General features: G+C 27.0%; 5 protein-coding genes and 1 long non-coding RNA gene across 19 annotated transcripts in view; 3 read left to right on the top strand and 3 right to left on the bottom strand.

Moving 5' to 3' along the window:
* The window catches only part of LOC122715671 (collagen alpha chain CG42342-like), a 235,564-nt gene extending 208,803 nt beyond the window's left edge, over positions 1–26,761 (bottom strand). For 12 of the 13 annotated variants that reach the window (XR_006346875.1, XR_006346877.1, XR_006346880.1 and 9 more), the window contains exon 1: positions 25,405–26,761. Coding sequence is in view for 5 of the 13 variants with exons in the window: in XM_043938042.1 (XP_043793977.1) it covers positions 25,405–25,762 (358 nt within the window). In the remaining 8 variants the exon portion in view is untranslated. The remainder of the gene's footprint in view (positions 1–25,404) is intronic. The other variant, XR_006346876.1, reaches the window with a different exon arrangement.
* LOC122715678 lies at positions 4,522–5,902 on the bottom strand. The gene is made up of 3 exons (XR_006346885.1): positions 5,722–5,902; positions 4,876–5,099; positions 4,522–4,690 (listed from the first exon to the last, which is right to left on the bottom strand). It is a non-coding gene; the product is annotated as an uncharacterized LOC122715678 (long non-coding RNA).
* A 37,878-nt stretch (positions 26,762–64,639) lies between the features above and the next one.
* On the bottom strand, positions 64,640–67,841 carry LOC122715664. The gene is made up of 3 exons (XM_043938024.1): positions 67,803–67,841; positions 66,839–67,149; positions 64,640–65,114 (listed from the first exon to the last, which is right to left on the bottom strand). Exons 1-3 carry the CDS (start codon positions 67,839–67,841, stop codon positions 64,640–64,642), a joined length of 825 nt encoding a protein of 274 aa, XP_043793959.1.
* Positions 67,842–69,347: 1,506 nt separating this feature from the next.
* On the top strand, positions 69,348–72,884 carry LOC122715626 (DNA replication licensing factor Mcm6). The gene is made up of 11 exons (XM_043937947.1): positions 69,348–69,492; positions 69,593–69,736; positions 69,830–70,094; positions 70,179–70,381; positions 70,453–70,654; positions 70,735–71,265; positions 71,338–71,643; positions 71,719–72,049; positions 72,138–72,257; positions 72,321–72,460; positions 72,558–72,884. The coding sequence occupies exons 1-11, from the start codon at positions 69,401–69,403 to the stop codon at positions 72,663–72,665; spliced, it is 2,442 nt and encodes an 813-aa protein (XP_043793882.1). The 5' UTR covers positions 69,348–69,400; the 3' UTR covers positions 72,666–72,884.
* A 527-nt stretch (positions 72,885–73,411) lies between these two features.
* Positions 73,412–87,170, top strand: LOC122715649 (urea transporter 1-like). 2 transcript variants are annotated; one of them, XM_043937992.1, is made up of 10 exons: positions 73,412–73,472; positions 73,681–73,803; positions 74,070–74,189; positions 74,536–74,687; positions 75,313–75,457; positions 83,428–83,511; positions 84,223–84,370; positions 84,948–85,132; positions 85,279–85,446; positions 87,035–87,170. In XM_043937992.1, the coding sequence occupies exons 1-10, from the start codon at positions 73,434–73,436 to the stop codon at positions 87,095–87,097; spliced, it is 1,227 nt and encodes a 408-aa protein (XP_043793927.1). In that variant the 5' UTR covers positions 73,412–73,433; the 3' UTR covers positions 87,098–87,170. The 2 variants fall into 2 exon arrangements, with proteins under 2 accessions (XP_043793927.1, XP_043793926.1); XM_043937991.1 differs by having other exon boundaries at positions 83,428–83,520.
* Positions 87,171–97,873: 10,703 nt separating this feature from the next.
* LOC122715658 (lateral signaling target protein 2 homolog) lies at positions 97,874–136,006 on the top strand. The gene is made up of 4 exons (XM_043938006.1): positions 97,874–98,770; positions 104,312–104,573; positions 111,021–111,328; positions 135,348–136,006. The coding sequence occupies exons 1-4, from the start codon at positions 98,398–98,400 to the stop codon at positions 135,422–135,424; spliced, it is 1,020 nt and encodes a 339-aa protein (XP_043793941.1). The 5' UTR covers positions 97,874–98,397; the 3' UTR covers positions 135,425–136,006.
* Positions 136,007–144,179: the final 8,173 nt, after the last annotated feature.

Here is a 144,179-nt window from a genome sequence, read left to right as displayed (position 1 = left end):
ATCCCGTGATTGACAGATCGAATGAAATCGCGTAATGATTCATTATATACGCTAAAATAAATTCTCATAGATTCGAAAACGAATCGCAAATTTTACATATATAAAAAATTTAACGATCGTTTGTATCGAAATATTTGACCAAGTATTCGATATATTTCGAAAATTATCGACATTCGAATTAAAAAAAAAAAAATCCATCACTCGAGAGACACAGACATTACTCGTCACTAGCCCTAAAACCAAGCTTCTCACACTTTTCCCCACGATCATCACCGTGTTCATGTTACACCTATCATCGCTCCAACTTTCGTATTTTCACAGCCTCTCGTTCGAAAACACTGCCAAGTGAAATTATTACCTCGTTCCATCCATCAACCTTCCACGTTGGATACACGGTTTGTTCGTTTATCTATATACGACGTTCTCCTGCTGCTCCTCCTCCTCCTGCTCATCCTCGTGGAGGAAGGGAGGAGAGAGACTCGTGGCACATATTTATACCCGTGGACAGAAATACCGTGTTGGAATGCCGAACTGGAAGGCACACCGCACCGTGACACGTACAACATTGGGCACAGTTCCTCGGGTTCAATAACAGGAGGGGGCATGGACGGGCGAGTAACAGTCAAGTCGAATGGCAATTGATCGGCGTGTAACCATAGAAACGATCTCTCGTTATTGAAGATCGACGACGTGGACGGATTTGAACGGTCCATTACGCGTCACAGCTCGTCACTGTATGTGTGTGGAGGGGGAGGGGGGCAGGTATGTATGCATCCTCGTGCGCTATCTGTCTGAGGAGAAACTGTTATGCCTCGAGGATCGGTTTCGCCAGACATACGAACGGATGTCTCACCTAGAACGCTAAAGGAAAACGGAAACGCGGTCAAGAGGAAGTGCAGGATGTCTTTCGAAGTCGACGGGAAAGAATCGTTTTATTCTGGTTTAAATATCGGTATCGATTCGATGCAATCGGGGAAAAAGTAAGGGAAAGTTGTAAATGGGAGTATTCAGAATGGAATGGAATTGTATAATTTTGAATGATGACGTTGAATTTTGATTCATCTTGTTGGAATAGGTCTTTGTGATTTGAACAGAAATTGCAAGAGCTATTCGAAGAGAATTTTGATGGAGAAATGTGAAGAGTGATTAAAGTTTTTGAAAATATCCAAACTTTTATTCTGATACAATAATCTAATTTTTAAAAGATTCTTCTATTTATCCTTCATACTGGAGCTATCTAAGATTGTGATTAAAGTGATGTAGAAATAAACAAAGATACATGTGATTAAAATATCTAAACTCTGACACAATAACTCAATTACTTGATTCTCTGATTTTTAAAAGATTCTTTCACTTACTCTTCACACTGGAACTATTCAAATATCATATTTTATATACAAACAATTGTGATTAAAGTAATGTAAAAATAAATAAAGACACATGTAATTATCCAAACTTTTACTCTGACACAGTAATCCAATTACTTGATTCTCTGATTTTTAAAGGATTCTTCCACTTATCTTTTACACTGGAACTATCTAAGTGTTATATTTTATATACAAAATCAATTGTGATTAAAGTAATGTAGAAATAAACAAAGACACATGTGATTAAAGTATTCAAATTTTTATTCTGATACAGTAACTTGATTCTCTGATTTTTAAAGGATTCTTCCACTGGAACTACTTAAGTAATCATACATACAAACGATTGTGATTAAAATGATGTAAAAAAAATAAATAAAGATACATGTGATTAAAATATCCAAACTTTCACTCTGTAATATAACTCAATTACTTGATTCGCTGATTTTTAAAAGATTCTTCCACTTATCCTTTACACTGGAATTATCTAAGTGTTATATTTTATATACAAACGATTAAAGTGATGTAAAAATAAATAAAGATACATGTGATTAAAATATCCAAACTTTTATTCTGACACAATAATTCAATTATTTGATTCTCTGATTTTTAAAAATATTCTTCCACTTATGCTTCACACTGAAACTATCTAAGTGTATATTATATTTTATATACAAACGATTGTAATTAAAGTAATGTAGATATAAATAAAAACACACGTGATTAAAATATCCAAATTTTTTCTGATATAGTAACTTGATTCTCTGATTTTTAAAAGATTCTTCCATTTATCCTTCACACTGGAACTATCTAAATATTTAAATATCTATTTTACATATAGGTAACTGAAAATAAAAATGATGTAGAAATAAACAAAATAAATGTAATTACATTTTAACCTCGATAAAATACTAATTTTATCAAAAAACAAAAAAAAAATGAGATCTGTCATTTTTGTCAATCGAAACGATCGATCCAATTCTACTCGTCTTTCGAAAGTTAATAAACTTCAACATATCGTTCGAATTTTATTAATTAGAAGTAAAATGACTGCGATAAAATGTGTATTCTTGCATAGATATTCGAATAATAAAAGTTGACAAAGGGAACGAAGGACAAACGAAAACGAGGAATGATTTATGTAATTCGAGCGAATTGAAATTCGATAGGAATTTTTTAAAAAGATGTATAACGCGTTCCAGTTGGCCCCTTTGAGAACAACTTTTCTTCGAAAATTTGCGAAAATGTAAAGCCTCGTGGTAGGTAGTTGATGATTTTATTTTAGATCGTTGGTCGAGAGAGCTTTGGAATCGATAATGAGCTTCGTGAAATTTTTAATTGAGTTAGTTAGCTAACTTAGTGAAAAATGATTCGAAAAATGGTTCGAAAATTCATTGAAAATGAGATGTACGAATAATTATTATATTTTGATGAACGTTAATTTGAAATTAATAAGAAGATTAGAAGAAGTGTTCAACGTGAAAAGGAAAAAGGAATAATTCTAAAAAGTGGAATTTTTTATGAAGTTCTAAAATTCTGAAAAAATCTTTCGAAATTGGCTCTAGAATTATTATTCTATTTATTTTATCAAGGACAATATTAACAACAAATGTAAAATACAAAAAAAGTTAATTCGAAATTAACAAGAAGATTAGGAGATTCAACGTGAAAAGGAAAAAAGGAACGATTCTAAATTTATAGTGTAGTAAAAAATTGATTAAAAGAATGTAGAATAAGATATTTTTAAAGCTGGAAATTTTTATTTTTAATTTCAGAAAAGTGGAATTTTTTATGAAGTTCTAAAATTCTGAAAATTTTTCAAAAATTGACTCTAGAATGCCTATCTGTTTTTTGAGATATAGATCTATTTTATCAAGGATAATATTTTAACAACAAATATGAAACAAAACAAAAAAATTAAAAATTAAAGATTAAAAATTAGAAACTTTTTCAAATTTTCCATGTTATTTTCGAATAAATCAAATTTAAAAATTTGTCAAATACATGTCAGTTTAATTAATTCTCGACCAAAACGAATAGATAATTATTTAAAAATAAGCAAAAAAATAGAATTTCTTTATTATTAATTCTCAAAAAAAGAAAAAAATCGAAAATTTGACAATTCCATAACCACTTCATTTTCTCGAGAAATAATTGTACGAAACGAAAGAAATTTTATTTTCGTTATTTTCTGAATATTATCTATTTAAATAAACAAGCGAAACAATTTTTCTATGAAGAAATATTTCACAGAATTAAAATATGGCAATCTATATACATGTCTTGTATAATTGAGACAAACGATAGAGTATAAAAAAAAATATATATATATATATATATATATTATAAAGCAAAATGAAATTACGAGATGGATTCCAGGATACGAAGAGGAAGCGTGTTTTGACATTTATTTTATGATATATTTTATACTTTCTTAACGTATTCCAAAAAAAACTTAGAAACTAAATTTTGCAATTATAAAGATAAAATTGCAATTATTTTTAATGGATCCTTATGAAATCCTTTTCATCCTCGTGCAAAGAGTATTTTGTTACGTTTTAAAATTATTAACTGCACGGTTATTAAAATTAATTTATATTGATGCACGAGATGTCACTAGATAGATGATAAACTATACGTACGATTCGTAAAGAACACATCCATCGCGTTTTAAATATCTTTCCACGTTATTTCTTTTCCCCGCGTTGTTCTCTTTAAACAAATTTATCATCATGCTTCTACGCGAAACATTTTATCGAATGTTACACGAAAGTTAACAATATGGCGTACGAGGTTATCAAGACATTTATTATCCTCGTTTAATAATAATAATAATAATAATAATAATAATAGATGAATCTCTCGAAGATATTGAACGATAGCAGAGATATATTATTTTCATCCGAAAATAAAAGCTAAGATTAATCCAATCCAATTATTGGAGGGATAAAAAAGGGTTGAAATCAAAGATTTTGTCAAATCTTTATTTATTTTAGCTTAGATTTTGCAATCAATCTGTTTTCGAAATGTTACTTAAAATGTTACTAAACTGAATAATTCATTCGTTTCAATCCAATCTAATCAACCTAATTTCAAAATATTAATTCGCGAAACCGGTGTAATTTATTCATTTTTGTTCGTTGTTTGGAAACAATGATTAATTAATTAAAGGCCAAAGGTGTAAATCCGTTTGAGAGAGCGAAACACTTGAGAGGGTATTTCTCATCACTGGAGTGGGCATTGTGTTGTGAAATAACTTTTGTTCCAGAGTAACTTTTTTCCCTCAAATTTTTCTCAACGATCAGTTTTGCTCTGAAAAAATTATTCTTCGCACAAGAATTTGAAAATTAATTTTTCCACTTGTGAAAAATATATATTTTGCTCAAAAGAATATTTCGAGAATTATAAATTAAATAATTAATTATTTAATAAGAAGAAGAAGAAGAAGAAGAAAAGTTTCGTTATAAATGTTTGTCTTAAAAAATGGGCTATTTTACCGTAATACACTTACCTTAGTGTTAAGGAATATTGTGTAACGAAGTGAGTACTTTTGAGAATTATTAGAGGAATAACTCTCTCTTAACACACCTTGGCATTTCAAACGTCTTTGGAAAGCTCTGCCGAAGTATATACATCATGAGCCGTAATTTGTGGTATACATATATTGTACCGCAGAAAGTCAGAGAAATTCCGTGGCGCAAGTGAGACGAAAATATTTGTATCAAATACAAATATCTAAAATATTAAATTATAATATGTGAAATTTTCAATCAACGATATAATAAACAAAACGAATGAAAAAACAAGATGGAATAATTTTAGAATTTTAATTCTAACGAATACGTAATATATTTTCTATTTGATTTAAAGAAATTGATATTAAACCAAGTTCTTTTCCCCTTTCTTGTTACAAAATTTCCCTATTTTATTAAAATAACAAATTAATAAATATAATAAATAATATATATAATAATATATATAATAATTAATATAATAAATATAATTAATAAATATCTTATTAAAATAACAAATAATAAGATATAAATATAATACATTGATTATAGCAATTTCTCTTAACTGAATTCCATATAAAAAAAGAAAAGAAGAGGAAAAGAGTGCAAAGAGAATAAAAAATGACAATGTTTCGAAAATCGATATTTCCCTTATCATTAACTAAAAAAAAAAAAAAAAAATTATAAAATTTACAAAAATACTTCACCGTTTATTAAATTACTTCCATTAATAATTAAAATTATTATAATTCGAAATCCACTCGTATTATCTTTTTACGCGAATTTCACAAGCAATAATTTATCTTTCACTTGGAACATTCGTGGCAAATGTCAAGTTCACTCACATCTTTCATTCGCTCAATATACAACAGAAATCGAGTCGTATTCCCGTATTTTCCGATTGCTCAAAAAAAAAATCCTGTTTCCACAAAATTTTCGACCGCCTCTTAATAAGTAAGAAAGTGTTTATTAGGCGGCACAAGTTGATCTCGGCGCAAGTAATTGGAGAAGTATCGTAAATGTCCACGATAGGAGAATTTATGCGCGATAATACCGCATGACGGGATTTACGACGAGCGAGTGAAACGTGTTTGGCCGCTGGAGCGACAGATGCATGAATGAGAGACATGCGCGGCGCGTATAACCTTATCTAGGACATTATCATCCCATTGTTTGTACATTACGATATTGGCCGAACTTGACATTTGCCACCGATATAAAGATATATATCTGTTAAATTATTACGGTGGAATGTTATCGAACGTAAATAATGTGTAATAATAATAATAATAATAATAATAATAATAATAATAATAATAATAATAATAATAACAACATATATATATAATAATAATTTTTATTTCGAACGAAATTTAACGAAAAATTTTACGATATCTTATTATGTTTAATTCGATTTTTTGTCTCGAATCTGTTTTACTATTTTTGAAAGAAGAAGAAATAAAAAAATAAAAAAATAAAAAAATAAATTAAATCCTGGAAAGAGAGTTAAAAATTAAAAGACGATTATTAGAGTTAAAAGTTGTGTACAAAGTTAAACTGGTGGTATATTATTTATCAAAAGCTTTCTACAATTAACGATATTCGTAGAAAAAGAACGTTTCTTCGTCGTGATTCAAAACGTGGATTAACTTTCAAGAGAGCTGTTTAAATATTCCGTTCGTTTTTCTCTCCTGAAAGAAAAATAATATATTTCAAAAATAAAAATAAAGAAACAAATGCTGCAAATGCTTCGATGCCTCTTCATTTTCACATTAACGGATTTATTATCCTCGTAAAACAGCATTTGAAATTTACGCCAATATTAAACCATTCACGCCCGATCAAAAATAAATAAATAAATAAATAAATCGTAATATTTCCATCTGCCCGTTCAACAATCAATCGCCATCCATCGCCGCAATAATAATAAATCTTGTTCTATCAATTCTTCTTGAATTCTTTTTTAAAATCAACAACTCTGTTCTAACGAAAATAACGCGATAAAACAAAATAATAACATAAATAAACAAAAAAGTAAAATAAAAATCGATAAAATTTTCCAATATCATCTTTTTATAAATATTTCAGGAATATTGCTGATTCACAATGGTTCGAACGATGTATATTAAGTGAAGAAAATTTATTTTCAAATTTATAAAAAATAATTGTTTCAATGTATAATAACCATACGCTATAAATTTTAAATTCTCTTTTTAAACGTTTAAACAAATTGAACTAATAACTGATCGGTCACATCTCAATAGTTGAGAAATATTCTGAAAATTTATTAAGAAGCATTAAAATTTTATAACGGATATGACATTTGAAAACGTCTACTTTAATTTAAACCGTTATAAATTATCAATAATTATTTTCTTTTCTTGTAAATTGAGCTTAAAATTAAATAATTACTTCATGTTAGAAATTCACGAATGCAATGATTTATCAATAATTTTTTATATCGTTGTTCCACGCGATAAGAGTTGGATATATGAAAAGTAGAAACTTTCTACTTTTTTTTTTACTACCACATTTGATTCGCAAAACTTTGTAAAACTATACTAAAATTAATCTTGTTTACATGACATGTACAGGCACAACCGTCGCCAGCGGATTCTTTAATCCAACCACTGATATTTATGAATTTTAACTTTAAACTATCTTACGTTATAATATATCCATCTCTATCGCTATTTATTTATTATATTTTGAAGAAATTTTTCTATTCCTTTCAATCTTTCAATATTTGTACGTTTGTATTTTTATATATTTTTTTTATATATTGATCATTATGTATTTTCTTTTTTATTCTATACTTACATTTTTACATAAGAAATAACAAAAATAGCAGAAATAAAAAAATAGTACTGTTTTCAAAAAATTAAATTTCCGTATAAAATAAAAATCCATAAAAAAAAATAATTTTGTCCAGTTTAACTCCTATTAACTCGCGCGATGCCGAATCCGTTACTCTTTCGATCGAGCGCAGCGTGGAAGAGTCGGCAGTAAACCATCTAGAACCGGTCCGGGACCGTTGATCTTGGGATCCGGATTAGTTTGCACTGGTCTCAAATTCGTTATCGGGGGAATCGGCGAGTACTTGTCCGCTGGAACGTGATTCATTCGACAATTTCGGTACACGCGGGTACACGTGGTCGGTACATTACGATCCGCGATGTAGGTACACCAAAGCCCACACCGATATACCCAAATGTATTCGAATCCAATCAGAATCAGGGGAATAGGCTTGTTCTCTCTCTCTCTCTCTCTCTCTCTCGCTTTCTCTTCTCTTCCCTCTATTCTCTTCGGTTTGGTACAGTTCGAATTTTGCCAACGATTCATCTCTAATTATGCACCGTGCTCATTCTCTGCGCGCGTGTAAATTTGTAATTTTGTCATTTCTCTGTCTCTCGTTTCTTTTGTTTTTTCTTTCTCTCTCCTTTTCTTTCTCTTTCTCTTTTTCTACTTTCTTTCCTTTGTTCTTTCTCCCTTTATACCTTGGTATCGTCTCTCTTTCTCTTTCTTCTCCTCTTTTATTATTCCTCCCTCTGTGTTTCTCTCCTTCGGTCTCTTCCTCTGCATCTCCTTTTGTGTCTCTCTCCTTTGAGATTTCTCTCTCTCTCTGTACATGTTCCTCTCTTTCCTCATTTCTCTTCTCTCTTTTATTATCTTTTTCTTTTCTTTCTCTCTCTCTCTGTATATGTTTCCTCTTTCCTCATCTCTCTTCTCTTTTTTATTATTTTTTTCTTTTCTTTCTCTCTCTCTCTGTATATGTTTCTCTCTTTCCTCATCTCTCATCTCTCTTTTATTATTTTTTTCCTTCTCTTTCTTTCTTTCCCTCTCTGTATATGTTTCTCTTTTTCCTTATCTCTTTTCTCTTTTTTATTATCTTTTCCTCTCTTTCTCTCTCTCTCTCTCTTTCTCCTCTCTTCTCTCTCTGTACATATTATTTTCTTTCCTCATCTCTCTTCTCTCTTTTATTATCTTTTTCTTCTCTTTCTCTCTCTTTCTCTGTGTTTCTTTTTGTTCTCCGTATTTCTCTATCTCTCTCATTCGTATTCCCTTCGTGATTCTCTTTCTCCTGTTCCACGAAAATAGACATCGATACACGAGATTCGAACTGGAAGGTATCGTTTTGCAAAAAAAAAAAGTTACCAGGCCACTCGATCGCACCTTCGTTAACATACGCGATGATTCTGCCGATTGATTAAAACGAAGAAGAGAAAGAGAGAGAAAGAGAGAAAGAAAGAGATAGGGAAAAAGAAAATGGCTGCTCGGTTGTCGGCACGGTTGTACCTTTTAATTCGTTTTGATATACTGTCCCTCGAATGTAATTAATCCCGAGCGTTATGTATGTAGGAAGAAATTGCTAGTATTAAGGGTAATTTAAAACGGAGTAATGCTGTATTGCAAACGATGAAATACGCTTGTTCAAGCGGCCACTTCACAACGATGAGAAACGTTTTCATGCGATACACGACGTTCATTAACGCTCGCGAAAAAATTTATGCCATGCGAATATTTCGTGTGAATATCGTGTACGCGTTTATTTTTGCTTGACCTTTTTTCTTTTTTTGAATATTTTATATAATGTAAATAAAATATAAGAAGAGAGATTTTCCAATTTAAACTGTTAAATTTTTTGAAAAGGATGAAAAAGAAGGAAACATTGTTCTCTTTCCAGAAGATATCTTTTATGATAGTCGCAAATCTTATTTATAAGATGATTATACTTTTTAGATTTCAAAAATGATCTATACACTAAAAGTTTCAAAATATGGTAGATAAAGGGAAGGATTTTGGAAAATATTTATACATTTAATATATTTACACATTTAAGATTGATGAGATGTTATTACTATATCGTGTTTATATATTAATACATTATATAATACTCTTATTACTTAAATAATTTATTATAATCTTAATTTTAAAATAAAGGTTATTACGAGAAATAACAATAGTTTTCATTTGTAAGACGTTTAATTATAAAGGAAAAATTAAAATTCATAAATTGTATTATTTATTATGAAATCTAAGAAATAATTGCTATAAATGGAATATAATTAAAATTGCCATCCAATTATACTATAATTGTACCATTTTTGCATACCAGATGAGGAGAAAATCGAGATTACCTTTTTTTTAATTTTTATTTTGCGAAAATTTATTTCGATCCATCCATCCATGCATATTTTCACGACAAAAAGGAACCATATCTATAATTCGTGAATCCAATGAGCGAAGAAAATACCGCGGATTGGTCGTCGAAAGTGCACACGAATAAGCCGTTTCAATTAATTAAACGACATTTAAGCGAGCGGAAGGCAACTGGGTAAGCATTGAAACGTAACGACCGGCTGCGATTCATGCAAATTCAACCACTTCCGAGCCAAACATTTCCGCCGCTACCGCATCGACAGCTTCATCTTTCCTTCTATCCTCTCTTTCTCATATACTATAAATATATATATATATATATATATATATATATATATAAGTGAAAAAAATTTTTCCTTTCGAAAATCCTTTTACTCTTCGCCTTTTATAACTTTTTTCTGCTTTTTTTTGTTTACATTCTATTTTTTCCCTCTTCGTTTGTAAGACGTCTAATTATAAAGGAAAAATTAAAATTCGTTTACTTTTCCTCTATTTCCTCATTACTTCCGGTTTCTACCCTCGACTATCAGTGATTCTACTTCGTTGTCTTTTTTTTTTTTTTCAATTTTTATCCTCGCTTTGTTTCTTTATCTTCGCGATTCGTGGTTTTCCTCTTTTTTATTTTTATTTCTATTCTAACTTGTGATTTTTCTTTCCCTCCATTTTATATAACGTAGTTTTAAATTTGTTTTTATTATATATTATTATTACTCTGTTTCCAACTTTTCTTATATGATTTTTTTTCTGAAATCAACAATTCTCATTATATCTAATTGGTAATTGAATAATTTTATTATCAATATTTATGGATTATTTTTTGTTCTATTTCGTTTATAATTTCGTTTAATTTTGTTTTATCTTTGTTTTTATCTTTCCCTTTCCGATTTATATATCCTTCTGCTTTTTTTCTTGGATTACTTTGTTAACGTCAATAATACTAGATGCATTATCTAGGAATACCTAGATTGGGAATTTTATTTAATCATCAGCTAGTTTCTTTTCTCTTTCCTCGTTTTGTTTCTCCAATTTTCAATTTATACACTTTTCTTTGCTTTTTTTTTATATAATTTCTTTTCTAGTTTCAATAAAACGGTGTGTATTACTAGGGATACCTAGACATTGGATATCCCTAGTTTTATCCGATCATCGACCACTTTCTTTTTCATTATCTTCTAGTCATAAGTACTACTTCTACTTCGTTCATTCTATTTTCTTTTCATTTTCATTGCCATTTTTATTTCTCCAGTTTGAACTTATATTCCTATATCCTCTCCTTTTACACAATTTCTCCTTTTGTACTTGCATACTAGCTTCGACTCTATAATCTTCTTTCGTTTACTTTCCTTTTATTACTTCCAGTTTTTACCCTCAATCGTACTTCGTTCGTTATTTTCTTTTCACGGTTTCTTTTATCCTTCGGCAAGAAGAACGAATTATTAAAATCCAACTACTATTTACTTTCTCAAATCTTATCGGTGATAATAATTACTTCTTAAACGATTATATCGCATGTTTTGATCGTGCGAAAATTTATTTATATACACAATTATAACAACAATATTAGAAATATATATTACATATACAAATAATTTCGAAAATTAGATGAAAGAACATTTCCAACAATAAACTTAAAACACACGAAAAATTAATTGAATTTTAAAATTTTATCAGAAAGTTAAATTTTAAACATATTCTCGCACCTCTAACTCTCCATTGGACGAGATTTATGGATAATTATCTCCACTTTCTAAACTACTTCCATCATTTTCTTTCAACATTTACCTCCCCGCTTTCTATCTCTTTCACGAGCAGAGGCAGGTATATAAAACACATTCGTGGAAATTCCTTCAAACGAACGCTAAATGTATATATACGTTGCAGCGGTCAACCTCAAACTAACCGAGCGGCTACAAAGCTTCTCGTCTACTTAGCTCTTAACCCTGCGAACACTTGGCCAGAGTGGAAGTCGTCTCGAATAACACCCGAGTTAACCAAAACCTTCCTTCCATTGATCAACCGAAGTTGTCGATATTGGACGGTAATAGAATCTATTGTTCTATTATCGAATGTATTCAGGGAACAAAGAGGAATTCCCCGCTATACACAATAAGATTTACAACGTAATCTAATTTTCCACGATACTGCGTGACAATCGACATTGCACATCCAACTTGCGATTCGATTCGCAATTTCGTTCAACGAGGTGTGATGAGTTAATTGGGATTTAAAAATGTGGATGCAATAAGAAAAATGTGTTTCAAATAAAATGAAGAATGTAAATATTAAACTTCTATTCGTGAAAACTATATATTACATCACATTACCTTTTTTTTACGATTATTTATTAGAGTCGAAAACTCGTAGAATTTATAATTATCCATCGTTGCAAGGTATGTACTACTAGGGATACCTAGATATTAACCTAGGGATTACTAGTTTTTTTTAAGTCATATAACGTATCATTATATCTAATAATTAATCCAGAATCGTAATCAATATTAGTATCTTAATTCTGAGAGCAAAGAAGGAGAAAAAAAAGAAATCTTAATCCGTCCATAATTTTTGTTCTCGTACAGTGGATAGAACTATTCCAACTATGGAGGGGTTAATCTCTCATCTAAACAAGGGAGACGTCAGGAATCGGGTAAATTCGTGGAGCGTGAATAACATCGATGAGAAAGGAATTTGAGAAGTCGTAAGAAACAAGGGCGGCCATTCTTTTGTACATGGCTGGCTGCAGTTTGCAGTATAAGAAAGAGAGAGGTCCTTCAGCATAAACTTCTAGCCAGCTGCAGAGTTTGACGCACGTGCGCCAATCGTAAATCGCACCTTCTTTCGAGAAACTTTTGAAGGCAACATCGTCAGTGTAAAAATGCAACATTCAATTTGTCCCAGCTTCTCCACTATTTTCTATTTTTCACGTACTTTTTTTTTTCTTTTTTTTTTTTTCATACCGTTACTATTCACAAGAGTGAACTCCAAGCTTAAAAGTTTGGAAAAGTGTGTTTTCCAAACTATGTTAGAATGCAGATTAGATGCATTCGGCACAAGTGCACGTGGACATATCGAGAGGGAGAATTATTTTTTGATCGTTCGTTTTTTCTTGCTTTAATTTTGCCTCATTTTGTAAGTGATTTTTTTTTTTAAACGTGATAAGCGAAAATTCAATGAGATGAAAGAATTGAAGTATTATGTTTCAAAGCTATTTATTATAATGTGTTTGTACATGTGTTGTACATTAGGAAAGTGTTTCATCAATATTCTTTTAATATTAAAATTATCTATAATATAATAGTTACATAAAAATAGGTAGTTAGAATTTTAATGTAAAGAGAATATAAATATTTTCTTGTGTTTGAAATAACAGCAGATCAATTTTTAAAATTCAGAAGAAATGTATTTAAGAGAAATTAAGAAATCTTAATTTTCCGTCCATAATTTTTGTTCTCGTTCAGTGAATAGAACTATTCCAACTATGGTGTGGTTAATCTCTCATCTAAACAAGGGAGACGTCAGGAATTGGGTAAATTCGTGGAGCGTGATATAAAATATAAAGTCTACTTTTGCATCTATTTCTAGGGATATCTAGATAGAAATACTAATAGTATCTAATTTATTTGCAAATCAAGTAATTTCAAATATAATTTGTTGAATTTTCTCAACAAATTATACAAATATCTTTAACATTGTTTATAATTTGCAATCTCTAAATTTTGAATATTCGTATCTTATACCACGTTCATGATAATTTATTTCATTTTATTCTTTTAATCATCGCTTTTATTCTTTGAACAAAATAATAATAAAAACAATAAATAACGAAAAAAATTTTATAGCGATATTTTGTAACATGCAATCCAATAAAAACTAATTTACCTAAAATATTGCTAAAATATTTCATATAAAATTCTCCTATAAAATATAACGACAAATTTTCTTTCTGACGTTTTAAAATACACCACAGCCATTCGTATTACTGGCAAGCTATTCTCAGTTCTTTAAATAGCTATAATTTATTACATTTCTAACTCTTCAATTATGATTATGATTGAAATTATAATTTTAGAGATTAATTTTAAACATGTTTATAATTTAGACATTTCGAAAAATTAATTTATCGAAAAAATTAAAATAATACTAACGAATAAACTAAAATACATATGTATATATTTATGACATTAATTTTAAACATTTGAAAGAATAATTTACGATTATAGAGAAATTAATTTTTGCTTGTTTCATCGCTGTTGGAAGTTTTGTTAAAATGAAAATATTTTACGTAAACCTTTTTTTTTTTTTTTTTAAAAAAGAAACATTCGAAATACGTGTTATTCATTTTTTTTTAAAGTATCTCAATATTTATTCGCTGTTTTAACTACAGAAATATATGTCATAAAGTGATTTTAATTAAAAACTTCATTAATACCATATTCTATAAAAAGCAATATAACCAAAAAAAAAAAAAAAGAAAAAAGTTTATAATTTTACTATTAAATTGGAAAAACGTACAACGTATTATATATATACAAAAAAATATATAAAAGAAAATTATCATAAACGTCACAAGTGAATTTTCCTGCTAATTAATCAATTTAGAACAGAATCAAAACGAACATTTTTTAACACTTGTTTTTAAATTTCACCTTTCATAACGAATAATAAATTGTGAAATAAATTCAAAAATGAGAAAACAAAAACAAAAAAGATAAATCATTAATAAATTCATTAATATAAAATTAATACCATATCAATTGCTTGTATATGATTATTTTGAAACAATTTTGAAACAATAATTTTAAGAATGAAATGGCAAATTAATTAAGAAAAAAAAAATTATCATTAATTTGATACGACACAATTCTTGTCCTATCAATAAATTTTTTCTTTCCATTTCTTTTCTCGAATCGAAATAAAATAAAATAAAATCCCCTTCTTATTTATATAATTCATTTTTGTCTTCCAAGAACATACATGGAGGATTAAGAATCAGCAGTTAGCATGAAAATTATTTTTAAAAATTTCATGTTTAGAAATTAATACTTAACTTTTATTAGTATTCTTTGGATTTCAATATTGAATTCGTTTTAATTAAACTTAAAATATAAATATAAATATAATAAAATATAAAAATTATAGCTCTTTTCTCTCTCGATTGGATTCTCCTCCACTCTCTTGGATATTGCTGTACGTAATATAAATTTTACGTAATTCTATATTATTCTCTAAGGCAATATTATTCCCAGTATGTTATTCAACCAGTTCTTGCGCAATGCATTGGATAGAAAATTTGATGCATTAAATATTTTCGAAGGAATTTCCATTTCCTGATGATGATACGGAATCGTAATTAATCTCGATTTCGTTCGAGAGGAATCATAATCCCTGCGTTTGAATTGAGGAAATTAGAATTCCAGAGATTCGTTAAGGAAAAAAAATAAATAAATTTGAAAGAAAGAAGCAAACAAATAGCCTCGAATTAGGTAAGACAAGCGGATCTTTACATCGATTTCAGAGGAGGAGGAGGCGTTTCCTCGATAAAAACTTTACAACACTCATCAATTTCCTGGGACAGGGAGAAACGAACATTGCGCCCTCGCTTCTCTACACAAATAGTAATTCACCCTGTCTTAAATCAAAACCGTCTATCCAACAGTTAAGCAACGATATCATAAGTTTTTCCTCTTACCTTAGTTCGACAATTTTTTTCTCATTTTTCTTTTTTTAAGGGAATAAAAAGGAGGAGAACTAATTCCAGTACGGTTGACTTAGTTTTAAACAGGTTTATTTGCGATACGTTATTATTATTGTTCAATCTCCGTTTTAACTTGAAACGAAGAAGGATAAAAATCTATATCAAAGAAACAAACGTATGCAGATAAATAAAAATGTCAAGAAACAAAATCCAATATGTCCATCTCTATTAACCTACCTATCGATTATAATCCGTATCTCAACATCATACAACATCGACAGTTCCAAAATCAGAAATTGGACAAGCCATCCGTCAAAATTCTGGAAATCAATGTTCAAATTTCTGTAAATTATAGGAGGCGAAGCGAAACTGAAATAACATCGTTTCGTTTATTATTATTTTATTTTACCTCGAATCAAACGATTTCGTAAAACGTCAAAATCTTTGAAATTTTGAAACAATGAAAATATATATATTTTCCCAAGAAATTAATTAATATAATATAAAATGAAATCATAACTCAATTAGAAATTAAGATTCAAAAAAAGTAAGATAAAAATCGATAAAATTCTCCATATATCAATATCATCTTTTCAGAAATATTTCAGAAATTTATTGTTTGGTTGTTGATTCGAACAATGTATATTAAGTGGAGAAAATTCATTTTTAAATTTATAAAAAATAATTGTTTCAATAATGTATAATAGCCATACGTTAAAATTTTAAATTCTCTTTTTAAATGTTTGAACAAATTGAATTAATAACTGATCGGTCACATTTCAATAATTGAGAAATATTCTGAAAATTTATTAAGAAGCATTAAAATTTTATAACGGATATGACATTTGAAAACGTCTATTTTAATTTAAACCGTTATAAATTATCAATAATTATTTTTTTTCTTGTAAATTGAGCTTAAAGTTAAATAATTACTTCATTTTAATTAGAAATCATCCGTCTCAAAATTTTGAAAATCAATGTTCAAATTTCTATAAATAACATTATTTCATTAATTATTTTATTTTATCTCGAATCAAACGATTTCGTAAAAACCTCGTTTAAAATTTCGAAACAATAAATATATATACACATGTATATATATATATATATATATATATATATATATATATATATCAAAATAACATTATCCAAGAAATTAATTAATATAACATAAAACGAAATCGTAACCCAGCTAGAAATCAAGATTCACCCACGCACAAGATACCGGGTGGCGGAAACGTTACGAAAAGGGGAGGGGAGAGTGTGCACGGGGAGGCAGAGAATAGATATGCCACGCTCGAACGAGGGAGGCGGAAAGATTTATGATGCTCGTGCGTCAGCTCGCACATCTCAATTTCGGGGATACCGCGAGTCAGAAGGCACACGGTTCTCCCCTTTTGTTAGAGGACGAAGCGATAAGAAAGAGGCTGGGCCACGCGGAAGAACGAGAGAGAGAGAAAGAGAGAGATAGGGATCAGATTGGGCAAGGAGGCACGGGAAAAACGGGAAAAGAGGTCCGTGTCTTTCACCATTGTCTACCATTCTTCGAGAAGAACCCCTTCAATTATGGGGAGAAATTTTTTAATTAACAGGTATTAAAATCGACCCTATCTCGATTCGATTCTATCCTGTTTCTAATATTAACACCGTTGTTTCGATTCTATCTTGTAATTAGAATTGTGAATTTTTATACGAGTGTTAAATATATAATGTAGAGATAATATTTAATATAATTGATATTATGCCGATAAATATGTATTTACATTTATGATTTTTTGTTTATTTAAATCGTATTTAAAATTGTTATAATGTCGTGCAAGTGAGAAATTAATACGAGAAGAAAAATGTGTGTAACGTGTTCATTTATATTCATTATATTATGGAATATGAAACGAAGAATATATATTTACGTGAAAATCCGCATTCTTGTAATCTTTTTACGAAATTTCATTAAATTTCACGATAGCAAAATTTTTTAGATCTGTAATATTTATAATCGTATAAAAACTTATATAGAATATATTATAATTGAAATTCTATTTATACAAAAAAATATTTAGACGCTAAAGCGGATAAAGATGAGAAAAAACTGTCATATTTTCGTTCGTAGATTAGATTCTCTGTCTCTTTTCCAACTAATTCCCCAATGCATTTTACCTAAAAAATAAAATCAAGGAGAATAAAATTGTTGCTAATAATAAATTTCCCCCGAGTCAAACGGAAGAATCGAACAACGATTAAACGATGGATGAAAAATATCGTCCACGTCGTTGAATATTCCGGAGCGAAAAGATGCAATCCATTTTAATATCTTTCGAGGCATCGAACGTTTCCTATCCACTCCTCTGAATATTCATTGGGTTACGTAGTATTTTTGCCCATTTCGAAAACACAATACTACCACGCGAAAGAGAAATTGTTCTTCTTCGTGGGAACGAAGACAACGGTTGTTTCCGGATCAGTGAATATATTCGAAACGAAATGCCGCATCCACATTGCAATTCGCAAACATTTGTTTATAATTGCGTTTGCAACATATCCGCGAAAAGTATCGTGTTCGCGCTATAAACTCACGAATGCCTCTCTACTTAGCGCAGATGCAACATTAGATTCGTTGGAGATCCTTATGCCGCATCCTCATTGCTATTCGCGAATTATTCGCCTACTTGGTTGTGTTTCGAAACTATTCGTAAACAGCAGAAGTATCGTGTTCACACTAGAGTTCTGATCGGTGTAAATTATTATACCATAGCTCACGAATGGTTAGTGCAAACGCAGCATTAAACTCAGTGGAATCCTTATGCCGCATCCGCATTGAAATTCGTAAAATGTTTTTTTAATTCTGTATTCGAAAGCTATTGACGAATAATAAAAATATCCATATCAAAATAATCAGAGCAGATGCGATATTAGAAAGATTCGTTGAAATCTTTATGCCGCATTCACAATTCGTAAATATTTTATTAATTTTGTGAGAACTAATAATTGATTGATAAAAATATATTTGATAAATAATAGAAGTATCCATATTAAATGTTTAATTAGTGCAGCATTAAATTTGGTAGAATCCTTATGCCGCATCCGCACTGTAATTCGTAAACGTTTGTTTAATTCTGTGTTCGAGAACTATTGATAAATAATAGAAATATCCATATCAGAACTCTAGACCGAGCAGATGCAATATTAGAAAGATTCGTTGAAATCTTTATGCCACATTCACAATTCGTAAATATTTATATTTTATTATCTTTGTGAGAACTAATAGTAGATTGGAAAAAATATATTTGGCAAATAATAGAAGTATCCATATTAAAAGTCAAAGTCAGTTTGCAGACACAGCATTAGAACCTTTTGTCGCATCCACACTGCAATTCGCAACCATTTAGCTAGAACTTTGGAAACGATTCGCAAATAGCAGAAATATTGTGTCCATGTTAAAGCTCTAACCAATTCTAACGCAACATTAGATTCTTTAAAATCCTTATGCCGCATTCTCACTGCAATTCGTAAATATTTTATTAGCTTTGTGAGAATTAATAGTAGATTAGTAAAAATATATTTGGCAAATAATAGAAATATTCATATTAAAAGTCAAAGACAGTTTGCAATTCGCAACCATTTGGCTAGAATTTTGGAAACGATTCGCAAATAGCAGAAATATTGTGTCCATATTAAAGCTCTAACCAATTCTAACGCAGCATTAGATTTTTTAAAATCCTTATGCCGCATTCTCACTGCAATTCGTAAATATTTTATTATCTTTGTGAGAACTAATAGTAGATTGGAAAAAATAGATTTGGCAAATAATAGAAGTATCCATATTAAAAGTCAAAGTCAGTTTGCAGACACAGCATTAGAATCTTTTGTCGTATCCACACTGCAATTCGCAACCATTTGGCTAGAGCTTTGGAAACAAATAGTAGAAATATTGTATCCATATTAGAGCCCTAACCGATGCTGACGCAGTATTAGATTTGTCGGAAGTCTTATGCCGCATTCTCACTACTATTCGCAAATATTTGATTGGCTTAGCAGAGCTATTCGCAAACAAACAATAGAAGTATCGGTATCCACATTACAGTTCGAATCGGTGCAGATGCAGCATTAGATTCGTCGGAACCTTTATGCCGCATCCACATTGCTGCGTACGCAAACAGTTCGTGGATACTTTTAGCCAAGATAGGCGAAGAAAGAATTGGAGAATCGAAACTCGAAAATGGATAGCTGGTGCCAAACCATAGAAAGTTCATCATCGATAAATATAAACTTTGACAGAAATCGATGATTTTAACTATTATACTTCATATATATTTGAAACAAGATCAAAATTGATTATATTTTAATAACAAAAAGAATTTCTTACTTTCTAATTTAACGTTACAAGTTGTTTTAAATTTAGATATGTTCTAAATTACAATAATCATTAATGAAAAATCTATTTCTAAATTTCCAAATTTAATAATAAATTGGTAACAAGTATAAGTATGATTCTCGAGGATTTTTCTCCTCTAATTTTTCAGAAGTAATAAATTTTCAGAAATAACGGGAAAGAATGTTTCGTTCCATCTTATTGCACCGTACAGCCGTTTAATTGAAGAGTTTAAAGAAATTGCATGTGCTAGGTTGTGTCGTAACACGAGAGGGAGAGAGAGAGAAAGCAGTTTCATCGAGAATGCAGATCGCATTGCTCGATCTTTGATAATAGCCATTAACCGATTGGCGGACGTGAGGTGAATCGTTGGACGATCTCGTGCTCGCGGGAAGAATGCCGGCTGGCGAAAATGGAGGAGCGCCGGTTTCGCATAGTTCTCGAAGTGAACAGTGACATTTCGTTGGTGCACGATCGATGAAGTGAAACCTTGACTCGATTCGTCCGACGAAAATTTACGATCCATCCATTAATCTTTATTATAACTTGAATTCCTTGAAATATATTTTTAGAAAAGTTATAGAGGTTGGAGATTTTTATAATAAATTAAATTTTTATGAGTATGATTCAAAGAAATGAAGTTTTCTCTTGCCTTCTTACGCGTTATAACGCGTATTTTAGATTTTGTAATTAGATGGAAATCATTATATTTAAATTTTGTGATAAATCAAATCTTTATGAATTTTGTGTATCATATCTTATCTTTTTGTATAAATATTTGCAGGCTAATTATAATATTCTATCAATTAATAAGTGTTATTTGTTCAGATATTTTGGCAGTGAGAATGAATACAAATAATAATATATTTTCATAATTTCTTTTTAATATAAAATAGTTTAATAATTTCAAATATTAAAAAGATCAGATATTTCATTTTGACGCCATTTCTCTGAACGATATCAAATTTTGCAGCAGACGACAGTTATTAGAGGTAATAAAAGATAAAGTATTAAAGTTTCCAATAGTTACTTTTTAAAAATTAATTGATCATCTCCTCTTACGATAATAATCAAGAAATATTCAACTTCAAGATTGTTTTCTGACAATAAATGTTATCCGTGGCAAATAAGGACAATCTTAAAAAGCTTTCGACAGAAAAATAAAGGATTTAAAAAGTTTCTCGCGAGAAGATAAAACATTCTAAGTTTTGTCTTGAATAAAAATATTGGCATAAAAGTTAAAAAAGCCACGATCGATAGTATCGATGCCAATATTGATAAATATTGTGAGTGAAAATTTTTATTTCGAAAAATAATATATTCAAACCTATCTTATAATTTTTAAGTAAAAACAGAAAAAAAATGTGTAACAAAGAAAATAATATAAAATTTCAATTTTCGATTATGCTTTAAAATTATATATATAGATAAAAAGATAAAAACAGGTTATTGAAATGTGAGATTACAAATTATAAAAATTGTATGTAAAAAATGTAATTAACAAATGCATTTCAAAATCGATTCTCGATTTCATACTGTGGTGCAGTAACAACCAATACACACACAGCACGATCCTGGAATCAGTGGAGCATGAACACTAGAATGTTGAGAATTTCATTCCATCCCTAATTTCCCTAATTTTACTCTGACCACTATAAGATTCTTTACATATTTTTAACTCAATGCATTATTATGTATTAAATACCCGTAAAAAACATATAAAAAAAAATATAAAAAATATAAAATATAATATTATAATTATATATAAATAATATAAAATTATATATAAATAATATAAAAAAAAAGATTTACCATTTTTTAAAAAATTATATTGCATAAACAGATTATACTTTCCTCATGCAATCTTTTTTTTTTTTTACTTATTGTAATTAAACACGTGTAATAAAAATTTAAAAAACTTCAAAAGTAAACTTCTAAAAACGTTCCGTTCTTAATCCAAATGTTCAAACATTGTTACCATTGGCAACTAGCCTTATGAGTGCATAGACAACAAATTGTAGAATACGCAAAGCACGAGCCAGTAAATACATTCGAAAGATCTCTCCGTGCAGGGGATCTGTGCAAAGGGCGATCTCGAAAAAAGGCGCTCTCTCGAGCATTCTCCAAGATCGAAATTCTCAAGACCTTTTGTTTGGGAGTGCCGAAGCTGCTCCATTCCAAGACAAAGCTCTCTCCTTCCTTTTTGCACGCGTCTACGTACTTTCCTCCCTGCCTTGCCCTAAACACATGCACGTACACAAACACGTACGTGTATAGAGTGTTCCAGGTTTCTCCTTATAAGCTTTGTTTAAATTCTACATAAGTGAAAAGAAAGATTAAATGAAAAATATCATGTAAAAAAATAAAAAAAAAAGTAACTATAAATTCATTAAAGAATATGTAATGTTCAATAAAATAGAAAAATAAAAGTATATATTTTTAATATTTATAATTATATATATATTTATAATATATTTAATTATAATAATTATTTATAATTAATATAATTATAAATTACATATAATTATATAATTATAATATAATTTATAATTAATAATTATTTATTATGTATTATTATGTAATTATATTTATTAAATATTATATAATATTATTAATATAATTATTAATTACAATAATAAATTGTAAAAATATGAAACAGTATGGATAAAAATATTATTTTTATATAAATATTATTAATTTTATTTTTATATAATATATTATATAACATATCATTAATTACAATAATAAATTGTAAAAGTATGAAACAGTATGGATAAAAATGTTATTTTTATATAAACTTTAATATAAATTCTACATTATATATTAAAAATTGGAATATCTATAATATATTTTACAAAATGCAACAAATTAAATTTATGATCAATTCAACGTTGGTATATTGATATCAGATATGTGTTATAATAAAGACAGACGACACTCTGAATTGGAATATTTCATCTATCATCATATCTCATTTGTATCATCATTTATCATTATTATATACTATCATCTATTATTTGCAACATGTTTCATACTTTTTTTTATCTTTTATTTCATTAATATATATAAGATTGGTCGACTTTCCATTACGTTTCAATCTTATTTTTACTCGAACAAACCCTTATCGACAAAGTTTGGGGGATAAGAATGAAACCTGAGACATCTCGTTGTCTACGATGACAATTGAACGAGATCTCGGTACAGCCGCCTAGCTCTTTGTACTTGCGTACAACGTACCACGCGTGCCTTTTTCTCACGTCAAAGAACCGGCGAAAGACGCGTGGAAGGAAGATAAATGAATAGCAGAGATAATCAAGGAGTTTAGTTCGGTGAAAATGGTCGACGAGATCGAAAGACGCTCGAAAATGCTCGAGTTAAGATGAGGAAAATAAATATTAACCCTGAAAGTGATTGATACATTCCATAGTGAAACATCTTTAGAGATGTTCTAAAATAAACACAAAGTTGATATACAAAAAATTCGATTGAGAGTTAGATGTGAGACAGAACAGAATGTATAAGGAATGATAATATTATTTATTCTAAAAAAAAAGAAAAACTGTTTATCGAATTAGATTGACATTTCTTAGAAACGGACAATTAATAGTTTATGAAAATATATTTAATTTTAAAGTTGTCTCTTCAAAAATTATTAGAAGATTGAACTTTACAAATGTTTTTCAAACGTGAAAAAAGATTCGAAACAATGCAAAATGAATAGATAATCGGCCTAAGAGTTAATCCACACTAAAATCGCTTCAGGTATGACATTTTTCTCAATGGAATAATGGTAAAGAAGATGAGTTTAATGTTAAATATACGATGAATTAGTAATCATTCTATTAAATTGCAGAAATGAATATTAGTTTTTCAGTTTTTAAAAATTTACCACTGCAAAAATTCATTTAAAGTCAATATATACATATTTTGAAACCTCTTATTATATAGATTGTCATAAAAGAATATTTATATTTTATCTGAGGATTATGATTATATTTGATTATATGCTATTTGATGTTTTGAAAATTGTAATGCAAATTAATTTAAATGAATGTTATATGATTGTAAAGAAATTGCATATTTTCCAATAAATCATATTTTTTGACGTAAAATCAAAAGTCTTTTTTAATGGAAATCAATTTTTCTTATGGATAATATTCAGATAAATTCAGTGATACGTCAGTGAATTATCTGAATGTCTTTTATTTCTTAGTTATTGATGACCAGTTGTGTGACAGCATTTGAAAAATTATATTGGTATTCTTTTATGATTTTTAAAAAAAATTATTGAAAAGTATTTTATTTATAAAGTTATAATATATGTGAAGCATCGCTTAGATTTCTATCATTTAATAATTTTAAAATTATTTATTTGAATCAAATAGAAACAAGATAATTAATTAAAAAAAAACTTAAAATTTGTAATGAAAATTGTAATGAAAATTAATAGGTTTCTTTAATTTTTTTATAACTATCCTAACATTTATTAATAAAGATATAATATTGATGAGCAAAAAAAAGTTTTTACAAATATTGCAATAAAGAGAAATTATATGCGAATGAGCATAGTAATGTGACTTGTGACGAATGTTATAGTTATTTTACTGATCCATTGACCAAGGATTCTCGATTGATTTATGCTACATAAATCTTTTGGTTTTATCGTTCACTTTGTCTCAAAAGAATATTTACATTTTTTTCAATAATTATATATCTATTCTAATCCTATTGATTAAAATAAATAGCATTTTACAGAACTGTTTAATCCTTTTCCATTTTTTCATTACTGCAAAAACCTCTACAAATTAAAATATAGATTTTACTTTAAAAATCAAATTATTTACTCTTCTATAATCTACGAATTAAGAGAATAGCCTATTTTTTAAAATTCCAAACTTACTTCATATAAAAACTTTTGTCGCCTTTCAATATAATTATATCAGAATCTACTAGTGATTCCATTCAACGTTCTTTCCTTTCTTTCATCTAGAATTGTCTCGAATGTTCGAAAACAAAAGATAACGCTTGCAAATTTTCCTTCTTCGAGCTCTTATAATTAGCGTTAAATTTTACTTGAAAACTTTGAAATTTCTGTGATCACGATGATTTTATTTCTTTTCTTAAGTTTCAAGTTATCGAAGTTCTATCGAACGATTATATTCATAGTATTTTATAATGTATAATATTCTCATAATTATGCAAAAATTAGTACCATTTCACGGATATTCAAATTGCAAATATCTTACAAGAGAGCCAACGTGAATACTAGTACCGCGCAAAAGAAGAAACTAGTCGGGCTAGACTTACCTGGTGGACAGTTGCACTCCGAAACGTCTCGTTTGATCCGAAACACGCTCGTCTCCAACGCAGACCGCTGCACCTCCAACTGTTCCTGAACTTCCCTCTTCAGCCTCTGGATAAGAACGTCCGGCGTTTCTTGAAGCTGACAACGAGTTTCCAAATTGGCGATCCTCGATTCCAATCCCAGTTCCCTGTACATTAGTAGACCGGACACAGCCAAGCTGGTAATACAGAGGGCGCACATCGCCCAATTGAGTGTTGCACCCTCGGTTCGACAGGAATCCTTGCGGAATTTCCTCGGCATCGATGTCTCGAGGGAGCCTTTTCTCGGCGACGACCAGTCGGTCGCCGTGTCGGACTCCATGTTGTACACAGGATCGACACACGCTCTCGCTTCTATTCGTGCACACGCAACGCGTTAAGCGCGCGTCATAACCCACCCAAAGATCGTCGATACGTCCTGACACGGCAATCACGGATAAACGCGATACAATGGAGAAACCACGCGAGTCTTACAGACTGTGCGGCGTCATCGTCCATCTGGAATGCATCTCGTGCGCCCACTTGCCCGTTATTGCTTACCTCTCTTTCTTAGACTCGTTCCTTCTTCTTCTTCTTCTTCTTTTACCTCGCACGAGAGCACGCGTTCTCCTGTATACTCTCTCTCTTTCTATCTCTCTATTACCTTCAAGGAACGCGCTCGTGGCTCTTTCTCTCCTTTTTTATCCCTCCCTCTCTTCTTAGAACAATCGAGGTTCCCAGTTTGACCGCACACTGACGTTGGTAAACAACAAACGATGCCACCAATCAGAACACGAGTGTTCCGCTAAAACGCGCGCTAGTTTTAAATGTTCAAACAGCAATGACAGCGTCCCCCTACCCGACTGTTTCGGAATTAACTACGATCCTATCTAACCACGAGCCAACTTGTTCCTTTAGAAACCTTCTATTTCCGTCTATCTTGCTCTTCGAACGTCTTGTCCTTTCTGTTGCCGTTGCCGGTGCAAATGGAGCATCACCCGGCGCTGTCGCATCGCGATTCCTTCGGCTTTGCGCACTTTCCACACTCTCCTTAATTCGAGATTATCATTAACGGCGAAAAAGATACGATTACCTCGATCATCGGTATTTGCCCTTCGAACGTCTCGTGGCACACGCTTACATTTAGAGAACGTGAGAAACGAAACCGATAAACAGTGGCAGAACTAATCGTCGAAAAACTATTACCATCGAAACAACGAGGAATCTCGGATTTCCTGGGATATCGAGTCAGTCTAACGACGATTCGTTCGACGCGTATTTCATCGATGATTACGGGTTAAACACAACAAGGCTCGATTTATTGAAACGAATGAAAAGTACCGAAATACCGCGAATACGAAGCACACAGCGTGGCATTCGCAGTACGACTGGATGTGGTGGGGCGACGCTGTGCCGAGGGCCGAGGGTTCGTCGCTTCGGCGATATTCGGCCATGTTCGGCCGTCTTCGGGCCTCGACTCATCCACCGGCTGCCGGACGCGTGGAGGACGATCGGTCGACCTAACGTCCACTTCCATTCGCACTGATTCGACCCTGCTTTTCCCTTGCCCTTCCATTTACCCCTCCAATACGCCCCATTCGACTGGATTTCGGCTAGAGGATTTATCTTTTTGTTTTTCCTTCTTTCTGTTAACCGTTCGAATCGCGCGACTACCAGAGCGTGCGAAATTGTGCGAACTTATTTTAAATTCCAACCCTTTCATTCTACGTGGGAGGGCGATGTTAACGGTACGTACACGGCCAAATGAAAAGCTGATCGAGTGCGAAAAATCACTGTCTCTTCGACCGGTTTCTCGATTATTTCGTGGCGATTAATTTTTTTGTAATTCGTAAAATTTGATCTTATTATTTTAAAATTATCTTTAAAACTATTATATCTGGTATATTAGTTGTATGAAATTTAAAAGATGTGTAATTTTTGTATTCTATATAATTTAGAAATTTGATAAAAATCTTTGAATTTTTTTAATATTATTTGCATGAATAATTAGACACAAAAAAGTGACTAAACCAACGAATTCAATGAATTTAATTGTTTATTTACATATTACATTCTGATTAAACATATAAGAGATTAATTTTATAATCTCTATTGTTACTAACGAACCATGTTCTACAAAAAAAAAAAAATCTTCAAAAATGTACATTCCCCTTACCATCAAATTCTCTCCATAAAACTCTGTTTTGTCACGTACGTAATTATTCGACACGTTCGACTCGAACCTAATTACACTACTACGTGTTTTTAAAGCATCTAAACTTTCATTTAAAAAAAAAAAAAAAAAAAAANGAAAGAACACGCGTATTTTTACGCAATAGACAATTGATACGCGTTCAAATATATCCGTTTCCTTTTTTCTTTTTTTTTTTTTTTTTTTTCCGTCAGATGAATTAAACCAATTAAACAGACATCGAATCACGACTTTCACGAGTTGGAACGTGGATCGTGACAGAACGTGGATCGAAACAAAGTTATATCAGGAAATATCGATCGACGAATCGATCGTTTCCCTTGAAACACATCCCCTGTGTGTATACGTGACGGATACGTACAATCGACCCCTTGCTACCGTCCAATCGCTAGCACAGGAAGCGATTATAGACTACATCCTGGAACGTACGTTCGGCTTGTTCGCCCTCTGCGCGTATACTAAATCGAATGCTGCAGCAACCTGCTAATCGTATAACTAATAAGCGGACAAATCGTCGATACACGGAGGAGAAAGGACGGGGGACGAGAGGAATGGCAAAACAAATAGAGGAATGTTAATTGATGTTTCATGGAGCAACATCGATCCATGGTGACGGTCCCCGTAACACGCGTCTAGTTTCACGCCATCAATTTGATCTACAAACAAAAGGAAATATTGAATATCGTGGAATATTATTAATATCGAATCGAATCGAAATTTTTTTTTTTTCGTTGCTTACAGTGAATAGAAAATTTTTAATAGAGAATTTAGTAATAGAAATTATTGAGTGGGTTATTAAATATGTGTTTACGGACAAATATCGATTTTGTATTATAATAAGAAAAGAAAATGTTATAATTAATAATTGATAAGCGAATGAATATTTTATCAAGGAAAATTTGAATCCATTGTTTTTTTTTTTTTGAAAATGACAAAAGGATAATTATGTGAATATATATTGACTTTTGCATCTGAAAAAGAATTTTAATAATACGTATAAACAAATATTTAATTTAATTGGCTCGTTTTAAGGCAAGGTATTATTAAAGAAATATCGAATCTCGAAGAGCAAATAGAAAGCACTAACATTATCCTAACATAATTTTTTTTCCAAACAGTTCAGTGAAGTCATCTAGACGCACTTACTTTCCATTAACGTTATCGAGAGGATATAAGTTAAATGTTGAAAAAGGGAAAAAGTAAAGTTGAAATATACCATGGTCGTTCGTCTTGGTAAAGCATTCCTCCTCGTTGTCGGCCTGAATTTAATCAGAGCCTTTTCGTACAGCTATACATACATCTTATATAGTTTCTCTCGTTTCCTCGGTGAAAGACTAATCGGTGAAAACCATTCGGAACACGCACGAGGAAGAGATCTATCTTTGGCGTTTCAGCAATATCTTACCTTCATTTTTTGGTCCAGAATATCTGGATGTTTTTCTTATCTAGAAAACCGAAGGACTAAGCACCGGAATGCATACGTACGACTCGAATCCTTCCTTTAATGTCCGCACTGGTAATACATAAATTTCCATATTATTTTGTAAATCGTTTCTCTTCAACCTCTTTCGAATGTTAAATTACATGTCTCGATGATTTCCAATATCAATTTCACGTTGCTTCGAACTTGTATTAAAGATAGAGTGCAACGTTACGAAACATAATATCAATTCCATTTGAAATATTATAGGTAACCAAAGAGAATCAGTAGTTTCTTTTATGAAAGAAAAGAAATGTAAAAGAGAGGGAAATCACGCTTTCAGAAATATACAAAAAAAAACATCTTTGAACGTTTCGATAATTGGCCAAGTTTTACGAAAATAAGGTTATATAATCAGATTTTTAAATCTCAAAAATCATTTGCAACTACCCACAGAAATAGCTTTCTAAAGTTTTCTTATTTTTCATGGTTATTTATTTCTCCATTACAAAAGAAGCGATAAAATTTCTCATTTACTCAATATATAAGAACTTTTATTAACGCCCCAATTATCAGAAAATCAATAAATCTTGCGAAAATTAAAAAAAAATGAAGTAATAAAAACTATAAAATATTTACCATATAACAGAATATCTTGTAGAAAGCGTTTCCTTTCAGAAATAGTGAAAAATAAATATTTCATTCCCTTTTTATCTTCATTTTAAATAACTTCATTTGAGGATAAAATTGAGAGTGAAAGTTACTACTATCGAACAATGTCCACTAATAAAAAAAAAAAATACCATCCTCGATTCGTACAAAATTTCCTAATCGCTCAGAAATACGTTCGAAGTATTCATTAAAGAAAATCTAATCCTGTCCAATCGCGCGGAAACATCATCGAGTACGCCTCTCTTCGTCCGTGCAATAACGTCGTACACGAGGATCCCTTACAAAACGTGCTTGAGCAGAGTGCAAGAGCACTCGCGTCCCATCCGAGGCCGGCACCGAATCGACAATGGACCACGGTTGAGAGCCTCTGGTAGCTGTTGCCGCTAGGTTCGAGGGGTGAAGTTGCAGCGTGCGTCGTGATTAAAAAGTCATCGCGGCCGATGCCCTCTTCACGGCACGTTGGTCATCGTTGGGGTGCGGTACGAGGCGCATTATGTCGCGTTTCCGCCAGGAAGCAGGCGCAGTCGGGACGACACAGCCTGCACCTCGTTTCCGTGCGCTTCTCTCCACGGAGAAACGTGGCTTGCGGACACTGCGGATAAGGATGAGAACACGTAGAGTGGAACGGGAGCGAGCGAGAGGGCGCGCGCGATACCCGAACGAGTGAAACGGAGAAAGGGGATCGGGAGTGGTGGGGGGAGGGGACGACCGAGCGAACGACGACGTGAGGTGGTGGGGGAAGGATAGCGTACGTACGAGACACGTTTTCGAGACACTGAAGCAGAGTCTCATTTCGTGGACGAATCCACGCCACCCCCGCGAATGTGTCTGCACGTGTAAAGGGAGGCGAGGGGACGGCCAATGGTGCAGTTTGTATTCCGCTCGACGAAAAATACTCGTTCGTTACAATGTGTACACCGAGACTCGTCCTCGTCGACGTCCTCGACCTTATCTTCCTTCTTCTACCTGCTCCTGCGAACTCTTCTTTGTATTCATAACGATCCCGCTTTGGCAGAGAAGTATCCGATACCGAGGGGTAGATGGTATTTGTAAATACTGATTGCTGTGCCTCTTGACGTCGATTGGAAAACTTTTCGAAGAGAAAATCTTATGTTGGTGGAATTTTGTTAAACAGTGGCCAATTTTTTTTTCTCGAATTATAAGTAAATTCGTTGATGTTGTACAGTAGAAGTAATTTGTAATGGTTATATCAGATGGTTGTGTTATCCTTGTTATAATTCATAACAGGAACTAATGAAAGTAAACAAATGTTTATTAGTCGAAAGGCGAAAAATTAGTTATTATTAACACAAAATTTAATTAACACAAAAAGTCTGCTCTTTTGTTAAATATATAATTAATAAATATTGAATTTCGTATACAGTTTGTTTATTGTAAATTTTCATATTTTAAATTTGAAAGGTTTCTTATTAATATATATATAAGATTTGATCATTTATTGTATGTAAAATAATAGCATCAAACCTGAAATTGGTTAAATTTAATAAACATTTTTTATTTGATAGACAAAACAATTTTGACCTTTTGTGTAATAAATATACAATTTTGCCTTGATCTTGCAATCTTTTAAATTAACGATTTAAATTAATGATTAATTAACAAAATCATAATCATTTTTTTTTGATACAAGTATAAAAGGATAAAATACTTTCTTTTCAATATCAAATCAAAGCAATTTTACAATTATTATTTCCTTAATTTCTAAAAATTATTACTGTATTATTTTATAAGATCACATATATAAAATACATATTTTAAAAACGAATAAATTAAAGCAAAAGTGTATCCATTTAAATCTTTCCATCCTACTCTTCTTCTAAAATTTTAAACACGCTATTAGCATAAAATGGAAATAAAAAAAAAAAAATAATCCCGCATCTCCCACAAAGTTTTCAAAAAAAATTTCTTAAGAATAAGAAGATCGGCTCATAAATAACCGAAAGGATTGAGAATATAAGCTCTTATAAACAGCCCTTTAAGGAAAGGAAAGAAATTACTTTTTCTGATCCCTCGGCAATAACAGAACGATGATATCCCTTCCCTTTTTATAGGGAATTTCATTTCCTTTCCTTGTTTCGGCGCTGAAAGAATCTCACGATGGATGCGATAGATTCTTAGTTAAATATTTTACAATCCCCCCCTCCTCCCCTCCCCCTCTAATACCGTGTAGTTTATTTTAAAGAACGGTCCCATCTTCGAGAGAATCGTGAAGAAAGGGGAGGATAATAAAAAAAAAAAAAGAAAAAAACGATGACGGGGAAGCGAAGAAGGAAATGGAGCTTGGAACGCTTCATTTAATTTTATGACAGCCTCGAAGAAGCTGATCGCTATATCGTCATGGACGAACACGCATTATCGGATCCACCCTACTTTATCGTTCAAGGTAAACGCAATATCGCATTTGATATCCTCCTACTCCTCCCGGTTTTCAACGACTTTCGCTGACATGGCGGTAGTAAACCTTCGAATTTTTGAAAGCGAATATTTTTCAAGAAAGAGAGATCCATTTTTTTTTTTTTGACAAAGAATAAATTCGTTGGTGTTACTACGAGCGATGGTGTAATTACATATAATTATATTTATGTTGTAATTACATATAACAGGTTAAGGAAGTATTTGAGATTGATTTTTTTTTCGAAAAAGAGAGATTAAATTTTTATAAATAAAACTATCATTATTATAGGATATAATATAGGACGATGATCAACAACGCGTTTGAATTTAACTTATGAAAAGTTTTGTTTATATGACGTACGAATATATTTGTGAGATTAAGTTTTTTCAAAAGATTTTTGATTTTTAATTTGAGAAAGAAAGTTATTAGAATTGATTAGCAAACATGTCTGAATTTAATAATTCTGCATTAATTTCATTTGTACAAAGTTTTACTTATGTAACATATTCGAATAATTTCAGGAGTTGCCTATGTTAAATATGATGTTATAATTCTATGGTATCACAGCTTAATATTAAAACTATCAAATATTTAGATACAATATGTACTTAAATATATTTACATATAATATTATGAAAATATATTACATACATGTATAATTATATTTTCGTCTGAGTAAAAAAAATATTAATTAAAAAATATTAATTTTCACAAAGATATCTGGATTTTTTGTCATTGTCAAATCTCTAATCGATCAATTTTTAATCTATTTAATATTTAAGATTTATCTATAAAAATAAGAAAGAAAATAAGAAGGTCATCAAATTTTGTTTTCAAACATCTTTCAATAAATTTAATTAAAACTTTAACCACTTCTCTTATTCATTAAAATATGATACCCATTTTTCAAAATTTGAAATCTTGAAGATACTTCATTTTAATATTATTGAAAACAAACAAGTGAATATTTTTAATTTGTTTCAATCAAATTTAACCGAATTTCAATCATTCCTCTTATTTGTATTAATACCAAAATCGATATTTGTGGATTATATTTTTCAAAAATAAAATTTCTCTTGAAAATGAAAGACGTTATTTTAATGGGATTGAAAACGTTCAAATCAACGTAATTATATGTATCTATAGTCTAACGGTATTTCCACAACAGGTTTTGATACAAAAATTCAGAAACTTTATGACTATGTTACCAGATGCATAGATTTGAGAGAAAAAATAAATTAAAATATTTAAAGAAGAAGAATTTTCTCTTCTTCATCTAAGATTTTCTTTAGATTTTTCATTTTTTCTAATTGCAATTAAAAAAAAATGAAAGAGACAAACAAGAGCAACAAGGAAAGAAAAATGAAAGAATGTTGGGAATAATTTGATTGTTTATTTTCGTGCGAACGATTTAGCGAAGCGATGCGGCTAATGTTGGGGTGACAAGACAAGTGGATACTTCCCTCTCTGTACGATCTGTCGGATGAAGAGGCAACGAGGGGTCTCGTGATCATTATTGACTAGACAAAGAGCATGTTCTTGCTAACTTGGTTCCTAGTCGAACAGTCGAACGGAGAAGAGATGGAATCTTTAAATTTTACAAATTTTTATTAATTATTTTAAAAGTGGAACACAATAGAATTTTCGTGATCTTCCGTTAATCGAAACATTATATATTTAATAGAGAAGAAAATTTTATTATTTCCTTTATGTACGTATAATAAATAAAATAAAGAATTATTTATAAAATTTGTGTAAAATCGCAGTAAATTCAAGAAATATTTCAATCCTATATATAACCAATTTCGATAATTGCTCAATTCAATTGACTATAAATATAAATCTTTTGATTTTAATTTTAATTCTAAAAATATCCATATTTATTGACGTATTTTGCATTTTCGTCACGAAGATTAAATAAGAATATCAATTTTTATAAATCGTATTAAAATTTATCGAAAGAAATAATAAAATATTAAACGAAAATAGTCATCTAAGAATTTTTATCCAGAGATTCTGTTCTGAGAATCTGCAAGAAAAAATGGAGCAGTATTGCAGATTACAGAGGCTCTCGAAATTTAAAAAAAAAAAAATAATAAATAGTAGAGCAGTTCGAATGGAAAATTCACGCGAAGAATGTCAATCTGGCCGCGTCGAAGTAGTTTTATTTGGGTCAAGTATCGTCTGCAAGGCATCGAGAAGTCTATTTCGTAAACCTCTGTAAGATATCGCGTTTCGTCTACGATCACCATAATACCGCGACCGTATCGAATCGAACCTCGGTCCGTAGCAATAATAATCACGATGAGAATTTCATTGACGATACGTAAGCCGGTGTACACTTGAAAGAACGATCGTTTCAAGAAGCATCGTCTCGAGAACACGCATTCTTTTAATGGAGAACAACTTCCTGGTCATCGACAAACAATATTGGATATTGTATCGGACGAAAAGAAAAAATTATGATTAATTATAATTATCTTTTGAGCTCTTAATCAACTACTATTTTTTTTAATTTTAAATATTTTTATCTATGAATTACATATTTTTAAGAAATACTCATGTTCGTACTTGTATAATTTCATAATTTTAAGAAGAATAAGATTGAAAACTAATTTATTATTGTATAAATTTTTGATTTTAAAAAAAAATTGAATTAATTCACAGTTTTAATATATTATTTATTAATATCACTAATATGGAAAAAATGAAAATTGTATAATTATATAATTATATAAATTGATTTTTAAGCCACAACATTTTCTTATATTATAAATAAAAAACAATATCCATATTACAAATAAACAAATTAAGGATATTTGCGACAATTTTCCTCGATCCATTTTAATCCAAATTTATTTTCCAAGTTTCAAAATAGAAATATAGTATATACTGAAAATGATCTGCGATACCTCGACAAATTTCGAATTCGGATCACGAAACTTTAAACTTAAAAAGTGACGAACGAACAAGAATTTTATCTTTATATTTCGGCCCGGTTTCATTGTGACAGTGAAAGATCACGATTGCAACGAACAAAGTAACCGCGAGTAGCATAACATCGCAGTCTTCTCGAAGAGTGCAACCACGAGAGTCCGGATATCGCTGGGACAAGGTCTTTGTACTGTAATCGCAGGAAGACGATAATCGACGTAAATACCGCAAATCGTCGACAATCGACGAGGGTAGTTTTCTAAGCCCACACTGGATCATGGGATCTACCTAAATCGCGATTCGCGAGGAAAATCATTGCTTCGTATTCTGTTAACTTCACGTATTTTTGACGAAAGAAATGTCAATATATATGTACACATTTTTTTGCATATTTGAAATATTTGCATATTTGATGTTTATATAATTATTCGTATACAGAGTTCGTAAAAATAATTTGAAATATTTTTATTTCTTTCATTATATTGTCAAATTATTCTAAAAATAATATTAGAATGTGGTTTGTAATTGCGTGCTTCAAATTTGAGAAAAAACAAAGGATGAAAGAATAATTTATCATTTGACGTTTTAAACTAATAATAAAATATTTTTCTATCATCTAGTTTCATTATTCAATGGTTATATTTATTGTTTCAATTTTGAATGAAATTTGAGTTTGAATTGTGAAAATTTATTTGAATTTCATCTCTGATCCCTGTTATTTAATTCTTAATAATCAAAAACTACGCAATACTTTGTGAATTTTCTTGGGATTAAATTTATTTAACTTTAAAGTTATTTACAAATGTAATAATATTTATAAATTTTATCTTCTTTTATGATATGATAACTCGTTAAATTATTATCATAATGTATAATCATTGTGGTCTAACTAAAATTTAACATTAAATAAAGTAAATTAATTAATCAATATTTAATTCTCGTTCCACATTATGCATTGAAATTCATGATTATATATAACGTTATTATGACCTCTAAAATATAGTTAATCACTGAATGTGGATGTCACATTGGAACGAATTTTCCATCGTTACTATTATATTATATTATTATATTATGCTGACACATTTTTATAATGAGAATATATTCGATGCACAATGACTCTGGCCATGATGACCATTTATGGAGTATTAAATGCTTATTTTATATTGATGTATAATGAAGATTGTAATATTATATAATGAAGTGGCAGAACTTCATGATTCAAGGCGATTGAAAAATGACAGAATAAATTGTATGTGTAACATATTACTTAGTGTAGGAAGTCATAAGATGATGATGAATTTTATTACTGTGGCTGCATGGATGGTACAATGGAACATGAGATCATTTCATATATAGAACATCTCCATATATGAAAATATGAAATATTCTTTTTCTTTTTTTTATTTTAAAACACATTATTTTAAAATGCTCATTTGTTCTAAATAAATATTCTTAAATTTTTGATTTTCACAATATTATTTTAGAGTTTAAAATGTTTAAAAAATTTTAATTTCAATTTTTTAAATATATTTTTTAAATGTAATAAAAAAGGAATGACTCAAAAATCCTTTGTCTATCATCAATGTTATTTTTAATTTTGAATAGAATAAAATCTAAAGAGAACAAAGTTGAATAGAATAACAATTTTATCCACAAAAACTAATTTATTCCAATAAATTTCATCGTTTTTTTATATTTTTTTAAAAAAATCAATTTTTTAAAATGGATGGAATTTTCTTGGTATAAGTAAAATTCTTCACAACGTTCTCGATTTATCTTCGTATGAGAAATCGGAGAGATTACTGGCTACACTTCACATACTAAAACCACCGTGTCCTTCGTGCGTTTTTCCACGTAGGAAGAAATAAATTTACCACATTTTTCTTATCGAAACATCACGAAAGATACAACTTTTCTTTTCAATAGCGTGCGTGCGTTTCTCGTCACGTTCATGCTTAAAGCAGGATTACGTATGCTCGTTCATACCTGTATGTACTTACACATGTCTGCTGAGTAATACAGATACGACGCCGTTTTCGCTGTTTCTTATCAAGAGTAAGGGATCAGTGTTTCCCGCTGACGAAAATGCTCGGTAAAGTTAAAGCTGTTAGTCACCAGTTTACCGTACACCATGTAAATTGCAAATCATTATCGAATTAAGTTTTTTCTTTTTTTATTATTCGCAATTATGGTATTTATATTTATCGTTTAAAATAAAACAAGATTTTTCAAAAATAATTTTAATATGCTTTAATACGAATTATAAATTAACATTAAATTAACATTATTTTTTATATAATTTTATTACCTTTAATATTATTATTAATTTATATTTTGAAATAGAACTAATATTAGAATCCAGAAAATTTTATTATTATTACAAATATGAAAATTATCTTGATAAAATTAATATTATTACTTATTTTACTAAATATCTGATTATTTTTGTAAACCGATTTTAATTATAATCATTTATATATAAAATAGATATTTAGATAGTATAAAGTGATAATTCTAATATTAAGATATTTGAATCTGATTACTGTATTTCTGTGTTTCCTTATTAAATATTTAAAATTTATAAAAGAAATCGACTAATAATATCAAAAATAATAACAAATCAATTATATTATTAATATTCTTTATTAATTACTTTTTAATATAATTATAAAATAATCAAATAATTTGGTTCTCCAAAAATGGTTCTTTCAATGAAATTACAAATTACAAATTATCATGCGTATTGTTCAAATCAAAATCATTTTGAAAAAATAATAGAACTTTGACTATTACTTTATTACTTATTTATACATAAAGTGTATAAAATAAAATATTTTAGATAAATAAAATCACAAAGATTTTGCAAATATACATCTATAAAAAAAAACGAAAATAATTTTTCGAATTACTTATGCATAGTAAACTCGTCAGCAAACTCGATGAAGCTTAGTGTCAATTACTCAATGACCCTGACCGAAGTCAATCCCTTGATTCGATGTAAATACCTGTCGACGTTCGATTGATTAACGAGTGACTTTCTTCGAAGACTCCTCGACCGATAAGGTAGACATCGATATCACCTTTCGATATCGACGCAATGCCATTAACAGGGAGCCACTCTCGCAATCTCTGATGTAGCTGTACAGTGTTGTTACCGCATCGAGAAGCACGATACTTTAAGTGGGTGGTACAGACGGCTCCAAGCGAGTACTTTGTACAAGCGAGCCGGAATTGGTTTAAGCCCATTATATGGATACGTGTACGTGGAGAAGAGAGATGTTAAAGAGCCGAGTTCGTACGTCCTATGATGCCTTCGAATTTGATTTACTTTCTTACCTGAAGATACAAGATTAATAATTAAGTTAGGTTAACTTAAGTTAGATTACTTATATTTCTGAAGTTTGCAATACAATCAAAATCCATTGTTATTTTTAAGAATCTTCTTTAATATTTGATTTATTTTAAACATTTTCACTTAAATCTTTAGAAATAATACCTGATCAATTTTTGGTTTTTTTTCTGTACAGTATGTGTCATTACAAATATTATCATAACTTAGATTTAATAACTTAGATTTTTTGATATTTTTCGTAACTTATTTTTAATAATTCTGGAAAATAGTGAATAAAAATATATCGTATAATTCTGAGAATAATACAAAATATATATCATGGTATACAGACATAGTTCTTAAAGGATTAATTAGCAATATAAACGTCAAAGTTGAAGCTACGTTTCTGTTCAATAATAACGAAGGTATTCTTTTAAAAATTTGGAATTACGAATAAAATATGAATGATTAAATTAAAATGATAGAATCAATTTTCGGCTGATTTATATGCAAACAAAACTTTTTATGTGATTTGGATGAAGAAAAATCGATACATCTTTAAATTTTAAAAAACTTTGATTCGAGAACGAGATTGGTTGGACGGAACGTGATATCAAAAAGATATATATGTATATATATATATATTAATCAAAATATGATCATTATTGAATAAAGAATAATAAAATACAATATATTTATCATGTTGGCCATGAGTTGCAATAGTCAAATATAAAGTTAATAGATTAAATTGCGAGAAATATATTTTCTGATGAATATAATTTTATTGTATGATCGTCGTTGAATAGAGCATCATGAGATTCCATATCCCTTGACCATGAATTGAAATAGTTAAATCATTATATCGATAAAATAATTTGCAATTATTATAATTTTTAACGAACAAATAAATAGCTATTTTATTATGTAATATAATATTTTTCAATAAAGATAATAAAGGGTTGATCTCTCACAAATTATTTATATTTTTGCATGTTAAAACTTTTGTCATTTTATTTATATAAAATATTTTTCACAATAAAATTTATTCTGATGATTAAAAATTGACTCATTTTTAATTTCTATGTCATTTTATATGATTACAGTATAGCTAGTATAGCAATGTAACAGATTATGGAACATTTGATATCAACTATAGTACCATAAAATCAAAAATAGAATATTATCGAAAACAGTCAATTTATTGGAAAAGAAACTTTTAAAAAAAAATTTTAAAAATTTAAGTCGATTTAATAATTTTTCTTCGAAACTCGTTTTTATCAGATTGTTGTAACAATAATACATGTATCAATCAATATATATTTTGGATTATGTAAATATCGTAAAACAAGAATGAGATTAAGGCATGAAACTATCTGATGACATATAAATTCCTGAACAACTTTCACATTTAAATGATATCGTGATGGAAAATCCATTTGTTTGAATGGAAAAATTCTCTACATTTGAATATCTAAATATATAGATAAGACTTATTAAACAAATACTTAACTTAGTAAGAAATTCATTATTCTTAATGAATGAATATAAATAGCCATTTTATAACATGATATCTTGTAATTTACATGAATCTGATGTGAAAAAAATAAAAATAAGTCATGTTTCCTAATCAATTTCACATTTCAATCAAAAAATCATTTATATACTACTAATATATTACTAATAATTAGTAGAATTTAATGAATTCCAATTTCAAATTGTGTAAAATCGAAATAAAACACCTGTTAAATTTATATAATTTGTATCGAATATTGCATTTTGTATTTGTTATCTGATAATTTCATATAATTTTTTTTTATACAAAATATTTACAATATATAAATTAAGAATATTAAATTAAGTAAAATTATATAATATATAAATTTTTTAAAATATAATTTTTATATCTTGATCTAATATATATTGTTATATATAAAAATTATGCATACATAAAGCATACATATAGTTACTTGTACATATCCTTATTTCTAATTTATCTAATTTTATTACCATATTAATTAATATATTTTGTATTAATTTAAATATTTTTTCTAATCACATTTTATCAATCAAATATCCAAATAATTTGGAAGTTACACAGTAATTAATATAATTATAAATTGAAATAGTTTTCAAGAAAATTTTTACCCAATAAAACCCTCTTATACAATAATCTTATATAAGGAATATAATATATTCCTAAAAGTAAAGGAAATATCAAATGAAAGACATTTTAACAATATATATTAATGATCAGTATAATATTTATACAATATATATAATATTTAAAAATAAAACTGTCAAAAATCACTTTCAAGAATATTTTTTCATAATAATATAGTATTCTTTAATTTCACTTGTATTTGAAAAATTTTCAAACTTGATTCTTTGATACTCAAAAACAAAATTTCGAATTATAAAAATATTCCATATTTTCGACATAATTTTTCATATAAAATCATCTTCTCTATGTACTATCAATAAAACATCCTTATATATTTTTCATAAAGGAAAACGTTTCATTATTATAATTACAGTAATTATTAACAAATCTACAATCTATAATAAATTACAATAAATTTCTCTTTATATAACCACTCTTCATTATATACTACACACATCAAGCTATCTTGTACAACAACTTTACCACGAATCGTCAAACCTTTGTCATCAAACCTCCCAAGATTACGTTCGATCCATCTCGTTCGTTACAAGTACTGCATGTATCCCGTAGTACAGTACCAAGTGCACGTGTAGCTGAAGTAGCCGCTTGTTGCCAAAGTCGCGAAAGGCAATGTCGCATATGGAAGACGTGGTGTGTATAAAACGTCCGTCAACGGTGTGCAATATACATGGTTGGGCGTACACGGTGTACACGATCAATGAAACCTATGGTTACGCGTGGGATCACGTATGTTGGTACAACCAGAAGGCAAAGAGGGAAAGGGTGACGACGTTTACCGGTCGAGTTACAGGCCCCTTAGGTAATGGTGCGTACGTTATTCAATACAGTGCACGAACCCATAAAGAATGGAATTTCTACACGTGATAAAGCGTTTATGCAATTTACGAAATCGACGCCGGCCAGATTATCGTCATTGAAGTCTTTTAAACCGTTGTTAACGTTTCGTTGTGAACGTTTATTCGATGGATTATATCGATATGATCCAATTTGATGATTTCGGTTACTGTCTGGAAATGAGGTTAGTATTTGGATTTCGATATTTTTCGATGAGAAAATGAAAGATTTTGAATTAATTATTAACTATGATTGAACTTGATTTTAATTAAATAGTTTTCTGGAAATGTGAATGAATAGTAGAATTCAGATTGTAACTATTTCAGTTTGTATAAGTAATTTAAGGAAATATTACAACGATATAAATTTTATATTCAACTAAATTTAAATCATTTTAATTACGATAGTTTATATGGAGGAAAAATGTAATATAAGAATTTAATTTCTTAATCTTTTGCAAAAATTTCAGAAAATTTATTAAAATATTAATAATTCTTGAAGAAATAATATAGTTTAGAAAGAAAAGGGAGAAAGAATGAGTGAATTTTGAATAAAATTTCAGATTCGACTTTCGCGTATTTAAAATTCAGCTTTCGATTCATTTTACTTTTAACTCGACACGTTCGTGATTTCGTATTGTCGAAAGAAGAAGCGGCAATGAAATGAAAATCGAGATTTATTATAATATTAAAAGGGATATTCGTTAAAACCATTTTCGAGCATTCGATATTTATATGGAAATGGTATGTAAATAGAGAGGAGGGTCATAAATGTGTATTTGTGCCAGGTCACAATCAAATTGGTTTCACTGATTTGGTTGCATCGAAATCAAGAGCATACTTTTCATATGCATTTGTTAATGGTGATAATACACTTTATGCATGTGTTTTACAGCCAGATTTTTGCACGAATTTTTTTATCATAATGTTATGAAGCTAAAAATAGTACACGAGAATGTAATCGTGAAATTTTTATTCGTAAATATTTAAATTTGTAGAAAGGTCCACACATCCTATTATTATTATCAATTCCTAAAGTAAAGTTGTACAAATAATGCAGGTAATAAAAGAAAAAAGAAAATCAAATTTAAGATATTTAAAAATAAATTTAAAATATAAGAATTAATAATGTATAAAGAAAAAAAAGAATATGTATAATATAATATAATAATTATTATAATAATTATTACGATTGGAGAACACGTTAAGAAATTTCACATATATAATAATTTTATTTCTTTCTCCTTTGAAATTTTTATTACAAATTAAATTGGATATTAATTATAATTATTCAAACAATTTTAATGAATATTACAAGTGATAAATGATAACGAAGCTGGTAAGGTTATTAAAATAGGGAAACAATTCTTGTTGCAGGGAAATTAGGTTAGGGAAATAAGCTGATTATTATTCACCCATTTCGAAAGATTAAAAATTTCACATTCGAAATTTATTAAACCACGAAGTTCTGAGAGATTTGAAATATAATAATTTTTTAATAAATTCTTTACTTTTAATACAAAAATTTATTACATTTGTTTTTACTTTATTATTAATTTAATCCATTTGTATTTATTAATATATTTTTTTAATTACAGATTTCATATTGAACATCTGATTATTCGAATTACTTTTCACTCAAACGATATAATTTAAAATAATAAAATCGTGAAGATTAAACATTTTCAACGACTCGACATTTATAAGTAAGAATTTAGCCCACCCACGTTAAAAGCATAAATGTGTCTGCACGAGGATGATTGGAAATACAGGAAGGTTTCATCTTTCGCTGTAAATCGTTAAAGTTGTGCGCAATATACGTAGCATACGATCCAATTAGTTGGATAAAAGAAAACGAAAATAAGGTTTGCGATGACTGGGCAAGCAATAAGGAAAGTTACTTTAATCAGAAAATCATAAACGAATCATAGCAATGTTTATGTAACGGATCATTTGAGAAATGGCTTTCATGATATCATTCAATTGAGAATCTTATAGCAAGAGAAAGGTAAATATATTATTGACGATCTTGAAGAAATTAAAAAGAAACGGTTCTTGCAAAATTATTTCTTTCATTTAATATTTCATAATAAAAAAATATATTTATTATAGTTAATGAGTTTTTCAATTTTTGGCTAATTTTTTAAATTTGAACCAAAGAAAAAGAAATTTATTTTTTAATAATATTTAATAATATTAATATTTGTTTGTTGATTGTTATTTGTTAAATTTATTTAATTAATAAAAATGTTCTTTTCGATATAAGAGAAGAGCCTATATTCCTGTTGTATATATATATATATATATATATAAAATAAACGAAAAATAATAAATTTCTTATATAATTTTTGTTAAAATTGTTTATTGTTAAATTCTCAATATAATCTAAATGAAATAAAACAACGTGACCCGGTAAATTGCTATAGAGATGTACATATTTGTTTGATAAACAAATATTCGTATCATGATTCCCATTTGTAGAAGTGGTAATATCTTTTTGCGGTAATAAAATATTGACATATCTTTAAATAAACATCAAATATTAAACTTGGGCGGTAATAGTAATAGCAGTAGTAGTCGTACAATATTTACAAGAGAGGTTGTCGTTTTCTGCTACCTCAAATGTTCCTGTTCTCTGGTTTTGGGATTGTTTGCATGTCGATAAAACGAATGAAACTTACATCCTTATAAAAAATGAAAAATTTTCGATTCGATCTTAGTTTATTTTTCGATATAAGTTTATTAAAATTGATATAAAATTATCTACTAATTGATTAATAATTTTTTATTAAAAATGTCTTATTATTAATACTATTTTTTTTTTGTGAAAAGTAATACTAGAGAAATTTGTTTTCCTTATATTATAATGAAATAAAATTAATCTTCAAAGTCTTACATTCTCGTTCAGAATAAATTAACAACAAGCAAACTAAAATTATTATTTAATTATTTAAATCATCACTCTTCAAATATATTATACAAATTGATGTATAATATACATATAAAATGACGGAAAATATATTAATGTAAATTCGCCGAAAATTATGCTCATATTTATTGTTTACATTGCTTTAAAATACTTACGTTTTTTTTTAATTAAATCGTGTTTCACAAAAGAACTTCAAAATAACGTATGATCAAGCACATATTATACACGATTATTTGATCGATCAGATGAATATTAGCTGTTATAATGTTTGCATATCCTTTAATATATTCAAAATAAATGTTTTGGGAAATCATTAAATGCGAATAAAAAGCATAAAATATTAATACATGTAAATTTAATAATAAAATTTCGAGTAAAAGGATTGTACAATCGATCAAATAATATCACTTTTTAAAACATTTATTATTGTTTTATACATTAAATAATTATGAAGTTATTCCTTTTAATAAAAAATCTCAATTAATCACATGTTCCAGCATAAAAGTCTTAAGACATTTACTTTTCAAATAAATATAAAAAATTTCCTAACATTAATGCATAATTAATATATATTACGTCATTTCATTAGTAATAACTCAAAAAATTTTATATAATGAAAAATTAATTATCATTGATTAACTGTATGAAAATTCATCATATATATATAAAAGAGTGACAAGAAGAAAATAAACAATTTAATTGATGTTAATATATCAAAAGTCACTAGATTGTGTCACTAGTTCACTAGATTGAAGTTATAAATATTAAAAATATAGATTAATCAGTAAAATATTTCCATTTTCTGTCATTAGTAAATATATATGAATTTAAAGAAGATTGCTATCAACATCTTATATACAAAAATCGAATTTTTACATGAATCTGCGACGTATGCGATTAACGATGTTCCAAGACAACCCACGCGTCTATGAGAACGGAAATTAAGGGGGCGAAGAAATTCTTAGTCGTGAAACGAGAATATCTCAACGAAAGATTTTTATTCGTCTGAAACCGTGATCACGATAATAATAAATTTCCCAATAAATATTGTCTTCGTAATAAAATTACTACAGTGTGTATATTGGATAGCGATTAACATATTCGAAAGAATAGTCAAAAATGATTTTATGAAATAATAAATCGAATTTCCACGAATCAGTAATCAGTGTCAATTTCCAATCGAGCAATGTTTAAAAATCTATTTCCAAAACCGTCCTACGAAGTTTTTTTTTTTTTCAAAATTATTTCGAAACGAACAAATAAACAAAATGAGCAGAAATTGTACTACCTTCTTACATTGCGTTTCATGAACTTTATCGAACAAATCTGGGTATTTGGCGGATTCATACCAAAGAATCTCTTGTCTGGTGAATAACGTGTAGGAGGTCGAATCGTTACAGTGACACGACGAAATTGTATTCCAACGTCGACCTGAATTAACTTCCCCTCAAGTCCCAGTACTTCGTTGGGATAATTGCTCGGGCTATTAAGAAGTCAGCGACAATTACGTCGATCCAGCGGGTACTGCAAACCTCTGCCCGGACGCCTAACGTTGCATTAGCATAATTAAATCGTGAGCACCGTGATTGGCCATTGTAAAACTGTCCTTTCTTTTCTTTCGACTTCTCTCTCTCTCTCTCTCCCCCTCTCTTCCCCCCTCCTCCCTTTCTCCCCTTCTTCCTCTTTTTTTTTTTCTTCCACCGAGCCCGTCACAGTCGATACAACTCGATGTACTGCACAATCTCTATCGAGCGCGTGACCTTGAATGGCGGATTCAAGGTTGGAGGACGATGTTCGGGCGATATTATAATTTTTTCGTTGAAATTTGATAATTGTATGGTAAGGAGGAATCGAGTTAAAAATTTTTTTGGAATTATATATATATATGTATATATTTATTATATTTTGAAATTAATTTTGTGTAATTTTCCAATCTAATTTTTTTTTTTAATTTATGGATTTTATGGAATTTGTTAATGATTCCAAATATATGTGTATTCAAAATTAAAGTGTATTCACAATTTTCAATATTTTATCAAATATTTGAATATGACTAACGATGTATGTATAAGTGTTTAATTGATTCGATGAGGATTAACTATTTCATTTCTAAACAATTGTATATTCTATATAAAAAAAATTTTAATTTTTCTCTTTGCATCAGGAAAAAGGAAAATTTTCTTATCAGAAATTATTTGAATATGAATCTTTTTTAACAGATCTTTAAATATTAATATCTCATAAATACTGATTATTAACATTACTGAACATTTCTTGCCAACTATAATCGCAAAATATAAATTTTATATTAATACATGTTAATAATAATCGCAATAAAATTTCCAATCAAACTTCGTCCGATCTTTTAAATTTTAATCGTAACGTTTTAATCGGGACGAGGGAGAAACGAATTTATCCCCTCTATTCCCATTTCAAGAATCCAATTTGTATTAAAATTCGGGTAGCAGTGACGGAAGAAAAAAAGCGATTATCGATTGACGTATTTACGGGACGGCGAAAGGAAGGGAAAATTTACAAGTCTTTTGGGTTTAGGTTTACTTTCAGGCCACGCCACGTCGATTTCCCAATGAATAAGAGGTCACGAAACCTTTTCACCCTCCCCCCAACAAAATGTGTAACGGCCGCTTTAGAATCGAAAAAGCTTTCTTCTTCTTCTTCTTCTTCTTCTTTTTCTTCTTCTTCTCGCACAAAGTCGCAGATTCCCGGCACGTATCCCTTCCAAGAGTTCGCGTCGAGCTTGTAAAGTCCTAATGACGACAGTCGACTGTCAAAGAGAGAAAGGAGAGGAAGAGAGAGAAAGAGAGGGGAAAAAGTATCCGATTCACCAGAAGAAGGAGACTTTACTAAATCTGGACGAGTTTCGCATAATTCTTGGACAATGCTTGGAAATTTCTATATCTCTTCCAACCTCCAACAGGTTAAATTCCACGGGAGTGTGTGTAAGCGTGTGATTGAAGTTGAAGGGTCGAATTTGGGTCGTGATTTTTTTTTTTTTTTTTGCAAGACAGTGTGCCTTGAGCAAAAACGTGGTGCGAGAAATTGAGATATTTGCGGAAATAAGTTCCCCCCTTCCCATTTTCTGCAATTTTCGGTTCTACATCCACTCGTCTCTGTTGAGTTAAGGTTAGGTTAGGTTAGGAGAAAAAGAAGACCCGATCCGGAAGAAAACTTTATGCATCGCTTCTTGCTGGAAATTTTTACGTCTCTTCCCTCCAACAGGTTAAATTCCACGGAAGAGTGTAAATGTGGAGAGACAAGGTTGAAGTTGAAGGGTCGAATTTGGATCGGTCGGTCGAATTTTTTTTTTTTTCTTTTCAAGACACTGTGGTTACGATTACGCGAGGAAATCGAGATGTTTGAGGGAGGAGAAATAAATTACTCATTCGCTGCAATTTTCGTTCTTTCTGGGTTATTCTATTTAGGTTAGATTCGGGGAAAAGGATTCGCTGGAGGAAGGTTTCTTGTTTTTTATTAGGTTAGGTGTATAAAATTTTATGACGAAATAATTTTTCTTTTTTTGTATCGTGTTTTATTTTATTATATCATTAGGAGTAAGTTGTTTGTTGTAATGTTCTTTTCAAAATTGATTTGCACTTGTAGTCAATCTATTTCTACATTTGCTGGTGAATAAATCTCGTTTTACACACGTCCAATTTTCGATTCTCATGCTAATTCGAAAATTATGGATGAAAGGGATCCTTTGTTTCTCCATCTATTGAAATATTCGATCTAGAATTTAGTTCACTTTCTGCATCGCATTTCTGCGGTATTATCTATGTCTGTTCAGGAATTTGATGCAAACATCGAATAAATATCTTTTGGAATTCAAATGTATATCCTTTGTTTGCACAAATATAACATTAATATCAATTAAGTGCAAATAAAGATTAAGTTTAAACGTCAAAGATTTGAATGCAACAACACATTAATAATGTTATGAATGTTTAAAAAATATGATATTTGAGAATATTTTAATTTCAAAAGCAATATGAAATTCAACAACATTTTCATAATCCAACATCATTAGAGAGTTAAAATGAACAGTAATCTCTTCTTTTTTTAGAAATTTTAAGAAAATTCTTTCACCTTGAAGAAATTCTGACACCTTAAAAATTTCAATGATGATAATAAAATTTGTCTTTATCTTTTTTTATACATGTAATACAAATACCTTATTATAATTGTTAAGATTAAACGAACAGTTATTGAACTCTTTTCCTATCTTAGCTTCTTAAAATCCTTTTCATCGCTTTCTTTTAATAACTTTCTTTTTTCCCCCGTCCTAACTGAAAAGGATTTAGCTTTTCCACCATTCTAAAGTTTAAACGTAAAAACTTTCATTTCCTCACGGAATAAATCCTTCCAACTTATTAATAAATTCTATTAAAAAAAATTACTCAATTTGTACTCATCTAAGTCTCTTGGTTTAGAATAAAAATTTCCACTCGAAAGATTCGACGCATAACAGAATTAAAATCACGTTATTTCAACTAAAGGAATGTAAAAAAGAGGAAATGATTTTCTATAGAACTCTAATGAAGCAATCAAGATCATCGTTTTTCATTCATTTCTTGCAATCACTTTCAATTGTGTTCCACAATTTCGGCCACGAACGCTTCCCTTTGTAACTGTACGTGTTTATTACGTATCCAAGATTATGCATATGTATGCGGTGGTGGGAATCACCCTCTGAAACTGGCAAAAGAACTCCAGATCCGGTATTAAAATATTAGCAAAAGCGGTTGAAGACCTTTTGTGCAAGAATCAAATTCCTTTTTGCATGCAATCTTTATGATTTCTGCATTCCTTTTATTCCTTCTCTCTTAAAATCAGAATCATGAAATATCGATATTAAATTGTTAAACATTAAATATCTTGGAATTCTTCAACATCACCATCCTGTAAGCTGACAATTCTTCTAAAAATGTTAAAGTCGAGAATAGTGAATAAAATAGAGAGGAAAGTAACACATTTATAAATTTAAATCAGGTTCATTATCCACTCTTCCATCAGCACACAAATATACACAACCACCAATTTTAAGGATACGTAACGAGCTACCTTATGCGTAAAGGTGCTGAACATTATCTATATATATATATATATATATATATATATATAACATCATCCGTGTATATGTAACGATCTGAATCAAATTTTTCCAAGGTAAAAGAAAATTCGAGCGGACGTAGTATGAATTTTTAGCTTGAATAACGGTAACGAGCATGAACGATTCGATCAGATACCATTGGAATAATAAAAATAAAATTCAAATAAAAAAAAAAAAAAGATTGCATTTCCGTTTCATTCCGTAACTTATATTTCCACGCAAAGTCATATCATTTCTGATTGTACTGTCGCATCCCACATATATCAGTTCCATAATTTTCAGATAACGATTTCGATCAAAAACCTGAATCATCTTTTAAAAAAAAAATTTATTTCTTTGATTCTACTATCACGTATATTTCACAATTTTCGAATAACGATCTAAAAGCTCAATGCTCGAAGGCGTAAATCATATTTTTCCAGAACAGCCAAATAGAGCAGAAAAAAAAAAGTGTTATTTCTTTGATACCAGATACCCTACGTTTATATTTCGCAATAATCCAAAGGTTCGATTCTCAAACGAAAAATTTAAATCACGCTTTTCCAAAATAGAAAAAAAAAAAAAAAAATTCGATGACATCAATTTCATTGCGAAAACGATTTTCAACAAATATACTATCAAACCAAAACGAAAAAAGAAATGATATATATTTATTTATTTATTTATTTTTTATTTATTTATTTATTTTTTTTACTATATATAATGATATAAAGAATGATCGCGAAAGCGAAAGAGAGAGAGAAGGAGAACGATTCGTTTCCCTCTAGGGAATTCGAGAAGATCTCGTTGGCTGAAGTTTCGTGAATGAAACAAAATGGCGGAAATTTTCGCGTGCATATAGTCCCTGGCCAAGTACAACACGCGCTGGATACAACCGATGGTCCAGCATCGAAATGACAATACACATCCCCCTTTCGGTTTAATTAAAGGCATTGCTTGGCACGAAATGCAGCTATTCCTGCACGCCACGACCCACACCTCGTATCCTTCCATTCGTTTCACGGCCATGGCGGAATACACGGCGCACGTCTCTGTACGCGAGGCCCCGTACGTTGCTTAATGGAGCGCCGCGTCTGCCACCCTGTAATGGCACGACACTTTGCACTTGGGACGCTAAATAGCTGGGGTTAGAGGCACGCCGGCCAAATAGCTAGGTTGGTACGAGTTGGTTAAAGGGAAGGACCGATCTGTCAGACGAATATCAAGTTAACTGGCTGCGTGTATCGGTTCACGCGTGAACATTGTGAACTCTCGGTTGTGGATGAGTTAATAGTAGTAGAGCCTCGTTTCGATTATCGTCGTTTGCGATGCACTGTCGCTCAATTTTCGCGTGAAAGTTTGCAATTGGTGGATATGAACATTATATGCATTCACAAGTTTCTGTATTTTTTAATGTCCAGAGTCTATTTCGTGAATAAATCGATACTTTTTGTACGATTGCTGTTGAATTAGATTAAATTTAGGGATAAGTTTTGGATATATTGTTGATTTTTGTATTCGTATTTTGCATAAATGTTCATTTGATAAATAACTAAGCAATCGATATTTTTGTAGAATTCTGTTTATTATTTATTAAATTCAATTAGGCCAAATTAAGTTTGGGGATAAGTTTTGGATATGTTACTTGTGATTGGATTAGGTTAGGTTAAGTTAACTTTAGGGATAGCTTTTTGAATACGTTACTGGGAACGTCAGTTGATTTTTGTATTCGTATTTTGCATACATATTCAATGTCATGATAAATAAATAAGCAATCGATATTTTTGTAGAATCCTGTTGGATTAGATTAGGCCAAATTTGGAGATAAGTTTTGGATATGTTACTTGTGATTGGATTAGGTTAGGTTAAGTTAACTTTGAGGATAGCTTTTTAAGTATGTTACTTGGGAACATCAATTGATTTTTGTATTCGTATTTTGCATAAATATCCAATGTACACTTGATAAATAAATAAGCAATATTTTTCTATAATCCTGTTGGATTAGATTAGATTAAGTTTAGGAATAAGTTTTGGATTTTTGTAATAGTATTTTGCATAAATATCCAATGTCTTGATAAATAAATAAGCAATCGATATTTTTATATTTATTTTGGCCTGTAGAATCAATCTTCTTAATTAGGTTAGATGCTTAAAATGGTTGTTTTTTTTTAGATTAAAAATGTTTTTAAGATTAAATGTTTTTTTTTAGATTAAATTAGGTTAGGTCTGTTTCGTGGATCTTTTGGACTGCAAACTAAAATAGCATTTGCAACGAAGAACAAAAACAAATATGATTCGAAATTTAAGAAAAGAGGCTGTACTAATTTAGGACAAAAAAATTTGTCCATCGTGACATTTATTCAATTAATTTTAACGAACGTTACAGACGTTGTTTAATAAAAAGATTAAATTAAATGCTTTTGATTAAATTAAGTGTTCCAGAGTATTAAAAGAATGTGGAACAAATAGCCATGAATTTATTCGTTCTGTTTTTTCATGAAAATAAAATATAAATATTATTTTTTTTTTTAATTTGAAAGAAGTCTACCAACTTCATGATTTTTCTGCTGATTGTTCAATTTTATAATTAATACAATTTTTCTTTAAGTAATATCAACTTATTTCAAAAATAAAATTGCAACATATATTTTACCATTGTTGCAATTCTCATTATTTTTATAACCTTCTTATTAACTTTGCCAATTTTCACATATCGATCATTTTCTTCATATTTTCTTGATGAAAAAAAAACTTCTTATATGAATTTTAATTACTAAATTAAATTAAAAAAAAAAAAACATCAAAGAATTCCCCGAGATTTAATTAATATCTCACGTAGAAATTCGTAATCTCAATCTCGTCGTCAGAGAGATATGTTTCACGCGTGAAATGAACGATTACGAAACATCTAATTTTTCAAAATTAACCCCTCGTGGACGGAGCTTAAAAACTTTAATTGCGATTCTTCCTCACAATGGAACGAAACTTGACGAAATCCGTTCTCTCATAAAAGCGCGAGAAAAGTAAGAGATCCACGACAAAGAAGAGACGAGAGGGAGAGGGAGAGAGAAAGAGAGAGAGCGAACACGAACCACTTGGCTCCATTCAAAGAGGGGAATCACTGCCGCCGAGTCTGTGGGATACGGTGATGAGGTTATTCCGTCCTCCTTCCCTCAGGAAATGACGTCACATCTCGACGTAATAAACACAAATATAAGTGGTTCCTGTGCTCTGTTCCGACGACGGCAAAATAACGTAGGCCGACATGATCGAATCGCGTACACGTCGGAAGAGGAAATTTGGAGAGGGTGTCGGCGCTCTCTTGGTGCTTCCACGAATAAATTAGCGACGACGTTTGCCTTCTACCGCCTTCCCGTACGGCCACGACGATCGATGTCGCCTTCTCGCTCTTCTCTATTGACAAGCGAATACGGTATAGTGTCGCCCCGTTGATCGATAACAAATTCAAAACATCCGGATAAATTTAATTTGTAAATTATTTAATTAAACATATCTGGAATTATTAACAATAATTTGCCATCGTGCAAATGATTCCACAAGTGAGTGCGACAAATTTGTATTTGGATGTTTGTTTATTTTTGACGTCCTTGGTTTAAAATTTAGTCGAAGAGAACGTGATGAAGGATAAATATATTTGGAATTGTAAACAGATATAGGAGATATAGGAGAATAGTGTAATTGTCTATCAAATTTATGTAAACCTTTGTTTATAATATATTTTAATTTCATCCTGTATATGTATTTGTTAAGGATAAAATAATAAGAAATATATATTTATATATTTTATATATAAATATACTTTTACAAAAGTTTCTGATCAAAATAATGGATAATTTACATTATTTCACAGGATAATATTTTCAACGAATACCTTTTTGCTATAATTTTATTTTAATAAATATGCTAACTTGATTATCTCACCCGTTCTTAGTTTAAACAATTAATTGATCATCATGACCCCTTACTACTAGATCCTTTATTACACGTCAAAACAATTTCGTTGATAATAACGAGTGTACAAGTAATTGATCAATTCGTTCAAAATGGATAGACATTGTATCAATTACAGTGTTGGCCAATCCATATCGGTCACTCAAATTATACACCTCATCAATTTCTGTCTTATTAATGAATATAAGTGAGATTTAACGATGGTTTTAGTAGAAGTTCCATTAACTCTGCTGCATTGTATTGTTCTAAATAAAACACGTGGTATTCAAACGTGGATCAAAATGGTTACCTACTGATTTATGACTCGTGTCACGATTGTTCGCGAGTGAAACGACGCACGTGTGACAATGGTTTTGAGATTTTGATGGCCACGAACATCACGATTGATGCCGGGTTGATTCGATTTCATTGATCCCTGCTGATGTTGAAATTTCATTGTATCACTCGTGTATTGGATTCTATTGAGTATTTTCGTGTGTTACGTTTATATTCTTTTAATTCGAAATTAATAAACATTGTAACAAATTATCATTCTTTTATTTGTAATAATATATTCTTATTGATTTATCTATTGACAATATTTCTTAATTATTAAAATGAAGATATCTGAATCGTTTATAAGTAGCTAATAATCGATGGAAAATTCTTTTTATTAAGAATTGAAAATATAATGTAAATTTAAATAATAAATAAATAAATTTTCTCTTGTACTAATTAGTTACAAAATTTTCAAAATATAATTCATGCGATTTCGACGAATTTACATTTAATTTCATGAAAAATAGCGCAAGATATATTTCATAGTAACAAGTGGAAAAATATATCTGAAAATACCATAAAATTACATCATAAAATATTTCCAAATTTGCATAGCCACATTTTTTTTTTCATACATATAAACAATTTTTATCACATTCTAAAAATCTTCCAAAAAATCTCTTCTTCCACGAATATATCACCACCTTCCTTCTCTAAAGCAAACCATTCACAACTACGTATAATTACTCAGCTTACGTGCCATATACCATAATCGTTCCCTATATATAAACACGTCACTTTCGATATTAAAGTAATTTAAATAACTTTCTCTTGTACTAATTAATTACAACATTTCTAAAATTCATGTAATTTCATGAAATTATTCGACGAATTTAATTTCATGAAAAATAGCGCAAGATATATTTCACAGTAACAAGAGGAAAAATATACCCGCAAATATACCATAAAATTACGCTATAAAATATTTCCAAATTTGCATAGTAAACAATCTTTATCATATTCTAAAAATCTTCCAAAAGATCTCTTCTCCCACGAATATATCACCACCCTCCTTCTCTAAAGCAAACCACTCACAACTATATATATAATTACTCAGCTTACGTGCGATCCACACAATTGTCCATAATCGTCCCCTATACGTATATATATATATAAACACGTCACTTTCGATATTCCTCTTAAACCTTTCTCTCCCCTTCTCTCTCCCTCTCCCTATCTCACTCGCAACAGCTGACAATAGGAAAGCATCTCGAGATCCCACACGTGACGCGTCCAAGTAGCCACTCGTTTCTACCCGAGTTCCTCCTCATCGTTGTATGATTCCAGCTCAATTACAACCGAGTAAAAGGTGAAAGCAGCCAGGGGATGGCGGATGGTGGTGGTTTCATCCGGCTGTGGTTGAAGAGGCAGCGCATGGTCTCTTCCACGGCTGGTGCAATTCACCACCAGGTTGAGGAGGGAGGAAGGAAGGAAGGAAGAAGGGAGGGGGGCGTGAGAGAGAGAAAAAGATAGAGGGAGGGAGGGGGAAAGAGGAAGAGAAGAAAGCATGCACGCACCCAGGCCACTGTAATTGCCACGGTGTTTATAATTGTTGCACACTCCTCTGCTCTTTGTGCGGATCTCCTCTTCAACCTTCCGCCTCTGTAACCCTTTCCCTCCAGCTTGCTGCGGGCCACTCCGCCGTCGTCGTCGTCGTCGTCGTCGTCGTCGTCGTCGTCGTCGTCGACTCTCGAGGAGGGTGGCGGAGGGGCGAGACAGGAGAAATTAGTCTGCGTTTTCACGGAGCCGATTTAAACAGAAGGAAAGAAGAAAGAGAGAGAGAGAAAGAGAGAGAGATGGCTAAGATGGAAAGAAAGTGGCCTTGCCTTGCATTGTTCTCTGCGCGAAATCGGGCTACGTTTCGTAGACCCTCGAGATGTCTCGCGGCCCAACGAGTTTCCGCACCTTGGTGAACGAGTTTTCTACGAGCAGATGGAAATTATCGTCGAGCATGTGCTGGTTGTGGTCACTTATCGCGCGAAATCCCGTGAAACGGGAATGAATTTCGAGGCCTTTCTCTCTTTTCTTCATCCTTCCTCGAAAAATAGCGGTGAAACGCGTGATGGATGAACGAATAGAGGGAACGATGATTGCTTCGTCCATTTCAGTTATTTGGAACGAGAATGTAAGGATAATGGGTTTTTAATAGATAAGTAGAATCGATGGTTCGAATAATTGTCAATGATAAATTTAAATTTGATTGAAAGGAATTTGATGATAAAATTCGGGATTTTTGATAAGTAAATGAATGGAGTAGGTGATTTAATAATTTGTTAAATATATGTTAATAGTAGCGTGTAAGAAATAATTGGTAAAAGAATTTTATGATTAAATTAGGTTTGGAGTTTTTAGTACATAAATAGAATAACAAATGAATTTTATAAATTATAATTAAATGGAATCCAATAATTGTTAATTTAAGGATTAGTTAAAGATAAATATAGAGTGATCCAATAATTATCTCATTATTTATTAAATAAATAAATAAATAAGATAATTTAATTTAATAATTGGATTTTTAATAAATAAAATGGAAACATATACATTTATTCATCGCTAATATTAAAAAATAATATCAAAAAATAAAAGCAAAGTTTGAATTGTAAATAAAAAATAAAGTCATAATCATGATAGATAAAGAAAGCGACAATATCCATTTAATAAAAACTTTACTTTCTAAAATTAATGTATCTCAGAAAAAAATTATAAATAATTGTAAATAATTGTATTTACGAGCGAGACAATTTTAACAATAGAAATAAAATTATATAAATCAATAAAAATGTTTAACCTCGTTCAAAAAATATGTCAATCAAGATTGAAAAGATATGAAAAGCTTTTAAACAAGTTTCGTTCCATTGATAAAAGTCATGAATAGTAAATAAGAATTCCTACGTTTCGTTCCACCCTGATACACACATTCTTGTTGACACGCGAGTGTATCTATCGAATATCGTGCAAAAAAAATATTTTAAATAACATTTTTTCCTTTTTCCCTTTTTTTTTTTTACAAGCAAAACAATTTTTTTTTTTCCCCCACGCACGAGCTCGTTTACTGGCATTTCGAAGCTGACATGGATCGCCGGATAGAGACGGATCACCGGATGCGGATAATCGTGTTCTGAGTTGATGTAGAAGTTAATGGACGAGGCCGGGAAAAACAAAACGCTCGACACCAAAACAAATCGTCGTTCGGTCGTCCCCCGGGTTTTGTGAACCGAACAGTATCGACCAATCGAAATTTCAATGGATATTGTTTCTTTTCCCCCACGAAATGCTATGCTAATTCGTATGCCAACACGATTATTCGTTTATTTTGGTTTGTGAGTATAATAGAAGATGCTCGTTGTCTTACTTAATCGAGCAATCATCCTTATTTTAATTTGGGAAGGCAGATTATGTCTCCTAATGAATGACTTTCACGATTTTGAGGAAAGGAAAACTTGTTTCTTCGTTCGTGAGATGATTGTATATAGATTTAATGAGAGATACACATTGATAATGTGAAAGGGAATTTTTTTTATCCAATGACATGTGCATAAATATAATTCTATCGAAGAATCATTTGCAATTGTCTGTAGAACCACCAATTGCACAAGTTTTATAAATGGGTTATTCGTTTAAAAATTCGTGAAATATTGATTCTGAAAGAATTTAACCTTTTCCAACCAATGGAATTCAATATTTAATAAAATTAATTATTTTCGAATATAGTAGTTTGCACGGTGAATTATAATTTCGATTGTTTAAAAGTTATTTAAAATAATAGAAATTATTATTACATTTATTCCCTGATAAAATTTAGTTTCACTAACCTAACCTAATTTAATCCAAATCAAAAAAATTTCTGAATTATTAATCCCACGATCAAATCAATTTTATACAATAAATGTAGCTGGAAACGTAAGTGTTAAAGGCCACAAAGATTTATCGCGCTATTATTTGAATGGTGATACATTAACCGTGATTCAATTTACAGTGATGAACAATATGAACGTTAAATAGGTTCGTTTTCTACAAATATCTATAAATCTTTGAAACGTCACGAGATGGCGACTTCCGTTGAATCGGTAGTGTTTATTGCATCATGGTGGCAGCACAGAGTGCGCTACGCCTACGGTACGATAATCTAAGATGTAAAACCTGTTTGAAAACGAATCATTTAACATTTAACCGCGGACGTGGAGAACAGCCTAGGGAATTATAACGTGTATGTGTGTATATGTGTATAATTGCAATATTTCTGAACGTTTCCAACTATTAAAATTAAATATGATTATATTTATTTTACAACATGTCGTGGCGGGAAACGTAAAGTTTTTCAACTCATTTATCCATTTGTTATTTTTAAAATTTATTTGCTCCGTCTTGAAATACGTATTTATTCGTATAAAAGGATAAATTATTCGAATATTTGATCATACATTTGAGTTATTATATTACAACTTTTTTATACGATCAAATAAAAATTTGAAATTTTATTATTAAAGCGTTTGTTCTTCTTTTCGCCGTACATTTTGATTTCAAATAAAAAAAAAAAAAAAATATTCGATTCCATTCTGAAAACCATACATAAATTTGTTTGCAACAAGAAACGTAAAAAAAAAACGCATGACTTTCTATGAGAGTTAAAAAATATGGTCGACCGGCCGGCTTTTTATTTTTGATTTTTGAAAATTTAAGAACTATGGATAAAACAAAAAATTGACAAAGATGTGGGCGTGCAAACTACGAAAGGTTAAAAAGGACCATTCTGGTGAGAAATAGCTGGTGACAAAGCTCGTTTCTGTAGAACCGGCCAATTTTTATTCGACAATAAGTCCCGACATAAATCACTTTTGATGGTATCGATTCCACCATGTTACGAGTCTCGCTTCTGGCATGAAATTCGTTGTTATATATACAATTTTAATATATTATANAAAGCTCGTTTCTGTAGAACCGGCCAATTTTTATTCGACAATAAGTCCCGACATAAATCACTTTTGATGGTATCGATTCCACCATGTTACGAGTCTCGCTTCTAGCATGGAATTCGTTGTTATATATACAATTTTAATATATTATAAAAGTCATATATTATAAAAGATTTATAAATACATTATTTTTATTCCTTTCATTTCTATTATTCAAAAATTTATTCTTTTTCTCCATCTTTGAAAAAACGTATATTTTCGAACATGATCAGAGAATAAAGTGATATTTGAAAATATTTGAACATGAAAAGAGTTGTAAGTGTATTCCTCATTCATTGATTCATTTGTATTTTAAGATAGTAAACATTTGAATTTTAATTTTGAAATAGATTTCTTTTTTGTATATTTAATCTCCTCTAATATTTGGACACATAATATAATTTTAAATGTTAAAATCTTATAAAGATAAAGAAGGATCTATTCTCAAATAAAGTCCTCATGATAAAGCAAGTTCAAAAATAAAATTAATTTTAATAAATAAAATAATAAATGAAAGGAAAAAAGTTATGTAAATAATGTTGCTCTAGTTTCCATTTCTATTATAATAAAATTTTATTTCTATATCTCTATATTCTGTAAATGTAATTTTAAGAATAAAATTGTTAAATTGGAAGAAAAAAGATATAAAAAATGAAAAAGAATGAAATTATAACTTAAATAAAATAAAATAAAATAAAACAACGAAAACAAAAATTGATCGATATTACAGAATGAAACGATATTTTAAAATTTAATTATAGCATCCATATCTAAATAAAATTTCCATTTCTATTTTAATACGTATGATTTTAAAAATAAAATGAATAAAACGAAAAAAAAAAAAAGATAAAATTTGTACGATAACATCGTTTCCGCCATTCTTATCTCCACTTTTACTCTAATATCTCAATTATGCAATAACTTATATATAAAATAAAAATAAAATTGGAAGGGAAAAAAATAAAATAATATTTTTTAAAATCAGAGTTGAAGAACTCTATCCATTATAGATCTTTTAATAATAAAAAACAAAATACTAGAAGCATTTATATAATATTTCATTTTATTATTTGGCAATCACTATTTTGAAAATTTTGTTAGGTTATAATCTCCAATATAAATAAAATCTCTATTTCAAATATCACGTTTTTATATAATAATATAATAATATAATTTTAAAAAATAAAATCCCTAAATTGAAGAAGGAAAACGAAAACAAAAAATCCCGTAAATATATTTTCCTTGGCTACTCTCACGTCCCCAAATTATCTCCAAACTTCGAAAAGTTAAAAATAAAAATTCTTGGAAAAAAAAAATTGGTCGATATAGAGTGGAACGAACGAGAATAGAGTTTAATAACATAACCTGTCCGCCATCTCCCTTGTTCCCTTCACAAAACATCGCGTTAATACGGTCTTCTCTTTTTCCTCCAGCACCTTGCGCCTTCATTTCGTTTCCTTCCTTACTCCGTCACGGAGAAAAGATCCAAGAGCGTATTTCTCATATTTTATTCCTACAACCTCGCTCCTTTTTATTGCGGTTCGACTGAGAGCTGCGGGCTCATGTCAGACTGTGCACCCCGCAGTTTCTGCCACGCTTGCCAACCTTTGAAGAGTCCCTAGGAAAGAGAGAGAAAGAGAGAGAGAGAGAGAGAGAGGGAGAGAGAGAGAAATTCGAAAGATTACCAGAACGGAAGGAAATGCAAAGAAATTCGCGCATCACGGCTTGAAATAATGACGAACAAGCCGTTTTCGTTTGTCCTACATTCCGGTCTAGTTATTTTTCTTGAAAGAAAGAAAGAAAAAAAAGGAAGAAAAAATAAAGAGAGAAATGCGGGAGAAGAAAGCGTTGTTGAACGACGCCATCGTATTTCGCCAGTACGTGAAAGATTACCCCTTTTCCCCCCTTGTTATCCTCACGTAACAGTGAATTTCGAATATTTCCACCGTCTCCTTCTGTAAATCTACATTTTCCCCTCCACAGTCGGCGCAATATTTCTTTTCAAATCACCGGCAATGTTGTACAATACGCAATATGCGAATATATATACACGGGAGAAACTTGGCCTGTGTATATTCTCTATACCCGCTCACTTCTCTTTGAAATTCTGAAGGGGAAATGGAGGAGAGAAGGGGAGGGAGAAAGAGAAAATAAAAAGGATTGGGGATGTGTGAGAAAATGAAAAGATGAAACGAAAAAAAAAGAAAGAAAAAAAGAAAGAAAGAAAGAAAGAAAGAAAGAAAAAAAAATAGGAAGGGATGACAATACACTTGACATTCTCGCTGTCGTAGGATTAATGTAGAATTAATTAGAGATGGCACGAGTACGCGTGTCTCGATATTTGCTAGCGATGGGATCGAGTGTCTCGCGAGTGCGATACGATGGAACAAACGATTATCGAATTGCGTCGAAACTAAATCTTTCGATACTTGAATGGAAAATTTGATCTTTTGAACCGAATGAATGTTAAATTCATTTTAAATCTTAATCTTGCGTAACTTATTATCATATTTATCATTAATTGAATTTTTCATAAAAAAAAGATTTATCCATATTATTTCATTTCATTTAAAAATAAATAAATATATAAAGAGCACAGTTTCATTGCTCCAGCAGTGAATTCAAAAGGAATAGAAAAAAAAAAGAGAGAAAGAAAGAAAGAAAGCATCGTGCATCGATTATAGGAACATGTCGACTAATTATAAGGTTGCCCAAGTACTTGGACGCTCTATTAGTAAAGCTATTACTGGCAACCGATCTCCTTTGGTAAAGCTCGAAGAAGCTAATGGAGACTGTCGTCCTGAAAATACAATTTTCAGACAATCTGGTTTCCTAGAGGACGGACGGCAATCAAGCACCACTTAAGCCCTCGTCGTTCGTTTTATGATCCCCGCAACAAGTATACCGGAGACAGGAAAATTAAACGATCTCTCGAAAACATTCGCGACTGCTACGTTTATGACGTATTTATTTATAAACAAGGTCCTATTTCCAAACTCATCGACGCTTTTATTTAAGCGTAAAATATCGAAATGCAATTAAGATACAAAAATATTTTTTTTTTTTTCTTTTAACGGATTTAATGATTCGTTAAATTTATTAAAAGGTATCTGAAGTATTTGCATGTATAATTTTTATATAATTATTTGGAAATATTATACGTTAAAATGTTATTACATTAAATCAATGTTAAGAGGATATTTGGGAAAAATAATTGCATACATTTTGCAAGATATTTTCAATGAACCAAATTTTTAAATTAGACTCTCTAGTTTTATTCTCATATAAATATTAAATATTTATAAAATTTTATGAAATTGATTATTGATAAATTACGTTAAATTAATTAAAAGGATATTACATTGCACATTATAAAGCCTTTTTTTATCAGCTTTTATAATATATAAATGCTTCACGTATCTTTTTTTAATAATATATTTCAATGGTGATTAAAAAAATATTGCAAGTCTTTGATTTTCTTTTTCTTTGTAGAAAGTAATTAATGTATTCGTTTCTAAGTATCAAAAGAAATAAATTCAAAAGATAATATAATACAAAATACGTTGAAGTTTATTTTTTATAAACAATTGAAGTATAAAAGTTAAATTGATTATAAATTAATATAAATACGTTTCAATCGAAATTTTTGTATTCATTTTGATATTTAGAATCGACCAAAAGTATCCTACGAATATCAATATCAACGCTTTGTTATATTTCAAGATTTTAGATAAGATATTTTAATTAAAGTATAAGCGAAAATGATCAAAGTTGAACATCTAATTATTCATCGATATTTTAAAATCACAATTTAGCATAGAAAAATAATAATATTTACTTATACATTTCAATCGATTAATCGTTATTTGCGATTTATTCTTGTGATTGAGATAATTTAACTTCTGTATCAAAAAAATGCTTAATATTAATTTTTACAATTCAAAATTTCAAAGATGTTACAATTCACAAAATTCTGTAAATATCAGTTGCATTATCTATTCAATTCTTCGCTATAATAATATAATTATTCATCATAATTTCGTCTTTAAAATTTTATAACAAACATTTACACGCAAAAGTGTTCATATATATCTGTTAAAAAAATTTAAAATAAAATAAAAAGTACAAACTCTAATAAATTTATAATTTATTATTAAAATTTATAATCTCCATCCATAAAACTTTATCATCTGCATAAACATTCGCGAACGAAATCTCCTCCAACTGCAACCATCCATTTAAAACTGTATTACGCGCAATCCAATGGTAATAATCATAGAATTTTTGATCGATCGATCGAGCAATCAATTCGTCGGAGACCGCGCAACATCAAAAAGGTTTATTGGCACATGGAGCCACTCTGATGGACGTATCAGAGTAGAGGAACAGAGCGGTCTCGGCCGGCTTTCATCAATGAAATCAAGTTAGTAGTATCTGGAGAGGTTTCCTGGGAGACAGGAAGGTGTAATGAGAGTAGTTTAGTGCTTAATCGAGGTTTCTCGAGCGGCATCTCGAACTACTCCAATTAACTTCGCGCGCCAACCCCGATTGCCGTTAGATTCAAGGGTAAATCCGTGTGATATTGATTAAATTTCGAATGGGCAACGAAGGAGCCAGCCAACTTCTTTAATACTCGTTGGCGGTAGTGAAGTGTCGTTTGGATAATTAATCAGTGAAAACGTCGATGGACGTTGGAGGATGAAGCTTGCCCATCCATCCCGTGGAGCGGGGGATCGATGCGGTTTCGATCAACGAAAAGCGAATTAATCTAAGTGAAATTGCACCTATGAATCGTTACATCGAATTTAGGTAACCGATGGCATTCTCGATTAAACAGGATGTCAATGACGCGCGAAGTGTTAATTAGGCGCACTGGTGCTCTCTGGTGGTGGTTTTGGCCAGATGTCATTTCAGGAATTGAATTATATTCGTTGCGGGATTATGCGCTTTGTAAATTGATATTTTCGAACAAAAAGAGAAGTATCGTTTGGAAAAAAAAGTATATAATAAAAAATATCGGTTAACTTAACTTTTTGCACTCTAATAGTGACTTTTAAGACACCATTCAGTTTGACGCGATAAAAAACAAAATATCGTTTCGAATTTCTAACCTCTTTATGTATAATCTTATAAAGTGTGGAATAATATACTATTGAATGGATTTTTTAGATCTCAAATTAGATTCTAATATTTGAGCGAAGATGAGTTTGATTTTTCGTTATTGAATAACGAAATTATTTCTATTCGTTAAGAAATTGATAGAGAGGAAAGGAAAATAGCGATGAAAATAGAAATATAATAAGAAGAATATAGAATGAATGAAAAATAAGAATAATAGACGATGAATGATGAGAGCACGTTATTGGGATTGTAAGGTTTGCTCTCAATAAAATAAGAAAGATGAAAAACATTAAATGACATTTTATCGCTATATACTTGCCTTGACAAACCTAGGATGCACCTCTGGTAATTATGTTATTATTAAAACATCATATAAAACAACAATATAGACTTTAATATTCCATAAATTTTCTCTCTTTGTGTAAAAATACATAAGATATGAAAATATAAAAGTTTTATACATTAATTTGTATGTAAAATCATTTTAAGTTAGCCAAAAAATTCACCGAACGAAAATCGTGTGGAGTTGTTGATTCGTTAAAAATAATGTAAAGCATTTTGCCTTATCTGTATTAAATAAACACTTAAATACGATACACTGGTCAGCATTATTTCTTTCTTCTCATAGACACTCTCTATTATCAAAAATCCATATAAAATATACAATAAATAAACAATATCAATATTTAAGTGCCATCGATCCATTACCACACTGTTTTAACGCACAAATAATGAAATTTATTTTTCTCCGCCCAATTATAATCATTCTACGAAACAACGATCAACTCAGTGACTATTCAGTATTTTAGTCGTTATCTCGTAACATAGACGGGCAATTCGTCGCACTCGAGCTTATAACTACCGAAAGGCTTGTTGTTGTGTATATTGTTTACGGCCATGTGAGCGTACACGCGAGAGTTTCGTGATCCGGGCACGTACCGGCCGTATCGAGACAGGACGAGGGCCAGAACAGGATTGGGCGGTGGATGTAGCACACTGTTGTAACTATCATCGTTCAGAACCCCGGTCAGGAAGCGATCGAGGGCTTTGATGGCCGCCGTTATGTCCTGCGAATTACGATGGGGACTCGTCGCCTTCCCACGACGCCCCAATTCATCCGAATCGTCCGCCACGTATTCATCGACCTCTTCCACGACATTGTACGCTGATCGGTGTGGTACGTGAGCGCGATACCCGACCTCGTGCCTCAGCTTTGTCTCGTTTCCCGGCCGCCATGATTCACCTAACCTCAACGCCGTTGCTCCAGAAGTTTGGCCTTCGCTCCACCTGAAAATGCAAATATTGGAACGGGCGTTTATCGCGGCCATCTGTTATGATTTAATTAATTAATTTTATACTTCGTGATTCGTAATTTTGGCAATTATATTGGTGTGTGCTATGAGAAAAGATATTTCTGATGGAAGAATATTCGTAATGACGATGAGTAAATGTTGTGTTTCTTCTGTTCGAAAATATATAATATACATTTGAAAGAAAATCTTGGATTATCTAGAGTTTCGAAAGCAATTGGCAATACTTGTTATTAGTTTACATCGATAGCTAAATAATCTAACATATTTCACAGGCATTGCTTTTGAAATTAAATTGGAATTTAAAGACCAAAAATTAGTTCTTTTTTTAAGAAAAATAAAATACATCGCTGTAATTTCAAAATAGAAAATTTTAATCCAAATAAACGAATTTACAAAGAGGAGATGTCAAATCGAAGCAATTGATTAATGAACAACGTCATGGTATCTTGCAACAGTTATTATATAGTATACATACGAACAAAGAAAAATTAGAACACGGTGTTATTAATAAAGTTACAAAGTTGTTCTGATAACGATAAAGATATATTATTGTTACAGGTTCTATCGATGGAATATTCAATTTAAATCACAACCACGAAACATTTTCGATTTGGGGTTTTTTAATTCTATTCAATCACTACAGGAAGCCGAACACAATTGATAAATTGATCGAATGCGTTCGAGATGCATTTAATAAATTAGAGAGAAATACTCTTGACAACGTTTTTATAATATTACAAATGTATATGAAATTAATTATGTCAACAAGAGGAGAAAATTCCTATAAAATTCCTATATAAATAAGGTAAAAAAATAAGGTAAATAAGGTAAAACTTCATGACGTGAAGCGTTCAACAAGGCTAAATCTCATTTCAACTAAATTTGGATTACATTAAAATTACTTATATTTAGTTGTATCGCGATAATAAAATGAATTTAATATTTGTTTTATATTTAATTTTAGTTTTATTTGATCTTTTTCGCATAAATGTATACCATATTTTTGGGCAAAAAAAATATTAAAATATATACCATATTTTCGGACAGAGGGAGTGTAAGATAACGAAGAAATTATTGAGAAAACAAAATGTTGAATAATGAATATTGTTAGTACATAAATTTGGATGAATAATAAATATTCGTACGATTCAAATCTAGAAAAGACAAAATTTTATTTAAAATTACGTTTTTGTAAAAATGATAAGACTACAGAATTTAAGAAATAATTGCGATAAAATTTATCGAAAAATTTAAAAATAACTTGTAATTGAATCGATGTACGAATATTTCCTACATCTGATAATGTTTAAAATGGATAAAGTTAAATACTGTAAATAGGATTTATTTGATATTCGTAAAAAACGATTAATTTATTTCTTCCAATTCATTTTTCTTTATAACGTAATAAAGATCCGCATTTGATAAATTGTTAAATAAAAAAAAAAGAAAAGGATTACTACATAAATCATTTAACAACATCGATCTTCTTCACACCGCACACAATTAAATCCGTCTCATTTATAACTAAAGAGCGCACCGCTTCCTTCATTACATCCAATTAATCGAAAAATGAACAATCGAGCTAATGGATTGAAATCAGGATTGAATACGATATATAATAATTTTAATACAAATAGATCGAATTAAAAAAAAAAAAAAAATAAAAATGATCGACAAGAGCAGTAAGTGAATTCTTACCTTTGCTTATCGCCGATTGATTTAATCGTCTGATCTTTCAATGGTAATTGAAGATCGATCAATAACGGTTTCAGGTATGAATACCCGGCTTGTATTTGCCTTTCGGCCTTTAAGCCTCTACCTGGGTCTCCATCTTCTAGCCCATTGTCCAAAGCTTGGCCGGTGAAAACACTGTGTCGAGAAAGTTTTGGAAACACCGTGGCGGTAGTTGGAAGATAACTAAGGGCTGGTGGTTGTAAATTCGTTACTAGTTGGATATTCCTAGGCGCTTCTGTTGTCAATACACCGTTGGTCAAATGTGCAACCGTCACCTAAATTGGATAATTTTTTCTCTGTGCTCAGTGTGAACTTATTATGCTTATGCCACTTTTCATTTTTTATTTTTTAGTAAATTTTATCGTTTAATAAATAAGTTTTTATTTTGAGAATAAAGAAGATCTTTTTTTTTTGGAAGAGTATTTCTTTTGTGATGTGAAAGGAAGGAGGAAAAATTTTTATTTGATAAAAGTTGGATGCACAAATTTTGGATACGAAATAGTGGAAGCCAAAGTTTATTGTTATTTGTTGTTGAATTTTCATTAGATTTGTATTAAAATAATTATTATTAATTAATTATTAACCATAAAATTTTTTATAAAAATGCATAACTTTCTTTACATAATTGAAAAGTTGTTCGAAAATAAACTCCTCTTGCTAAAAAATCTTCAATTTTTGGCATATTTTTCACTATAAATGAATTAGATTTTATCCAAATCTAATTTTATCTTTTTAGATCTTTTTTAAAAAATCTAGAAAAATTCTGAGATAATTATATTTTGAAAAAAATACTATTTCACATAAATGGTATACTAATTATAGGAGATATCTAATAATCTGAAGTATAAGAAGTATAAGAATAAAGTTAAACAGTGTACGTTTACTTAGAAGTTGAAAAGGTTTAAAAAAGAAGAAAGATTAATTTTACCAAATAAAAAACAAAAATATCCACGACACTGACTAACATTGTGGAAGATTTTCGAGGGAACTAAAGCGACAATATGCACTTGGAGTTCTTTTTATATCCTATAACACTATCTGCCCTCTAAGAGCGAAGTCTTGTACGTCGCAGGAAGTGTATACATCGTGTAAGTAAGTACGTATCTATTTACATAAGAAAAGAGATTTCTTGACTTTCTCTTTCCTTTTCTTTTTTTTCATGTGATGAAATCTCTAATTAACCTTCATTACGATTCTTTATTTACGAAATTTTTTTGAAACATACTTTGTAATATGTCGTAAAACGTTATAAAGGTGTTTCAATAATCTCTATCTATTCCTTGAGAAATTTTATGAATTTTTTATATGTATATTTTATTTGCGATACATAAAATTTTTGTTTTATAATATTTGCTATTAATGAAATATTTGAAATACTTATTAAGTTAATAAATAATATACTGTAACTATAAATTAATTATTCGTTAAAATATTAGAATTAGAAATATGAAAGAATCTTATTTTTAATTACTTACCATCATGATCATGTAAAATTACATAGAAATGAGAAATAAAGGCAAAAAATTATATATCATAAAAGAGATATAAATAGGACATGTCATATATCATTCCATGCAATTATAATATATTCTTTTATTTCATGTTTATATAATCGTGATTTTGAAATTAAATTTAAATTTAAATGTCGTGAAATCGTAAATAAAATTAGAAATAATTAATTAATCACAAATAAAAATGATAAAATATTTTATAATTTTTCAATAAATTAAGTTTCTGTTAAGATTTTTAATTAGTGTTAGAAAAAAAGAATAAAGCTAATTAGATGTCAATGTTGTCTTTTGATATGATGTTTGGATAACAAATAAGACAAGAACAGATAGTCGAAAAAGGATAGAGATAGATTAAAAATTATGGAATCAACGCCATCTTCAGAGTGCCGTAAATGAAACATATATGGAAAGGACAGAAAACAATAAGAGAAAGATAGAGATATAGTAGGAATTAACTACTGCTGCTATCTATTGAATGTTAAAAATATCTCTTTAAAGACAGAATAAGATAGAGTAAGAACTAGTGTTATCTTTTGAAATATTTTTAAAAGAAATATTTTAAGTAGTCTAGAGATGACGCCACATATCAATTCTTATCTTATCTATTTTTTCCTATTATTTGCTGTTCTTTTTATATGTGTTTCATTTACAGCATTCTGAAGATGGCGTTGATTTCACAATTTTTACTCTATTTTTGTCCTTCTTTCATTATTTACTCTCTTTATCTATATTTACTAGATATTTTTCTAAACTTTTTCTAACACCTTGTTATTAATAAAAAAGTAATGTAATATTCTTTACATATTGGTATATTATTTAAATATTATATATTACAAAGAAATGATTTATTTTTACAAAAGTTATAAAAAGAACATATGTTTTGAAAATTCTTTGAAAACTCGCCTAAATGTAATTCCCGCCAATTTCTTCTCATTCAATGGTATTATTCCATTGTTGAATATCGTTGTTTAATTATAATTTTGTAAATAAAAGTGATAGATAAGTATTTTAAAAAATGGATGTTGGAGATTCGCAAATTACAAGAACACGTGTAACTGATGAAGTTGGAATCAAATGTCAAAAATTATTTCAAGACTTTTTGGAAGAGTAAATTTTTTTACAAATTTTATTTTGAGAAATAACAATTATTTAAAATTTTTCAGATACTTTATAAATCAATTATATTTATTATTTTTTAATTAATTAGATTTAAAGAAGATGGAGTTGTAAAATATCTTGAACCAGCCAAAGAACTTGTAAGTCCAGAACATAGTACATTAGAAGTGACTTTTGATGATGTAGATGAATATAATCAAGTACTTTCTACAACTATAGTTGAAGAATATTACAGGTAAAATTTCAAAATATTTCTTAATATAATTCAATATTCATCTTCTAATTAATTTTATTATTTGTTCTTATTTAATAAATTGTGATCTTTTAGAGTTTATCCATACTTGTGCCAAGCAGTGTGTAATTTTGTCAAAGATGTTGCAGAATTAAGTAAAGAAAAAGAATGTTATGTAAGTTTTGTGGAAGTTCCAACAAGACAAAAATTAAGAGAATTAAATGCATCAAAGTTTGGCACATTAATACGTATATCTGGTCAAGTAATAAGGACACATCCTGTGCATCCAGAATTAGTATTAGGAACGTTTGTTTGTATGGATTGTAATGCTGTTATAAAAAATGTAGAACAACAATTTAAGGTATAGTTTAATATAATTAACTTTATTAATACAAATATATATAACTATAGAAGATTTGTTACAAATTCATACAATTATTTGCAGTTCACAAATCCAACAATTTGTCATAATCCAGTATGTAGTAATAGAAGGCGTTTTTTATTGGATGTTGATAATTCTATATTTATTGATTTTCAAAAAGTCAGAGTACAAGAAACACAAGCAGAACTTCCTAGAGGTTGTATTCCTCGTTCACTTGAAATAATTTTACGAGCTGAAGCTGTTGAAACTGTTCAAGCTGGTGATAGGTATTTTCATTAAAAATGATTTTATAACTCTATTTATTTCTTTATTGTTGAATATTATATGTATTTTTTAGGTATGATTTTACAGGAACTATGATAGTAATACCAGATATATCTGTTCTTTCACTTCCTGGTGTAAAAGCTGATCTTAAAGCAAAACGTCGGAAAACTGCAGAAGATGGAGATGGTATAACAGGGTTGAAATCTTTGGGAACACGTGAATTAACATATAAAACAGCATTTCTGGCTTGTAGCGTTACTCCAACAAGTTTTAGAGTACGATAAATTAATCATGAAATAGTTTTCTTACGATATTTACATTTACATATCTTTTTAAATAATTAATGTTTTTGTAGTTTGGTGGTACTGAAACAAATATGGAAGAACTTTCTCAAGAAATGATGAAAAAACGAATGTCAGAAGCAGAATGGAACCGTATATATGAAATGAGCCGTGATAAAAATCTATATCAAAATCTTGTTAATAGTTTATTTTCGTCAGTGCATGGTAATGATGAAGTTAAAAAAGGAATTATTTTAATGTTGTTTGGTGGTGTGCCAAAAACAACAATAGAAGGCACCTCGCTACGAGGGGATATAAATTGTTGCCTTGTTGGTGATCCTAGTACTGCAAAATCTCAATTATTGAAAAGTGTTGCTGAAATTGTGCCAAGATCGATTTATACTTCAGGAAAAGCATCTTCTGCAGCTGGATTAACTGCTGCTGTAGTAAGAGATGAAGAATCGCCTGATTTTGTTATTGAAGCTGGTGCTTTGATGCTTGCTGATCAAGGTATTTGTTGTATCGATGAATTTGATAAAATGGATATCAGAGATCAAGTTGCTATACACGAAGCTATGGAGCAGCAAACAATTTCATTAGCCAAAGTTTGTTAACACAAATAAATATTATAAATTTTTAAATGTTGCTATATTATTAATAAATAAATAAATTTTTAGGCTGGTGTAAGAGCGACTTTGAATGCTCGAACGTCAATATTGGCGGCGGCAAATCCCGTTGGAGGACGATATGATAGAAAAAAGTCTTTACAGCAAAATGTTCAATTAACAGCTCCTATTATGTCTAGATTTGATTTATTCTTTATTATAGTTGATGAGTGCAACGAAATTATCGATAATGCAATCGCTAAAAGAATTATTGATCTACATTGTGATAATTTTCAAGACATTGAAACAGTATATACACAATCAGAGATTATTAGATATATTAATTTTGCTAAACATTTTAAACCTGTATTAAGTCAGGTAGATATTATTATATTTTTTTAAATTTTAATTATTTGTTAAAGTATTTGAATTGATTTTCTTTAAATTTCATAGGAAGCATCAGAATTTTTAATTGATAGTTATACATTGCTCAGACAAAGGACCGGTACTAATGCCGGCAAGTGGAGAGTTACCGTTAGACAATTAGAAAGTCTTATCAGATTATCAGAAGCAATGGCTAAGTTAGAATGTTCTGATGAAGTTACTGTAAAACATGTTAAAGAAGCAAAACGTTTATTAAGTAAAAGTATTGTTACCGTAGAACAGCCAGATATAGACTTGGAAGAAGATGAAAATGAACATATGGACGTCGATATGAATGAAGCTCCACCTCTTATGGCTGCTCTTAATGCGATAGATAATAACGAAATGGAAACTCCTCCACGTAAATTATTTTTTTTTTATATTTTACATAAAAATATTTAAAATTACTGATTTTTATTTATTTCTTATTCTTCGCATCGTATTTATAGAATCGCAAGAGATAGCCAAAAAGAAATTAACAATGTCCTTTGAAGAATATAAAAATTTATCTAACATGTTAGTGTTATATATGAGAAATGAAGAAATTCGTGCTGAAACTGAACCTTCAGGTATGTTTATAGATATTATTTAGATATATATTTATTTCAGTATTTATATTTTCTTTTATATAGAGGATGCTAAAGGTGGATTAAAGAAATCAGAATTAGTGGCATGGTATCTAGACCAAATACAAGATCAAATAGATTCGGAGGAAGAATTATTGGAAAGGAAAAATTTTATTGAAAAAATTATTGATAGACTAACATATCATGTATGTAGTAATTGTTAATTTAAAATTGTTCGAATTTTATTTTTTTTGAACTTCAATTCTCAATTTTTTTTCTCATTTTTGCTTAATTGTATTTTAGGATCAAATTATAATACCTTTAACTACGACAGATCTAAGAGACAAAGACGACGAAGAAGAAGATGATCCTTTACTTGTTGTGCATCCTAATTATATTATTGATGTCTAAATTTTTGTAATATAATTAAAATTATAAACATATACTTATCAAGTAAATGTAAGTAGAGGCAATGAAATTACATTTTAAATCTGACATATTTAAATCGGATTTTATCTCTACTTACTTTTACTTAATGAAAATATTGAGTTATAATTCGAAAATGGTAATGATACTATATTTTTACATTTTTTTACAATTTGTAGTCTAAAATAAATATTTATATTTATATATATTTTGTTTCATTTAACTGTTGTTTCATTTGACTGTTTATTTAACTATTTTAAAACCATTATAACTCTTTAACAATTATTTTAACGAAGTAGATTTGCTAATTGTGTTAATTGTTATATAGGTTGCTATGCCATATATAATCTAATGCTTTTAAAATGTTTTAAATTAACATTCGTACGAAGCGAAGATATATAAAATAGATAATTTGAGACGACCTATACTTGTTTAAAGTATCTGAAAGTAAATAAGATCAACATTATTTCATATTTAAATAATAATACTTTTTCAAATTAATTTTCATTAACGATTTAAAGTTCGATATAAATTTTATTTTAGAAATTTAAAACAGATTATCAACACAACTTTCAAAAGAAATATTTTAACATTTTAACATTTGTAATTAGCTTCATTAAAACACAACTCACAATAACACATAGCTCTTTATCATTACCTTACTTTACATATGGTGGGGGAATTTGTATAGCGTGGTTAAAAGAATTTACTTTTGAGATGAATTTGTAGTGTTTAGCGCGATTCTATCACAGGATGACTGTGAATGAACAATTAAAAGAATCACCTCGTCATGTGAGTATTGAATTAAAAGATGTAAAAGAGAGAAAAAAAATAGTGTATATTATTTGCAATTCATAAAGAATCAATTATCGTTTTTTTTTTATTATTACAAAGAATTAATTATGTATTTTTTTTTGCAAATTATTCTTTATTATACATTTTTAAATTATTTTTTATACCGTATCATTGTATTATGTTTATAAATATAATTTAAATACAGGATTATTCGTGGCCAGTTTTTATTGGAAACTTTAGCATTTTGCAAGAATATTTGTCAGAAAAAAAAAGTTACCTCTGGAGCGTGGTACGCTTATTTGACTTTTTACTGCGAGGTTTTGGTCAAGTATGTTATTTAAATTTAAATTTAAGATTTATTTAAAATATATATATATATTTAATATGTAATAATTTATAAAAAAAAATTATAAGAAAATTTAGAAATAAAAGTACACAATACATAAATAATTATTTATATATCATATATTTTTTAATTTTTATATAAATATAATTTTATATAAATATAAAAATCATTTAAAAAACATTCACATATCTATTGAAATCGGTTAAAAGATTCAAATTCGTACAAATTTAATCGCCGTAAATTTACAGGTCGTGTTTTCGAATAATCCAATTAGTGGTCTATTGATAATAATTTCTTTAGGAGCTACTTCACCAGGTACATTATTATTCGCAGCCAGCACCGGATTTTTAGGTCTTCTATTATCCATGGTGCGTATAATTATATCAAATTTTATATTTTTTCTTGAAAATAAAAATTATTTATTTTCTGCATATTAATGAAAAGAAATATAACTATATAAATTAAAAATGAATAGACATTGCTCGTATAATTGGTATTATATGACATAGGAATATAATCATTTTTTTATTTTTTATTATTTGCTTTTTTCGTTAATAATATCATCGTGTCATAAGAATCAGGCAAAATGACTGCAATGCGGAATTTTTTGCAAGAATTAATTCGATCGCATAGTGGTACATTTTACCAAGTTTTTTTCATTCATGTCATATGAATTTGCACATTTACATTCTGGAAAGAATATTTCATTCGCAGCTGTTGCAAGATCCACAAGAACATATTGCAAATGGGTTGACCGTGTTCAATCCACTATTAGTGGGAGCTGTATCGTATGCTTTGATACCCAGAATCTATGGACCATTTGACAGTTTATGTATACTATTGATACTTCTGGGGACAATATTCAGGCAAGTTTCAAGTTGAATAATAAATAATAAGAAATTTTCATTAATAAGCAAAAATTTATCATACAATAAAATTGTAGCAAATATAAGAGCAAGTATACAAATATGTATGTATAATATACTTGCTTGATAATATTCTTATAAATATTAATAAGTGATGATGAAACAAATTTCTATAATTTATTTGCATAAATAAAAAAATATATTTTTTATTGTATCTTTATTATATTTATTATATTAAGAATATTTTATTTTTATATACACTTTTATTATTGTATATATACAGTTTTCAGATTTCAAATTTGCTTAAAGTAATATTTGTCAATACATAAATTTATATTATTATTAAAAATTATTATCCTTCTTTATTAAAATAAAAATTAAATTCTTTTCTCTTTATTTCAGTTCAAGTTTAATTTTTTTTTAATTGAAAAAAATTTTAAATAATCAAATTTTATTGAATTTAAATATTTTATTACACTAAATATCAAATATTGAAATTACATTTCTTTTATTACTGGATAAAATTTAATATTTTACAATAAAATCAAATGACTAAAAGAAACTTAAGATAATCATAGAAGTTTGTTTCCTAAATTTTATTACAGTTAACGATCAATGTTCACAGTGTTTACATGACCCGATCCATGAGAGACAATAAAATACCAGCTATGGCATGGCCGTTTAATCTGGCTGAATTTGCATTGCTGCTGGTCCTTTATGCCAAACACAATGGGTTTGATACGGCAGAGAAACTGCAACTTATGAGAATGGTAATAGAATTTGTTTTGAGCATTCAGCTTTGCTATTGTATCAATTCTTTAAGCACGTGCTTAAATCATGCAATTTTTATATTTTTGAAGAATTCCATTCGCACGTTCTTTCACAATATTAATTACATTTCCGGTCAAAAATTAATTGCACGCCTATCATTAAGCGAAACATTCCAGTATGCGTATTAGTATTGCGTATTGTACGCAACATGAATTAACTAGATATAACCATGAACGTTATTTACTGCAAATTCGCATGCATATAAGAAGTGATAAAATTATTATTTATCGTGGATGCACGATATACAATGTGTCCACAATGGTTTTCAACAGTTTGCAATGTAGTAAAAAGAGTTATTAACTTTAAGATTTATCTGTATTGTATGCACAAAGCATAACGATAACGGACATTTTGAAAATCCAAGGTTACCCTAATATATATTTTAATTGAATGAAATCATACTATTTTCTTTTTTTTATTATATATATATAATATTTACACTGATTTTTATCGATCTTAAGATTAATTTCGCGAAAAGAATAGATTTTATGGATTATCTTCGTTACGCTCATAATAAAAACAATTATTTTTAGAATGCTTGTTCTTTAATAACGAATCATTTAAATGTTTTTTCAATAGAGTTATATAAATTTTTTCTATTCGTATTCGTATATCATAAGGGACACAGTTCACATGACTTTGAGATTAATTTCATTGAAATAATATTACTCTTGAAATATTTTAATCATGGAAAAATATTATATTGATATTATCTTCATTATATAAGTATATGATATATAACGATAAAAATTATATTTCTAAAATATGTTGTTGTTTTGCGATAATGAGTTTAAAGCCCATAAAAGACACAAGCTTAACTCAATTTCATTTCACATAATCTAAAGATTAATTTTGTTAAATCCAATATTATTCTTGTATCTGTTAGATTTTATGATATGTACATGGTATGAAAACTGAATTATTTCTCAATTCAGGATATATATATTTTTTTTTTATTTCGTCTTATTTGCCTTAGTAAAGATATCATTCGATAACACATTTCGAATCTCGATATTTATTAATATTTTTAACTCGTTAAATCGAGATAAATAAATTGATATAGATAATTAAGTTTGTGTTGAGATTTAGTTTAGATTTAATTAATGTCTAGATTTATTTTAATCGATATTGATTTCATCAATTCGTTAATTCAATAAACAAACACGGAGGAGAGATAAAAATTTAATTTTTTTTTTTTTTTACAAATCAAACAAACTTATTGGCTTATATATAAATTTGAAAAGTTTTTGAAAATTTTCAGAATTCAAAAATTTGTATTTTCTCTTTTGATCAGTTTCAGAATATTTTTGAAAATTTCAAAATCTCATAAAATTTAAAAATCAAATTTCGATCCATATCTAGTTTATGCCTTATACAAAGGCACAAGGTGGATTTACAATGATAAATGATTACTACATTTACGGATGACATCAATGTTTCGCTTATTTTATATGTGCAGATGATGCCAAATAACATTATCATTTGTTTCACGTTTCATTTGTTAATAATATATATACGTTTTGCATATTTATACAAGAACGCGTGATATTATACATAGATACATATTTGTTTGAGATACCGCATAGATTAATTTAATTAAAATTTAATTAAAATCCTATAGAGATACTGTTAAATTAATTTTGTATTAATATAATATTTCTCAAATTCAAATTAGAATTTTCCATAAATTTCTCGAGATACTTTTGAATATTTAATTGTAAAATTAGAAATTAGAAAAAGTTGAAAAAGTTTCATATTTGCATTTCTGACATAATATTAATGAATAAATGAAACGAATTTTTTTGGAAAAATTTTTTTTTGAATTATTAAAAGCATCAATAAAAGTGCTTCTTTTTCAAATTTTCTATTCAAATATTATTTTTTTATTTAAAACGTAAATATATAATCATGAATTTTGTATAGTAATTTTTATAAAAATGGCTTCAATTGTAATATTATTTACAAGAATATATTATGTTGTCACTTTTAGTTAAAATTTGTTATCTAAAAATTTGAAATATTCAAGAAGTTTCAACAAGTTTGTAGCGTCATTCTTAGGAAAAATAAATTAAACTGTCTTAACTTAAATCCCTGCAAAGTTCGTATATGAGTTTTGTAACTTTATTATAAAGAGATAAAAGATGCATAGAACTTCAAATTTTTATAAAAATGAAAAAATGCTAAAAAATATTTTACTTAAGACCATGAACATCTTGTTTACCTTTTTTATAGAGTTTCTTTATGTACTTCTCTCTCTCTTTCTCTTTTTTTTTTATAATTGAAAATCGATGGAAATCATAATTTTTAATATGGAAATAATAATTCTTATTTCTTATTTCATCAGGAAAGATTTTACATTATCTGAAATTTTTTATTACTGATAAAATTCATTTTATCCAATTTATTTCGTTTCATTATTTTTAATTTCAATTAATTTTGTTATTATACTGATCTAGTTAATATGTAGATATTATATATCAATAATTTAATTAATTATTCGTTATTTTTCATTTTTTATGATTTTAATATTTAAAAATTAATAAATATAATAATAATAATTAATCTATTTGAAAGTAATTTTTTCCTTAAAGAATAATTTTCAAGACTTATTTGTAAATATCTTTATTTCAATGAATTTATTTTTTCATTTTATTTGAAATAATTATTTACTTTCTTTATTTATTATTTTTATTTCGAATAGAAATTTATTTCTATCATGAGTAATCGAATATGTCAATCCGGGATTAGAATAACTAACATTTTCTGTAACGCCATTAGTTGGTTTTATTTATTCTATAAATATGAACGATATCGACTGGCATTTATTTCACGTTTCACTTATTAATATTTGGATGGAATTATGGATTTTATATATTAGTAAAAGAATATATATTGTAATACTGATAGCATTATAAAAACTTAGAATAAAAAAAATTTAGTAAAGATATTAACATTAAAAATATTAAATTTCTTGAACAAATTTTTCGTTTTTGTAATTACTAAAAATTAATTTTGTATTTTATAGAAATATATTTCAATTATATCTTATATCTTAAATTAAAATTATTATTTTGATTACTTTAATCGTAATTATTTCTTAAGCAATATATATATATATATCCAGATTATAGGTTATTATGAAAGTTTATACATGTTTCAACATACTAAATATTATAATATATATTCTCTTTCTGATATTTTATCTATATTTGTATATCATGTACATTTTATACATTTTTTTTCATTTTTTAAACTTTTCTATCTTTTTTACATGATAATTATAAATATTATTAATTATAAATATACGTATAAATATATATGGTCGGATTGAATAATACAATAAAACTTCATTTGTCTAAATTCGTCAGAGCATGAACGGAATTGAATTTTATAGAATAGAACATACAATACAAGTTTGCTGCCTATGATTTTTCGTTCAAATAAATAGACAAAGAGATTCAATTGATAGAAATACAAATCGATTTGTGTAGAAACTAAAATTTTCAATAAACAACATTTGAATGAATGAAATTTCATTGTATATGAAATAATTAATTTAATAATACAAAAATATGTCGAGTTTTTTGAATTCGTTATATAAGTTTTTTATGTAGGAGTATATTTATTATTAAATATAGTTTGTGTATTTTTGTATAGAAATTGCTATTAATATATTAATATTATTCAAAATCAATTAAGAATGTTGATAAATAAAAAATAATAAAACATAAAACCAAAAATGGCGAGAGAATATTTCAAATTCTTAATCTGAAATTTAGCCAAGAAGCAATAAAAGAATGTTCGAAACTTACGTACTTTACACTTGAAATGTAGCCAAAAACATAATAAAAAATATATTGTGATCATTTTAAAAGGAAGAAAATCATTATTTAAGAACAAAATGGCTACAAATATTTGTTCGAATAAAGATTTACCAAGAAATAAAATCTTTCTTTTTGAATCGACTTCAAGACTAGTATTAGTGAACCAAACCAAATTGCCTTTATCTTGTTAATTATTAAAGATGTGTATATACAAATGCTTTTAGCAAAATTAAAATATTTATTTCTCTTAGAAAATCGATTCTTATTAAATTAGAAACAATTGAAGTTAAATGAAATAAAGACAGAACAATATTTTTATAACTCTGTTTCGCTTTATCTAACACAAATTTTTCAATTGCTTATTATTAATTGTATATATCTAATTATCTTAACATTATATTTTATTTTTAATCATTTCTAATATTTTTAAATTATAGATTGATAGCTCTAGTATTAAATAAATATGTTTATTCATATTTCTTTTTTCAATTTAATTTCATAATTAAATATATTTATCTATTATTTTTGTTTTTATCATATAAAATTTTGAAATATTTTATCTACATATTCATATAACACATTCATAAAATTAAATTTTTAAAATATCTTTAAAGCTGAAAAAATGAAAGTAACAATAAAATTATATAAAATTGAAATTTCATTTGATTCATCAACGATCCAATTGAAAAACAAAAATAACAATGTGAAACTCTTTTTGCGACTTTTGCAACATATTCTGCAATATATTAAAAAAAAAAAAATAATAACAAGAAAAAAAGTAATACTATGGAATCTACTTCAGTTCTTCCTCTTAACACATTTTTTTTTTTTTTACGTTTACTTAGATATTTTTAGAAATATTCGTTACGTGCATCTCTCGGTGTAACTGTAACGTTGAATATTTGATGACATTTTTGATTAACGTTTCATAGAGCAAGCACAGCCATCTTTTATATCACTCGCATCATCACGAAATACCAGGAAGCAACATTCGTGACATTAGCTCACATGACCAGCAGAAGACAGATGAAAACGATAATTTCGTGTTTAGTTGTAGCGTGTGTATCATCCAACTTAAGCCGCGGAGCTTAAAAGCCTTTTCCACTCTGGTTGTCGCGGTGTTGCACGCACACGATCAATACAAACTTCTTGCCTATCATCATTGTTTGTTTCCTAAACGAAATGGGAATCGTGCTGGATGGATTCATAAATTTGAATTTAAATCGTAGATTTGTTTCTTTTTTCTTTCTTCTGATTATTTTAACGAAATTTTAGAATTAAATCTTTTTCAAATAAATTTGCTTTAAATTGTAAATTGAAAAAAAAAAAAGAGAAAATTATTCTCGGAATGAGAAATCGTTGTTAGATTGATCTTGAAATTGTTTTTGAAATTGAAATGATATTGAGAAATTATTTCTTTTATTATTCTAAAGAAATTTTAATAAAGATAGAATTTAATTTTTAGAATTATGAAAATTTCGAAATTTAGAATACTTATTTTTTTTCCTTTTTCTTCTTCTAAGGATTAGGTATCAAGTATTGAAATTTTAAGAAATTTTATAATTTTTTGAAAAAATTCAAACTCAGTTTATACAAACTTAAATTTTTGTATTTTGTTTCTTTTTCATCCAAACTATTATAATGAATTATTTAAGTTAAATAAAAAATTATATTGTTACAACATTCTTTTATATAAATTATTTATATAAATTATTCTTTAAGTTTTCGAGAATTTCAAAAATCACAAAAATATCAAAAATTTGAATCTTGAAATCTCTTTCAAATTATAAATTGTTTAAAAATTTGAATAATAATCGATTGATAAATCGTCATTTTAAATTTTTTTTAAAATTTCGTATACTTGTACAACATTTTTTCAGCAGAAAATGAATATTGCAAAAATATAAATTCTAAAAAGTTTATCAAACATTGAAAAACGTGTAATATTAAAAAAAAAAAATGAAAATAGAATCAAATGAGTAATAGAAAAATGATTGAATGATAATAAAGTTTATTTGATGTATGAATGGATACTATAAATCTATTTTTTACTAATTTAATAACAAGATAATATCAAGTAATATATGATTATGTTATCAATTAATATACAATCTATGAATATTTATATACTAGAACTGCTATTATATTTATATTATATTATTATATTATATAATTATATTATATAATATAATAATATAATTATATAATTATATAATTTTTATATAATAATTAATTAGTCCATTTAGTATAATTTTTATTATAATTACAAAAATTTATAGAAATGAAACATGGATTATGACAAAAGAAATATTTCACTAAAATATTTAAAAATATTTTTCTATAATCACACATATATATACATATTTATTGAAGAAGAAATATTTTTCAATGTAGATAATTAAAATAGATATTAATAAATCATATAAGCTTTTTTATTTAATTATGCACAGATATCTTTATCACATCATCATCTTCAATATTTTTCATTATTGTACAAGAATTTTATTTTTCATTATAAATAAACAAATTTTAAACATTAATTCTCTTGTTTGAAAAAATAAGATAACAATTGTTTAAACTTCTGTTTAATTCATCTAAAATCCATTTCTTTATTTTCTTTACTTTTTCTGTTAGAGCTAATCTTATTTGATACTTTATTTTCTTTTGTTAAATGGATTTATTTCAGTAATACTTCTTAAAATATTATCATTGAGAAAATTTTTCGATTTTTCTCTCGATAAATTTTTTAAAAATGGAAAAAGAACATGTCTTAAATTTTAAAAATTACAACATTGAACAATTTTTACGATTTATATATATAATATTATATTTTTCAAATGCTAATTTTAACAAAAATTTTTGTGATATTTTTATTGGGTCTAAATATATATAAAAAATAGATTATGATATATGTGTATATAATAATTTTTATTGCAGAATAAGGTATCAAAAATTTCTAAATAAAAATATTTTTTAGTTTTGAAGTTAATATAAACTTTATGTCAACAAGAATCATAATTTCAAGAATAGGTCACACAAAATTAACTCTCTTGCATTTCCAGAAGATAAATGACTTCATTATGTAAATTTTAATTTATGTATGCTACATAAAAATTATCATATATCATCCTACATTAACTGCTATATAGATCATAGTCTAATGGTGATTTTTCCTTTTAAAAAACTAGAAATATTACAATTTCTGAAAAAATCAATTTCTTTTAAAAATTATAAATTCAATCAATCATTTAAATAAATAAGAGTTCTAATAAGACATTAAAAATCATAAATATATATAAAAAATTAATTGAAAAAGAGAAATAAATAGAATTCTTAATAGATTATCATTAATTTTTTTTTTACATCAATCCTTTTTCATAAATTTTGATACTAAATCAAAATTGCTTTGATTAAAGTCTGAATTGATCAACAAATTTTTAAATATTCCATAAATTACTTAAAAATTTGTATTTTCATTGACTTTATAAATTTATTTTCTGTAATTTAATTTTTATTTTCAATAAATAACGCTTCTTATTATATAAAAATTATATAAAAATAATTTTCAATATCATGAACATCAACATCACTTTACACATTTATTTTAGAACAAAAATAAATTTATAATATAAGAGAAGGAAAAAAATAAAAATAAAAATAATGCAATAAAAAAATAAAAATATTAAAAAAAAAAGAAAAAATTAAAATTTTAAAATCATCTCAAAAATTAATTTTATAGAAATGAAAAATTTTGCTTACAAAAATCTGAAACATACAAAAATAAATTTTTTCTATTAAGAAATAATCGTATAATTTTTATAATGGCACTGGATTAAATAAATTAGATCCAAGAATGAAATTTTTGCCAAATTTTCGTACAAAAGAATAATTTTACATCGAATTTTCTCTCGGTCGTGGATATCAATGGACGAACTAGCCTAGTTTTGAGCACGGGTTGTTATGTGCACTCGAGACAAAGATATCGTGAATCGTGTACGTACACGGCCTACATGTATTGCATTCACGCAAACGCACGCACACATACATGATCAGTTGTTTATACGGTACATTCTCATTGTTTCTAGGACAATGCAACAAGTGATGCGACGACAAGCAATGTCAGTTTCATCGGAGAAAATGCGACAGGGGTGCACGTTGACTGGGGAATGGTAAAGTTTGTATGTGCTCCACTTTTCACAATTCAATCATGCATCACATACACGCACACACACATACACACACATACACACGGTACGTGTGTAAAAGTATTCCAGATTTTCGAATATTTCCTGTCGAAATCTTTGACGATATTTCGCATTGTTCTTTTTTTACATTTTTTTTTTCTTTTGGTTTCTTTTTTTGTTTCCATTGTGACGATATCATTTTGTTTAAAAATACTGAAGCATAACTAAAGTGTTTGCAATAGAAAAAAACGATTTTTGATTTCTTAAAAAAAAAAAAAAAATGATTAAAAAATTGTTAAATATAAAATTCTTATACAATATTGGAATAACAAATCCTGGAAATTTTAATTATAAAATTTTCTATAAAAATAAATAATTGCACATAAAAGCAATTGTGAAAGAACATTAAAAATTATTTTTTTATAATTTTGAGGGATTCATAATTTGGAAATTTACGTATTAAGCAATATCAAAATAAAAAAATTAATCTGCCATGTTTTTTTCTACTACATTTTCAATCATACAAATTTTTTTTAAAATCTTGCGTTTTTTATCTTTTAAACATACAGTTAAGTCAATCAGTTTAAATTTAAATTTAATTTGGAATACTTAATACTGCTTTATTAATATTTATTAATTATGAAATATTTTTGAATTTTTAGCTAATTTGATGCATATATTATATATATTTTTCAGATTTTTCATGGCGTTATAGTATCAGCGTCGCAAATAGTAGCAGTAGAAAATGCTATTACAGGTTGCGTCGTTTATTTGGCTATTCTACTTTTCTCGCCAAAGGCAGCTAGTTTTGCTTTTTTGGGGGCATTTATCGGTTCATTGATGGGTATTATATTATTTTTACAGATATTTACTTTATCGAATAAATAATATTCAAGCTATATACATTAGGATAGAACAAAAAAAATAAAAAATATATGGTTATTTTTTAATAATATAAAAAATTTACCTTTAATTTCTCAAATTTTGTATGCAAATGATAGTTTCTCTAAAAATTATTTACAGTGCGAAAATTTAAAAATTTCAAGTTTTTGTTTTTTTTTTAAACAAAATATTTTTTGACTTTTTATTCCTTATTTTTATTGTATTATAATAAAAATATTTTTATTATTTTTATTGTATTATAATAAAATGAATATATAATGATGTTTACAAAATTATTTTTATAATTAGTAAAAAACATTATTTGTTTTAAACAAAAATTAAGTTATAATCAGAAAAAATAAAATCAATGAAAATAATAATTTTCAAGTTTTTTTTACAATGATTTCATAAAAACTTTTCAAATCAAATTCAGATTTTCAACTTTTTTTGTTTATTTGTTAGAATAACAAAATGAATGATAAAAGAAGAATTTTTTCCCTCTAATACATATATATATGTTTTTTCTTTTTTTCTTTCAGCTTTAATACTTGGAGCACCGATTAATGAAATATACATCGGTTTTTGGGGTTTCAACACTTTATTGACAGGAATATCATTAGGTGGATTCTTCTATACATTTAATGGACAAATGGTTGCAGCCACGATTGTAGCAATCATCTACACTGTGATACTACAATATTCTATATTGTTCCTTTTTAAAAATGTAATTAAATTTATTTTATTATTTTACTTTTGATAAATTTAACATTAAAAACATAATTTTTACATTCATTGTTGTCATATATATTTTAAAGTAATTGTTCTGTGAAAAAAGGACCATAGTGAATAATCAAATAATTTTTTGTGCAGTTGAAATTGCCAATATTGTCACTGCCATTTATTTTGGTGACTTCATTGTTTCTGAAATTAAGAAACAATTCAGGAAACGAAACTTCGTCACAACCACCGTCCATTCCATCTTCGCAGAAACAAAGTCAGGATTATCTTGCCAACCTACAATTTCATCTTATTCCACAAGTATGTATACATTTTATTTCTTTTCTTTTTTCTTATTTTATTATTATGACTATTTAATAATATTTTTTTTAAGATTAATAATTCATTTTTGAGTTAATCTTGAACTTTGAAATATGTTTTATTTGAAATTGATTTATAGTAAAAGCTGAGCATTTATACATTATTAAACTTAATACATTATTTTTAAGTATTAAGTTTCAATTTGCAATAACATAAATATCATTGTTCTGAAATTGTTTAACATAATCCATACTCACTTTAATAAATATTACAAAATTTTTATAAAGATAGATTCCTTTTTATTATATAAACTTTCAGAATTTTTATAACTAAAAAAACAGACTATTTATTTCTACTAAATCTAATATAACTTTTCTAACACACATATATCATATAGTAAATAATATTTATAAAATTAAGTTGTTTGTATTAAATTAAGATATCTTTAGTTCATACCTAAAAATTTTTTAAGAAAAAATTTCATTTTCATTTTCATTTCATTAATTTTTCAATATTCAATATTAAAACATCTTCAATCAATTTTCAATCATAATTTATAACATTAAAACTGTGGCATATATGTGGCATATGCAAATATAAAATTTCAGTTTTTCGCGTATAATTTTAATCACAATGCAATTAATCATATAATTGAAGAAGTTTAATATGTATTATGATAGAACTTATTGTAATAGGAACTCTGAAAATCGATTTCTGTCCTAGTCGAGGTTAGCCTGCTTTTATACGGTACCTAGGAATGATATGGTGGATGTGGTTTCATTGTACCAAAAGGTTGAATATCGGTGAAAGTATTCAGTGACACGTTCAATTTTTATTTTATTCGAAAAAGAGAAAGAATAGTCCGCGCTAGTATAAAAGATTATAATACACATGAAAAAATTAAATAATTTTATAATTTATACAAATCTGAGAGTTAAAGAAAGTAGATTTTTGAAATAGATGAATAACATGTAAAAATAAGTATAATTCTATTTTTATTTTTTCTAGTAATACAGGATTTGGCAAGTAATATTTTCTTTTTTAAGATTTAAAGATTTTAAATATAAATTAATAAATCGTACAATTGAGTAATTTGTTTAAATATAAGAAAATAATAATTCGAATAAAATAAATAAATTTTTAAACTTAAAATTGAAACTTACATTAAATAAAATGAAATGGAAATAAATTGTTTATAATTTAATAAATAATATCGACATTTTATTTAAAGAATTTTTGTTTTAGATTTTAGAATCAACTCCAAAAATATCTTATGAATATATTAATATAAAAAATTCTATTTTCAATATTTAAAAAATAAGAAATAAAAAGTAAATAAAAATATATAAATATAAATATATAAAAAAACATAAAAATAGAATATAATCATTTTCAACTTTAAATTAAAATAAATTAAATTCAAGTATAAATATTAAATACTATTTAATATCATTAAATAATTTTCTTATAAAAATACTTCATAATTCTGTAGAATTTATTTTAATTGAATTCTCATCAAAAAGGAATAAGGAATGTATTCTTTTTTTCTTAAGTTTTAATTTATCGTTTTTCTTTTTTTTTCTTACAGGTAGATGATCCAGAAAATGATAGTTATAAAGATAAAAAAAATATGTCCACACTTGACGTTTAATAATAAAATAAAAAATAATGCAATATTGCATACATGTATATATTTACATGATGTATATATGAAAAATGTAGAATAAAATAATTTTTTTTTATAAAATCTGTTTTTAAAACATACAATTTCAATATAAAATTTATATTTCTCTAGTTATAATTTAAAAATTCTTTAATTTTTTTGAATTAACTAAAAAAAAAAATTAAAGTAATGAAAAAATAAAAAGATTTTCTTTATAACATACATTTTTGAATTTATTTATTAACAATTTTGGTATGTATCTTTTTTCTGCTCATATCTATTGTAAAATATAAATTGTTATATGATTACAATTAATTATTATATCATACAAATTTCTTCTTCAAAGTTATAATTTTTAAGCTATTTTCCAAATCATGTTGCAATTAATTTGCAACATCTTGAAACATAAGGTCAAATTAGAAATATATCAACGTTTACATTTCACGTCACAAGACCAAGTATTCCTCATAAAAATATAAATAGGATTTTATAACAATTTAACGGTCAGTATTTCAGAATCCACAAGTCGATCAATAAAATTACTTGGCTGCTTTTTTTAGCTTACGATATAAGGCTCCACGTCGTAAATTTGATGTTTTTCATTTGTTCTGAATAACAACTACATTACTTCTTTTATTACATTCTCTGGTATACCGAATACTCAGAGCTTTTGTACCGTGTTTTTTTCAAAATGTTATTCTGAAAAAATAAAAATGAATTTTTTTCTTTTCTTTTATATAAAATAAATTATTAAAGATGAAATAAAACAATTTGTATAAATATGAATAAAGAAAAAGATGTTATGCAGTAAAAAATAAATTTGGCAAATTTTTTTTTCCATGTAATTTTTCATTGTTGCGTGAATATAAATTTATTTTCAACCGATAAAAATTAATAAATATTTGTACGAAAAAATTTATTTTATAAAAATTATTTTGCCTAATACAATTTTTATATACAAATCATATATAATTATATATGATATATGATAATGATTTTATACAATTTTTTTGCATTTGATATTATATTTAAAATTTCATTTGCATTTTTCATCATTTTACAGAATTTTATTTTCTGCATTTTATATTTTATGTATTTATTATGTAAAAATCTTATATCTGTAATTTCCTTCGATTTTTGTTACTGCAGATGTTAATTAACATTCTATACTTGAATAAATATTTTTTTCAAAAATATAAATCTCCTCACAAAGATTGTGATAAGATTACTTATTTCATTATGGAATAAATTAATTTCAATAAAAAATTATTTAGTAAACTTTTAAATAATTATTGATTTAACATTTGGTTTAGTAACTTCATAATTATATATCAAATTTAAAAATAAAATTTTTTTATTTATCTATTACTATATATTACTGTATATAATTATATTAATATTATTTAATTTATCAAATTAATCTATAAAATTACTATAATGTACAATTAAAAATAGCTCATTTGAGTTTAATACGAAATTATATATATGTCTCAAAAATAATATTGAACGAAATAATTCTTTATTTCATGCAAAAATTAACAACAAAATGACAAGGATTGATATATTTTACTTATTGTTCTGATATTTTAATATATTATAGAAAGAAAGGACAATAGATATATGATATTCAACGCTGTCCACAGAGGTGATTTAACTTTTTCCACTCAATTTCCGTTCATAAACAACTCTGAAATTGAATGAAAAGAATCTCATTCTTCATTTCTTCTCATAAACAATACTTTTTTATGTAATTGTCTTGTATCTCTAATGTGTAGATATCTTTTTCTATTTTGTATTTTTGAAAAGAAAATGTATTTTCAAATTTGCAAAATAGACTATTTGTATAAGTGAAACATATAAATGTAAAAAAATGTGCATGATATTAAAAAAAAAGGTATAATAATTAAAGTATTATGAGACTTAAGAAATGAAAAAAATTATACATACATAAATTGCATTTTTTTAACGATTAATATCTTGAGCATGATTTAAAATTAATTATCAAAAATATTTCATTATTGTTAAAAAATTAAAAATTAGAATACAATTAATATAAAATAATCTAAATTATGATAATAAGTTTAGCTTTCTTCTCTTCTAAAATTTGCTTCTTTTTTATAAATAATTAAACAATTTAATTAAACTATTATTCATCCGATTATAAAATATTTAATATTTCTCAACAAATTTTAATAAAGAATTAATAATAAAGTAATGTTAATATTATGAAAATATGTATTTAATCGTTAAATCTTTAAATATTTAGAATCTTTAAATATTAGAATTATTTTCTTTCCTTTTAATATATCATGCAAGTGAAGATATCTATTTATTCATGCAAGATCGATTTTTCAAAGAACGGAATAACATGGAAAATATTGGAAAAGTATGCACGATATTGCGCATTGAGAGCTGTTGATCTGTTAGCTATGTTCAAATTTGTGAAATAAACATCAAATTTCCTCCATTTGTCATATCTTTCCTCTTTTAGGTTTAATACACGTTTATCGTATATTCCTCTAAGAAAATATCTTTCTTGTTTCTAATTTGCATTTGGTATACATAAATATTTGAAATTTTTCATTATAAAATTTTAAATAGTTTGTATAGTTGTATAGTTTTAATAGTTATATATGTATTAAATAGTTTGTTGTTTTTATTGTTTTCTTTTGTAATAAAATATTTTATAATATATTTAATATAATACATATATATTTTATAGCAATCTTTTATTTTGAAAACTTCATTTGTTTTATTTTTAAATATTACATTAATCTTTTAATATAATATTTGATAAATTTTTTATTATAAAATTTTGACTTTCTATTTTAATTATTTTCTCCTGTTACATATTAATAAAATATTGTGCATAATTAAATTATTATATTTCTATATTTCTATATTTGATTGAATTTTATATAATAAATTAAAAATATATTCTTTTTTTTTATTTATTTTTATTGATCACTCCAACTCCCATATCTGTCCATAAAATACATTTTAAAACAATATATGTAAAAAATGATTTTATACTATCATAAATAAATAAATTTTTTCCTTTGAAATACTATTTTTTCTAGATTCATCTTGAATAAAAAGAATTTTTGAATAAAAATGTAACGAATTTAATTTTTAATGATATAGTAAGTGGAAATTTTAATTTTTTATTTACTATATTAATCATTTATATCGTGACTTCAAACAAGTTTCTGAAAATTAATTTCACGATAAAAAGATTCCTGTATATAATTTGATAAAACTGTCTGAACAATCCTCTTAGAATTACCATTATTTCATATAGAACATATGTTCCAAAGTGAAATTTTAAAATAAAAAATTAAAATCTTCTTTAAAATTTATTTTTAAAAAAAGTAAAAAAAATATTTTTTTAATTTCGAAATAATTATGATCTAAAAAAATTAAAATAATAATTTTATTTGTTGTTGTTTTACATAGATTCAATAAAATATGTTTTCTAATAGAAATGTTATATTTTATATTGTGAGATCAAGTTTTAAAAAAAATTAAATTTACATTTATCATAAAGTGAAGATTAATTTAAAAAAAATTTAATGATCAATGTGATATTAAAAAAAATAGTAGAAAATTTTCTATTTTTAGAAAATAAAATCCTTCTATTTCCTATACATTGCCAGGATTTTAGGTGCCAAATTATGAGTTAAATGCTAAAAAAAAAATTTTTTTTTTCCTCTAATTAGTCTGCATTCGTCGGCATGAGGCAACAGGTAGGAATTCTATGAAGTTTTCGTGTTTAACTTGCAAAAGTCTAGAACAACTTTCCATTTTTAATTCTCGACAATATCTCGAATTTGGCATCTAAAAACGAAAATTATATAGATAGAGCCTGATTTAATCAATTTTTCTACTTGAATAATAATATAAAATGTGTGTATAAAATATCACAAATGATAAAAATTATTTTCTTTTTAATAAAATATACATATATAAAAATTTTATAAAATTTGCTATTTATGTTAAATTTTCAAAATAATTGAAATATTTAATGATTTGTAATAATTTGTAATTTTTTAATATTTTTCTGATTATATAATTTTTAAATATCTTGACAATACACACATGTTGTTAAAAAAATCGAATATTTTCATGTTAGTATATTACGAATATTTATTTTTTTATTAAAATATATGCTGATTTTTTGTTCTTCAAATTAAGATTTTATTATTCTGCATAATAACTATTATAACGAATATTCTGATCTATTTAAATATTCAAATGCAAATGAAGAATCGTATAATTGTGTATCAAGAACTTAACATTGTCTTCTATATTTTTTTTTAGATAAGAAAAGTATTATTTATGAACGTGACCTCGTTCTTGGAATCAAATTATTTTCGCAATGATTTTCTTAATAATCATATCGAATAAATTTGTATTTCTATAATGTCATATTTTAAAGAATATAATTTCTGATTGAACAATATTAACATATTTCGTGCCGTGGATAGAATATTGACGGTCATCATAGAATTCCAATTTTCATTGAATAAAAATTTAACTTAATAAAATATTGTTTAAAGTTTAATATTATAGTTAATTATATTATTATAATTTAATGATTTAAATAATAATAAATATAAAAAAATAGATTTCTTTTTTCTCAGAAAAAAATAAATAATACTTTTTGATCAATCAAATAAAAAAAAATCGAACACAATAAATATATAAAAAAGACAAAAAAAAATTCAACAAAATAATAGTAAATTTCGAATATGGAAATTTTTTGATTTCTTTATTTTGAAAAAATATTCGATAAAACTGGCTAATATCAACCATATGTTACGTCGTGAACTTTGTAGAATTGTAAAGTAGGGTGAAAAATATTCACATTCATGTAAGTATAATTCTAGCAACGATAACTTAAAATGAAAAATGGAGATACTTTTCATGTTTTATCTCTCCGATCTTATTTCCGAAATAGAAAGAACAAACAGTTTTTTGAAGTTTGGATGTTTGTTAATATTAATGTTATAATTTCATTAAAAAAAATGGAAATTCTCTTTTATTGAAATATTTTGAATATACAATTTATTAAATTATTTTTAAGTTTAGACAGATATAATGAACATTATCTATTATATAACTTTTAATTGATATAAATCTTTTTCCAAGAAGAATGTTTTTCAAAATAACATATTTTTTTATGTAATATAAAAGTTGCTAAATTGAAATTACAAATAACAATTCTTTATTTAAATTATCTTTATTAGAATGATAATAATTATCATTTTATTTTTGTACTTTCATAAGTGAAATAAAATAATCTAGGAATTTATTGCTTATATATTTTAACTTTACCGTTATGAAGTAGATAATTAATAAATTATGAAAATTTCAAAATTAAGTATTATAAAAAATTGTAATGAATTAGAATTAATGAACAGCAATTTTATAAGATATTATAAAAAAATATTATTCCTGTGATGAATGAATTAGAATTAATGAACAGCAATTTTATAAGATATTATAAAAAAATATTATTCCTTAAAGAAAAAATTTTTTCTTGTTATTATAATTGTTTATATTTATTGTATTAAAGACAATAAAATATTTATAATATGATTATTTTATGATATTTTATAGTACTTTATAATATTTATATGTAATTGTTTGCAAAGATTTTATAATAAAAATTTTCAACACTTATTTATTTTGCTATATGATATACAATAAATGCTTATGATTTATCGCAATAAATAAAAAAAAATTATTAAAGATTTAAGATTAAAAATTATTTAAGATTAAAAATTATTAAATATTAAGATATTAAAGATTAAAAATTACTAAGATTTATAACTCTGGTATTAATTTATATTTTATTAATTTATTAATTTATGATAAAAAATTTATATTTATTTTATTTTATCAAAAATGTATTTTTATATAATTTTGAAAGAAAAAAATCACAAATTATAGTAAATTATTACATAATTATTTCATTAAATTTGTAATAATATTTTTTTATTCATGAATTATATATTTTGCAATAATTTATTAATTTATTGCAATATTAAAAATACTTTGAAATATTTTGAATCATAATTTTCAAAGATTTGGAGAAATATTTTTTTGAATTGATCTTGTTGAAAAGATTTTTCCCAATAAAACTGTAACATTGTTTCTTTTATGTATTATCTTTTATTATTCATGACGCACAAGTTGCGTGACGTAGTTAGATATAAAGTTTATACCGCAGGATACTATGGTCTAAGGAATGCTAGGATTAAATTATAAACGACATAGTCGTGGAAAGTTTTGGAATTCTTCGCCGTAATAGTAACAAAGGATGCCTTCTCATAAAAATTTAAGCACACGACTTACGCACATTTAATTTTTATAAAATTTATAAGTTGCTTTGAAAAATAATTGAATTGTATACAAAAAAGATCAATTCTCATTTCAACATAAGATGATGAAAAATAATATTATTTATACTTTAATTTATTTATTGAAATAAATACAATTAAAGTGATTTCTTATATTTCAAATGACTTTGTATTATTTACATATTGTTAAATATTATTAATTTAATAAATTGTTATTGTAATATAGCGATTTATTATAAAATTATTATAAAATTGTTATTATAATATAGCGATTAAATTATTATAAAATTATCAAACAATAATCATAATTAGAAAAATATTGGAAGAATTATGATTATTAGAATAAAAATATAATTAGAATAAAATATAATTTTACAATTGTGACATTGTTTCTCCTTATTCTTCTATGATAATATTTATCCTAAAATAGCGCATTTTTCAAATTACTAAATGGCACATTGAAGTTTGTTAAATCTTATGCAATTTTTGTTTACAACTATGAAAAAAATTTTAAAATAAAAAATAATTTATTTACACATTATTCGATTATCTGATTTAAGAATAAAAAATTGTTTGAAAAAAGTTAGTTAAATTTTATATTTAATTAATATAATGAAAATTAATACTTCATTGAACTCCATCATTCTGCTTTGCAAAATTTATATGTCTACGTGTTTTATATACTACATTTAACTCTTAACATTATTATTAAATATAATAAAAGCTAAATTAGACTAAAATGAAAAAAAAGGATTTTATAAATATAATTATTCCTTTAATTTAAATATTTTTATCAATTCTGACGTATTTTTGATTTTTAATTTTAATATTAGAATTACTAAAATTCCTTCGGTAATAATTTCGTGCAAATTAAAATTTAATATGTGTTTTGTGTGTATTTAGAATTTTTATGATCAATTATAAAATAGAATCATTAATATGGGTAGTTGTTTTTCTATAATACAATTTAAAAGATCTCACGTGGAGATTTATTCTGTGATTTGATTTTTATAGGCTGAACATGTTCCTGCTGAAATAGTGAAAGGAGATATCTACAAGGATAAAAGGTTAAAGTACGTGAGGAATCTAAGGAAAAGTCAAGTTGTAAAAATTTATTTTATTTCCAATGATTCGCAATACGATAAAACACTTATTATAATTAATAGAATCATAAATTTCATTTATTTAATGCACATAATATTCATATATAATTTTATATATTTCATATATAAATAAATTATTTCTATGGTAATATCATTATTGTGCAAAAAATTTGTGCATTCATTAAATACAAACATTCAATAATGTCAAACAATGTTAATGCGAATCATTACATTCATCTTAAAAAAACATTTTTTTTCAATTTTTAATACTCATCCAAGTAAATCCACGAAAACTAGCATTATCGAGTAGATTCAATTCCTTTTTTATCGTTTCATCTTATTTTAAAAATACCAAATATCAAATCTATTTATTCATTTCTGAATAGATTCAATAATAATTCATATTTATTTTTCAAACTTCCTAATACTCATTTGAACGAATCCAAAAACCAAATATTAAATACTAGATACAACATTATCAAATAAATTCATTAATTTCCTCTTTATCCCCTCTATCTAACTCAAACCTCTCGATACTAATCCCAACAAAATCCCACAAACATCATCCATTAAAAAAGATTCCACTGCATCATTACCAAACAAATTCGATACAATTCCCAATGCCAATTCCTCCCTTTACACAATTTTCCTCAAACCTTTTAATACCGCGCGAGTAAAGATAGGAAGAAAAAAAAAAGAAAAAGAAAAGAAAGGAAAAATATCGCGATATCTCCGATTACAGGCAAAGGTGACCGCACTATGGGCAGAAAGGGAAGTCGTCGTCGGAGGCGTCCGAGGGGAGGCGAAAGGAGGGTGGCATCTGGTGGTGGAAGTGGCATTAGGAAGGGGTAGGGCTGAACGCATCCCTGCCAGACCGGCCACCTGCCTACCAACCCTGTCTGCTCCACCACGCTTCCCAGTATTCGAGCGATCGCTACTACTCGCGCACGCAGTTCCCCTGCTGGGATGTGCGTAGACCGCGCCACCGCGCCGACACGCATCGTACTACCGAATTACGTGCTAGCCAACGTAGTGGCAACGTGCTCGAGGTGACGTGTCCGTCGCGATACTCGCAAAGAGAAAGAAAAGGAAAAAAAAAGAAAAAAAGGAAAGGAATCTTCACCTGCCGCTTGTGCACGAGCAACCGCACCAACAATACGTTCGTCACGCCACCGTTGCTCCCCAGCTATGGATCCGCCGGGAATCACCGCGCTGGTATCCCACGAGTGCCCCTGAACGACGCAACCCGTGCGTATCTCGACGATCATTGCGGATTTCGCAGCTCCTCGACTCGGCCGTGTCACGAAGCCTCTCGACGAGATTCGAGCGATAGTTTAGAGCTTGACACGTTTCTCGTTCTTGCCTCTTGTCTCTTGGTGGAAGTTTCGAAACGGACATTGGATGTCAGACGCGAAATTTTGGGAACGAAGATGGATGATCCCTCGTGCGCTTCGGGCCCGCGTGTTTCGATACTCGAAACGTGATTAATGGACACGGTGTAAATTCGGGATTTCGTGGGTCGTTTTGTACGAGAGCCGCATCAATGTTTACCGAGTTTAATAGGTCAAACGAGGAGCACTCTTGCGCTCGAGCCTCGCGGGCAACGGGTTGCTCGTTTCGATTGCCCATCAACGTCCCTCCTCTTTCGTTTATCGCCACTGGGGACTTGTTAAGGACACTGTTAACGAGCAACGAGCTCGTAAGTTTCTCCATGTCGATCGTCACGCGATAAAAAATTTTAGTGGAAAAATTTGCAAATGGGATTACGTGTTCTCGATAGAGGCAATCAATCACCCGATAAGAATGCATAGGATCGAGTTAATCCAACTCAGCTGACGAAGAAATTACTTTTCAACTTTTACACATGTGTACACGAGAATCGAACGTGATACTTAAAAGTTTTGCACGCGTATTAACGAACTTGGTCGATGTATATATATATATATATATCCATATATCCATATATATATATATATATATATATATATATATATATGGAAAGTGACTGGGTGCTTCAACAATCGTTGACCCTAAAAAGAGAAATTAACAGAGAAATATGTCGACTTTGATTAAATTTCTCTATCCTCGTAATTGATCAAGTGAACGAGGTTCGAGGGATGAGAATAACACGAGTGAACGTGAATCGTCGAATCTTCATCGTGGATACTCGGTGATAATTTAGAGTAGGTAGCTTCCTCTGACTTCCTTCTTTCTTTCTCTCTCTCCTTCTCTCTTTCTTTTCTCTCTCTCTCTCTCTCTCTCTCTCTCTCTATCTCTCAGTTTCGACAACATACTTGACACGAACACATGACCATTGGTGTTCCAACGAACGCTGCCTAACATGGCTACGTGTTTCGACCAAGCTACGTTTCAAGCTCTACAAAGGAACGAGGTCATTAGGTACGCGAGAAGACAGGAAGGGTCGAGGGAAGTTGGCCACACGAGAACGAGTTACTCCGCTATTTCTGCCGGGTCCTTTCTTTCATCATTTCATAAGAACGTCATCACGATCAACATTTCGATCTCTTAGACTGATCTCCTCTCGATCTCTCGAAGTCTCAATCGCTCGGCAATTCTAGCAATCTAGTCAAACACTTGGGAAACCGATTGTAACGGTACTAATTCCGATCTCGTTTGAGTGGAACGAAATATCGAATGATCGATCGACCAGAGTGTCTGGAGTGTCACTAATTCCGGCCAATCGGTTGGAAGCGACGGGTGAACGAGCGAATGGGTCGAGTGACAAAAAAAGAAGAACTCAATGACGTAAGAGTGGAAAAGTGTCGAGTTACGATGGAGACAAATCGAAATCCACTTAAATATTGGTGTGTAACTAAGCCGATTGAACTCGCCGATTCGTCGTACGTTGTCTTTTTGATAACTGTTGTCAGATAATGTGCACGTGCAGTGCATCGTTGATCGGTTAAGGTGGAAAGTTCTTTGAGGCGGTCGCGGCGGAAAGCTCTTATTCAGGGGCCGTCGAGCACGTTCTTTATTTGTGCTTAAACGGGGATTAAGTTCGAGGCATTACATCGAGTTGCCCTCAAATTCCTGGTAATTCGAGACACGAGATGCGAAAAGGAAAAACGGAATAACGGATAGAGATAATTTGAATTCTGAAAGAATAAATTAATTCATACGAAACACTTATTGTTGAGAACAACATCAAAAAAAGAATATTGTTCTCAATTAGATGTCTCGAAGGCAAAGGATCTAAAATAAAGATAGAAGAATCTTTTCGTCTAAGAAGGAAGAAATTATCTTTACTTATATTTACTTCGAAAGGCTCGCTCGAACGTCGTTCATCTTAATGGAAGCACTCGAGTCATTAATGGTCTAATTAACTTCTCCTATTGAACCCCATCGATCGAGGCACAGAACGATCCTCTTGTTATTTAACCAGCATCGATCATCAACAAATGAAACTTCGAATCGTTGAGAAAAATTTGTTGAGAAACTTTTCGAAAGGATGAAAGCGAATATAATAATAATCGTTTTTTTCGGTCCTCGATCGGTCTTCGTGAAGCAATCGGTAAAATAGAGAAATCTATTCTTCTTGATTAGAGATCTCGAACGCTGTCCACAAGATGAAAGAAGAGAGAAGATAGTCGGCTACATGTTGTCCCGATTCATTCGAGATCTTTCAGTGGATAGTGCTGTGGAAGAAAGAGGAAAGAAGAAGAAGAAGGGGGAGGATTCTGGTGTGCCGGTTTTGTGACCGTTCGGTCAGCGGGCCTTGGAGAAGTCCCGCGACGGTTCCTATTACAAAGTGGTCACAATCGAGGCCGGTGAACGTAATGTGACCCAGATAGGTGAAGAGATGATGACGGTGACTCCGTCCACCTCCGATGTCGCTGACAAGGCAGTGTCCACGGACGATGGTGGCAGTGGTATGGAGGTGGCACGCCTCGAAGCCGTCCTCGCCGCCCTGGTGGAGACGAAAGTGGAGGCGATCAAAGCATCCTCGGCTTTGGGCAAGCGTTCTGGTAGCGCGCCAGCCAGCCCTCGCCGGCTCAGACTCACCTCGACATCGACCGCCTCCTCCTCCCTTAATCACCAACATCGAAGGAAGAGTCATCATCATCATCATCACCATCACCACCATCACCACCATCATCGTAGGAGGCACGACTCGGCGCCGTGCAACGACTTCATCGATGACTCCACCGATCATCGGCACAATGGACATCATGGTGAGTTGGATTGTTATCGTTAAGACTTGATTGATTGTATTTCTTTTCTTACGAGAGAATTTGAATTTGGAACCAGTTTGCACCAGAATTCTTCTGGTACAGACAAGTGTATGTTTGGTGTAAAATTGATAAGATATATTGTCAAATAGTATTGACGACTGAAAAAAAAAATGTAGTGATTTATTATTAGCTATCAAGAGGAATTAGAATCCATAGATTTCTTTTTGATTTTTTGTCTTATATATGAAGTTATATATAATATATAATATATATATATATAATATAAAGAAATTATACTTATTTTATATTTAATTTTCTTAAGTATTTTAAATCCGTTGTTCTATTATGTGAACATTTTTATCTTCTAATTAATCTGTATAACTGAGATTTTATTATAGTTAAAATGTCATATATAATATTTAAAAACATATAAAAATTTTGTCATTTTTATTATATTTTTTATTAGAGAAGGTAAATTAAATTTGATTCTTAAAAAAACTTTCTAATTTTACTTAAAAGTTGAAGAATGGAAATTAATTTAACAATTGTCTTTATCTAAAATTTTTATTTTATTGCTTATTATTAGGAGAATTAGGAGAATTAGGATCCATAGATTTCTTTTTGATTTTTTGTGTTATATATGAAGTTATGCATAATATAAAGAAATTATACTTATTTTATATTTAATTTTCTTAAGTATTTTAAATCTTTTCCAAATCTAAATCCAATTTGTTCTATTATGAACACTTTTATCTTCTAGTTAATCTGTACAACTGAGATTTTTTTATAGTTAAAATTTCATATGTAGTATTTAAAAACATATAAAAATTTTTGTCATTTTTATTATAGAAGGTATTTTTTGTTAGAGAAAGTAAATTAAATCTGATTCTTAGAAAAATTTTCTAATTTTATTTAAAAGTTGAAGGATGGAAATTAACTTAACAATTGTTTTTCTAAAATTTCAATTTAAAATTTTTATTTTATTGTTTAATAAGTTTAATTAAAATTCAAAGATTTTTTTTTCAATAATAAAATCTTATTTGAAAGATTAATTTTTTGAAGCATATTAAAATTAAACTTTAAATACTGTATAATATATTATATTACAATGATTTTTTTATACGAAATATGATCATATTAAAAACAGAAATATAAATTATGCGTTATATTATATTTCCTAAAGTTTCATATAAAAGATTAATTATTATACGTTTGCTAATACTTGTATGAATTATTCTACGCATCTTTGACAAATTAATGTTAAAGAGAATCACTTTGAGAAGGTTGCAACAATATCCAAGGTGTGCTCTTTAAAACAGAAAGTTTCCACAGCAGACTTTAATGGTCTGATGATAGTGTTTGACTTGTGTTTTGTCTGAATTCTCTTTATCCCTTTGAAACAACACAATACCCATAAGAGGGAGTGTTTGTTTGAAGGTTAAATTGCCTCTTAAAGATTTTTCTTGAAGAAAATCTTTCACAATTCTTGAATTTTCTCCCCAGTTGTCCCATAATTCTGAAACATTCAACAGCAGACAATAATCATAATTTTTGTCAAAAATTGCATTGATTTTATTTTACAAATCTAAATCCAATTAAATGAAAAAATGCAACGAATGAACAATATAAGAAATAGAATAGAAAGCAGGGAATAATGGATGCATGCAAAAAAATTTGCATTAATTAGTCCCACGATTATCGAATATTATTAAATCATTTAATTGAATTTTTAGTTCTCTTGGTGGATTGCATCGATGGGCGAATCAATATGTGGAGCAGATAGAAATTATTCGAAATTGAAGTGGATGGCACTTTTTTTTTTTTTTTGTTTTTTTTCGATCTCGTATTAATTTAACGCTTCGTATTAAGAATATATTACCTTTTGAAATTTATTGGTTTTCATTTACTGTCAATTTAATGACACTTGAATCAGTATTGCAGAACACGGGGTGTATTGGAAAAAATTAGATTCTCTGAAGAGATACTCAAAAGTATCAAAGGACGATTCAAAGTAAAAAGGAATCAAAGTAAGAAGTCTGTTCAATAGTATATGTATAAGTAAGTAGTATAAGTAAATATTAGAATTGACTAATGATCAATACCAAGAATTATATTTATATTTTTTTAATAGATACATAAAATCATCAAATTTGACAATGATAATTTGTTTAAATTTTATTTATATTCAAATATATTTTTAATATTATTCTATTAATTAAAAAATTTTCATATAATAATATAATAACCAATTATCAGAATTTCGATCATTCAATGACCGATTATTCGCGCACAAGTATTTATATTTAAAGTTAAATAATTGAAAATATTTATATTTTGAGAAATGTATCTAAAAATTATTAATTTATCAATTATTAATCACAAATTTTTTCTATTTATTAATTAATAATATTAGAAAATTAACAAATTGATTCCATTATTATAAATTATCTTTTATAATGATAATAATCTATTAATTTGATAATTTTCTAGAAAAAAATCTAAATCAAAGTCATATTTAAATCACAGGATACTTTGTATAAATAATAAAATATCTAAAAAAATTGATCATTATAATTAAAATCATGAAGATTTTATAAAAACAAATCTCTATATAATTTTTGAAACAATCTAATACAATTTTTTATTCCTATAAAAAAAAAAAAGAAAATGGAATGAACAAAAATGAATTCGTAAAAATAGCGTTAGTATGGATGTTGTCAAGATGGCGACAATTCCTTGACAGAGATACAATTTCTTTACGAGATTTTGTGGGATGAAAACGAGCGAAAATGAAAAATGGACGAGAAAGAGGACTAATGACCCAAGATCGACCCACGCATGACCACAAACGAAAAAGGTTATTAAGGGCATCTGATGAAAATCATTTTCCAACAGAAATTCAAATATTCATGCTTTCCATTAGATCTTCGTGAAATTATTATCGACCGATTACTAGTCTCTCTCTCTCTCTCTCTCTCTCGTGATGAGAATGTATCGAAAATGAATTCATTTTGGACGAAGTACAATCCAAAATCACGAAAAAACTTATTTTATTATATACATTTTGCAAGAGTTCAAACAATTTATGTTGTGTTATTATCGTCATTGGAAATTGTGTTTAATGAAACTTTGCGAGCAATAGAATTAAATATTCATTTTGTCAACTGTAGATATATGGATCATTAATCAATGTTCTATTCATGTTGCATACAGAGAATGCACGATTAAGCATGCCATTGTTTATTCGTAAATGTGCAACATGATGAGACGTAGTAATTGTGAATTTATTTTATGATGTTATACACTCGTTGCAAAAAACTATACAATTTAAACATATGCACACGCACATACAATTGAAATCGAAATTTTCAATACAGGTTTTTTTAAAGAAAAAAATTTTTTTCATGATATACAAATAATTATAATAAATAAAATTATTTTCAAATTCATAAGAGTGAAAATTTTATGAATTATATTTATACATTATGTATATTATAATTTAATCAAGATATTTAAATTGATTGATTTCAGATATCTTCACAATTTCTAAAATTGTGCAAAACTTTTGACAAAATTAATAATAATATTATTAAATAGAATATAATTTTTATATTTTTATATTATTAAATAGAATATAATTATATATAATTTATATATAATAATTTTCATGATACTAGGTTTCAATCCTAATAATTCATGTGTAATATATATGGAAATACATATTATTGATTGATAATTTGACTGTTAAATTACATTCTATATTTAAAATAGATTAAATATACCATAATATCAACTTTTTTGCAGTACTTTATAAAATTCATTATACCATTAGATGAGAAGTTACATAAAATTGAGTAATCTATTCATAGAAAAATTACTCTAAAATGATGAGACATAGTAATTGTGAATTTATTTTATGATGTTATACATTCGTTACAAAAAATTATACAGTTTAAACATATGCATACGCACATACAATTGAAATAAAAATTTTCAATATAGGTTCTTTTAAAGAAAAAAATTTTTTTCGTGATATACAAATAATTATAAATAAATAAAATTATTTTCAAATTCATAAGAGTGAAAATTTTATGATATGATATATTATACATTATATATATTATCGAGCTATTCAAATTGGTTGATTTCAGATATTTTCACAATTTCTAAAATTGTGCAAAACTTTTGGCAAAATTAATAATAATATTATTAAATAGAAGTATAATTATATATAATTTATATATAATAATTTTCATGATACTAGGTTTCAATCCTAATAATTCACGTGTAATATATATGGAAATACATATTATTGATTGATAATTTGACTGTTAAATTACATTCTATATATTCAAAATAGATCAAATGTACCATAATATCAACTTTTTTTGCAATACTTTATAAAATTCATTATACCATTAGATGAGAAGTTACATAAAATTGAGTAATCAATTTATAGAAAAATTACTCTAAAATTATGCTGTAACGATTATACATCGTATGATAAATATCTTTTACAACAGTCATACCATTCTTATGAAGCATATATATATATAAATAATAAAAATATGATATGTTATTTGAAATTTGAACATCTCGAATATTATCAAATTTCAAAATTTCTAAATACACATTATATTCATTTTTAATGCCTCTGTGTCTAAATTTAACTTATTGTAAAAATAAATTTTACTCTATATAAAGTGCGCTGATATAATTTATATTTTGACGTAGGGTTAGCTTACGTCAAAGAATAATTTGCATAAAGCGTAAATCGATAAATACAATGATAATATTCTTTCATAAAATTTACCCTAAAAATTTAAAAACATAATTTCTATTTTATAAATATCTTTTCCAACATTTTCACCTACAATTGTCTTATTGATGTAAATCTTTTTTCAAATAAAAAAATATGTATGTTATTGATGAAAGACATTCATAATGTGATCGATACAGATGAAATCATAATTATATTAAATATCACTTGTAATTGCTATATTTCACACGATTATTATTTTAAATCAAAAATATTTTATAAAATTTTTATATCTTATAAATTATCAATTGCAAATGATTTTATTAAAATGTATAAAATTTCGATATAAAAATTTCATCATTGGAAATGTCACAGTTATTCAAAATAAATAACTCTATTTTTTCATTAAAAAGTTAAAAAAACCTTCGAAACATGATAATTGATTGTTCCATTAATAGAAATTCCAATAATCGAGATTCTACTGAATAAAAAAAATTAATATGCTTGAATATTTTCACAAGTACATGCATAAATCGAAAGATTTCAGAAACTAATCGGTACAAATTCTTTGAAAATCACTTGCATAGTTCAAAGATTCCCGCGTCTCGATCAATATTTACTTTCATAATTCAGTGTTGACTCAGTATTGATCTGTCAACTGGAAATTTAAACCATTATTCTGAAATGTTTTTCAAGGAATATGATTTTCAACGACTCGAAACGCATTGTCATAATTGCAATTATTCATATGATAAATGGAAATAAATGTTGCATTGTTGCAGGTAAAACACGGCGGAGGGCGTCAGAAAGTCCACGACGTCCAAAAAAAAAGCGCAAACACTCGAAAAGCCCGCACATCCTTCACGGTGTAATCCAAGACGTCCCAACAGGTCTTGATTCACGTTTAGAGCTTTTTGGGATGGATGGTGATCAAGATCTCGCATTGATAAACTTTGAAAGGACTCGAGAAACTCTCAGCGATTCCTGTGAATATCCACAGTTGCACCGAAGTGCCTCATATTTTCCCCAAAGTACTGCTCAATTGTAAGTCTAATCGTAGTATTATTTCGTATTATTTACAATGACATTAGATCATTAGATCATAGTGTTAGATCATTCATATCATGAATCATTCATATCAATCAAGAAAGTTCTATCATATCATCTTTTACGATCTTTTAAGAATTTTAAATCTGTGCAACGATATTTTTGTTTTTAGGTTAGTATGTCGATTTATGTGGAGATTTGGAACAAAAATCATAAATTTTAAATCAATTAATTCTACAAAGTGATTATCTTTTTAATATGATTTTAATATAAATTGATGTTTATTTTCTATCATTTAATTATTTTTCTTATTTTTCTCATCCTTATGGATGAAAAAATATCTAATTTTCTAAATTATTGTATTTATTTATTACGTAGCATATAATTATCTTTATTCCTTGATAACAATCACTTTGTATCTCTGAAACAAATGAATTTGATTATTGATGTAAATATTCAATTATATCATGATACTTATTAATCAACGTTAATGTATTTATTAAATGTTTCATCGTCACGATTGAAAATGTTAATACGTCATTCGATATATTTAATCATTTTTTTTTTCAAATGTAAAATCGATCACGAGGAATTAAAATTTTTTAATGTTTTTTACGTTAATTCATCATTTTTTGATAATTAAATTCATCAGGAATGCATCTGGCAATAAGAAAGAAAAAATTTCACGTTAAAATTTTACATTATGTAGAAAAAGAATTTGTTGTTGTTATTATTATTATGTTATTGTATTAATGATCGTTTAAGATTAAAATTAATTAAAAAAAAACTTTTTTAATATTCGAAATAGTAAAATGATTTTCACGATTTCGAATTGAAAAGTTTGATTATGAAATTATCATTAAATTGCAATTTCGGCATTTCAATGTTGTAATTTAGAGAGAAAATAAAGAGAAATAGGCAGTGGTAAAATTTATAATTTGAAATTAAAACTATTTCGAAGTATTTAGTGAAATAATTTTCGTAATTTTGACTCGGGAATTCTCAATTTTAGTGTCACAAAATTTAGAGATGATAAAGATATTGAAACTCACAAATATGTAGCAAAATAATTTATTGAACTAACTTTGAATTGAAAATAAAAATTTGAAAAATTAAAAATTTCAGCGTCAAGGAAATGACAACAGAAAAACAAAAGAAACGATAATTCAATAACAAAATTTCAAAACATTTAATGAGAAAAATTTTAGTAGTAACTTTTCTTTCAACAATACTACCAATCATTAACAATTAAAAAATTTCACGAACATAACAAAGAAATAATAAAAATCGTAATCCAAAACGTTTTACAAATAATCAAACATTTTTCTTCAAGCTCAAACATTAAAAATCCTAGAAATATCGCTTCAACTTTCACACTGTACCTTGTTTATTTCCGTCTGGTACAAATACCCCTTTGCAATATTGCAATTTCAAAGGATGAGACGAGGAGACATTCGTAGGCGTGTTTGCGAAGAAAAGAGAAAGAGAGAAAGAGAGAGAGGGGAGGAACTCGATTTAAGTGCAATATACTGCAGAACTGGGTCATCGTCGGTGCGTAGTTGCACATCGTTGGTCTCTTCGTTAGATGTTCCATCCAATACCATTTTATAGGAGGATCGCCAGGCGAACAAAGCGTATTCGACCGTGTAATGAAACTCAGATTGTCGGTGACGGTTGTTACGTGGAAAAGATCAAGAGGAGAGACGTTATTTTGCCAGAAGGCATTTACTTTTTCATCAATCCGCTTCGACGATCGAGTTTTTTCTTTCTTTTTTTTTTTTCTCTTTTTCATTTTAAACGTTACTCAGGAGTGCACGACTTTTATACGCACAGAGATAAACTTCACGTTGTTTTTAATTTAATTTTTATAGTAATTTTTATAGTTATAATTTTAATTTTAATTAATTTTTATATTAAAGCGAGGATATATTTTATTGGAAATGGAAAATCGTAAAAAAAACTGTAAAATTTGATATTCATACATTTTATGCATGTGAAAAATTTAAATGAGTTTGTGAAGAAATATCGATGTAAAACTATGATTTTTTATTTAATGATTAAAATTTGTTTTGTATCGAGTCTTCAATTATTTTTATTCTATTTTTCAAATTATGTTATGTTCATACAGATAAATAATTACGATAGATTTTTGTGTAGGAAATATTGATTCACAAATTTACATATTGATTAAATATTTTTTTTTTCAACAAATTTTTTTCAATAAATATTTCATACTTTTGAACGTTTCCTTATGTAATAGAATATCGATTATCTGAACACGAGATCATTCTGAAAAAAATGATTTTCATTTTGTAATTAATATTAATACTAATAGCTATGTATTATTTTAAATTCATATTTAAAAATTGTTTAATTTTTAATTATTTCATAAACAAATTCTTCCTTTATCCTATAATGAATTTGAAGAAGCCTCTAACTTTTTTTATTTATTAATATAAATTTTCTATATACATTGTAATATAAATTATTTATATATATATTTTATATATATATTGAATTTTAAATTAACGAAACTGAAAGAAACATTAGAATTTTTAATTTCTTTCTACATTATCAATTTCACGTAGTATTGTACCAAAATCTGACTTATCATTGGACCATACTACTTATAGCTCTACTAGATTTAAAAGACAACAGAAATAACACGTTTCTACGAGCCAAAGCAATATATAATATGTTTATACAGCGTACAGTTGGCATAAGATCGACAATAGCCCTCCTTTTGTTCGACGTAATGATGTGGTCCCCTCGCCCCCCTCCCTTACAAGCTGCTGCACGCTGAAGCACCTCTATCCATATTTTTATCATGATTCTTCCAATTACGATCTTATTCTCTTCCAAGATTCCTTGATTTTCCTTCCAATTTCATCTTTATCCTCCTCATTAATCTTTATTTTCGTTATATAATCGCAAATTTTCTCACGTTATATGTATATATATATTTATTTAAATTTTATTTATTATAAAAGTATATATCACTAATAATTTCATTTAATTCGTGAAGATTAGATAAATGTGTATTATTAATCTTCAGATTCTTTTTTTTTTCTACTCGTAACTTTACGAGTTAACGTTTTTTTTTTTTACATTTTTATTTTATCGTTATCAGTTTATAAGATGGCCTATAGATNTATGTATATATACACTTTTCTTTATTTAATCTCAGTTTAAAAAGTAATACTTGAAAAATATGGCATGACCTATATTACGAATACGTCAGATGTTTTATCAGGCGGCTTTGTCCGACACATTTCTGGATCGAGCCACTTGTACGAAAGTTGAAACGTCTTTAATTATGGATTAACCCGCTAAAGGATCAGAAACGATACCGCGGTAAATATAACGCGTTCATTAATTTCGTGATTTCTTAACAAAGAAAATACGTTGCCATTAGTGAAATTAATTCATCAGAAATTGATATCAGTGATATCGGTAAAAAATTGATATTTGATTAATTTAAATATAAGCATTTTATCGTCTCCCAAATTTATTTAAAACAAACATTATAAATGCACGAAAATATGAGATGAATTAAAAGCTTTGTATAACGATTGAATGAGAATTTCAATGATAAAATTAAGATATATAGCGATAATTATATTTCTTGATCACTTGCAGGTTTTAGCTAAAATTTATTATTTTTGTAAAAATTGCAAATTTATTTTTATTATTTTATTTTTTTATTTTTCGCAATTGTTGAATTGTCAAATTTCAACAATAGAATTTGCAAAATATTTTGTTCTTTATAACAGTTGCAATATATTTCTATATTTAAATGGAAAATATAAAATTTATTATAATTAGATATATAATAGAAGTTTTAATCAAGTAAAATAGCAATATATATATTTTTCTATATAATGTAAAATTCAATTTTATTTTAATATATTAATTTTAAAAGGTTCCATCATTTTTGTAACAAACATAATTCAGAAACAATTTCAAGGATTAATATATAATTTTATTTAGAAATCTTTTTTTTGTATCTTATATATATAAATTTTTTTTTTTAGTATATTTTTGATTTGAAATATTTGTCTTTTTACATCGTATTTTACTTATGTATTTTACTTATGTATTTTTACTTTGTTAATATTATTAATTCTAGAAAAAATTTTATTATTTGTTAATTCAATGAAACATATAAATCGATATATATTATATTTTTTATTTTTTCATTTTTCATTTCAGCTGAATAAAATAAAATTTTAAAATGTCTCAAATCTACGTGTTGTATAAAGGATATTTTAATTAAAAAATAAAACGTAATAAATGTAAAAATATACAATATAGTTCCACATATCCCAGAGACACATTGAATATTTTCCTTGCAAAATTTAATAAATATTTCATGAAAAAAAAATGCTTTGAAGAATATGTAAATGATATAAATACTTTTTCTCGAGGAAATCGATCTGTCACGATTAAAATCGGGATTTCCTATTAAAATTTTAAATATCGTGTATTAAATTGTATATTAAATTTCGTTGAACTATTTGAATTAACATGTATCAATCGAATTAAAGTTTTGATTGAAATTATTATTTATATTAATTTGATAATTACACGTTTTTTCACTGCCAATAAGATTGCTTTCGACAATAATAATACAATAATTTTATTCAAAATTAAAATTCGTACTTAAAATTTTGATTAACCATTTCTAAATTTTAAAGAAATTTTATAAAATTTATTATTTCAATATAATCATTATAAATGTAATTTTTCTTTAAATAAAATTCTTTTCGATAATGGATTCTGACACATCAAATGTCGATATCACTTCTAATTTATTAGTCGAGCAACTATAAGTATCGATTTAGTTTGCAAAGAATAATACAGTATTTTACTTTATGCTAATAGTGGGTTCTTCCAAGACATAGATTGCAAAAGTGTATTGAAATATTTAACGGTTGAACGAAACTTTGTCAATGTTATAAAGTTTCACTCTTGTATTTTCGGCGTAGATCTTGGAAACTATTAAATATTAATTTCAATTTTGTGGTTTTGGGAACTTTATACAGAATGTCTCTCGATCCTGAAAAGAGGTGATTATATACGAGAAAAATTAAATAAAAAAAAGAAAATAAAATTGCGTTGATTTGAAAAATTAATTTTGATCAAACTCTTGAAGGAAAAATGTTAAAATTTTTTTTTAATTCCAGAAAATTAAAGATAAAAATGAACTTGAATGGTAAAATCCGTGTATATATTCGTATTGTTATGAAAGTTTAAAAAAAAATCGATTGGATAAATGTAAATTTTTGTTTGTCATTTTTTATAATTATTCTCGATTTTAGAAAAGATAAAATTTTATTGTTTTTTATATTTATTTCTTGAACCATTTAAATTTAACCTAGTACTCCTGCAATTGTCTATAATTTACGGATCTCCCTGTAGATTTAGTACTACAATATAGTACTTTACTACAATATAGTATTTAATATCGTAAGATATTGCACTGGATAATAGAGAACACGGCCACAAGTTGTATCTTTTCACGATTATGTGAGCGAAAGTTATCCAAGGAAAATTGCTTTGCTTTTCCTTTACTTCAATCTTTGAGTTGGATAGACTAGAACAGCGATTCTCAATCTGTGGATCACAAATCTCAAAATTTTTCATTTTTTCATTATTACATTTTATAGCGTTGATAAAATTATTTTAACAATTATTTAATTCAATACTTTTCACTTGAAATAAAGTGAAAAGTGAAAATATTGTATTTAGTTTTTCATATGCAAAATTGCAATACTACTAAATTAAAGATAATCAACTTTTGAAAAATAAATTCTAACTTCATTTTCATTTATACAATTACAAATATAAGATATTTATATTTTTAAAAATAATGTTGCATAATTTCATGTTAATTTTTTTCATGTATCTTGTCAATTTATTAAAAAGCTTAAGAAATAAGATACTTTTTCTATCTGTTGAATAAAAAATGAAAAGATTTTAATCTACAAATAAATTCAATATATTTAAGCAATCAATTAACTGAAAGCAATTTTAATTTTATCATTATACTGCGAAATAATATCATTATACTGCGAATAAATAATAACTATTGTATTCCTTACAAAAAGTCTTTTCATAAAACATAACCTTACTTCGTGATAAACGAAAAATGGAATATATCACTTAGTATGCCGCATTTATCAAAAAATTACTATATATAATTATAGTAATTTAGTTTAGTTTATAGTATTATACAATATATAATTATTATATTATGGCCTCGTTTATATCATGTAAATATTCATTAACAAAGTTTTTTTTATTATACTTGTTTTTCTAACTACACTTTAAACTGTAATTCTATTGCGACATCATTCATTATTCGTCGTAATTTCAAAATTCATTTCAAAATCAAATGTTTAACAAAAATAACGAGAAAGCAAAAAATTTTATATCTTGCAGAAAGATTCACTACGACGACGACGATTACGTGGCGTTGAACATAGCGGATGAGCTGGAAGAAGAAGAGATCTTGAGCGGTACTGAGAAGATCGAGGCACCTCGGGAGAAGTATCACCGGCCACGTAGAAAGAGGAAGCGGAAACGGCGCAAGATTAACAATACCGGTCCTCAAGAAGAGCTTGTCGATCCTGAAGAACTTCCACCACGGGCGCGTTGGACGATCGTGGCCACAGCTTGCCTCCTTCTCACCATGTCTTTGCTCTTGGTCGGGGTTACCCTTAGAATGGCGCCAATCATCGACGACATGGGTGAGTAATTTAACAAAAAAATTTTGATTGAAAAAATTGTTTATCAATTTCTGTAAAATAGACGAAACTTTTATTTGCGATGAAATTGGGATAGGATTTCATTGTATTGGAAAAATAATAATTGATCCAATTTTAAAATTTGAAAATTTTGGAAAGGATATTGTTGATTCAATTGGAAAGGGAATATATAAAGATGTTATATTCGAAAGATAAAGGATTTAAAGGAACAGAAGAGATCAAAAAATAAAAATTAGTAAAAAAGATTAAATATTAATTATTTGTAATACTAAACACAATTTTTAATTGCTTAACAAATAAGCATCTTAACTTTATATTTTTCTATACCAACTTTTATATTTATTTTGACCTCTAGAATTGATTCTCTATACGTATTTAATTTTATATAATATACACTGCTATTTAAATACTTTGAAATGTTTAAAAATAATATTATAAATTTATAGTAAAATTAAATTTAAAAGTAATTTATTTGTAAGATTCTGCAATTACTCATATCAATTTTTTTATTGCATATTATATTTTAAAAATAAATTTTTGTTTTATTATAATATTCTTTCATATCAGTAATCATATAAAATAAAATAAATAAAGATTTTCAAATAGGTAATTTTCAAGTAGTAATTTTATGATTAAATTATATACATAGTTAAATATATACATTTAGTTAAATATATACAAGTGTTAAAAGATTTAATACTGAAGTGTTAAGTTAAAATATTTATTATGCGATTTTAAAACATAGAATTTAAAACTGAAATAATTATAAATCTCAGAATCGATACTGTTGATTGAAACCGTATAACCTTAATTTGCTTAGATAATTATGAAATCCACAATATAATTGTAAATTTTTACTGAAGCATGTATAAAATAACGAAGTACATTTTAATCAATAATATTATTATCTTCTGTAAAAAGAAAATATTCGATAACTATTTTTTGAATAAAATTATTTGAAATCAAATAATATTTTTAGTATTTTATAAAAAATTTACATTAATGATATTTTATTTTATATATTACGAAATAAAATATTGCAATTATATACAATGTAAAAGAATTTCGATCTCGATTTTATAATATCTTAAGAAAGTTTAGAATCTAGCAAATTTAGAGCACGTCTCCAGAGAAGCTTCTTTGAATTAACGATAAAATATACAAGCAACCTCTAGAGAGATGACCTCTAGTTACAATCATAGCGTGTTAATGTTTTATTGTACCAATATCTTTCCTAATGAGTATAATTCTATTTATTTGCTATCTGATTATATTCGAAGTTATGTTGAAATTTTCGTTAAAAATGCAATCACTCGTTTAGATTTTATTTCAGAATAATTTGTTTATAAAATTTACACGTTAATACTACAATATTTAACAAATTTAGTTTTCGTCTTCGCTTTTAGAGATTATGGACACGATTGATGATAGATCTTCTTGTTTGGTCGGTAACCCCGCAATCTTCTTTTTTGAAATGTATGCAGCTAATAGGTTATGGAATACTGCATTCTACGTACATACAGTTTTTCATATTTTGACTGTCATAACTATTCGCAATAATATTTCCAAAAGATGCATCACAATTATTCGTTACATATTCGATTTCGTTTCTTGCAGATATATGCTTAGGAATCATCTTCAAACGATAAAGTTATATTAAATATTTTTGATTGATGATCAAAAATAGTTCACTACCTAAAAAAAATATAATATATCATAATACTATAAATTTCAAACTTTTATTTTCCAAATTTTATACAATATAAGATTATACAATTTACAATTAGATGAAAGAAGGAATAATTATAATTGTATTAAATAAATTAAAATTATCTTTATACGTTAAAAAACATTATTTATTAAAATCAAAATTCACATTACCATAAATTAGAAAAATTTCCAATAATTAAAATAATTACTTTATACTAAAAAATTATTGCTTTAGAAAATCAACTTCTGTTTTTAATTAAAATTTTCAAAATCGATAAAAACACTCTGCGACGTCTCACGGAGCCTCTCAAACATCTTGAACATCGCTATCTGCTGTTCGTCAAAAGTCATTCACACGAGGATACCAAGAAAAGGACCTCCATTTTCAGTGCACGATCCATTCTCGAAGAGCACGAGCAAGAGGTTAATTTAAATATCCTATTTTTTGAAAATGGCGAAGTCGCGACCTTTCTGGCCAATTAACACGGCGGGATTGTGTATTCAGTCGATAGCACTCGAGCAACGGTATCCAACACGAAAAGCCACTTTTGGCCAAGGATTTGTGTACGGGATACACGCAGACACGATGTACACATGGACAGGAACGGGCGTATGCAGTGTGAAAACTCGAGGGCGCTCCGTGGCTCTAAATTAAAGGCGCACGTCTGCGAATTCTCCAGTCAGTCGTCGGATTCTCGTGAAGAAACCGCATCTCATTTCGCTATTTACTATACCTATCGAACGAGAGAGAGAAAAAAGTTCGAAAAACGAGTCACGAGTGCATCGATGCCGGATTGGCCAGTGTTTCACTCACGAATGAAAACAGCTTCGTTCGTGTCCATGTTCTATTTTCGCTCGAGCAACACGATTTCCTATTCGCGCATTCGTCACGTGTAGTTTTACAATTGCGGTTGGTTACAGCCGTTGCTTTGGAGGATGGGTGTATTTGTCTTTGTGGCTTATTTGTACAGTGGGAGTGGGGTTCGAGTGATCTATCGGAACTGAGATATCGGTGGAATTATAAGCGAATTAAAAATCGAAAGTGGTACAGTGGGAAATAGCATGTAAAATTCAGAAATTTGTTTTTTTAATTAGGCGTTAGATCTATAACTTAATTTGATAGGATTTAGTTCGTTTTTTAGGTTAGAGGTATTTGTAATTTTGATTTAAATATTTCGTAAGATGTGAAGAGTGTGATAGAGTAAAGGTATGAGAGTCTATAGTATTTTTATAAAGAAACGTAGTTGGAACTATGAATATGATTTTGAATATGATTATTCCATTAACAAAATATTAAAATCTATTTTTTTTTCTCGTCGAGAAAAATCTGTATTCGTTCACATATATATATATATAACTACTAAAGGTAAGTTCTTTCAGTAAGTTCTGATTAGTTTCATTGTTAGCTTCAAATTTTTTCTATATATATAAATATTCTATTATCGTTTAAATGAAAAATTTATATTAATTTATATAAATTGCTCTTAGATTAATTTAATTTTTCTATTTAGAATGTTCCTAATATGAGATCTTATGCTATTCTTAATATGAGATACATATAATTATAGTAAGAATATATTTTTGATAATATTATTTTTGAATTATTGAATATAATTTGAATTATTATTTCTATGTTATATTCTTAGTTAATTCTTTATCGCAATTTCCCCTTCTTATTGATAAAAAAGAAGAACAATAGATTCTATGTATAAAATGCTAAAAGTCCATGAATATTTGGATATTGCATTTATTTGTCTGAATTGTCTTGTTCTCATTACGACTTGTTCTCAATTATCAATGCAAATTATTACCAACATCAATCTTAAGAGATTAATGAACTCAAAAGGAAAAAAAAATAATTTATTGATCGCACAAAATACAAGTCTTGTATTTTACAAAAAAAAAAAAAAAACAAAAAATATAATTTATTTCTCCGAGAAATAAGAAATCATTTAGCACAAGGATTACTTTTTTATTAGATTTTATATATTCAAATCATTTCAATATCATTTGATTGATTAAAAAATATATAAAGAAATATCGATAATTACACATTAAAAATAGTATTTTTTTTCAATTAGAAGATTTGAAATTTTTCTGTAATGATTTTCCGAAACAAAGTTATCGAAAATAATGGCGAATCTTTTATCTTAAAGAAATAAAAGTTGTGTGATTTTTTTCAAATAAATAATAACTTTATTTTATAAAGGCATCGAATTAATTTCTAAATTTAATATTTACTTTATTTTGAGAATTTGTTGTTGATATTGATGAAAAACAATTTTCATAACTTCTTTTTTCTTAAAGATACTTGAAAGACAGAAAAATTTTTTGAATTCACAAAAACATTATAAAAATTTATTAAATTAAACCTAATTTATTTTTGTTATATATCTATTTTATTTTTTTTTAAGTACTTGCAACTATATAGTTATAGTTACTAAAAATTTCAATTCTAATTGTAAATCAAAAATTATTTTTCGTATTTCTTTTATATATATACATATGCTATGCTTTAATATAATATAAAATATTTTTATCGCTTTATACACATTTATTTTAAATATAAAACATAAATCAAAATTATTAGTGTTTGAATATTTTTTGTAGTAATTATTTTAAAAGTAATTGAAATATATGTAAATTTCAACTGCCAAATTTTAGAGCAAAAATAATATCAGAATAATTCATTAAATATAAATATAAAATAAAAGAGTTAATTACATTATTAAATTTCAATTTAATATCATCAAATATATTTTAAGCAGATAATTTTTTATCAAAAAAAAAAAAAAAAAAAAAGTATGATGAATTAAATTTCAAAGTCACGTATCTTTTATAAATGTTATTCAATTGATCATGATCGAGTATTTCATCTGTGCCAAGTTTAACGAACACACTTGTTGAACATCTCGCTTTATCTGAAAAAGCATTGTAACTGTTCACTTTGATATGAATATCATGATATAATTGAAGAAAAATCAAAGTAGAATCTTAATGCTTTTAAATTTTAAGTTTAAAAAATAAATAAGATAAAATATTATTAAAAAAATCAAATATATGTTATTTTATACATAATAGATATACTTTTACACAAGTATTATTTGTTTGTTTAAAAAATTGCAATTAAAATTTTTTATAACAAATTTTAATTTATCATGTTTCAAAAATTGAAAAATAAATAATTTAATTAAAAATGATTTCAGATAATTATAAATGATAATCAATTAATCATATCATATTAAATTTCTATAAATGTTTTCAAAATATCTTTTTGAAAATTTAAAAAGAATTTTTCAATAATAAGATCCAGTGATATTTTATACTTAATAATTGATATTAATTATTATTAATTATTATATGTTTAAAAATACGTAATATTTATGTCAATGTGATATTATTCAATGTGAAAATAGAGTTTTGAAAATTCATTCAATAGAGTTTTTAAATTCATTGAAAAATTGCTGAATCCTGAATTAAATGAAAAAGATAATGAGATAATTGAACTTGGTTCATTGTACTTGATCATTTCATACAAAAATATATTGTACCGTTATTAAACATGATTTTAAAATAACCCTTGCACATTCTGACATTTGCTCCTAACTTCTTCAACCTTATATAAAAGTTGAACAGTGAAACATAGTTCCTAAAATATAAGCGTTTTATACGTTAAAATAAATTGTGCTCTATAAATTATGAAATTTATTTTTAATTTGTTTTTAAAAAGTTTTACTTTACTTAACTTACATAACTTTAAACTTTTAACTATTATTCATGTCATGAATTGCAAAAATAATAAAAGTAACTATAATCTATATAAAAAATAAATTTTCTTTTACAATTTGAATAAATATTTTATTTTTTAAATAAACAAAAGTTACTTAATAATCACAATTACTTATATAAAAATTTATTATAACGAAATAAAGCAATGAATATTTGTATTGAAAATTACTCAATTATTATATTAAAAATATAATATAAATAAATATAAATATTATTTATTCTTTTATCCATTAAATAAATATTTTCACATTTTAAATTAGAAAAATCGAAAAATTTTATTTTCATAATATAAACTATTCTATAAAAAATATTATTATCTAATTAATGAAATTACAATTACTTGTAAATTTTTTATTCAAAACAATCGCATTTTCTTTTGATGATAGATCGATTTTTAGTGATCATTCATCACGAAATAGAGAAGAAATCAAAATAATGAGAAAGACGGTGGAATAGAGTTATGGCTAATGCTACTATTAAACTGTCAATACTAAGCTATCAAAGAGAATATTATCGAAGAACTCACTATTTCATCACGTTCTGAGAAATTGAAAGGATAGCTTCGTAATTTCAATGCATCTTTTCTTTATTACGAAAATTTAAAGGAACTCGTAGACAACTATGTTCTGCGCCAATCAAAGATTTTTCTGTAATTTTTATTTTCTTTTCTGTAAGAAGGAAAAAAGGAAAATGCGAAAAATGAAATTTCCATTCGTTAAGATAAATATTTTCTTCCTGCTTCAATAAAAAAAAAAAAGAAATGATAAAAGAAAATTCCAAAAAGTGAAAAACATTTCTTCAACGCTCTCTATTTTTAATTTCGAAGATGATTGTCCGAGTTTAACAAGAATTATTTACACGTGTATCCGAAAGGAGATTTTCAGAACAATGTGAATCGAATTTTGTGATTTTTAAATTCATCGAATATAAAATTTTTTACTTCGAACAATCATTTGTCTGTAAAATAATATTGCACAAGTTTTATAAATGATTTCTTTGTTTTATTATACTACATATTTTTTTATCATAATAAGAATTTTCTTAATTATCTAAATAATTTTCCAAAGTTAAATATTTTTTTTAAAATTACTCGGAATAAGAAAGACAAGTGAAAGATGTTTAAACTAAGTTTTTGACAATATTTGTTGCAAATTTAAATGGCAATAATAATAAATATTGAATTTCTTTTGTAAATTTTCAAGATTTATGATTTCATTTATTTTTCTTTTTTTAAAGTTTATATAACATGAATTATTCATTTATTTATAAATACAACGATTAGAAACATCATAAGGATAAAAAGAAAAATTCGAAAAAGAGATTTCATAGCCGTTATTAGTATAATGAAAAATATACAGAATGGTTATGTATTATTAGATACATAAATACCATTAATATCTTGAAAAGAAAAATGTTTGGTTATTCAAGCAACGTGTATAAAACTTGAGCAGTATTTTGTAGAGACATCTTTCGATAATAAATTTAAAACGAAAACATCTAATAATCAAGCTTATATATTTTCAAGTAAAAAATGTGTAAATCAATTTAAGAGAAATAGGATATCATGATTCACAATGTGAAAGGAAAAAAAAAATTACCCTAAAATAACAAATTTTAGAATGAAAATTTAAATTTAAACATTGTAAATTTACATATTTAAATATTTTCATATATAAATTACACTGACATAGAAAATTTTCACAGAAAAAACATAATATTTATCAAATTTAAATAATACGTATAAAAAAATAAAAGAATACTTCCTTAAAAAAGAATAATCACAAAATTTAAATAAAATTTAATATTTTATACAAATATACTAAATGAAAAAATAAATAAATAAATTGATAAATTGTCAAAGAAAACGCATGATATTCAAATCATAATATAAAAAAAAAAAAAGAACATAAAAGAAAAATAGAATCGTAATAAGAAAGAAAAATTAAATATCCAAAAGAAAAAATATTAAAATACAAAAATTTACAAAAAAAAATTTAAATTCGACAAAATTCATCAGATATTCAAGTGAAAATTACATCGAGATAAATTTGATAAATAATCCCTTTAAATCTGAACAATGTGAAGATAAAAAGAAAGAAAAGAAAAAAAGAAATGGAATAGCCCGTAATAAATGCGGCAACCATGAAACGAAAACATCTATAAAACACGCGTTTGCTTACTTTTCGGATCGATCGATCGATCGAGAAAGAGAGGTATAGGTCGCACCTGCGAAATCGTTCGCATAACGTCTCCCCCTCACGGTTCGACACTTTTCCACGATACGTTTACACCATTATGCATTCACCTAGAATCAGGTCAAGCCTGTGTATGCGTGTATATATGTACGTGTGTGTGTGTGTGTGTGTGTGTATGCACGGCCGAGTCACATTTCTCTATCGTTCGATTTTGATGTGCGTCATTAAAACATCGTATATAAAAGCGGATAGCAACCACTGCCTTGCTCTTTTTCGCCTATGCGTTCAGACGATATCCAATTCGATCACGTACGCGCCTCGAGCCTTCTTCTTCCTCTTCTTCTTCTTCTTCGATTCCCCAAATGTTCCTGCATCGCCTCCATTGACGCACATCGCGCGCCAGAAATGTGTATCATGTGCCATTGAATTTACTGGTTCGACGAAGTTTCAAGAATAATCGAATTTCAAAGCCTCGTGTTTTTTTTATATCCGATCTTTGTCATTCTTGTTATATTCGAATGATTGTAGAAAGGAAAGTGGATGAATAAGTAGCTTGATTTTTTTTTCTACAGCAAATTGGAGGATGATGGATTTCTTGCGATGAGATATTCATTTCGAAATACATAATCTTTGTATCGAGATGTGTTGTTATCGAGATATATATTTGAAATATTATTTTTATTCTTATTTTTGTCATTCGATGAATAATTACACAGGGAAAAAATAAATTTTTCTGAACTTGTTGTAGAAATATTTAAAATACTAAAGATATATTATTAATAATTATATTATTTCAATATTAAAATTAATATATTTTTTTTTATTCTCTTTGTCGATTTTGATTTTTGAATGACAGTTTAGGAATTTAGAAAATAGACTTTTGGAAATTATTAATTTCATTTGTATTTTGTATTATTATTATTAAAATGTATATTTGAAATATTATTTTGTCATTTTTATTCGATGAACGATCGAATAGAGAGAACTAGGAAAAGTAAACTTTCGAAACATGGAAGATGAATATTTTTTGAAATAGGGGTAACAATAGAAGGATTTTGCAAATGAATTTCTCTTGTATAATCACATTTTTCTATATATACAATGAAATAGGAAAAATTCGTTTCAAAATGCAATAGCATTTATATGTATTGTTATTAAAATTGTACATGGTTATACATTATATAATGTTAAATCCTTTTATCTTTCTTTGTCATTCTTCTTACTTTAAACAAAATTTATACAAAGTTGGATAAAGTAATTTTTTTTTTATTTTTGCATCAAGATCTTTCTCTTTTCATTTTTATCATTTTTCTTCTGTGTTTCAAAGTTTTTATATTTCAATTGATTCTAAAAGATAGTATATAAATCTTGTCAGAACTTTTGGTATCGATATGTTTTCCTCTTTATTACTTTTGTTTTCTTTAACTGACTGCTTACGTATCTTTTCACGTCGAAAGTTACTATTCCAAATAAATTATACTTGTATTTTAGTAACATAAATTTCAACATTTTCGCACCTAGACAATTTTTCCTCTTTGTTATTCTTGTTTTCTTTAACGACAATTTGCGTATTTTTGCCTCCCCCTGAACAAAAGTTATTTTTCGAACTGTCGAACCACAAATTTTTTTCCGCATAAAACGTTCTTTTCGTTTCTACCATCTCCCCTCCTCTCCCCATTTTAGTTTTCTTCAACGCTCGTCGAAGATTATTTTAAAATTTTTGAATCAGAAAATTTGTTTCTAAAATGTCTTTCAAGATGTCAAGATGATATTTTATTCTCCTCGCCTTTTTTCTTTCTTAAATAAACGATTACGAACGTATTCTTTCATTTAGAAAATTAGCAACTGCTGCGATAACGTAAATTTTATGTAAAACTTTTCCTCAAACTTTTCCCAAACATTCTTTTTCATTTTTCTTCTTTAAACTTCTTTGAACGAACTTTGTTAATTTTTCTTGCAACTGAAAATTATCATTATAAATTCTGGAAATCATTTTTTCATTCTTAAAATATTTTTACATTTTATATATATATATATATATTTTAATTAAAATTTTAATATTCCACGTTGAAAATTATTTCAATGCTTCCATGTTGAAGCTGCATTTTTCGATTTTATTTCTTCGAGTCTTTTTGCAAGATATATGTAAGATTTTTTTAAAATGAAATAATTTTGAATCGAAAAATTAGGAAGATCTAAACACACGCTTGATCTGCTCAGTTTGCTAAAAGTAACAATATCGTAAAAGTTAAAATAGTTGTTACGGATTAATTTCCGTAAACAGGATTTTTTAAAGGATTTTTTATCGTTTTATTGAATTGTGAAAAGAATCACAAGTCATTGTTATAAAATGAAAAAAAAATTCTAATTTGAAGATTAAGACATTTACATTTTATTTAAAAAAAAAAAAGATAGCTATAGCTATCTAATCAAATAAAAATAAAAAAATCTTCAAACCTTGATTTTTTAAAATATTTTTCTCTATAATTTTTCTTCTCCAACATTTTTTCCCATTCTTGATTTGGACTTGGCTTTTCCTCATATATATGATAAAAAAAAATTAACTCCACTACTCTAATATAAACATGCTATTGAGATTTCTAATCTGCTTAATAGTTTAATTATTGAATTCATCACGTATTCTAATTATTGACAAAGCTGATCATTGAGATCAAAAATGAACAAATCATTGATTTTATTGTATACATTATACACACACACACACACACACACACACACATATATATATATATATATATAAAATTACATAAAACAGTAAAACGATTGATTCGTTCGCAATGTGAATAAAGCTTGATTCACACTAACAGTCAGATCACTCATGGAATCGGGCAACAGTCGATATCACGCGTAATCCAATGAGAAGGTTCACACAGTGAATTGACAAGCGAAGTCAAATGAAAATCTGAATCGTGGAATCGTGAAATCGGTTTACCGGCGATCTCAATATTCTTGATATGATTTCGCTTGATCGTTTGTTGAAAACGAGTCGAAACAATTAGAATGGATGACGACTAGTTGATAGAATTTGTGCGAAATTACAGCGAATGTGTATTCAATCGTAAAAGAATATCGATTATTCCGTAAAATTGTCATCTTTCCATAAAATTGTCTGTTTCTAATGCAGTAATTTTCTCTTGTCCAAAATTAATAAATTGTAAAATTAATAAATTACGATTTTCATTAACAAAATTCATTCAATTTTGTTTCTTTCTCGAACGAATGAATAAAATGAAAAAAATATGACAAAAATGTAAAAATGACGGTAAAATGAAAATTCAAAATCATTTGACTACGCGATTTAATTTGGCAACCAATTTTGTCAAGAACTCGAAAACTCGAAAGTTGTTAATATTTTTGTAAGAAAAAGAACAAAATAAATGTTAAAGAAATTATTATATTCGACGTTAAAGATACTTATGAAAAAGATATTAGGATCTCTTATTGACAAAATTTTTTTCCAATATCATCATAATCAATTTATAAATATAATGCTCCTCATCAAGAGACACAGATGATATTTGTCAGACCTGTGAAACGACAAAAAAATGATCACTAAAAATTTTTGAATCAAAAATCTGTTCAAAATTATCTCATGACCTTTCCTGTTAAGACTCTCAAGGTCAAATCTTTTGTTTACATTTCCTGTTCCTCCCAAGGTCAAGCCTTTCAACTTATTATATTTTATATTACCTTCGTGATGTATTCTCGATCTATATATAAAAAAAAAAAAAAAATGAAATTCCATCATGATCGTTGATTGAACACCGTTCCTTATTAATGGACGCCATGACGATATTCGTCGAACGACGTTAACGAAGATATCGTAATGGAAAATTTTTTTTTTCGAGAGAAGAAAAACTTGTGAAATCTTGACGAGAAATCGAAATTCCTTACGAATTAGGATATTGCTCTGTGATTCCTCTCATTGCACTGACTGCGTCAGATATCGATAATCGATAGTACTCGTGTACTCGTTACCAATATTAGCGTATAGTAGGTTTCGCCGTTGTAAGGACATTCGCATAATAATGTCAACAGTGTATTCGGAGAAACGGGGACAACCGAGCGACAAGCGTAACAGGTGATATAACCGCATGAAATACAACCGGAAATACAACCGCCTATACCTTCGATATTAACGGGGTATCTATGCTTCTTTTCTAGAAAAAAAGAATTGAATTTAGTATTTCTTTTCTTCACGAAATAGAGATTACAATATATATGGATCTATCTATACCTTTGAGAGATGAGATGGAGAAGAATTTTTTATCTTTAGGGATGGTGAAATTGATTCAGTTTATTATGTTTATATAATAAACATGAAAAACAGTGAAATTTATTTTTGTTATAAAAAAAGTGTTAAGAATATAGTGGAGAGTATTAATAAGTGGAATAGTGAAAGTTTTTCTAATGATTATAAAATAAAATTGTTATTATTGGACAATTTGTCCAAGAAGGAAATAATTATTAATCGAATCTTTCAAAGATTTGTGAAATATCTTGCAAAAAAAATTTTTAAAATATAATATTTTAAAATTATACCAAAATTTTCATGTCGTTTTAAATATTCATTAGCTATTTATCTTTCATATCAATTATAGATCACATAAATTAACTTTTAAAAATAATTACTATTATTATACATTTATAGGAAATAATAATACTTCTAGCAACATTTATCGTAATTTTAAATAAATTTTTATAATATTGCAATAAACTTTAATATCTTATGAAATTCTAAATTATTAATAAATATAATTAAGTAAATATAATTCAAATAATATACATATCATTAATGGATGTTATATCATTAATAATTACATATTATCACAAAAAAATCATTTTTCACATAAACTTTTGAAACAATTAATATAAAAATTTAATGGAATTTAATAATTTTACAAAAATGAAAGTTTTAATCAATTTGTAACGTGATCTCAGATAACCAATTGATATTTCTAAAAATTCCAAATTACAATTCACCATCTCTCACACTTGTAAATCAAAGAATGACAGAAGGTTGGCATGTTAGAATGAGAGTTGAAAACCGAGGAGGAATGAATCAATTAGAGCCAGTTTCCTTTCCTCGCCATCAATTTCCCAAGTGAAACGTGCGACTAATGTAGTAGACTAGACAATCTGTGCTGAGAAGATTTAATTCTCTGAAATAATCTGTTCTATGAATATTCTTGATTCAACTTAAATTTAATGCAACAATTTTACAAACTTTCTGCAAATTAATTTATGTGATCAATCATTGAAATAATTTAATTCTTGTTCCATGAATATTCTTGATCCATTTTAACAAAATTTAATGCAAATTCTACAAATTTTCCAAATCTATCTCTTAAAATAATCCACTGCAACGATTCTACAAATTTTCTGCAAAAATATATCTTCTAATTTATGCGATCTATAATATCATTGAAATAATCTATTTCTGATCTACTTAAATTAATACAACAATTAAATTTAATACAACATTTTCTGCAAATATATTTCTTAATTTATATGGAAGATAAAAATTGTGTGTGACAATATTCAATAAACGAGTTAATTATGGGACAATATATTCTTAAAAATAACTTATTAACTTTTCACTTTTTAAAGTTCTTTATTTAATACGCGATTTAATATATCTTATTTTAATTTTAATATTAGGTAATCAAGAAAATTCTGTCATTTCTTTTCATGACAGATAAATATATAATTATTCATGAAATTTATCTCAAATGATACTTGAAACTTTACAAAGCATTTCCAGAAAAATCATCTCAAAATTTCTTATTTAATTTTCACTCTTCTGAAAATCTCTATCTCTCTTTTGAATTATTATATATAATAATTATTATAATATATTATATATATTGTACGTAATCTTTAATAAACCTATTTTTAGAATAATTATTTTTAGAATTAAAAATAAAAGTATTAAAGAACAATTTTTTAAAGTGATTTTGACTTTTATATTTATATTTTTTTTTTTTTTTCGAACAAAGTTTTCTATATTGCTTAAATTTTTCTTTTCCACAAAGAAAGAAACGAGAGATTCTTGATTAACTAATATTTTTGTATAATTATTTATATAAATTATATACTTCTTTGTTAAGAAAATTAAAATAAAAAGAAAAAAATTACGAAAATAAACCTTTGACAGAAAATATCCTGGAGCAGAGCTGCGTAGCTTATGTTCTTGTTGTTGACTCGTCTTACAGTAACAAAGAGAAATACAGTTTCGCAGAAACGAAAATCACGAGCATCGATAATAAGGATTTTATTTTCTCTAACTCTTTGTAGAGATGAATTCGCATTTTATTGAAAGATTAATTACGATAAATCATATTAAAGTAATATATCTCTATTCTTTTATCTTTCAACAAAAATATTATAGTACATTTTTAAATTGAATAAAAAAAATTGCTCCAAATTTAATATTTAATTATATTATATAATAAAAATTAAAAAAAATTCTATCTACAGTGTATCATATTTATTTAATTAATTTATCACATTTATTTAATTAAAAACAATGCATTCATAGAAAATTAAATACTCAAACTCCCTTGAAACTATTTCTATATATCTCCAAAATTTCACCTATAGTACATTATATATATTTAATTCTTTTAGACAACAATATACAGAATATACATAATATAAAACAATATCAATAATTCAAGTGAAATTATATTTAACAGAGAAAAGTATACAAATGATTACAGTACAAGTATCTGATGTATTTTCCATATATTAAATATATAACTCAATTCTTAACAATTAATAACAAATCTTTTTTGCAAAAAAGTTCACAAATACTATAAAAAAACGTATGTTCAATCTTTACACGTATCATTTTTGCTGAAAAAAAAAAAGCAAAATAGAAAATTTCAAAAACGAAAAATAAAAAACATTCTCTAATAATAATAATAATAATAATATCATCGACAATGCATCACTGCATAAATGTTTTTTAGTTTCGTATCGTGACACGGATGCGATCTTTTCAAATTTTCTTCTTCTTCTTCTTCTTCTTCTTCTTCTTCTTCTTCTTCTTCTTCATCGGCCGAATATTCAAATAATTCAAATCCACGGACGGTAGGCGTGGATTTTCTAAATATTTGGCCGAGCATGTTTATCGACATGTCGATGGTGGACGTATGAGCGAGTTAACAGGCGCGAGCACATAGGCGGGATGCCGTATGCAGCGTGAAAGGGATGAGGGGGAGAGAAGAGACATGGAAAGGCGGCCTGCTAGATCCGCCGCTAAAAATACACGTCGCAATAAACTCAAGGGTGACGTCCACTACATAGACACGACGTATTTAGCTGTCCTTAGTTACACATTCATTCTTATTCTTCTTCTTCTTCTTCTTTTGAGTTGGCTGTTTAAAAGAAAGTTTCCTTTTACTGTCGGAGCTAAATCCGAGTCGCAATCGAAAAGTTCTCGAAAAGGTAATTGAGAGTGTATGTGTGTATGTATATATGAATGGACAGTTTTCATTTGGAATGGAAATGGGAAATGAGGGAGAGAATCGAGGAAGATTAATAATTTATCTATTTTTCGAATTGTTGGTATTTATTTTTTTGAAGAACGTTAGATGATAATAAATAAGGAACGAAAGGAAATGGGAGAATTACTTGTGAATAATTTATTTTCTAAAATTATTAGTTTTTATTTAATTAAAATAGTAATGATAGTCACATGTTTATCGTATTTGAAATAAAAATAGAAAACGGAGAGAAGAATTAATTCATTTTGACAAAATTTTCATTCGAATTTCTGAACTTATAATTTTATTTTTAATAATTATCATATCACGTAATAATATAAAAATAAAATCGTTGTTGAAAATTATTTCTAATTTGAGATTTAAAAAATTAGAATATTTTTTTTTTTATCTTCGATAAAGTGATACATTTAATTTAAAAGTTAAAAATTTTCTAAAAAATTTATCTTTTCCTTGCTACTGTACTATTATTATTATAATATTAAAAAAGTATCGTAGATTCAAGAAATGACATATATTTTTCTTTTTTGATTTAAATAAAGAATTATGGATGCTTTTCAATAAATTTATCTTTTATTATTATTGTACATTCTTTTTTTTTTTTGTTAATTGAATAATTGTCTTCGTATTGTTTAATTTCTATTTCTAAAAATAATATTTATGAAATAGATAAAAAAGATAAAGAAGATTAACAGCAATGCGATATTGTTTAAAGTACATTTAAATTATAAAATAATTTCTATCATAGAATATAATATAATATAATATTTCTTTAAGAAAAAAGAAAAGATTTTATTTGATTTATTATTTTTACTACAATTCTACTTTGAAGAGAAGTGCTGTATAATATAATTAAACTCTGGAAAGTATCAGCAATTTAAGAAAGAATGAAGTTGAACAAAAATCCAAAAATTTCAATGCATATAAAATCTTCATAAAAATTAAATTTATATAAATATATAAATATTTCGATTTCATTATAAGAAACATATTATTCTGATACTTATAAGAAAAAATAATCAATTGATTAAATTAAACATATATAAATTATTAAATTCAGCGTAATAGATGAAGTTTGGATATGTAAATGGATAACTTCACAGTTAGTTTATTGATATAGCGTATCTGGACTCTGCAGTGCGTCAGTGTAGATCGTGAGTAATTAATAACAGTAAGTCAAATTGCTTCCTAAGTTTAAGACTTACATAAAATGAAGTGTGCATACAGAACATAATATCATAGTATATTTTTCAACTATAATTAAATTCCATTTATTTCTCATAACTGAAATAATAATCCTTGCACAAACCTTATTTTCTTTTTCGATGACTCCATACATTTAAATATTTCGTGTTAACTATTTGCCAAAAGTTTCGAATTATTTTTCCAATTGCAGCTATATCGATTCTTTTTACTTTTTTAATTTCGAGATCAATTCCAAAATTAATTTTACAAAATATCTATTGAAATTATTATATGCAATTAATTTCATTTACTTGAACAAATTTTATTTAAAAAAAAACTTTTTGTAATTGGTAATTAACATTACCTCAATCTAATTTTTTTTAATTTTTTAAATTTTTTAATTTGCACATCTTAACGATGAATATATTTTTCAGATTGCTCGTGTCAAAAAAATGTGTAATATTATATTATTGATTATTTATTAAGTAAAAATTTCGATTAGCATTGCAGTAGAAGATATGGAAAAAGATTCCAAAAGAATAAACTTCCAAAGCATCCCACTAGATGACACTAATGAAGCTCATTTAGAATTAATAAACGAGAAAGTAGTTTCAGATGTTTCAAGTCAGACTCCGTCACGTTCGTCCCACTGGGATATTTACAAGTTCCATTGAAATGTTCATTTAAAAGCACTGCGTCATTGCAAAAATGCGATTCTTTCAACTTGGAATATTCCAGTATTTGAGCAATTTTTGATCCAATGAAATCCTTCCATTACTTAAATATTTCTTATTAGTGCGAAGAATCTTTTGATTCTCAATATTGTACTATTAAAAAATTTATCTTTGATTCAGAAATAGAAGAAACTCGAGATATAAAAATTCATTTGTGTTTTTAAAATTATTAAATTATTGATTTTAATACGAAGAAAAATTTTAAAAACCAATATTATTTCTTATTTTAAAATTTTGCATCAAAATTTTTCTTCAGACATTGAAAATCTCTTTGTGAATCAGAAACAGAAGGAATGAGACAAATAAAAATTCGAGGAGCAAATTAATATTAATTTCGAATGTTGAAGTATTTTTTTATCTTCAATATATTTATATTTTTAATGTTTAATAATTTTTAAATAACGTTTGATAATTATATTTTAAAAAATTTTATACCATTTTTATTTTTGAATATATTAGATTATATTATATTTTGTTGAAAAGTTACTAAAATTGTACGTAACAAATACAAACAGGGAAATTAAAATTCCATTAAAAAAACATTGAGAGAATTTTTAATCAAACGTTGTAATAAATGTTAAACTATCATCATTAATTTCTCTTTTAATATTTATACAATTAAATGTAAAAATCTACGTTGAAAAATATCGTTAATTATAAATATCGATAATATAAGGAGAATATTTAAATTCATACGTATCTTCATTCTTTAAAATAAGAGACATATATAATCGTTTAAAAATATTAGATACATTTTTCTTATACGTTGAAAGAATAAATGTAATTATTATTATAAAATTTATTATTATTATTATTATTTGTAATAATTATATTTAACAGTCTCATTTTACAATTTCAACATTTTTCAAAATAAAGATTTTATATTTTTATGTAGATTTAAAATGTTCCATTTTACTTCAACAAAAAAGATCTATCAACACTTTTGAAAAATCATATCATCTCTTTTAAAATTTATCATTTTCTTACAGAATCTAAAGTTTAGAAAATATAGGAGTCTAAATACAAATAAACAATTTTATAATTGAACTTCTATTCTGATAAATTTTCCAAGAATATGAATTTTATCGCTGGAATACAATATCGTGTTTCTTTAATCTTCTATCAAATATAGGTCAGATATTTAAACATCTATTATTTTCATCCACTCGCAAAAGTTCATTAAAATCCAATAAAATTTGTAATTATATCAAGACTATTAAAATTGAAACTTAATTAATCAAAATGAAAATCGAGAGAGCTTAGATCTAATGATTTCGTACTGAATTTTTTGAAAAAATAAAAATGCAAATTAACATTTTAAATATTATTTTTTTTTCAATCTCAAGAATTATTTAATAATTTTTTAATAAATCTAGATATCATTCCATTGATAAAAAAATTTGTATGGCTTTTTAAAAAAATTTTCTTACTGAATTCTCAGAAAAAAAAAAATTAATTTCAAATATAAATTTCAAATATAATTCTGAATTTGTTTGAAAAAAAATATTATCCTTTTCTCGATTTCAAGAATTATTTAATAATTTTTTGATAAATCAGTTATCATTTTATTTATAAAAAAATTTGTGTGGCTTTCTAAAAAAATTTTTACTTTATTATTATTATTATTTATTCATTTTTTTTAAAAATATTACGCGAATATTTAATTTTTAAAAAAATATTTTATAAAATTTTACGTAATATTAAGAGTATTGGAACACGAAATAACAACAGATATAAAATAATAGGCTAATGTCCGAGAAAATAATAGTCGGGATAATAAAAGTTCTTAACCAAACTTTGTTCAGCCTATTTTACGATCACCCATTGTATTGATTAATGTTGATGGTATGAAGCTCGTATTTTTCACTCCAATACTGTTTCTCCAATTTGCTGTTTCTTTCAACGACTAACAGATACAAAGAATTTCATGGAAACAAAACAATTCATAGTAATTTTAAGAGACAAGCAATAATAACAAATTTATTATCAAGTAATTAAGAAAATTCTATATAATTCCTTTTACAATAGAAAAAAATATATGATAAAATAAAGAACCACTTTTAAAATTGCAATATTATTTTACAGACAATAGAATTTTATTGCATAAAGAGAGATTTAAAATTGGGTGTATAATGGATTACACTTGGAATATATTTTCATTTATAAATAATTATCAATTACGTGATGAATTCACGAAGAAAATTGATCAGAAGATTTCTTATTCAATTTTTTTTCATCTTCATCTTTCGAATTACATTTTACGAAGAAATTCATCTAACTCAAAAATTTTAAAACTATTCCAAATTAATGCATATTTTTATGTACGTAGAACATAATGCATTACACATAGAGCAATTTTCTTGATGAGAAATTTTTTTCAACGATAAAAGATAAAATCAACCCTCTAAATTATCAACATTTTTTTCAATTCTTTTTTTTAACAGCAAGCCGATAAAGTATCAAACTCCTTTTTAATTTAACTTTATTCGATTTATTATAACATTGTATTTAAAGAAAAAGAAACTTTGGATCGTTAATTTCATCTCTTTAAAATTCTCGATGAAAAAAAAATTGCTTCACATAATTCATTGTTCATAAAGTTTCGTTAAGAAATTAATTTGATCAATAAATAAAAAAATGTTCGAATATATATATATATTCTTTTCCCCTCTCGCAGAAATTAATAAAAATTCCAAAAAAAATCCTTAATCCAATAAAATTTAAAAATTAAAATCAACAGATAGTTGAAGAAAAACCAACTAAAAAAAAATCGATCAGATATGTCGAACAACGGTGACAATCGAACGCGGGACCAAGAGATGGAGGAAAATCGTGCCTCGTTCGATCATACAATTCCTCACGACGACGACACCCCATTCGAGATCCCTCCTCGACCCCTAAATTACCATCGATCGATCGACAATTGCTATATACTGTGCCCAAGGGACGGCCAAGAACGCGCCTCCTTTTATCTCGAGTGCATCGAGTTCGCGAACGAGTTCCACACGGGCAATCGTCTCTGTCCATCTTACATACGCGACGAGGTACCGCGCCGCACAAAAATCTCGAAACAGAGCAGAAGCAATTCGGTGGTCGATCAACGCCGTCGTTCCAGCGTTCAATCGAACCGCTCGAGGACAAACAGCTGCGGCAACAGCAGGCCAACACCGTTAGGTAGGAGACAATTGGGTCATCGGACTTTTCCGATCGATGGGAATACGCATCGCGGTATTTTGTCTTTCGGTATATAACCGATTGGGAAGGGTAATAGGGTGGGATGGAAGGAAATTTTTTATTTTTCCATTTGTTTGAGTGAAAAATTCGATTGGTGGGAAACAAGTGAACGATTTTCTCTTTAATTTTATATTCAAATTATGATTAATTTTGGGCAAAATTTTAACAGGTGAAGTTAAGAATAATGTTACATTGATAATTTATTATTCGAATCGTAGATAAAAGATTGGACTAAAAGAAGATCAGCTATGAACGTTTATAAGAGTATTTTAAATGTTTACATAAAGTTATAATACTTGAAGTACACTTTATTCGAAATTTTTAGATGTTTACTCGATTCAATTTGTTTGTTTCTTTGTTAATTGAAAATTAAAAAACTTGAGGTGAGCTTTATTGTTTCCAAAAATAAAATAAGAAAAAATTATTGCGTACTATAATTAACCATTTTTTCGCTTATAATTTACAAGTAATTTAAAATATTGGCGGATTAGTTTTTTTTGTATTTGTTATGATAAATTTTTAATATTTTAATTAATATTTTTTTATTATTCTCAAAAAAAAAAATATATATATATATTTACTTATCTATTTTCATTTTATTCTTTAAAAGAGAATCGTGTATCAAAAAACATTGATATTGGGAAACATTGATATATAGAATCAAATGTTTTAACGCAAAATAATTTTTTATTCATTTTCCATATATAATCCTTTACATAAATGGAATTACATTTATTCAATAGAATGAAAATTAACGTATAAAATTTCTCGATTATTTACATTTTTTCAATATTAATTTTTGTATTACATATTTTGTTAACGATTCATACCTATACCATTTCAAACAATTAAACACGTGATATAATGTTTTATATATCTCTGAGATGACGTAAGAATATAAAATGCGATAAATTAAATGAATAAAGCGAAAAATTGGGTCTCATTGAACTAACACAAACTTCATCAACACCGATAATAATACTAATAATAATATTAACTGCAAGAATAATGAAAAAAAGTCACAATATATATAATATATATTATATATATTAAAATAAAATAAAATATATCTGTTATATATTTATCATCAATTATATTATTGTCAGTCACTGATACCGACGAATTCTATTCGATGAAGTTTGTGTCACTTGTGTTGTAATAGGACCCAAAAGAGGGTTAAATATAATAACCATTCAAAAGAAAAAAAAAATGTTCAGGGAATGGTAGAAGAGGTAGCTCGAGTAGAAGAACGAAAGTACGAAGGACGAGTTCCACTCGTAGAAAGGATTCTGTCCAGCCTTTAAAAACGGTAGTGAAAGAGGCACAGAAGATCGTGGAGGATGAACGAACTTTAGAGCAAGCGAGACGCCATCGAAGGATTGCTATGATCATCGTGGGAACGTTTATTTTCCTTCTGGTGGCTTCCGTACTCGTGGTGGTGGTTACATTAACCCACAGCACGTTTTTGAGCCCGCCTATGGGCTCCAAGGAGCTTGCTGAGCATCGAGCTCAGACGTAAACTATCATTTTGAAATACCTTATCGTACGAGTGATATTGAGAGAAATAAAATTTTTAGAATAATGTGTGTTCGATACTGGAATTAAACTTGGACGAAATTTATTCAAAATAATAATTTAGAGATAATTAAGAAATGGGGTTGAAAAGTTGGAGACTTGAATCAATATAAAAATATATATTTAAGAAAAAATTAATTTTTTTTTTTTGTATATTTTTATATTCTTCAGTTCAAATTCCGATTAATAGACTGTGGGTTTTTATGTAATAAAAATATCTTCAAGTATTCAACTATATATACATTTACAAATTATCATAATATATAAAACATATCCTATGCTTTGTATTATAATAAAAGTCTACTGCAAAAGTCATGCAATGAAACTTCGAAATTTTTTATATAAAAAAAAATGCGAAAAACTTATTCAAGAAATAAAGAAAATCGTGCTATTGAAGTCACTTTTTGTTTTATCCCGATATCTGGATCGGTTGCCGAGATACAAGGACTCAGGCTCGCTTAAGGCACTGCGGGAGTTATGAATGGGACCGCGACCCAGTGACCTATATTTCTTTCTGAAAATGAGTACTACGCTTTTCCAAGAATTGTATCTGTCATTTGTTTAGCATTGGTCGGTGACTAGATGCGAGTCAGAGATCCGAATAAATGACAAGAATGAAAGTAGTAAATAGAAACTAAAAATTATCCTTTTCTTTACACGACGATATCTCAGGAACAGGAAATTGTATCGAGATAAAAAAAAATGCGTTTTAAAGAAGAAGATTCTGCGCTTCCAATAATCGTTCATTCATCATTTCATTTGACCGGAAATCACTATCTTCGGAGTTATAGCGGTTCAAAGTTTTTCTAATTTTAATAAAATTTTTTAAATATTATTGCGATAGGTCATAAAGAAGCACGAGCGAAAAGTCCGAATAAGTGACAAAGATGGAAATAGCAAAAAATTAAAAATTACTCTTTTTTTTACACGATCATATCTCAGGAACCGGAAGTTGTATTGGGATAAAAAAAAATTAGTTTTAAAGAGGAAGATTCCGCGCTTCTAATGATCTCTCATCTATTAACCAAAAATTACTATTTTCAGAGTTATAATGGTTTAAATTTGTCTTAATTTTAATAAAGTTTAATCGAGTTTTAAGTAAATTATGAGATAAATATTTCTATTTCTGAAAAAATATTATTTACTACGATCTTATTAAAAATTCTAAATTGATTTAAGAACTTTTTTGAAGTAACTTGGATTTTTATTTAATCAATTGGATTAATTATTTTGATTAATCAAACAAATTTTATGATTTTCATTATTATCATTATTTTTGTAATAGAAGCTTCTGTGTTTATATCACTCATGTATAATAAGAAAAACATATATAATAGGAAAAATATATATCTACATGAAAATCTGCAGTCTAAAAATTAGTATATTAATTATAAATAAAAAATCTCAAATAATGTGATATTTAAAAAAATATATAAGTTTTATGTATAATAATATAGTTTTATATTCGCTCAATTTACTTAAATAAGAATAATCTAAATAAATGAAATTTATCTAAAAAATATGTGTATTTGAATAGTTATTAGTTTAATTAATAATTAATAAAGGAAAAATTGGAATAATAGAATAAATTATAACAGTATCGATTCTGTGAATAAATGAATATCTAATTGATTTTAATATTAAAGAACTTTTTCGTTAATAAATTATTAATATAAGTGAAATCAGAATTTATATAGAAAAAAAACTATATTTAAAAAAAACATAATTTTATTATTATTTTAATTTAAATATAATTATTTTTGTTTTTTTTACAAATTTTTTAAAAATATAATTTAATTTTCTACAATATATTTATTATCAATGATATTTCTATTAAAAAATAGAAAATTTCATAAAATTGAAAATAAAAGTAGAAAAGTATTCTGATGAATAATATTTTCATTTGAGCAAAATTGTAATAACATATCTGATTTCACTCAGCATTTTCATACAATAATATTTACAAAATGAAACGTAAATATTAAATAAAATTAATAACATCACTTAGAAATTGCACAAATTAACAATATGATATTCTAATCGATTTCAGTGCGCAGAGAAAACGAGGAGCTGTTGAATTCCCTCAACAGAGTCTTCGTAACTGAAAACTCAACAATGACACTCTGAAGAAACTGTTTTCTAAGGAAGACGAGTGGCCTGTTTTGATGCGTCTTTCGAAGAAGTTTGAAATTGAGGCAAGAAGCAAGAAGCAGAAGAAGAAGAAGAAGAAGAAGAAGAAAAAGAAAAACTATCGCTTAACTTCGAAGTAGAAGAAGAGATCAAGGATCGTTTTTCAAAAGCAGGCAAAGTTTTATTACAATTCCATTTTATCCAAGACATATAGTTAGGTGTAGCGAGGAAATTTCATTTGTCTATGTCGACACGAGGCTAATTTGTCCACTCTGCCGATAGAATACGAACTTCGAATTAAATCTATAACAAGATGGTGTCGACATCTGTAATTCTGTTCTCGTTGTTTCGAAGGTATGTCCAATCTCACTTTTTTTTCATTGAAATGTATAATTTGATATTCTCTGGGAGGAATCGAATATTACACTGTCTCAAAAATTCTTTTCATTTTTTTTTTTTTTTTCTATACGAATTTATTATGTTTTTTTAGAACTTTTGCAATTTCGATGGATCATACAATGATATTTTGTCGTTTGTGAAATTTTATAGAATTGATGGTATTAATATTCCATCTATTATTTTTTCAAAATGATTTTGATTTATTTAAAATAATCAAGATGACTGTTAAAATTATATCAATTGATTAATTTTCACCATGATTTATAATTATATCAATAATTAGTAAAAATATGTTTTATGTTATGTTTTATAGAAGAATATTTCAAATATTTAAAGAATAAAAATAATAAATGATTAAAGTAATGCATAAATAGATGAATGAATAAATATATTAAGTACCATTAGTTAATGATCACGTAGCGCTAGTGTCGCGTCATTAATCATCATAGTGTCATGTCAGATTTTTAGTATCAAAGAATAAATTTTTTTATAATCAAGTACATTTTATTTAATATAATTGTAAAAGAATAGATGTATAAAAGAATAGATCTATTCAACTTGTAACTCGATAATTTTCTAATATTATTGATTTTATAAAATATATGAATGATAATTTTATGAAAATTTTATGAAAAGATACTTAACAAAAATACAAGTGTTCTTGAAAAATGAAAAATAATGTCAATAATTTCTTAAATGTACAAAAATGGAAAGAATTTTTGAGACAATCTAATAATATACAGGATGTTTCCTATTTTCCTATCAAATTGCAGGAGCACAATCTATATATGAAAATAGAAAAAAAAAATGTATACAAAATATTAATATATTCTTATGACAGAGATAGAGCCAAGTATTTTTATTTTATTCATTTAAATTAACTAACTTTTTTGTTTGTTTTGATCTTTAGAATCGACCTTCTAAAGATGTCTTATGAATATATTAATACTATGTGAAGTTTGTAAATGTTTTCAAAGTTATAAATAGAATTATACATTAAAATATATGCAATCTAAATATTTGCATAACAAATTCTACATTATAATAATTCGAAATATCATTTTTTCAGATAAAAATATGAACAATTTAAACGATTAATTATTAAATATAAAAATTAAAAAAAATGTTATAATATATAAATAAAGTAAAATCAATTTAATACTGAACTCTATTATTAACGCATTTAAGGTGCGTTTAATATTAGCCTAGAACTTTGTAACATTTTAAACAAACTTTTACATTTTCATTTATAGATTATACAATTTTTGCATAACGATTCTTTTCATATCATTTTTGATTTCTTTTCATATCAAAATTAAAATTAAAATTAAAAATAAAATAAATAATTTAAAATATAGGAGCCAACCTTTTCTCTTTAACAACCGTGCCAAAAAAAAAATATATATATATACACTTTTTCTATATTATTTGAAAAGAAAAGAAAATCAATATTTTTATTAATTTCTTGTAACACTTTCATTACTCCTATAATTACTCAAAATTGAACCAACAAGAATTAAAATTGGAAATATACTTTGTTTAAAAATCCACTATTAATTAATTTGAGAACCACTGTTCCTGCAGTTTTCTTAAAAATTGGAAACATCCTGCACAATTGTGTCAAATACGAAGATAGAAAAAAAAAAAAAAGAAAAAAATTAAATAAAATAATAAGAATCCACAAAAAAGTTATCTGCGACGATTATATGTAGACACAAGTCGCAATTGTTAGTTTGTTGTTGTTATTGGCGCGGCAAATGGATGACCATATGAGCCTTGTTACGAAACTGCATTGTATCGTTCGTTCGATGCACAAGAAATTCTATTCCAAATAAAAATGTACTGTATACTGAATTTCGATCCCACATCATATAATATCGACAACGAAGAAAGGAATGTTTAAAAAAAAAAAAAAAAAAAAAAGAAAAGAGTTCATGAAACTCGATTTTAAAACTCCTTGTTGGAAAAAGAAATCCAAACAATCAGTATTCCTGAGACAAAAGTGTAACCTTGCTATTGTTCCATCGATATGCGTAAATGAAAGTGTGTTGTAAATACATATATATATACAGGGTGTTCCATTTGAAATCGTCTCTTAAACTGTTCATTTTTTAAAAGAATGTTTCAAATGAAAATTACTTTCTTTACGGTTGCAAATTAAATCTTATCTTAAATCCTGATGGATGAGATTTCAAGGTGATCTTCGTCTATTATTAATGGAAATGTATGTATGTGTTCAGATAGACGAAATCAATGATTTGTAAGTCTTGACATGTCTGAAGTCATTCAAGGTGATATTGACATTGAAAACTTCGTTCTTTTAAATATTCTTTCTTTAGATTTCGTTTATCTGAATATTTCATCGATTCTGTTATAAACATAAATTGAAATTAATGATCATCGCGAGAAACAAAGCAATTTTTGATTTGAAATATTTTTTTTTCAAAAAATGAATTTTAATTTAGGGGAAAATAATGGAACGCTATTGTATATTTACAATTTTATTTCAAATTATAAGTAGACTTTGTAAAGACTTTGATATTTTTGATTCCTATTAATGCTCGAAATTGAATAAATTATTTTTTTCTCTCTTTGTTATTCGTGTGATTTCTAATTAAGAACAAGCTTAATTATTAATTATTAATTAAAAAAAATTGTAAATAATTGAAAAAAACGAAATTATATCTATCGTTTTTCTTTCTCTAATTATATATGATTTCTCGATTGTGTAAATTTGATTTTATTACCGAGAAATGTAGAATGGTTATAATTTTCGTTGCAAAAGTGTCTTCCAATTTAGAGAAAACGTAAGTAGTTATTAAATGAGTGAATTACTCGATTCCTTTTTCCCAAGGAAGATACTCGTGAAGAAATCTTTCGAATTAAATATTTATTACACGAAGCATTGATCGTTAGAAAAATAGCCAGAATAATTGTTGTTATCAATGTCACATGAGAAAGAATTATATTATTCTGATATTTAAGAGAAAAAATGCAGGAAATGTTGGACTTCGTGTATTAACAAGAATATCGTCACGATAAATATTTTGCACTTAAAAATGAATTTTATTTATATGAAACATCATTAGATTAAATATTAAAAGAATCTATTTTATTCTTCAAATGTAATAATTGAATTTTTTTTTTTTTTTGTTTTTTGAATACATTCAAATTTTAAATAGATTTAAATTTAAATCATATATAGTTACAATATTTTTTAATTTTTATGAATATTAATCACAGAAGTAATTATCATTTGTCAATTAATTTTATAGAAATTGAAACGTAAAATTTAATGATAAAATTATAGATATATCATAATAAATATATACTTTGATTGTTTATTTTGACTATTTATGATCTCAAACAAGATTTTCATGCAATAAAATAATATTGAATAAAATTAATAATAAAAAAACAATGTAAGAAAAAGTAATTTTTAAATTTTAATTTCTTTGTGTACGCGAATAGAATTAATTTTTTTTTTCAAACAATCAATGAAACAATTATTAAAATAGTTTTTTATAATAATCGTGACAATTTTCCTATTGATATACACAATTTATACTTGTATTTTAAACACAATTGAAATCGAAACAAATAATATCTATAACATAAAGCTTGATCGATTCATCAATGGATAAAATTGTTTGATTTCTCTTGAAACTCATTTGAATAAACTATTTTACGTCCATAAGATGCGCATCAACGTCGACGTATACCAATGAAAGAACAGCTTTTGTCGCGACAATATTGTTCGAGAAGAACTTATCGATGCCGCTATTTTAGATCTCATCACCATTTTAGATTTAGTCGCAATCAAAGTGTCAAAGGATGGATCTGAACATTGGCAAATGTTTCGTCGTCTAATCTTATAAGTCCTAGCTTCTGAAACCTCGCCTTTTAGAAATAATAATTAAATAACAATTTAAAAGGTATCTCTTATAATTTTGCCAGAAAAGAAAAAAAAAGTCGTGAATAAAATTTTGGATACTTATAATAGTGATGAATTGTTAATTATTGTCGAAACGATGGCTCGAACGAAAATTCGTTTAAGAAGAATTACAATTGATAATTAACTTGTGAAAGGATAGAATTTTTTTCGTCGAAAAAAAATTTAACTTTCATTAATTCAAATTATGGAAAATATACGAAGCAAACGTGTAATTCTGTTCAATTTGAAACAAATTGAAATAAAGATTAAGAAACTTTTTGGAAAAAGATATAAACAAAAATTTTATTCGATATCACATAATTATTTTCAAAATGTTACAATTAATTTTCTAATTGTAGTTATACTGAGATTTTTGGTTAATATAATAAATTTTATAGAAAAATTTTCTATAAATGATAATATTCAAATCTGAATTTCTTCTTTAATTTCTTCTATTCCATGAAATAAAATTTATAATCTCAAATTATAGAGTTTTGATCTCAAAAACTTATTTCTATATTCTTTATTTTTATATAACATGTTCTTGTATTATCAAAATTGTTTAAAATGTTTTATAGTAAAATATTTTAATATATGAAATAGAATATTTTGATCATGAAGATATTAAAAATAATTATAAATTCTCTTCTATAAAGCTTCTTAATTATTTCTAGTATATGTTCTAATATATATTTAATAAAATTTGAATTCGAGAACTTTGCAAGAGAATGTGGCACATTCATTTGTAAAATTTGTAAAATTAATATAAATTAAAAAAAATTGTTTATTACTTAAATTATTATCTAAAATTATTACCTAATAATCTAATCTAATCTATTTAAAAAATGACACTAATTGAAAAAAATAAATGTTTTCACAATAAGTGATAAATTTTTTCTAGCTAGTGATAAAATTTTATTCACTTTTTGGTAAATTATTCAAATTTAAAGTTGTCTTTAATTTTTACTAAATTATAAAAAAAATAATAGAATAGACAATAGTTAATAGACAATACAACACATCATTTATCATTATTTTATTAATCAAAAATATCATCTTTTGTTAGATGCAAGAGAGAAAAAGAATTTGCATTCTCTTTTACATTTCACAAAACAATTCAAAATTTCTAAAAAATTATTTGTATCTTAGAATATAGAATTTATATATTTCGATTAGATACATAAAATGTATTAATAACTCAAAAACTATTAAAGATGGAAGATGGATCTGCCCTCTTACTGCAATGTTCTCAATTAAACGTATACACGAATATCAACAAAGTATCTCTCGGTTTATCAGTCGATCAAATAAAAAAAAAAAAAAGAAGAAAAGAAAAATAACAAAACATATATTGTCTATATAGAAAGAAAAGAAAATGATATTGAAATGACAATTGCATTGAAACGTGAATAATTTGTGAAAGATAACGTTTATCTTTTAGGTTATAATTCATACGTGCATACTTTGTAATATCGAATAATACGCGTTATTAGTGATATATATTACGATAAATATTATTTAGTTTAGCATAATAAATATTAGAAATCACATACATAAAACGATAATTAAGCGTAATTTGATGAATTGAATTGTTTTATCCATCGATACTCGACCAAATTTCTATCTCGTCAATTCTTCATCTTTTACGCCGAATTTTTACTAATAAACACATACTATTTTTCTTATTATTCTAAAGGCAGCCGTCCTCAAGAAATGATTGATCTTCTTCTCAGGAGAAAGGAAAGAACAGGCTTTTGTCGCAAAATGATTCTCCAAAAATTTAAAGATCATATTCAGAGAATATTTTTGATTGTGATAAATATGGAAAGAAATTAAATAATTCACGAATTTCGTTTATAAATTTTCTAATTTTTTGTTTGTAATTTTTTTTTTTTTAGATTGTTAAATATGAAAAGAGATTTACACGAAATGAATAATTTCGAAAAATGTGATAAAGCGATATATAATTAATTTTATTAATTAAATTTATCGTATGTTATATAAATTTGTATGTTATTTTATTTATTTATTATGTTCTGTAATAGTTTATATAAAGTAACAAGTTGATTTTGTGATTGTTATATATTATTATTTTATATGCCCCCATTTCCAAAATATTGAAATAAATTTATCATGTTGATACAAAATAAGAATTAACAAAGCAAATTAATAATTTTGTTGTTACAAAATGTTAATATGTTACAAGATTGCACGTTTCTTTTCTCATGTTTTCATTTTACAATTTATCTTATCAACTGTTTCTAAGTTTAACAAATTTTCTTTGAAAAATATCTTTAAAACGAGATTTATACGACAAGACAGGATAAATAAGTAGTAATATAGAAAATAATAAACTTCATAATTCTAGAGTTGTATTACTTAATTATCTTCTCAATTTAATATTAATCTTTCAAAAGTTTTTGTAATTTTTTATCAAATCTTTTATTAACAATATATAGTAAACTACATATATCACATTTAAGTATATAGTAAACTACATATTCACATTAAGTAAAAAAAAAATTTATTTTTAATTTAATAATATTTTTTATATCTATATATTTATGTATTTTTATAATCTACACAAGTAAATTGTAAAATTATAATTAATTATATGTTTCAGATTTGTTTCTAATTTTTACCATACATATTCTCAATATTTGGTTTTCTAAATTATCAACATTGTTTTCATCAAATAAAAATAAAAGTTGATGGAATTCGATACAATTCGTGCAAAAAAATCTTGGCAAACTTTACAACCAAAAGCTAATTTCTTACGACAAGAAACCAAAGTTTTTTATTGGCAATAAGTTTCACATTAAATCTATTTCTTTGGCATTATATAATATTGTTTGAAGTTTATTAAAGTCCAATATAAATGATTATGCAGTTCATTATTAATTACAAGTTTTTCTAAAGTCCTGTACTAAAATCTTTAATTAATAGAATTAAAATTTTCTTTTTATGTATGAATATAAAGATATCTGATATTGTTTTAATTATATAATTCTTTTTTTATGTTGGTAATCATTGCCAATGAATGTAATATAAATCTTAAATTATTTTTTTTTTACACTAAATAATAATTGAAATTATACTGTTTAAAATCAAAATTATTTTTTCGACTGAACAAATAAAAGTTATTTTTGTAATGTTTTATTCAAACACTAAGCTATTACATTTTTATTTGTTTAGAATATTATTTGTTTTCTTTTTTATTTTTTCTTAATTTGCATTTAATAAAAAAACAAATTAATGATTTTTATATTGTAATACATTCTTGAAAACAATCTTTCTCTTATCTTTATATTGAATTGTTTCATTCTCCATACAAATTAAAATCAAATTTTTGATATCAAATTTTTTAAACAAAATTATTAAAATCGTTTAAAAAATCTCATAATTATATCTCTGAATATGAATCTTAATATCTTTTAAAATTGTTGATAGATAAATTAAATAAGTTAAACCTGTAAAATATAGCACTCTTTAAAAGAAAATTTTTATAGGAATGGCTAATTCTCGAAGGTTGAAAATATATTGAAGCTTTCAAAAATTGTATTTGCGTCGTACAATCCACCATCGACCCTTCTCGTCGATTTTTTCCAACACTTATATCTCGTAGAATTAGTGAAAATAAAAAAGATCATTGATTTCGTAAAAACCAAAAAATAAAAAAAGAGAAACAGATTTTTCTTAATCATATAACAATAGAAAAGTAAAAATCTCAAATTTAATTGCAAATTCTTAGATGGCAAATAAAATTGTATGAGTAATAATCATTAACACAAGAACGTAGAGTTACAAGTATAATTGTAGATTCGTTCGTATTTATTGGCCGTCATTTTGTTGAAACAACTTTCATTTTGTTTTAATAGAACATATTTATCGAATATTTTCTAAAAGAAATATTCATCAAGTTTTTCTATTTGGAATCTAAAATACTGGAATACCTAATAATTCAATATAATATTTTTTGAAAAAGTGATTACCAGCAAAAAAAATTATTGAAGTAATTAATCATTAAATTTTTTATTTTTAAAATAACAATTATTAGAAAATGTAATATTTTATCCTCTGATGAAATAAATATCATTGATATCGGAAAATTTAATGTCAAGTTGAAAATGGTGTAGAAGTTCGCCATAATAATTAAATAATTTTTTATTTTTCAGGTTTACTTAGATAAATAAAATAAATGGAATAGAAAAAAAATTAAATTACAATGATAGATATTAAATTTAAATTTCATTAAATTTTTAAATTAATTTTTTTTTTAATTTCTTTATTAATTTTTTTCACTTTTTTTTTGTATTTATGTCATCTGATTTGATATTTATTTCAGTTATTTGATGATAGAATACCATAACTTTCAAAAATTATTTTATTTTAAAATTAATTTCATTCTCTAGATAATTT

Source organism: Apis laboriosa, unplaced genomic scaffold, assembly GCF_014066325.1.
Source record: "Apis laboriosa isolate Shangri-la unplaced genomic scaffold, ASM1406632v1 scaffold39_cov144, whole genome shotgun sequence".
Classification (NCBI taxonomy): domain Eukaryota; kingdom Metazoa; phylum Arthropoda; class Insecta; order Hymenoptera; family Apidae; genus Apis; species Apis laboriosa.
The sequence above is the reverse complement of the archived record's forward strand: the minus strand, read 5'-3'. Positions and strand labels throughout refer to the sequence as shown.

Bases quoted from the DNA above. Each gene is read 5' to 3' on its own strand.
- LOC122715658 (XM_043938006.1), top strand. From the start codon at position 98,398: ATGATGACGGTGACTCCGTCCACCTCCGATGTCGCTGACAAGGCAGTG. The intron at 104,574-111,020 runs GTAAGTCTAATC...TATATCTTGCAG, and splicing joins CCCCAAAGTACTGCTCAATT to AAAGATTCACTACGACGACG. The intron at 111,329-135,347 runs GTGAGTAATTTA...AATCGATTTCAG, and splicing joins GCCAATCATCGACGACATGG to TGCGCAGAGAAAACGAGGAG.
- LOC122715626 (XM_043937947.1), top strand. From the start codon at position 69,401: ATGGATGTTGGAGATTCGCAAATTACAAGAACACGTGTAACTGATGAA. The intron at 70,095-70,178 runs GTATAGTTTAAT...AATTATTTGCAG, and splicing joins ATGTAGAACAACAATTTAAG to TTCACAAATCCAACAATTTG. The intron at 72,050-72,137 runs GTAAATTATTTT...TCGTATTTATAG, and splicing joins CGAAATGGAAACTCCTCCAC to AATCGCAAGAGATAGCCAAA.
- LOC122715664 (XM_043938024.1), bottom strand. From the start codon at position 67,841: ATGTTAGTCAGTGTCGTGGATATTTTTGTTTTTTATTTG. The intron at 67,150-67,802 runs GTAAAATTAATC...TATCCAATTTAG, and splicing joins ATATTTTTGTTTTTTATTTG to GTGACGGTTGCACATTTGAC. The intron at 65,115-66,838 runs GTAAGAATTCAC...TTGCATTTTCAG, and splicing joins TCAATCGGCGATAAGCAAAG to GTGGAGCGAAGGCCAAACTT.
- LOC122715649 (XM_043937991.1), top strand. From the start codon at position 73,434: ATGACTGTGAATGAACAATTAAAAGAATCACCTCGTCAT. The intron at 74,190-74,535 runs GTGCGTATAATT...TTTCATTCGCAG, and splicing joins TAGGTCTTCTATTATCCATG to CTGTTGCAAGATCCACAAGA. The intron at 75,458-83,427 runs GTAATAGAATTT...CATTGTTTCTAG, and splicing joins AACTGCAACTTATGAGAATG to GACAATGCAACAAGTGATGC.